The sequence below is a fragment of the Populus trichocarpa genome, chromosome 5, assembly GCF_000002775.5.
Source record: "Populus trichocarpa isolate Nisqually-1 chromosome 5, P.trichocarpa_v4.1, whole genome shotgun sequence".
NCBI classification, from domain to species: domain Eukaryota; kingdom Viridiplantae; phylum Streptophyta; class Magnoliopsida; order Malpighiales; family Salicaceae; genus Populus; species Populus trichocarpa.
Window position 1 is genome coordinate 21492951 of NC_037289.2, and position 140815 is coordinate 21633765.

The window sequence follows — 140815 nt, forward strand, 5'->3', positions numbered from 1 at the left end:
GCCCAGATTATGAGGATGAATAGATGACGTGTCATTTGCTCCATTAAACTTAAAAAAATATATAGGCCTGCGTGTTTGGGCCTATTCTTGCAGGGCCATAGTTGGGTTGTTGCTTAATTGGGCTAGGCAATGGCCCAACCTATTAGGTCTAGCAGTGTCTGACCCAATTTTTTTTAAAAAAATTTATTTTTTTTAAAAAATAATTTTTATTTTTGAAAAGAAAAATAATGCATTAGCTGTTTTTTTTTTCCAAATAAATTTTGGGTTTATTTTTTAATTAGTTTGTGGTGATTTTTTAATGATATTGAGTGTGTTTAGTTTTTAAAGAGACATGTATGATTTATCTATGATTTTTTTTTATTTTATATAGATTAATTTTTTTAAAATATTAATTTTTTTTATAAAAATTTTCATATGTGCAACCTTGCATTTTTTTTTGTTTTTATTCAATAAATTTTATGCGTGTGTTGGTTTCTATTGCATATTTTTATGTGTTTTTCTATTATAATTTTATTTTGATAGAGAAATTCATTAAACACAACAAGATAAATTACTTGTGTTGCGAAATTAAATATTATGATCTTCTTTTATCACTTAATTTTTTTACAGCATCTCAGTATTAAGTTGGTGTTTTATTTTGCAATTATATATATATTTTTATCAGGCGGTTAAATAAAAATAGCTTTGGAAAAAAAAATTATAATCTTACTAGAGTCCATAACCCGATTCATAAGTTTGACATGCTAGCTCAAGTTACTCGGTTCATAGTTTGGCGAGTTCACCCGCTGACCGAATATTGTTTTTGATTTTTTTTCATTATTAATTTTAAACAATTTTTTTTCTCAGTTTATCCTTCAATATTAAAATGGTTGAGAAATAAACTGCATTGTTTTTTTGCTTTCTTTAAGGTTATCACCGTCTCAAATAAACTTTTATTTTTAGATTGGTGCTGAATTTTATGACCATATATTTTTATTATATAATTAAAAAAATATTTTATAAAAAATAAATTATTAAATTAAATAGAATTCATGACATGGTTTGCTTGGAGATTGAGATTGATCTATCTCATTATCTCAATAGTTTTTGTGAAAAAAAATTATCATTTTAAAATTTTGTTAAAAGCTAAATCATGTTTTTACCGGTTATCCATATTGTCTTTTGATTTATAAAATCAATTCATTTAATTTGAGCAAACTCTCAAGTGATCTAATTTAAAACTCGAGTTAGATAAAGAGTTAGGTTGCAAAATTTCAAGATAAATCGAGTAAAAAAAATATTACACTTGTAACAATTTTTATATTTTAAAAAAATTATTTACCCCATAACAACAAAGCTCTAAAAAATATAAGTAGCGCAATATAAAACATTCCCACAACTCAGCAAGTTGGTTTGAACATCCTCTCACTCTGAACAAGGCATTTACAGTGTGAGAAAGCTCTCTCGGCCTTTTTATTTTCGTATGGTCCTTATCATTATTACGTATTTTACATGTATCCGCAATAAAAATAAATATCAAGGAGAATACAAAGAATTAGAATGTGCATTGATAATTTCATAAAGTTGATTCAATCAATGATATATTAAAACTGAGTTTATTATTTTCTTCACTTTAAATAAATACGCCAGGTTGACATTCATTTTTTATATTGTATTGATTTAATAAAATAAAAGGTTAATGTTTACATATATAATAGAATAATTTTCTTAAATGTTCTTCTACTACATTACCAATTGAGCTAATTTTATACTCTATATGTTTAAGTTTTTAATCTATATTTTTTGTAAGATTTTCAGGACAAACCACTAAAATTAGTTATGTGATTTGCACATAAAAATCTTTTATCTTATCCACCTACAAAGAGATTTGAAATTAAAAAATAGACATGCAAAAATCACGTGATTAATTTCGGTAGTTTAATGGAAATATTTTCTAAAACTATAGATTAATATCTATAAACTCAATGTATATTTAAAGATAAATTTAACTTGATTAGTAAAATAAAACCAAATGAAAGAATTACCTTATAAAGACAAATTGAATCACTAAACCTAGGTTTTCTTTAACATTCGACCGTGTCTTTCATTTCGGTTTGTTGTTTCTGCTGTTTTGGTGATCTCGACGGTGGTTCTGCACTATACATTATTTTTTTCCTCAATTAAGCAGTTGTAACATAGAGTTTGCTAGGACTTTGATTTCTAGCTGCAAATTGTGGATTCAGTGTGTGTTTAGGGTTAAAATGTAGAGTTATTTTTAAAATAGTTTTTTATTTAAAAATATATTAAAATAATTTTTTTTAAAATTTCTGATATTAGTATCATAAAATACTAAAATAATATTAATTTAATATTTTTTCAAACAAAAAACAATCAATAGCAAAACTCTCCCTAACAAACAATTACGAGTTACATTTTGAATCCAAGAAGTAATTATTTCTTTGTTTCCAAATTATGTTACAGTTTGTTTGGAAAAAAATTATAATAAGAGAGGAGGGGAAGGTAAAGGAGGGAAGAGATGGGAAGAATGGTAATAAATATTAAATATCTTCAATACCCTTTTAACTGAAGATGAGAAGACAATCAAGATTGAAAAGATTTATTTATTAAAAGAATATATTTTTTTTAAATATAAGGATAAAATAGCAAGTTAATAGCAAAAAATCTCAAAATTTTCCATTTGTAAGGGAGACTTTGAAGGGGAATAAAGGTTTTAAAATAAGATTAAAAAATGTCACTTCCCATTCCTCTTCTCATTTATTAAGAATTTTCTTTCCATACAAGATTACGAGCTCATCAACCTTCCCTCCATTTACTTCTTTCCCAAACAAACTGTTAAGCATCGAACACACGAACGAGAAAATAAAAGTAGAATTCAGGGTGGCCTCATCTTATGCTCGCATGCAAGTTTGAGATCTCTAAACCAGTGCCTTCGTTTCTAGCAACACTCTGCAAAGGTTCACATTCCAGCATATATATTCATGATTGACATATATATTAGGCTTCAATGTCACTGCTGAACAGGCCTCAAACATGACACATCTCTGGTATTTATTTTGCTATAGAGACCGCGGTTAAAGGATTCTCTGGGACGGAGCTAGGCCAGAGTGAAACCATGATTTGTTGGACGGCAATAGGCATGCAGCAAAAAAGTTACGAAGACTGTTACTCGAGCATTGAGCCAAATGGATACAAAAAAATATCTAAATAACGCAAAACTCATGGCCATCCAAAATGTTCAGATTCGAGCGCATCAATTCTAATTACGAACAAGTATATCAGGGGAGAGGAATGACGAATGGACATTTTGGATGTGTGTGTATATATATATATATATAGTTTAAATCATTGGCTCTTCGTCATGCCAAATGTATCTTCAACACCATTTGTCACCCTCTTTCTTCGTTCGGCGATCATGTCTGCATACACCTGTCAAAAATTACAGAAATTAAGACGCTATACATTTCTCTCAGCAGAATAAACAGTTTACTATAGCACATCATACAAATATTCTGCATAACTTTCATAAGAAAAATGCGAGGCATAAATCTTATTCAGCTATAAGTTCCTTAAGAGAACCAGACAGATTGTCTATATTCTGCTTTTGTCCCGGAACTGCAAAAAAAACAAACATATATTCACTTTATTGGCCTATCTGAGAATTTCAAGTCTATATTTCTGCCATCGTATTTCTGAGTCTATATTTCTGCCATTGTATTTCTGAGAGAAGAGTAAAATGGCAAGACGATAACAAATGCAGATGCAAAGAAAGAGAGGCTCAATGACCACAAGTTGTAAACAACTCAAGAATATGAAATGACTAAATGCTATGCATATCACAATTCACATCATGCCAAAGTCTTCGAGAACTTCAGTCTCTCCCAATGTGTTTCTTGACTAACTCTACCATGAATGACAATCCACATAATGATATCTCAAGCCCCTTTAAGGATATCCTTCCCAAATGGCATTTTCTTAATGTCTATTCAACCTCGCATCTCTCCTGTTTGGCGTGTAATTCTATTCCACTTTCAAAAATACACAACCACGCATATTCCACTGAAAATTCACAGATAAACCAAAAACTCAAGAACCTTTAAGCATATCCTTTCGTTGATACAATACGTGCATCAAGCGAACATCGATTAAGATATAGAGTCATTCATACCTTAGGATAAGAATACAGAAAAATGTACCACCAGGTGCATATTAATAAGAGTACGATTGTTGTAACAACGACCGAGTGCAAAATTAACCAGCTACCAGCAATGACCAATACTCCAGTCAGTGTTATTGTCCACGGCTGACACCTAGTGACAAATCCATGAAAAAAGGCGATCAATTCATAAGCAACACAAGCACACACATGCTGAAGTAATGCATAACGAAAACAAAGAAAGATTGCTGGGAGTTGGAAAAGGTATACAAAGAACGGAAGCATGTTTGTCATTACAAAGATTGCCATCACTCCCATGAATGAATGACCAGTGTATCGTTAAAACGACTCGTCATTTACCGCTAGAAATATCTGCCATCCCTGTGGATGACTTGTCGGTTATCACTAGACGAGAAAAGCAGGCCATCTCTTGAAGTTCCATATCAAGTAGTAAAGCATGGCAAATTGGCAATCATTGAGCAGCGGAGGCAATGATAGAAACATTTAGGAAGAAAAGTAGAAAGTAACACTAACATGAATTGAAGAAGAAGAGAATTACCATGATGGCTTGGTGTCCCAAACAGAGTCATACTCGAGGGAAAGATAGTTGAGATAACCATCCATGTCATCAACAGCTCCATTTTCATCTAGAAACTGAGACTCATTTGGGATGTCACTTGAATTCCCTCCAAAAACTACAGTTTTGCCTCTAAATCTGTTGGACCTGGAAGTGATTAAGGAGATATGAGGGTATGAAATTGGTTTTGAGAGATGGGTTCTTGAAGAGGAGTACTGATTGGATCTCAGTCTCAGACTTGGTGGGCAACAGAGGGAGAGAGGGAAGAAGAGAGTTCCCATTTTTATGGGTCTGTGAAGTCTGAACAGTAAAAAAGTTTGGATATTTTAAGAACTGGTTTATATCATTTCCTGAAAATGAAAGGTCGATGTGGAAAGGAGAGTGTTATCATCTTCAAGAGAACTAATTGCATGACAAAAAAAAGGGTCTAAAAAAAGACAATTTTCTTAATGTTTAATTTTGATTTCGAGACCTGTGGCTGTGAACTCCCTTGAACTGGATTAATAAAAAATGTTGCAAGAATTCCGGTATTTTCTTTTATTAGCATTATTTGAATAAAATAATCGTCTAATAATATAGTTTTTTTTAGCACGTACTAATATCTGTTAAATGTCATAATTAGAAAATATAATATTTAAAATTATCATGATTTTATAATATTGCAAATAAATTATTAAAAAAACTTACACAAATTACAATGAAAAAAGAAAATGAAAAAAAGAAGAAGAAGATCTCATCGAAGTTATGCTCATTTTTTTTCTTTTTTTTTCTTTTTTTTTGTGCTCGCTCATTTAACAATTTCTTTGAATATTGTGTTTTTCATTAACCACATATACCAATTTGTGCTATTTTGCAAAAAAAAAAAAAAGAATAATAATTAAACTATTTTATTTTATTATTTTTAAATAACGTTAATTTTTTTATAAAAAAAACCAAGAATTCAGAAAAGAGCAAAGCTACGTTAAGAAAAAATAGGAATTAAAAATGAAGATGACTAGATCAGCGTGTGAGAAAATGAAAAGGTTAACTTAAGAGGCTCACTCGTCCCTCTTTTTTTTTTTTTAATTCATAACAAGAGCTTTGATAGTTATGTTTGAAAACCTTTCTCTGGAGAGAAACAAATTCAATTAAACATGGAAATCTTGAATAAAATAAAAGAAAATCAAGTGAATCGAATTCAATTGCCCCCAGCTTATGATTTGCCACGGTGTCCAAGCTGGAAAGGCTTCATCAAGTTGCCAAGCAAATACTTTGCCAATTGTATTATTATGTCTCAAACCTTGATAGTTGAAACAATTCAACCAGCTCGCTCCCATTTCATTTGGGACAGACAACCCACTTAGTATTTTTCCTGCTAATTTATATATAAGTTCGCTATTGTGGGGATTCCTCGTTTTACCAGTTACCAAGTCATGACTCTGCTTTTGCTTCAGTTCACTGGGTGGCTGTTTAGAAGTGTAATTATGATTATTTTTTAAAATATTTTTTGTGTTAAAATATATTAAAATAATATTTTTTTATTTTTAAAAGATGATTTTTAAAATCAGTGCATCAAAACGATCCAAAACATTAAAAAAAATTAATTTTTTTGAAAATGCAGGTACAACCGTGTTTCCAAACGTTCATTTAAAGTGTTTTTTTTAAATTTAAATTTTTATAATTTTTTAGTATTTTTTAATTATTTTAATGTGATAATATCAAAAATAAATTTTAAAAAATAAAAAAATATATTATTTTAATACATTTCTAAAATAAAAACATTTTAAAAAATAATTATTACTATATTTTCAAACATTCTCTCAATCTTTAAGACTCATAGTGTGTGCTATTTGATTTACTGTAAATATAAATTTAAAAATATTTAATTAATCAACGCATCATAATTTTAAATAAACTCTAATGAAATTGTCTTTGAAAAATATTAATTAAAAAAATAATTAAAAAAAATAATTAAAATAATTATATTTCATGACTTTCTTTAAACCTATATTTTCAAACTCCGACTAAAATAACTACCCCGGATACCGTACTAGGAAATTATTTTGAATTTGAAAAATAGCGCTTTTTCAAAATAAAAAAACTGAAAAAATAGCTTTTGGAGAAAATAACCTGTCTTCATTGATTGCATTGTGGGGAATAGCACGATCCACTCTTAAAAAAGCAAGCAATGTTGAAAATAGACGTGATGTCTCGAGATTTAAGACTCCGTCTAGAATATATTTGAAATTGAGAATGTATTTGGTATTGCGGTAGTTGTTGTGGTTGTGGTTTGAAAAAAATTATTTTATAAAAAGTACTTTTAGTTGAAGTTGGTTTGAAAAAATAGATGTTTGATTAAAACTGTGGTTGAAATTGAGGTTGAAAAAAAAATAGTTTAATGTGTTTGGTTAATAATACTTTTAAAATTGAGGTTATAAAATAATTTTAAAATATATATATTAATATTGATGGTTTTAAATTTAAATATTGTGGATTTAACTATTGCTATTACATCATGAAATAAATCATACTTTATATATATAAAAAAAAATTTGTTCCATTAAACTATCTATAATTTCATCACGCATGAAATACATCTGACAAGGACTATAGTTTTTTTTTGTTTTTTAAGCACGCAACAACATCAGGTAAAATATAATCAAGAATAAAATTGGGATTGCGATTAAATTATGCAAATGTTACGTCATCAAGCGATCTCTGTCTAATTTATATGGTGTCATTGAATAATGTTAAACACTAGTTTTTTTGAATAAAACACAATTAAAAAATAAAAAATAATTTTTTTTTTATTTTACTGAGTCGAACTTGGTTCAATGCATTTTGAGCTTTGGACCGGTCCGACCGAAACCACATGTAGCTGGCGACACTGTTCACGTGAACAGTGTAGCTAATCGTAATCAAATATGTTTTCCTGTCTTTCGTTTTCCTGTCTTTCGTTTCTTTTCTGAACAAATAGAAGAGCCTAATGGATTAATTAGCATGAACAGTGGATAGTCATGCTCCACTATTCATGCTAATTAATTTGCATAAAGTGCGCAGAAAGCAGCATTCGTCTACTTTTCTTTTCCCTGTGTTTTGAACGCAAAAACAGTGTGGGATCCATGAATAATAAAGTACTTTTTTTCTTAACCAAACGGGTTACATCTGCATTTTGTTTAAAACGCAGACACAACCTCGTTACCAAACATCCTCTAAATCACCCAAACAAAGATTTAGAAAAATTAAAAGTTAAAAAAAATAATAATCATACAGATCTTATAATACTTGTTCGTAAAAATAACCATTACTAAAAACAAAAAGAATATTTAGAAGTGTAATAGCGTTATTTTTCAAAATGTTATTCATTTCAAAACATATTCAAATAATATTTTTTTTATTTTTTAAAAATTATTTTTAACATCAACATATCAGAATAATATAAAAATAATAAGTTAATAATCAATAAATTAATGTCGATGCGTTAATACTTGCATTTGCTTTTTTTTCCAAGTTTTTATTATCTTTACACATAATTTATTTCAGCACTTTAAAATAATATGAAAATTACTTCTTCTTTTTTCAAGCTTTTACTGCTTTTTCAAAACTTCTTTTTGGAAAAGTGTTATTTTGAAAAAACACCCAAATCTACGAGGCTCATATTAAAAAAGAAAAAAGAAACGAGGTAATAAAGGCACAGGCAATTCGAATCATTAATTAACAAACAGCGACAACTCTTCTAGGGTCAGCATTGTACCTTGCAATGGCCATTGAACAACGAAAATCGTTTTTTTCTTCAGAGATGCGTAAATCGAACAGCTTGCTTCCTCGGGGTTGTGGTAATCAAAAAGCTAGAAAGCTGCTAGGGTTTCCATTTGTGACAGAAAAACAAGTACATGACACACATATGGAAGGGCAACTAGTGCTGTATCATATTTGAGAATTGAGAGCAGCATCATCATTGTTGAACAGTGATCATTCACACAGAAGGGCAACTGTGTAGACACACTACAAGTTCATTGCTCCATATACAGTAACTTAGAACATGGTTTTTTAGATTCTCAATCTCGCCCTTTTCTTTTACATCAAATTCACCTATCCTGCATCTTTCAACCACATTTTGATCTCAAATTTGTGATCTACAAGATAAAAGGGTGAGGTTCAGAGTCTTAAATGCCTGTAACATGCTAACTCACTGTATATGGAGTGCTTGCCATCTCCTTGTCAGAACCATATGAAATTGGTTTGACACAGCTAGTCTGGAACCAGAAATAAAAAGAAAATGATAAGCAAGTAGAGCTGCGCACATGCAAACAGAGCAAGGAATTATTGTCTCATAAATCGCCTCATATCCCACGTAAAAGATGTACATACCTGCTGCAATCTAGGAATTAGAACAAGTTTACTTGCATCTCATCTCTTTACAACAAAAGTTCATGGGTCTCGCAAATATTAAAAGCTGTCGTGAGAGTACACAGAGGACAATCTTACTGCAGTGCTCCACAAAGATATCATATTGGTAGCACCCATGGATAGTTTATAACAGAAAATCTAAAACATCACTGTTTGGGCTAAATCCCTAAAAGCAAATGATTAAGAGAAACTGGTTAGTGTGATCATAAAATACTAGTTAGTTGAAGAGGGGAGAGGGAAAAAAGGAAACAAATGGGTGAACTTCCAAATGCAAACAATTGTATCTATATCACAACATTGTTGAAAAACATTGCAGGACCTATCTATCACGACTCGGACAGTGGGAAAAAAATTATTCATTCTTCCAAGCATACAATGTAAGGGAGAAACCAAGACCTTGTAATTGGCAGTCTCTGAATTTCTGCAAGCACGACCAGGTCAGTACAGAGGGATCAAGAGTACTGGATTGGCTTTTCCATAATTTCTCTGCAGGTAAGCAAGTTTGGAACATGAAAACTGCATTACCCATAGAATTTCCAAATAGCCAATTATGAACATCCCAAAACACTTCAACTGGGAGGCCATCCACCAATATAGTATAATTGCCGCGGAACTTCCATTTCAGTCTTTTAACCTGCATTACCATCTTACTGTCAATGCGGATCACAAGACAGGGATCCTTAAGATCAATTGTATCACATTCAATAGTAACATCATGCATCTGACCCTTGTCACAGAACTGAGCTTTTGCAGCATAAAACTTCTTCCCAAAAATATGCTCTCTTCTAGCAATAAAAATTGCATTAGTGTGCACTGGAGCACTTTCAATTTTCTTGTACGCTTCCTTCGCCATGTCCCCAAGAAGTAACACCATTTCTTGATTAAATGTAATGGCCAAATAGAAACCCTCCAAAGGTTCTGGCCCAGAACCAAATTTAGCATTGGACAAGTCCCAATATATAATAACCTTATCAGAAGCTACCTCTAAATTCTTGTACCCTTTTCTTTTAGAGAACAACCATGGCTTTATATCAACCTTACAAAGACACTGACTTGTTGAATCATCAATTGCAACACCAACACCTTGACCCATGAGATTCTTGGTCCAAGTAACAGTAATTAAACAAGAACGGCCATGTAATTTACATTGATAGACACAAGTGACCAGATTTTGAGCAGCTTTTGTTGTACTTGAAGAAGATGAATCAGCTACTTGAACGCCACTTTCACCAAAACAAGAAGGAAAGTCCCTCATTTTACCAATAAAAGCACGCTAATATCTAACAATTTTGGAACTTCTTTGCTAGAAGGCGAAAAGAATGAAGACAGTACAAAAACAATAGTACCTTTGTAAACTCAAGACCCCATCTTCCAAAATGCTCCAAAGCTAGCTTCTTTACACTTCAATTTGATCTGGGCACGCTGCTTTTTGCTGCCAGAAGCTATATATGTTGCAAAGCTACGGGAGAGAGAAAGGACTTAGATTTGCTTAGATTTGTCAGTGTCGGTGACTCTGTACTTAGTTTCACCAAATGAATTACATAAAAACAAAACAGAAAAAAAACTCGCTTAGTATATTTAGGGATGGATAGAGATCAGAGAAGGAAGAGAAAGCTTGAGTAACATGGGGAGACCATGAAGAAACGGCAGCTGGATGTTTGCTGGAAAATGACTGGTTATTATACTACACGTTACATAGAAGAAAAGCAAAACGATTCTTTTTTCAAATAGTGTCAGTGGATACCCTTTGAAAACCAAATTAAAAGTTTGTTTGTTCTTTACCTTTATAAATATTTTTGAAAAAAATTAACTTGTATTTGTTTTTTCTGTTTTTTATGTGTAAATATTAAAAATAAATTTTAAAAAATAAAAAATATTATTTTAAAATATATAAAAATTAAAAATTAAATGGATATTAATCTTCTTCTCTGCACTCTCTCTCTCTCTCTCTCTAACGCATTTACATTCTCTACTCATTTTCCTCTTGTACATAATTAAAAGAATTCATAATGGGGCCGCCCCTTTAACTGACATACCACATGGATTAGAGCTCGATAAATCAAAGCTTAATGCTTAAAAACGCCAACTTTTGCCACCCTTTCTTGGCCTTTTGGTTTTTTTGAGCTGCATCTGCTTTATTATCTTCTTCTTTTTTTTATCAAGTAAGACAAATGTAATTACAGTGGAAGCAAAAGGATTGGAAAAACTGTACAGTTTCTTTAACCAATAAGCTTAATACCATCATTTTCCGGCAGTTTCTTTGTCTGTTGTCGTCATCGATTGCCATTACCGTTCACTGGTGGTGAAAAAGTAATGGCAACTGTGATCAAATATATTCAGAGAGAGAGAGGTGGAAAGGGCATTTTCATTTTCATTTTCATTTTCATCTGTTGCTTATGTGCTCGTGGCAAGGAGTCTATGGTGAATCACGTGCATCTGTACGTGCTTGGTTGGCAGAGCTCATGGGGCGGGCCAGATGTTGGGACCCTCTTGCTGAAACCAGGCTCTCGTGATTGTGATGGAGGATAAAACCTGAGAAGCGGAAGCTTTTGAGCCCTTGATTAATTGCCCATTTTGACCACCTGTTCTCCATTTACGTTCTTCCATGATCAAATTTCTCTGTTCTAATTCTCTCAAGTGGAATATTATTATTATTATTTATTACATTAGGTGATGACCAGCCACCTGGGCTACAACTAATTCGTCGAATTGGGCCCGCTGGTTGGAGCGGATCAATGACTTTGTTTCAATAATTATCACTCAAATCAACGTTAACTTATCTCTGAAGCATTGGTGTATAAATAGTGAAGACCAAATATATTGAGGAAATCATGGCTGATGAGAGGGGAAAGGTAAAAAATGATTATTCTCGGACAGTGAATTTGGATCATCACATTGTCACGTCTGCTTAGGATAATGCGGAGACAAGAGACTAAACTCGGATAACATAAGGTACAGAGCCACGAGTAACTAGTTCTCTCGGATTCTAGCATAGTTAGAAAAAAATTAATAAAATAATATACTGTAAAAAATATTTAAAGATATAGGAAAGTTAGAGAATTATAAATGATATTTGCGATTCGGGACTAAATAAGATTTTTTTAAAATAAGATAAAAGAGAGAGAAAAATAAAAAACTTGAAGACACACCAAAATTCCAATGACAACATCACTAATACTGTTAGAAAAATCTCGACGAGAAAAATACAACGATATCAAGGAAAGTTATCATCGGTGATTGGAGTGGGTCACACAAGCGACGCAGAAGCAAGCGAGTCCTGATAGTTTTGGATGACTTGTATAACCCACTTCATTCACTGTTTGTAACTTTTTTAAGTGTCATTGAATTCATCTTGTCAAAATCTTTCTAATAGTACTGGTGATGTCGTCATCGGAGTTTCAGAGTGCCTTCAGTATCATTTTATTTTCTTTCTTTCTTTTATCCTACCGTCTCTCCTTCTTGTAGTTTGTGAAGAGATATGTGAGATAAAAAAAATAAAATGATCTTGAAAATACACTGAAACTCCAATAACGACAACACAAGTACTGTTGTAAATATCTCGATAAGATGAATCAAATAGCACAAAAAAAATCACAAACGGTGAATGGAGTGGGCCACACGAGTCGTTCGTAAGTTGTGATGGCTCACTTGTCTTTAGACCGCTTATGAGGTCCACTCCGATCACAGTTTGTGATATTTCTTGGTATTGTTGGATTTATCTCGTCGAGATCTTTCCAACAGTACCGGTGATGTCATCATTGGAGCCTCGGTGTATCTCTAAGATTTTTTTTTCTTCTCTCTCCTCTCTCTCCCTTTATTGAATATTGTATTTAATAATTTTACAATTTAAAACAATTTGTGAGAGTAACATATGACAATAACGACTCGTGAATCATAAATATCACCCATAACTCTTTAAATTGTACCATTTTTCTAAATATTTTATACAGTGTGTTATTATTATTATTATTATTATTTGGACTATGTTAGAATTCGAAAGAACTCCGAGTAACTTGTGCTGACCATGGATATGGCTGCAATTTGGGCAAGCAAGAAATAGCAAAAACAATTTCCCATGTCAATATTGGACACACTAACTAGTAACTAGCTTAGCCCATCTGGTGACGTGCTGGAGCCCTCCTAGACCCTAGAAAAATCTACAGTTAATTTTAATGGAGCCCATGAGTTTTTGGATTTTCTAAATGCACCTCCAGTGTTTTGTGATATGATGGATGGTGAGATGCTCGCTCGTGTACAATAAAATGTCAATAGCTAGCATCTCTGTCGTATTAAAATCGCTCGCAAGAAGGTACCTTGAAAAGGAGGCACTGGCTCATAATTTAACATGAATACGATGGATTGATCCAATTCAAATAGATAGATATTTTTTTGGCAGTTATTTTATCTAATAATATATCTTTATAGAATATTTAGATTTTTTTTAATATAATATATATGTACAATTTTTACAATTTTATCATTTAATAATATATATATATATATTAACTATTTTATTTTTTATTAAATAATAAATAATAGTTAGATAATAGATACTCATATAGATATTTGAAACATGATAAATAATTTATAAATATCTAGATATTTATCCAATAAACAATGAATAAGATATACATATTAAGAAATCTAACTTGCGGGTACATATATACATTCCTACATGCTATCAAAATAAAAGGTTCTAACTTCTACCCATGAAATATATATATATATATATATATATATATATATATATATAAAGCAAGTATAAAAATACAGAATTTAATTTGTTGAAAAGAGTTACACCACAACAACTATAATTTAAGTTTTAATTATTTAATATTTTTTCTATAAAAAACTGAATATTACAGCTATTCTAAGTTGTTTATATACTATAAAAAATATCCTCAACAAAACTGAATTTTTTTTTATAAATTAAATAGAAAAAAATTAAATCAGCTAGTAAAATATAATAAATCTCAAACCTTGAATTTTGGATTTTATAGAAATAGATCTTTGCAGTAAAATTTTCAGTTTAACGGTAAAATCAAAATTTATTACCGTTAATATAAAGTTGCACATAACCAACAAATTAACAAAGGGTGGCTTTCTAATTCAATTAGGTGGTAATCTATATATATATATATATATATATATATATATATATATATATATATATATAGAGAGAGAGAGAGAGAGAGAGAGAGAGAGAGAGAGAGAGAGAGAGAGAGAGAGCTTCATTGTTATTGTTTTATAATCATCATTATTATGCAGCGTATATTATTATTATATATTTAAGAGTAAATTCTTATTTTGAAACTTGTCCCCCCTACCAATTATAATTAATGATGAACAAAAAATCAGTAACTGGAGTTGAAAAAGATAAATCAAAATAAAAGGAGAAACTGGAGTTCCATTAATACAGTTATAAAATTCTGTTTATTTTTGTATTTTAAAAGTGTTTTTTTAAAATAAATTATTTTTTTATATTTTTTTTACTTCAAATTAATATTTTTTGTGTTTTTAGGTTCATTTTGATGTGTTGATGTCAAAAATAATTTTTTAAAAATATAAAAAATATTATTTTGATGTATCTCCGAGTAAAAATCTCTTTGAAAAGCAATCGCGTTCCAATCACGCTCTAACCAAACAATTTTCAAGTCAAAATAGGATATAAAAAATAAAAGGAAACGTGCTTACCCAATAAAGGATACTGCAAAGTATACAGCCTAGATGAAATGCCAATGTTGACAACAAGAACTAACCCATAAATTAAATCAACATCAAACACTTGATGAAATAAAAATAATTGTATTAATAGCAAAACCAACCCGGAAAAGTAAAACCATGGCTTAAAAGTAAGAAACTAGCAGAGAAGAAAAATCATGGCATAAAACAGTAAATCTAAAACAGTAAATCCAAAACAATAATAGAGAGATGAGTTTGATTTACCCCTACATGGATTAGAGCTACCGTGTATGTGGTGGCAGATGATGAAGAGAGAGGAGGGTCATTTATATAAAGAAAAGAAAACAAAAGAGAAGGATTAGCAAACTATATATGTTTTAAAAACAAGAAACATAAAATAACCCAAAACTTCTATAATTAATTAACTAGAGGAATCAAAATTAATTCAATATTACACTTTAACTTCTAATCTCCATAAAAATATTCATGAGTTATAAATATGCCATGAATCATTTAAATAAAATGTTCGAAATCTTCATTATCAACTGCATATTTATTTTAAGAGAATCTCTATGCAATATCATTGTATTTTCTCCTAAAAAAATCATTAATTTAATTATCAGAAAGTCTCTAAATTTACTAAAAATAATATTTTATAGATATCAGACACCTAACTTCAGTTACCTTAGCTAAAAATAATAAATCAAATTATTAGAATGAAAACTTTTACTAATTTTTCAACACATAAATCTTTCTTTCTTTCAAGCTACTTGAAATTTACACAACATCATTAGCAAAGACCCCCCTCTCATTATTAGCGTGCATGATGTGCAAGGAAAATGGGTATGATGGCAGTAGAGTTATTATGGCTCTGGCATGGTTGTCTTCCCAGCCTTCATGCTTGCACACATCATTGCTCGTGAGTTTGAGTTCAATGCAATAAAGAAGGAAGTTACCTTCCTGCCTCGTTAATTTGGTCCCGTTGGCCTGGAGTTGTACCACACAAAAAGAAAAGAACAATTTCCTCCGCAATGAATAAATAAATAAATAGCTCCTGTCTTTTTTTTTTTTGATTAGCCTGGGGTGTCCGGGCCAGTTTGCGCGCACCACGACTATTCCCCACGGCCCACTAAATAACCTACAAGCCCAATAGAGATGACAGGCGTACGCAAAAAAAATTGAACTCGGGACGGCAGAAGAAGACAAGCCCCCACATACCGCTGGAGCACGACCCTCAAGCGTTCCTGTCTGTTTTCATTGATTGCAGTTAATGGCACAACTTGGTCATCGAACACAAACTTTGACCATGTTTTTTTAAAGCAAAACCTTCTCCTCCATGTGATGATCAACATGCCATGTGGTGCGATTTTAATACCCTTTTGAACCCAACTACCGTGACAGTTACTTGCCATACATTACATTAATGGCACCCCCTAGTTTAGATTCCAGGAATTATGATAGCTCGAAGGTCGCTTTTCGGCAAGATGATTAATCATTGAGGATCTAATTTAAATGAACTAGGGTTTAGTTAAGGCATTGACGCAGCTAGAGATATATTTGTTTTTAACAAGGTGGGTCAATGTTCGATTTCTTTTAAAACGTTTTTAAGTAAACAATGAACTTTCCGATCGATGGAGGTAGTTAATTTTCTTAAACCAACAATACCTTATTTATAAAATATAAAAGCAGAAGTCACGCTATAGAATTTTTAGATTTATTAACTGAATTTTTTGTTAATATTTATACTCGTAATCCATCAGTACTAGTTTTTCCAATATATTTTTTGTGTTTTTGAAATGAAACAAACTAAGGTTGAAGACGATGCATTAAAAAAAAAGAACTAGACAAACAACATGTTGTCCGTCCAACCAATAAAAAAATTTAAATGACAGGCGTGTGCACCTGCCCTTGAAATTTGGGCCTGGGAATATGTCTATCTATTAAGTTCGGATTTTTAATTTTTTTTTAAAAGAGCTCTCTTTTAATTTTTTTAAGAAGAACTTCATTTAAATAAAATCAAAGAATTTGTTTTTTTGTAAAATTATAAACCAATATTTTGGTTTTAGACCATGCTCAAATAGAAAAAAGAAATTATCACTTAACTTTAAAAACAAACACAATTTTTTTAGTTTGCTTTCTATAAAGTTATTCCGATTTTATAATCTAGGTCACGAATTTGATAGATTAACATGGAATAACTTGGGCTAATTTATTTGCTGCTTTTTAAAAATTGATTTTTTTTTTTACAATCTCATACTCCAACAATGGCTTGGTTAAGAACTAGCCTTTTATTTTTTTCTATGAGGTAATCTTATTTTCATGACTCAAATCACAAGTTTGACTTGTTAACCTAGGTTTTCTCGAATCCTCTATATTTTAAAAATAAATATTTATTGGTTGAATATTTTGATCCTTTTATAAAATTGAATATTTTTTTTCATTTTCGTTCTTTATTATTTGGTTGATTGAAATTAGAATTTATAATTTATTTTGATTTGTGTTAATTGAAATTATCATGTTCTCATAATTCAAGTCGCAAGTTTTACAGTTTAATCAAGGTTAACTCGAGTTGATTCAATATGTGATTATCTTAATATCTTAAAAGTGTATCATCCAATATACATCAAATTTTAGGTCTCCCAGAGTTTTTATAAATTTTTAATGGTTAAAAAAAATTTATCCGACCCGCATAACAAGTATTCAATTTTATTTAAGATTATTTACAACAGATTAATTAAATATATGCATCAACCTTTTGATTTTCAATTAATTTTTTGTAATATATATACAAAATTATTGTAATTGCTCATTCATTTTTCCCCGCTAAGATATTTTTGGTTCCAGCCCAACTAGCATTCTTTTCAAATCATGTTTCGGCTCCAAAGAACTACCATCATATGTTACCGAATGATGCCTCAGGTCCAAAGAGAGATCAAAAGGCTGAACACAATATTAGTCGTCAGGGAGAGGAGCAAATTAAAATGGTTAGAATCCTCATACATATCCGAGCTTAACCTCCGTTGTCATTCCCAGTAGAAATACCAGAAAATAGTTTCTCCTATATGCTTCGGATCTTCTTCTTCTTCTTCTTCTTTTACTAAAAGTAAATCGGACGCCAGGCCACCATAAATTGGTGGTAGCAATCATAATAGTCTGATTCAATATGCCAAAACGAGGGCGTTTCTTTTAAGAAGCATTACTTTCTACGAGTATGCGTGAAGGCTTTAACTTATTTGATAAAACCAAGTCTTGCTTCCAGTCCGTTGAAATACGTGATCTTTTTTAAAAAAAGAGGATGAAAAGAGTGTCTAGTACCGTGATATATATGGTTTGCTTTTTATAATATATATATAGCTTCCCAACCACACTCTTGAGTTGCAGAGAGAGCACAGCACAGCTTAACACTGTCATCAAAATCCCAGATGTAAAGCATGCTGTAAGAGATGCTTCTACAAATGACCGTTAACACCACCCAGCAACCGTTCAGGAACAAGTGCTTGCCGAGTCTAAACTCACCAGCATCACCCAACCAAAGCTTTAACCTTCGAAGCATGCAGCGCTTGGAGAGTAGGTTTGTCTAATTTCCAAGCAGTGTCTGTCGAATAAATAAAAAAATACAGGACACCATCGGTAGAATAGATAAATCGGCCTAACAACGCTGGGTGTGGCAATTGAATAGAAGAAAACAGCATAAAAATAACAGAAATAATGGACAACTTAAAAAGGATTAAAAGGAGTGCAAAATTACAGTTCCCATCTAATTGTAAGAAGTCTAGTCAAACAAAAAGACAATTTTCCTTGAGTTAATACAGTTGCATAAATATGAGCATCCCTCGCCAGCTCCCTGGAATTATTGAGACACATCACATTCTGTCTGCACATATATGTCCTACAATGGAGATCTTCATTAATATTCTCTAAACCAGTCCTCTCACAACTTTTGCATGTGAATGATATGCACAGAATTAAAAGTGAGAGGTCAGATTCCCAGTTTTTGCTTGCTTGGATTTCTCTTGCCAGTCAGATACCTAAAATACACACAAAGCGTTTAAGAACTCAGAAGTTCTAGCAAGAAAGACTTTGCATTCACGAGTAGATAGTCTAATTAAGATTCTCATAAGCATAGATAAGACAATTCAAGAATAAAAAGAAAGTGCGAACAACATAGTGGAACAAAAGCACATACTCGGTGGAACATATTAAAGATTCAAGATTATTGACCATGAAACAGAAGTGTCAAAGAAATTTGTTCGCAGGCTCATGATGGATCCATGTCAGGACACTTCATGCATTAGCCAATAAACCCATCACAATCAGTGGCAGGTCCCTTTTACTCGGTGGTCTGGGAAGATAACATGATTTAAAATCTCGGGCTAAATCGTAGTAATCTTGCCCAGCACATCATCAAATATAACAGAGGAGAAAGCAGATTAAAAAGAAAAACAAGACAAACCTACCCAGTGATGAGATGGAGAAAACATAAACTGAGTGCAAAAAAGTACATTGCCTATAACTGAAATTGAGGGGTAAAAAAGGCAATTCCAACCCCAAAAATCCTTTAACTGAACACCACGACCATGCAGCTATTCTCTGAATAATTATCCTTTTCAGAGAAAAGATATTGCTTTAAAATTTTCTCAGGTATCTTTCACTCATGTCCCATTGCCTATAACTATGGCACTGAACTGAAATCACAGCTTTCCCTTTTCTGTTATCATTAAAAAGGAAATATAGCTTTCTAAAATCTAACCCCAAGTCCTAACTATAACCAGTGTAAATGACATTAAAACAGTAATTGAAGCTGATAAATGCAAACAGCCCAGAAAGTAAGGACAAAATTATGATAACAAGAGACCAGTATAAATTTTTTCACTTTCTAACACAATTACAATATGAAGAAAGGGACGTGTCAATGTAAAGATTTCTAAGAAACAAATTACAACACAGGGAACTCCACTCTAGACTGCAATCTAATAATCAAACTTCGCTTTAATTCACATAAAATTAATTTACAGTATCTAGACTTAGATCAGTAAGCAAAATTCAGTATCCTCTACTCATTCTCATTTTCAAATCATTTACACCCCAAACCATTTCTTAACTGTCAATCAAGGTAATTGCAAAAACATCATTTCAGTTTCCTTGTCAACTACTCTCACAAGTACCAATTTCAAATATCACATTCCATATTTACACTTTAGTCGAGGCTAAGCATGTACTTTTATTTATGTCAAATAGCACAGACACTCTGATATTACACTTTCATCTGGTTTTGAGGAAACTGATTAACCAAGCAGATAGTTTGTGGTTAGGTTTATCATCTAAGATACTAACAAGGAGTTAACCCATCATTATTACACATGATAAGCATTCGAATACATTGTAATATCAATAAGGAAAACATATCATCCCACTAATTATCAATCAAGATAAAAGCCCTTGAAAATATGATAAGGTAAGTTATAAGGAGAAATAATAACACACCTCCCTAAGCATCAGCATCATCGGATGCTTTTGCAGCAAATGGATCATGGCTAGGGCCAACATCCTCCCCAATATGACGCTGCACCAGCCGTTGCAAATCAGCCATGACCTTGTGTTCACGCTTCGCCTTCTCTTCATAGTTAAACATGGCCAGCGCCCGCTTATCCTCAGCACTGTAAACTTGGTTTTCTTTCCTGATACGAATGGCATTCATCCTCTGATGCCTACTACCACTCATCACATACCCAAGATTCTCAAATTTCTGAATCTCGTCTGCAGAAAGACCCACTTCACCTCTACGTGGAATACGTTTCCCTTGCTGCACATACTGAGCAATAGCATCACCTTCACCAGGCCTCAAAGCTCCACCATAACTAATATGCCCTTCAGCTCTAGGCAAGGGCATTGGCCCAACCTCAGGTTCATTATCCAGAGCGGGTTTCTTTTGTGCCTCAATCATTTCTTTAAACATCAATGCCTCAACATCAGTTTCAGCCTTGTCAGCATCATCATCATCATTTACTTCGTTTTTCTCAGAACCAGAACCCTCATTGGAATCCAGATTCTCGCCCTCTGTTTCAGTGGTTCTCTTCTTCTTGCTCCCCTTAGATTGCGAACCGGAAGAGCGACTCCTCTTCTTAGACTTTACACGATCATCATCAGACTCCTCACTCCCACTATAATCAGAATCACTATACTTACTCTTCTTCCTTGTACTCTTTCTTCTTCTACCAATGCTCTTACTACTGTTTCTCCGCCTACTAATACTTTTCCGGGACTTCTTTCTCCGTTTCCGATCTTCTTCAGAGTCGGGTTCACTCTCACTAACATCTGATTCACTATCACTGTTCCTTCTCCTCCTACGTTTAGAACTCAATCCCCTCCTTCTTTTCTCCCTCGAATCATCTGACTCGGACTCGCTACTCCCAGAATTCTCTGACTCCATTCTCCCCTTTCCATTATTTCCTTTCTCCTTCTCTTTTCCGCTAGAATCATCACTCTTTTTTTCATCCTCTCCATGCTTCTCCTCAATCTTATCCGCTTTCTCCTCAAATTCCTCTTCATTATCCCCTCTCGGAGGACTTGGCGAAACATTCCAAATACAATAACTCATAGACTTCCTCATCTTCTGCCTCTTCAGCCTCCTCCTCTCCTCAAAACTCAATCCTTTCAATTCCTCATCCGATTCCTCATCCGATTCCCTTCCATTCCTATCAAGAAAAGACCGGCCCTTGCCGAATTTTTTTGGGAGAGGATGATCTAGGGTTTGCCTTTGCCTAGGGCTTGGGCTTCTTCTTGTTGTTCTTCTTCTAGGGCTTCTAGAGTAGTCGGGTGAGCTCGACCGACGGCGTCTGCCGCGATCGATTTCGCGATGGCGATCGTCGTAGCTTTGATAAGAGGGACTACCACGGTCACGGCGGCGGCGATGGTCAGGGGAGGCGTCAGATTCTGGTGTGTAACGGCTGTTCTGGCGGTCAGGAATGTATCGTCTATCAGGAATTTCAACGGTGGACAATGGCCTGCCCATTTTAGGGATAGGAGATAGTGTTCACGAGGAAGATTGATTTATAAGGATATTTCTGTAATGGGAGGGAGGAGGACCGCCTGTATTAAAGTCGGTTTCTTCGGTGCAGCTTGTTAAGTTCGCCGCTAAAAACGTGGTACTTGGGGGTGCATTGTATGAGCAAATTCCTAAATCATTAGTAGACCGATTGAATTTGAGTTGCTTACAGGCCGGGCTATTCATTCTTTCTAGGCCTCAAGAGCTTGGGTTGAGCTCTTGCACTTTCGTCTTCTTGCCTGCCCTTGAAGTGTTGTAGTTGGGTTTTTTGTTGCCCCTTTACGACATGGGCCTTGAGAAATTGGTTCACAGTACATGTAACGAGAGTTGAGAGCCTTTCTTCCTTGTTCTTTGATCATATACTGGGGAGCCTTTCTTCCTTGTTCTTTGATCATATACTGGGGAGTCTTCTTGCTGTATTGATCGCAATATCAATATCCAAACAAAGACTAATAATGCTGTTGTAAACGGAAACATAAGAATTTTTTAAATTTATTTAAAAAGTATATTCACAGTATATCATAGGCTTTGGGTATTGGTAGGCGACTGGTCTTCATGCCTGCATTTCGTTGCGGATCATCTAAGTCTCCATGCTTGCATTTCGTTGTGAATAATAGGATCAAGAGATAATTTTATTGTGCGCCGTCGAATCAAAGTTAATTTCAATGTAAAACAAAATATATGGGCATTGCTGATATTTTCTTTTAACTAAAAAAAATTAAAATGTGAATTGAAAATATTGCACGTGTTTTTCATTAAATTAATCGATGATAACATGCTACAATAAATATTAAAAAAAAATATTAACAATAATATAAGACTAGATTAAGAAGCTGAAAGATAAATCCAGATAAAAGACCTTGATCTTGTGTTGTGTCCTGCTATTTTTTTTATTTAACTATTTATCTATATATTATTTAGAAAAAATAAAAATGAAATCCAATAATTTGTTAGTATAATTAATCTTCTTCTTATTTATTTGACTTGACCCTACTACGAGGCCTTGCATAACATGAATTTCAAATTCAAGTATAATCGAGTCGGAGTAATGTGATCTATTTGATCTAGCGGGTACAAATGCAATTATTTTTCATGTTCAAAACTCAATTTAACTAAAAATAATTTCAAGCAACCATCATTTTAATTATTATTTTTTTAGATGATAGTATTTTTTATCGACTCGAGTTAACCTAGGCTAACCTCCAACACATGTCATGAATTAGATTGGCTTTAATAATCTTTTTTTTTAATTATATGATTAAAAAATATACATATAAAGAAGAAAAAAAATATTGTAATAACCCAAATTTTGATTCCTTGTAAAAAAAAGTACAAAAAACTTTTTTATCTAAATAAGAAACAAAAATTATAAGAAAAAAATACATTAAAAAAACCACATGTTTACTTTGATTTCGGTAATTTTTCCTAGTTTTTACATGTTTTTGTTTTCTTGCGAGCAAGAAAAAATATAAATTAAAAAATCTAATAATAATAATAAATATGTTATAATGGGAGAAATTAAAAGAATTGATGATAAAAAAAGGTGTAACGGGTCAAAAATAACAAAATAAGAATCCATAGACTAAATTAAAAGAGGGGGAGGAATGAGATGGTTGTGAAAATGAGCAAACATGGACTAAATTGAAAGCAATTATTAGGAAAATGAGCAAGTATAGATTGAATTGAAAGCAATTATGAGAAAAATGTGTAATTAGTAATAATAAATAAAAATCCAAGGACTAACTTAAAAAAAAAGCTTCCCCCATTTAAACTGAAATGACGTCAATTATTGCCTTGGCGAAAATGACATCATTTCATCCAGAAAACATAAAAAGACATGAATCGAAACGATGTTATTTTGGTGCATGGAAACCACCATCTTTATTTTATTTTTTTGTTGCCCCACCCCTCTCCCACGCCCAAATGCCTACACTTTATCTTTCCACATACACTCCCTAACACAACCAAAACACCATTACCTTTGTTCTGGTATTCCCTATCTCACCACCACCCAAAACCCATGCCAATAAAACCCTTGAAACTACCTAAAACAAAGACTAGAGTGTGCGAGTTAGTCATGTTTTTCCAAGAAAAGGGTGACATTTAGGGTTAGGATTCATCCCAATAGACCAAGGGTTCTTATCAAGAGGTTTCTAAAAGCTCTTCCCCCTTTATAAAAAGAGAGAAAAAAAAAAGAGTTTTGAGTTGAGTTTTTGAAGTTTGTTTGATCTAGGGGGTAAGGAAAGAATAAAAGGAAAAAAAATAAAGAGAAATAAGAGAAAAGACAAAACATGAATAGCAAGATGGAAGAATAAATAAGCTTATTGACATGAGAAATCGAGTTTTCTAAGCCTAGAGGTAAGAAGGGGGCAAGAAGAAGAGGAAAGGAAGAAAAAAGAAGACAAAATCACCCAGAACCCCTTCACCGCCATCACCACCACCGTCTCCGCCACCAACAACAATTGCACAAGTCTTTTTCGCCTGATCTCTCTTTTTTCTTTTCTTATTCTTCTCTGAAACTTGTAAGTTTTATTGTTGAAAATGCTAAAAAAATGCATATTCTAATATTCATCAATGTATTTTTATTTTATTTTATTTTATTTTTATCAACTTTGCATTCACGACAACTTTATTTTATAAAACATCACTTTCACCTTTTTACATACGCAAGTGTATGTGAATATTCATTTTCAAAAGCATGTTACTATTCAAAATGTAAAATACTATTCATTGCACTATTCACACGTGGTTACTGTTCATTTGTTTTTATTAAAATAAATGGTTTCTCCTTTTTATGTATGTATATACGTGTAAAAAAAAATTTCAAATAAAAAAGATTAAAACAACATTGACGAGTTTTCTCCTTTTTTTCATCGTGATAAACCCTTAAAAAACAAATCATTAAATCCTATTCATAACCATGGCTGTGTAAAAAGGATTAAATTAAAGAAAGTAAATTGTTTGGTGACCTAAATGAAAAAAATCTTAAAGAAGATAAAAAATACAAGCACTGCCTATGTCCACACAAAAACAACAATGTTTTTGTAGAATAGAGTGTTAAATATAAGCACTGCATTCTCGTGTCAGGCCACTGAGGGCTCAACCGAGGCCTGATGTCATTTAGCAAGTGCAGAGAACATCTCTTCTTATTTTGATCCATAACAATAAGTGGCCTGACACTAAATTTAATAATGTTTGGAAGGATGATTGTAGTTGTTTTTCAAAGTGTTTTTCATTTAGAAATACTTTAAAATAATATATATTTTTAATTTTTTTAATTTTTTTTTTGACATCAACGAATCAAAATGATCAAAAAACACTAAAAAAATATTAATTTTAACAAAAAAAAAATTCAAAATTTTTAAAAACATGAGTTGGACCGCATTCCCAAACAATAAAGAGTTGCAGCCCGTGACAAGTCATGACTCATGATTATTGTGTGGAATATGGCCACAGGAAACCGGATCTATTGAATGGCCCTACGCCCAAGGCTGGTGCGGGTCCATGAGTATGCGTTCGAGGGGTAAGGCAAACTTGGCCGGACCCGAGATCCAACCGACCGGGGCTAGAATCGGGCCGGGTTGAAGAAAAAACCTGATGTGACCCGGAAGACCCGGTCAAAAATCCGGTTGCAACCCATTGACTTTTTTTTTACTAAAACCCGGAACCCGAGCCTTGGACCGGGCCGGGTCTAAAAACTATGGGGGTAAGGCCCCACACACACACACACACACACACACACACACACACACACATATATATATATATATATATATATATATATATATATATATATATATATAATTAGATGAAACATATATTTCAAATAGAACCGTCCTTGAAGCATATTGTCATTGAGAAACTCAACCGCACAACACTCAACCATTTTCACATTTCACAACTCATCTATCCAACCACCATGACATTTTACCTCACAGCTTTAATACTGTGTTTAGCCATCTGCTGCAAAATCTGATGCCACGTCTCTCTCTCCCTTCATCCGATAGAGAGTTTCCTGCGCCAAACACTTTCTCGCCATGGACGGTCCATACCATTTAGCAGCATGGCTCCATATAATCACCTTCATATGCCTCCAAATTTACCCATACGATAGAAATCTGGACAGCAGTAATCTTGCCTCCTGTATATCAAGTTGTTTGTTTTTATATTTTAAATTAATATTTTTAAATTATTTTAACATACTAATATTAAAAATAAATCTTAAAAAATAACAGCTAATTCATTACACCGTGCCTTTTTCAAATTCAATCGGCTTTGCCCCAGCATCCATTGGCTTCATATTTTCACACTCAAATTGCGCATCTCCACTTTACATCTGATCTTTCGTATCAATCATTTCAAGAAACCCAGTACGGCATTTTAATTAATTAGGACTTGTCCCCCTAATTTTTCGAAATCTAATCACGATATCTTGAAGATTAAGGATCTAATTATCTTGGAAGTATTCTCGTACACTCCTTCCGCTCACCACTGATTTCTTTGTAATTGACAGGAACTTCTAAAAGTTACAAGTCCAATAAGGATCACTTTGCTACCATATAGCATAAATGCATTAAATTTCTTCGTCATTCAATTCGCTAAGCTCAATTGCTTGCACTCGAATTTTACTTTGTACTATTTTGCTTTTGATTAATAAAATTATTTAGCTTTGTTTTAGAAATAAAAATATTTTTTTTCATGGGAATCATTAGTTATTATAAAAATAAATAAAGTTAAATATTATTTTTGCATTTTTATTTTACAATGTAATTACTTTATTATCATTAAAATAAAAAAAACATTTAATTTTATTGAGAAACTTTTAATTTTAAAACAGTTAAATTATTTCATTACCCTCGAGATTTAAAAAATTTTGCCCTTATCTTGAGAGGCAACAAGATAATTTGATAAATAAGCAAATTAAATAGTTGGTAAAAATTCTTAATTTTTTTATTACTCTTTTAAAAATATTGATATCTCATAAACATTTTTTTTATGTTGGCAAAAAATAAACTCGAACCATGACGTATGACGAGTAATCTTTCTAGTTGCATCTAAAGTGGTGTGTGAGAATGTGATAGCCGTTGTTTTTCAAAGTATTTTTGGCTCGAAAATGCATTAATATAATATTTTTTAATTTCTTAAAAATTATTTTTAATATTAACACATCAAAATGATATAAAAACACAAAAAAAATATTTTTAAAAATAATTTTGAAACAAAAATACAAACAGGCTACTAAGAGCAAAGACTAGAATCTGCGGGGGACCTTCATGCTGAAGCTAAGTAGCCATCCTGGCGTGCAGGACAACTTTCTTACCAAAAGGGGCAAAGAAATAAGTAAAAATAACAAAACTTGTAATGACTAACATTTTTGGGAAAGCCTATGGCTAGTTCATTCGACACCCAAGAGGTGGACTTCAGAGGGGAAGGAAGATATCTCACAAGTGGGTTGGACGTTAAGTGATAAAATAGTAAATAAAAATATGAACTTTGGCTTGAGAAACAAGTTAAATTAATAAGCTCTTGATCAGGATAAGATCATATAGGCACAAAACTTCTTCAGTATTTGTAATTTTGTTAGTGTGAAAACAGGATTATGTAAAAGCTAATTAGGATATTTCTGCACCTTTGGGGTTAAGCTCCTTCCACAAGAGATAAAAGGAGTGACAGAGACAGAGCACCAAAGAGGACATGTTTTATTGCAGCCTTGTCATGAAAGGGAATTTTAATAAAAACCAAAAGGAACAGTAGTATACAAATCCCCTCTGTCTAAGCAAACCCCTGCGTTTTTTAACCCCTCTCTATTTCTTTCCAACCTTTTACCTACCATTAACAAAACCCAACTTCTTCTTCCAAATGGGGTGGCTTCAGTCCTTCGTCTCCCCATTGAAGAAGTTCTGGGATCGTCTTCACTCCAGCCACAGAAAGCGTAATTCCCTGTACCATACGAGTATCTTTTCTTTAATGTGTCATTTACCATCTCCGCAGTTTGGTTCTGAGATTCCAAATCTTTCTTTCTTTGCTCACCTTTTGTTTCTGATTTCACAAACGTAGTCGCATTGAAGGCTTTTACGTCTTCTACTTTATAAATTGGGGGACCAAATCACTGACAGCAGATTATTGAACTTTTCATTTACAGGTACAGGGATATACATTCTGTACAAGGATGTGAAGTCTTGCCCGTGTGAAGACGTGCATGTCCTATGGTCAATACTGGTCGAATCACATCCAGCCGCTGCTTCTTTGCAATCAAAATAATTATGAAGTCCAACCCAAGACTTTTCTTTTCTGTAGAGTGTAGAAGGATGTTTGCTACAATATGAATCCAACTAGCTCAGTTTGGCTAGATGCGATGTTCAGGAATGTGAATTAAGTACAAGAAGATGGACCTGCCGTTTCTCACGATGGATATACAGGTCAAGGCAGTATTTATAGCTGTTCTGCTACCAGCACATGAAGTCCTCTGGTTTGCCGATATATATGTTGTATATAGTTTGATCATAATGTGCTTTGTGTACATAATTATGCACTGCATTATGCTCATATATGCTATGTTTTTCCCTCTTGTATAAAGCACACTAGTTTCGTTTTCCCGCTCTATATCCAGAATACAATCAAAGGAAATCACCTCTCTGGTTTTCCCAGAAATCATGGCTAGGTATCTCTGAATCATCTATCTTGTAAGAAAAGAAGGAAAGGAATTGGGCATCTATGATATACTTTCTCTTTTTAAGCTAGTCTAATCCATGCTTCCTTTCTGATCAACCCCTTTAACCACCAGAGCTTTTTGCTTGCTGCTGTCAGCATCGTAGCAAAGCATGCCACGCATTCTTTTATACAAGATTTAAAACAATGTGCTTTCATGTCCAGATCGTGTATTATATGTATAATTTAGTATTCTATGTAACTACCAGCTTTGCATTCAACTAAAATACATCTGCTATATTAAAAGAAGAAGAAGAAGAGTTGTTGCTGGTCTGTTTGAAAATGACACCATTGATTTTCTTCATTCAAAATATAACTAAACAAGAACACACAAGAAGCTTGAGCATCATTTCAAAAAAAGTAAAAAACTTTTCAAAGTGTCTTTTTTAATAAAATAAATAAAATTTATTTTATTGAGCTCAAGATACTAATCATTTTATGTTAAATGGTCTATTGAGCTCAAGATATAAAAATGTGTTTGGAAATGTGATCGCGTCGTTGCGGTTGTTTTTTAAAGCAATTTTTTCTCAGAAATGTATCAAAATAATATATTTTTTATTTTTAAAAAATTATTTTTAATATTAGTACATCAAAATGATCAAAAAATACCAAAAACATATTAATTTAAAATAAAAAAAATAAAAAAATTTAAATTTTTTAAAAACACTTTTACAACATAAAAATAAATAATTTCTAATTACCACAAGTGTCACTGCTCCCGGGATTCAATGCCATACATGATTCAAAGCAAGAGAATGATGTTTGAATTCATATGCCTTATGATCGGATCATAGGCAACACTACTTGACATCAACAACTATCTCCTCGTCTCGTCGTCTTTTATATCTGCCTTTTTGTTATTTCTCTATTTAAAATTGCTAATTTATGCGTGAAGCTGAGATTAGACGTACAGACAAAAAACAATTCTTTATTTTTTTATTTGTTTCATTTAAATTCTTTAGTGTAGTTTTTGTGGTTGTGGTTTGAAAAAAATTGTTTTATAAAAAGTATTTTTAGTTGAGGTTGGTTTGAAAAAATAGGTGTTTGGTTAAAACTGTGGTTGAAATTGAGGTTGAAGAAAAAATAGTTTAATGTGTTTGGTTAAAAAAATGCTTTTCAAATTGAGGTTATAAAATAATTAAAATATATATATTAAAATTGATGATTTTTAATTTAAATATTGTAGATTTAACTATTACTATTACTTCATGAAATAAATAATACTTTATATAAAATATTTTTTATTATGCCATTAAACCATCTACAATTCCATTACGTACAAAATTCATTCGACAAGAACTACAGTTTCTATAATTTTTTGAGCGTGCAATAAAATTAGATAAAATATTATCATGAATAAAATTAATTTGATATTACAGTACGAGTGAATTTAATTCGCTCTATACTAGTTTTTCAGGAAAAAAAATATTGTTTACATGACAATGTAAAACTAGTTTTTTTTTTTTAAAAAATATATATACAAAAACTATACACACTAAAAAAAAATAAAAATAAAATAAAAATAAAAATAAAAATCACCCGAATAGTGCAAGTGAATTGCACTGTTCACGGGAACAGTGCAATTGACTTGCACTGTTCGAGTGAACAGTGCAATTCACTTGCACTGTTCGCGACAGTGCAAGTGAATTTGCACTGTTGGCGTGCACAGTGCAAGTAAATTGCACTGTGCACGCGAATACAAAATTTAAAAAAGCAGTCGCGAATGTCGCGTTTAAAATGTGAATTGGCATGGGTCTCACCGGTCATTTTTAGCGTTTTTGATATTACCAAACGCTTGGCTCCTGCGTTTTGATTGAAACGCAATCTCTACCGCGTAAACAAACAGAGCTGGAAATGATTTCCCGAAGCCGAGCATCAAATTTCCACCAGGAAAAACATAAACTCGAGCTAGTCTTTATGTATAATTAATTTTGTTGTGATATTTGGATGTAGATATATTTTTTTTCCCGATTCAAAACTCATATAGTTGATCTAATGAATTTTATACTGTACAAAACTGGATTGTCCTTTCCGATTCTTAATTCCAACGTAACTGTAGTGGCGAGCCTAGAACTACAAACCCTAACTTAAGGGGTTCATGTTTGATGGGCTTGAGAGCTATGGGACCCATGGTCACAAGCTTGATAACGAAAGTGATAAGAGACCATCACGGCTTCTAGCCAAGGGTCTTTATGACGAGCTCGAAAGGAGGCTACTTGTCCAAATTCAAGGGACTTGGCTCGCCTTCTAAGCCCGATAAGTTGGGCTCGGGATTTATATGCTCGGGTCCAGCACATTGTATTTCTCTTTTTCCTCTTGCTCCCAAGCAACCTAATTGGTTTTTTTGTCTCTCGTTTTTTTCGTTTTTAGTTTTTACTTTTGATCTCTTTGCTAATTTATTATATTTTTTATTTCTTTTTTTTGGAATAAAGCAACATCAACTTCAACTAATCAAGAATAATTAATTAATAATTTTGAAATGTACACATTAATAGTTGAACACATTAAAAATAAAATTTTAAATTCTGAATTTTTTTGAAAAAACACTAAAAACATTGAAAATAATACAAATACATCAAAAATAATTTCTTATTATTATTTTGTATTTTAAAAATATTTAAATAAACAAAAAATTAAAAATTAAGTTAAGACAGTTATTACCACAAATAAATAAGGGGACCAAGGGCGTCAACACGAAAAACAAACAAAGAACGATCCTTTCCCTCCATATTGCAGCCCAATACCTCCGCTACGAATAGCAACACACCATCATAGCCAAATAAACATACTGAAGCATAAGAGGTTCTTCTACCCACGGCGAGAGACTTGTTCTGCAGGTATCCAAAAAACGATAAAACCACACATATTGCAATGGATGTTTTGTCTGATATATAGCCTGTTCGGAGACACCCATTCAGTCATTTCGAACTTCATTAAGCCAAGTTAAGTCATCATCCTTTAAGGTCCGAGGTTATTACAAAAGGCCTAAAGCAGCAGCCTCGTCAATGGCACCCTAAATGAAAAAAACTACACAAAAATCGTCATGTTTCCCTTCTTCTTCTTCTTGACATGTTTTCTATTAATCCTTACCATATCTGATAACCAAGACACTTATGAATTTGGCAGAGTTGGATCTGGTTGGCATCACTTAATTCATCACCTTCTAGCGGAGGAGATAAGATAATCTTTTTGTTTTTTTTCTCATTTTATCCTTATGATACTCATGTTTTTTACCATTATATATTAACACTACATGACATACATGCATGCACAATGTGAACCTGATCATATAAAATGCTCGATCGTAAAGATTTCATTACTCCAATTTCTCCTCATTTTTATCATTCTCTCTATATATATATAACCACGCATTTTATTATTATGGTGGGAAAAGAGTAAAAAAAAAAAAGAGGAAGAACAAAATTGATTGTCTTTATTTACTTGGAGAGCACACTAAAGCTCTGGAGATCTTATCTCCTGGCCAACCCTAGCAACCTTTCTTGCACTGGACATCAAACTCTAACACGTGTCGGACGAGAATGATCACTCTGGCAATATGAAGCCAATTGTATCAGAAACACTCTGACTAGCCACCATATGGTTCTTCACGTGCCATAAGTATTCAATGGGTGTTAATTATCCATGCATCGGTTCGTGGTTTACATATGTTCTTGACAACTTTCTTTATCTTTTTTTTTTTATTTAGCCTTTAAACTCAGGGGTGCAAAGTACTCTTACATTGTAGAAAAAACTAAAGCCAGCTCTCGACCAAGTCATTACTTCTACATCATAAAAAAAACCTATATTTTACTAATTTCACGCCCATATTCACCTCACTTCCTTCATCGAGCTACCAGAAGTTGATTGAAATATATTAAAGCCTACAAGAATATTGACGACATACCTTTAAAGCATGGCCAGTACTGATCTTGCGTGGAATTTATTTACCAACACCAGAGTTCACATCTAACAGTATCTTTTTCCTGTTAGAAATCTTCTTGCAAATGGCACATTGAGACAGAATTGGCCCTCGTGATGTAGTAACTTTTGAGACCAAGTCACTTTGATTGGGAAAGCTGACCCTCCATCAATCCAAATTGAAGAACTCTTTGTTGGGTTGTTGCCATTGCATGTGCAGCAAATGGTTGGCACCAACCATTGACTATTGGCAGCCACCATTTTCAATGGTTAGGCAACCTACCATGCCTAACCTTGCAGCCATGTTTGACAGCAGAACAAGTGGAACAGCTGCCATGAAATGCCTATAAATAGAGGCATTATGTGAGAGCAAAATGAGTGTAAGAGAGGTGTGAGAATGTGAAGAGTATAGAGAGAAAGTGGAGAGCTGCAATGGCAGCAAGGCTGCTGCCATTGCAGCAGCTGCAAGTGCAGCAAAAGAGCTGGGAGTTGAGTTTGAGTGAAGTGATCCTCCTCCTCCATGTATGTTGTAATCCTTTCTCTATATCTCTAATAATATGGACTCTCTCCCGTGGATGTAGGCGGTTTTGCCGAACCACGTAAAATATTGTGCAGTGTGCTTTACCCTCCTATGAGCAAATATCAGTACACCCCCGGTCCGCGCATGGGGGTGCCGGAATCCCCAACACTCTTATCTAGCCCAAAAAGAATAAGAGTAAAGCTAATATATATTCCCTGAGAAACTAGAGGAAAAGCAGTAACAACAAGATGCAAATCTTACAATTCTTGCTTCTCCATTAGTAAAAATATTAGCTAACCAGTTTACAACTTCTAGTTCCGGTTTTTAATATCCATTTTAATTTCAATTCTTTGTTTACATAGTAAAGAAAAAAAAAGCATTGAAGTTTAAATAGCGATGCCCTCGATTTCCACTTTCAAAGCTTCAATTTTGACAAAAACTACTACTCTTTTTTTAAAATAAAATCCATTAGTCATAAAAAAATAAAGCAGCAGATATATCACACGCAGAACTTCGAATCACTTCACTTTCCTTTCCCTTCCTCTTATAGTTTCTTGAGAACCAAACAAATTCTTTCAATTTCATGCAAAAAGATTAACAGATTGATAAACCTATAAAGAAATTAAGCCAAGAAAAAAAACAAGAAGAAGACGTGATTAATTACCTCCAACGTCAAGGCCGAACCAAGACCAACATCCAACCACCGCCAAAGCTTTCATAACAAACCCTTTGCCTCTTCATCACTCTTATTGCAGTTGTTATAATACTTCATCTCTTTTTTTCTGTCTGCTTTGATGTTTTCAGTTTTTGCAAGGTTTAAAGCAGCTAGCTGGGGGTTTCTCTTTCCTTCTCTCTGCGAGCAAACCTGTGTCAAGCCTTCTCTCGCGCCACCAATCTGGCAGCTAATTGAGAAATGTTGCAGTACTCGCTATATATATATAGCGAGTACTTTTCATTTTGCTAGAATAGTTAGCTAACTGAAGAACAACAATACTATACTTTTTATTCACTTCCACCAACTATTATAGCTAAGGACTTGGTTTTGCTATTTCATGAGTTAATATGAGGCCATAATTGTCTTTTAGCAAAACTTTAAACCTCCAGCAATACAAATATGACCGTTGCTTGGTGGGCACAAATACGAGGGTTTACTTTACAATTGCACTATTTTTTTTTTAACTCTCGAGCCCTGTTAAAATTTGTTTTTGCATTTTAAAATATTTAAAAAATAAATAAATTTTTTATTTAATTTTTTATTCATATTTATTTTTTATTTTTACATCATTTTAGAGTACTATATCAAAAATAATTTTTTTTTTAAATTTTTTTTAAATAAAAAAATAATTAAAAAACAATTACTTTCATAATATTAAACAAACAACTAAAAATTCCTAAAAGTTGAAAATCGGAGAAATTAATCTCACTAAATCATGAATTTACATATGAGGTTGGACTTCGACCCTTTTCTTCGTCTGCAGCCGATCTCTTAGGGAGATTTTGCCATTCGGATCGGGAATTAGTCTGGACAAAATTTAGATACCTGATTAGCATCCAAAAAAAAAAAAGTGCTACAACCACATAACAAGGTGACTTGCATTTTACTGGCATGGCACGATCATACGTAAAATATACCTCTTTTATATTTCCGAGTAAACAATATCCACGAACACTTTAGGAGCTATACCCACCAAGTGAATTCAAGTCTCGATTCATTTGCACAATAGATTTTTAAAGCTTCCAAAATTAAAAGATTAAAATATTTATTTATTTTTTATACGAGGATGGTGGGATTATAAAGTCTTTAATAATTGGAGCAGGATTTTAATGCAGTCAAAAAATAATTTACGTACGTCCTCAAAATTCATGACCACGATATTTATTTTTATGAACATTCTAGTTTAAATAAATAAAATTTACCTGTTTAAAATTTGAGAGATAAAATTTAATTTTAGTATTTTAAATTCTGGCCTAAAAATGTCCTGACTATTAATATTAAAAAAAAGACTAAAAAATAAAATTCTCTGGCTAATTATTTTTAAATTGTCTCCTCGCAATTTGCAACTTGCATAAGAAGCAACTATTGACCTTTATTTTTTAATTTTATATGATACATTTCAATTTTATTAAGTATAAAATAGTACAAAATAAATTGCTATTTCCAAAACTAAGTGGTTGTGAAAATTAGATTAAACAACACATGCAATTACTAGCAATAATGGTGAAATAAGGTCTTCTAAGTGACTGTTAGACCACTGGAAAACATTAAATTGGACTTTAAGATCTTTCATGAATAGGGTTATTTTTAAGCCATGTTTAATTATTCATGAAATATTTCATTTCTATATTACCATTAGATAATATAAATGTTCAACAAATCACGCAATTATGCATAATTACCAGTCCCTTGTTTAATTAATGAAAGATAAATTAAACAGTAAATTTGATAATAAAATAAATAAAAAGGGTGCTCATCAGATATAATTAAAACCATAAATATTGGATATGATTTTATTAAATGAAAATAAAAAAGGAAGAAAAAGTAAGAAGAGAGATAAATAAGGTTGATCTTCATTGATAACATTGTTAGGATTTTTCTTTTTTAAAAGATAAAATTAGAAAAAATACCACTTAGAAAATCATGGACATGTTTCTTAGAATTTTTCTCTTTAGAGAGACAAAGCTATAGAAAAGAGTTATGTGATATTGTGATATAAAATATTTTTTAAAATATTTTTAATTTTAAAATATAATAAAATAATATTTTTTAATTTTTTATATTAGTACATCAAAAACATTATTTTTGATGTTTTTTTTTAAATGAGACAAGCTTTTGCAGTGTAATCAATAGTAAAAATTACTAAACTCCCATATACTCATTTATGGTTGTTCTATTGAATCCTGAAAACATTATCAATTTTCTAACTCTATTTACTAGAACCATGGGATCTTTTTTTTTTCTCCTTCGTTTACATGATATTCAACAAAGAGAATCTTGTATTTGATATTTGGGTCTTTATTTAATATACAATGCAAGTTGAAATTGGATTTTACTGGGAGAGATTTTAAAAATAGGATTGTTGAGAATTTTTATATAATTGCATTTTATTCATTTTATTAGTAATTTTTTTTGGAAGAAATAAAATTAAGTAGAAGAGAAAAATTTTAGATTAAGTTATTTTTATTATTTTTTATGAGTGATAGATTTTATTTTTTCTCTACCACTTGTATTTAATTATTTCTTCAAAGTAAATTTAAGACAATAATTAATATAACATCAAAACGTACCCATATTTACCATAAAGTGTTTGTTTCGGTATGCGGTTCAACATATTTTTTATGAAAATATGATTTTTTTTATTTTCAATTAATTCTTTAGTATTTTTTGATCATTTTGATGTGTGTTGGTATCAAAAATAAATTTTAAAAATAAAAATAAAAATAAAAATATTTTGATTTATTTTCAAGCGAAAAATAATTTGAAAAGCAATCATTACTACCCTTTCAAACACCCTAAAATTTTATATTTTTCATTCGAAAATGGATTAAAATATTTATTTTTTATTTTAAATTATTTTTTAAAATGTTTTATTTTATTATTTTGATATGCTGATGTCAAAAATAAATTTAAAAAATAAAAATAAATATTTTAATTCATTTTCGAACAAAAAACAATTTGAAAAGCAACGACTACTACATTCTCAATCACCCAGAATTTTGTATTTTTGATACATGCAAAAAAAAAAAAAAACTTTGATCATCATAAATTAACAAAGAGATTGATTATCAAACTCTATCGATAAAAGATTTAATATCCTTATTAATGCTAGATAAATCCAGTCTAAATCTTCTAAATCTTAAGATATAATTGCTCGGGTGGATTTTTTTTTTTAAAAAAATGCAAAGCAAGAGAGATGTTGAACAGACGAACTAAAGTTAATGTTCTCAAACCATTTATGAATTCGTCACCTTCAAAAATTGGTTGGAATTATTTATTTTCAAGGGCGCATATGTTTGATGGAGGGAAAATGAAAACCATAGTCCATACAAAATGACCATCCTGCACATGCCTTAATGTTTTATGGGACGGCGAAACCATGCTCGATGTTATGTTAATTAACGTAAAACCCCCCAAAACTCAAAAGGACCCGATAATAAAATGGCCGAGTGTCCGATCCTTCTCTCTTAAAACCCCCTGGCTTTCTCTTTTCTCTATCTAAACCCAATCCCGGCACAACAACCTCCGACTCGCCAAGTCCTTGCCTGGTCAGGCCCGTGCTTTCACACGACTCCGAAGCATCCTATAATCCTGTCTCGTTTACTGCATTAGTAAGTTCTTTTTTCCTTCTCTCCCTCGCCACTCTCATTTTTTTTTTATTTGGCAGATTATTCGTACATATTTTAATTTATTTTCTTGAATGTCAGGTTTTGATCAAAGGTTTTTTTAAAAATCTTTCGTAGATCCAGCTCGCGGTTCTTTGAGCATCGAATTACTTTAATAGCTGAATAAGATCAATGGAGGTTATTTACTTGTGAGTTTTATTGAGGAAAAAAAGTGAATTTTTTAGGGATCTTTTTTTGATAGAGGATGAGAGAAGGGTTGAGATCTAGTGTCAATTTATTGGCGAAAATGGAGAAAAATGAGGTTTCTCCGAGCAAGGAAATGGTTACTGAGAAAGTTGGTGGTTTGAAACAAGGAGATTGTGAATTCACTGACGAGGAGAACCCGAAATTGAATCAAGAAGAGGCGTTAAAAGAAGAAATGGAAGTGGATCAGAGAGATAGGCTTAAAATCGAAGAATGTGAAGGAGGGAATGATTTGAGGGAGTGTAATGCTGTTGAGGGTAGTACGAATAGAAGGAAAAGAAGTATGGTTGATGGTGAGGGAGAGATTGAGGATGGTGGTGTTGAAAAGAAGAAGCTAAAGGAGGGTGCGGATGGTGAAAATGTGGTTGTCGTCAGGGTTCTGCGGTCAAGGTCTGTGACAAAAACTAAGAGTAGGAAGGAGATTGATAGAGGGCAGCAGACCGGAGGGAGTGATGGCTCTGAGAGGAAAAGGGTTGAGGTAAAAATAGAAGAGAGGGATCATTCTGATGGTGAAGACAGTGGGAAATTAGATAATGAGGCCAGGGATAAATCAAAGCAAAATCATGGTAGCTCACCCAAGGACCAGAAGAGTGACAGGACTGAGAAGAGATTGGCTGAGGTGAAAAAGAAAGATAGTGATCATTCTGATGGTGAAGACCCTGACCAGTCAGATAACGATGCAGGGAGAATGTTAAAGCACAAGCGTGGGAGGCCCTCCAAGGCTCAGAAGAGTGATGGGCCTGAGAAGAAAAGGATTGAGGTGGTAAATGAAGAAAGTCATCAATCTGCTGGTACAGAGATTGAACAGGCAGATAATGAGGCAAGGGAAAAGTTAAAGCCCAAGTGCGGGACACCCCCCAAGGTTCAGAAGAATGATGTGTCTGAGAAGAAAAGGGTTGAGGTGAAAAGGGAAGAGAGTGATCAATCTGCTGGCGAAGAGAGTGATCGAGCACATAGTGGGGCAAGGAAAATATTAAAGCATAAACATGGAATGTGCCACAAGGGGCAGAAGAGTGATGGATCCGAGAAGAAAAGAGTCAAGGTGGGTAAAGAAGGCAGCCATCAATCTGCTGGTGAAGAGAGTGAACTGTCAGGTAATGAGATGAGTGAAAAATTAAAGCCTAAGCGTGGGAGACCCCCCAAGGCTAAGGAGAGTGATGAGTCTGGGAAGAAAAGTATTGAGGTGGTTGATGGTGACTCTGCAGAATCTTCTGGTCAAGAGAGTGATGAATCTTATGGTAAAGTGGGGCAGAAGCGGAAGCCTAAGCGTGGGAGACCCAGCAAGTTGAACAAGGGTGTAAAGGTGGGTGGGCTGAGGAAAAGACAGTGGGGGGAAATGACAAGACATAATAAGAACCACAATGTGGGAGCTAGAAGTGCAGTATCTGGAAAGAAACTTGGGAAAAAATCTAATGCAACAAAGTTAGCCACAGCTAGGAAGAACAAATGCAGCAATGATGAAAAGGAAGAGGGGAGAAGTATACAGAAGGCAGTAGTGAGAGAAAAAATTATAGAACTTCTTTTGGGTGCAGGCTGGACAATTGAGCGTAGGCCTAGGAATGGTAGAGAGTACTGTGATGCTGTGTATGTTAATCCTGAAGGAAGGACTCATTGGTCTGTTACCTTGGCTTACCGGGTGCTTAAGCAGCATTATGAAGGTGGTGGTGGTGATTCAAATACTTGTAAGACTGGTTTCAAGTTTACTCCTCTACCAGATGAAGAACTCAGCATACTAGCAAAAGTAATAGGCAAGGAAAGGAGTGATAAAAATAAAAAGAAAAAGAAATGGAAGCAAGTGAAGGATGGGAAAACAGGTGAAGGAGTTGCAAAAGAGAAAAATAAGAAAGGAAAACTGCACAAGAGAAAACAGGATGCTTTGGCAATTCCCGGACGTAAGAAGTTGAAGGACAGTACAAAACGGAAATCTTCTCTCTGCGAACAGGATGACTGTGCGGGTATGTCAGATGACGGAACAACAGTCAGGGATTTTAAGCAACTCAAAACACATAATAGAAAGCGGTGTGCTCTAATGATTCGCAACTCCAAGGAGGGTGCAGGTTCAGATGGTGGTGGCTATGTGCTTTATAATGGGAAGCGAACTGTACTAGCCTGGATGATTGACATGGGCACTGTTCCATTGGCTGGAAAGGTGCAGTACTTGAAACGCAGGAAGACACGAACAGTCCTGAAGGGTAAAATCACAACAGATGGCATTCAGTGTGATTGTTGTGGTGAAACTTTTGCAATCTCGGACTTCGAGGCTCATGCAGGCAGCAAATCCTGCCAGCCACTCAAAAACATATTCTTAGAGAATGGACCTTCACTCTTGCACTGCCAGCTAGAGTCATGGCATAGACAAGATGAATCTGATCGTAAAGGGTTCCATTTTGTTGATATTGATGGTCAAGATCCAAATGATGATACATGTGGGATCTGTGGAGATGGTGGAAACCTTATTTGCTGTGATAGTTGCCCATCAACATTTCATCAAAGCTGCCTAGAGATAAAGGTACGCATTTACTTTTGCATTCCTATTATTGTCGCTATATTTAGAAGATCACATTCTGCCCATGCACGTGTCATTATGCTATTCTTGGGTCAGTCCTGAAATCTTGTCTTCAAGGTTCTCCAGATTACTTGTAGTAAAAAATTTTCTCCGGGTTATGGAATACCTTAAGGAAATAAAATCTCAAAATAGAGTTTTGTTATTAGATATTAAGAAATGAATGGTGGAAAAATTTCTGGTGAAGCTGCCTTTCCATAGTAACTTATTTGTGTAAAGCTTAAGATCATCCTTTCTGCTGCTGCTTGTGGAATTGAGCTTCATTCACTGTAAATGCTATCATATTATAGATTGTTTTCTTGCAGCAGAATTTCCCTCTGGAATCTAGTATTGCACATATTGCCCATAGCATTTTTTATATGAAATAAGACCAGCTTTTTTGCTGTTACTCATAGAATTGAGTTTGGTTTTCTTTAAATGCCATCATATCATTAATATATTGTTGTTGTTTTTTTCTTGTGGCAGAAGCTCCCTTCAGGGGTCTGGAATTGCACATATTGTTCATGCAAATTTTGTGGGATGGCTGGTGGGGATGCATGTCAGATGGATGAGAATGATGCTGCTGCCCGACCTGCATTACTGACATGTTGTTTGTGTGAGGAGAAATGTATTGACTCAATCTTCTCAGTGGTTTAATGTATTTTTGTTCTTTCCTTTTCCACCATGCTAAATTGTCTACTATTTATTGTTATTTAATTGATGTACATTTAATAGATCTTCTGCTGCAGATCACCACTCTTGTATTCCTGCTGAGGACACTATAAATGATTATCACAGCAGTCTATCCTTCTGCGGGAAGAAATGCCAAGAGGTATTATTTTAGTTACCATTGTATTGTTATAAACTATAATCTTGGATGTTCTGTTGGACTTGCAAATCAAAATTTTGTCGTTATTGGCATTTCTTTGCTTTATATCTTACTCCATATTTTCAAGTGACAAGAAACCTTGGCAGCTTGTAGCGTATTGCTTGATTTTATAAAACACATTCACTGATACTCAAAAACCTTTTGTGTGAACTTCATGGAAACTTGATTGCCAATGTGTGTTCTATGTCACAACTGAGTTTGAAGTTGAAGAGTTGCCTACTTTTGGAAGTTATTAAGCTATTCTACAATCTCATCTCAGTTAGATCTGAACGTGGTTGTAATTTGGTCCTAATAAGACATGAAACCATTTTTGTTTTTGCCGCAAATTTTCAGGTGTTCTGTTGGCTTGTAAACCCTGGGTTTTATAAACCCACTTTTGATTGACGATGCAAAACTAATCGCTATCTGCAAATTCAATGTGTGAGTGGTTAGACTTTAGAGAAACACGGACATCACTCTGGGGTAATGTCAAGACCTTGATTCATGGATCACTGCTATTTTGTGTCATCCATTCTACACAATTCTATCAGTCCCTAAAATCTGCTACGGGCCACGTCATATGTGAAGTGGGATTTGGCAACAGGAGTCTGGAATATAAATAATTGATTTTTTGACTTCGTTGTGATCCTTAATATTTCTATACTTGGAGATTATTCATGTACTTGATAAATACTCTGATATCAGTAGCAGTGGTTTGTTTCTCCTGAGTCCTCAATAAAGTGGAGTGCTTCTATTTAATTGGTTTAATTTAAACAGGTTCTAAGACAACTTGAAAATGAACTCTATTATGTGCATCAGAATTCACTTAAATGGTTTTGTTTCTGTCAGTTACATGATAAACTCCAGGCGCTTCTTGGGGTTAAACATGAAATGGAAGAGGGCTTTGCATGGACTGTTGTTCGCAGATTTGATGTTGGCTCTGATATTACTCTCAGTGGAATGCATCGGAAAGTTGAATGCAATTCCAAGGTAGCTGTTGCGTTGCACATAATGGATGAGTGCTTTTTGCCCATGCCTGACCATAGAAGTGGGGTTAACCTGATTCGTAATATTGTATATAATTTTGGGTAAGCACAAGTATATTCACAAGTTTGAAATTGTCATCATTAAGCTGAAAAAACCAACATTGCTGATCTTTCTTTTATTTTTCAATATCTTTTTGGTGTGCGCGCGTGCTGGGGGGGGGGTTATTAGTTCTTTGTGGATACATCACATTTGTTGGTGTGTTCCAACTTTGGGAGAAGCATTTCATTTTGATGTTGATATTTTTAGTGGTGGAATCACAACTCACAAGCCTAGGCAAGAGGTGCCCTTTCTGTTTTTCCCGATTGATTACCACCTTTAAAGTATATTATTGAACTGGTTGAGGAAGAACAGATCATAAAATGATGGGAATTGTCGCCGCATACAACTTTCTTTAATTTCCCTACCATTCTACCATGTAGTATGCAATTATTCTAATGGTGGAGAGCCCAAAAAGTAGTATCCTGTTGTGTTGTACTATGCTATTGTGGATGTATGTGGTATTTTCTTTCATATCTTTGGCCTGTCAATACTTAGTTTACAGTTTAACTTGATAGTATTTTATTTGAAAGTGTGCTTTTGAATATGAAAAGGCTGTGTTACTCTCTTTTACTTATTGTCCTCACCTTTCCTGTTAAATGCTGATAAGGATTATCTACTTCACTGTGATTGCTTTTATGTCGTTGTCAAAAAATTGTAAGCAATTTGTTTTCTTAACGAGTTGCAATATTCCTTTTCAGGTCAAACTTCAATCGACTGAACTACTGTGGTTTTCTGACTGCAATTCTAGAGCGAGGGGATGAAGTAATCTCTGCTGCATCCATTAGGTATATCTCAGCCCAAATTTGCCCAGTGATTGCACTGCTTTGTGATTTTTTTATCAATGGTTAGTTCTGCCAGTATGTATAACAAAATTATTGGAAATTATAATTGGAAAAGAATGCATATGGACACAGAATCATTTCTGTTATGAATGTTTTCTGGGATTATGTACTGACAGTTTTCTACCTGACTATTCCTTTTTCTAAGCACTGCCTATACACATGATTGGACGTGTTGTAATTTAAGACATTAGTAACCATCTGCATGAATCATTTTTTACCTTTTCCTATCATTTTGTGATTGATCAACATCTTTGTTTTGCCAGTAACATCCACTTTGGAGTCTTTTATATTGTTTCTGAGAACAGAAAAATAAAATAAAATTGGATACTATAGAAAACACAGCAAAACTAAATACATGTGAACTTGCCTCTTTTCTTATTTTCTACTTCTGAAGTTCCACCAGCTGCAACCTTTTTTTTTTTGTCACCTCAATACTTACCACCATATAGCAAGTGGATCTGGTGCCAATACAGCGGAATAGAGTTTGCGACTCATTTTTGAACTATTGGAGTACAAATGTAGTCAGATTGTTGCTCTTAATGACTTCCGCACTTGTGCTCGTGTTCCTTTTTTGCATTTTCCAGAGTACTTGCATTCGTATCTTTCTTGAAATGTATGTATTCCTGTTGCATCTACTTTCCCATTTGTTCTCTTCCTCTTTAAATTGGAATAATGCCAGTTGTGCTGAATGTTGATGCTAAATTTCTGTCTTCCTTCTACTTTCTTCTAATCAACATGTCCATGCATGTGCAAGTAGCAGTTTATGACAATGTAAAAAGTCACAATCACATTAATCAATACTTGGTGAAATAGGATCCATGGGAACCAGTTAGCAGAGATGCCATTCATTGGGACCCGCCACATGTACAGGCGGCAAGGAATGTGCCGCCGGCTTCTAGGTGCAATTGAAACTGTATGTTTGGTATCAGTTACCTTTCCTACTTTTCTGAATTCATGTCTTAATGTCTGACATTTATTGTCACTAGCTTTTTGGAATTTCATTTATATAACACAATCTGTAGTCTCCCTTTTTACTGATTTTACTTTCTGTTTATTTTTGTTTGTCTTTTCTGAAACTGTCATTAGGCTCTCTGCTCTCTAAATGTCGAGAAATTGGTCATACCTGCAATCTCTGAGCTAAGGGAAACCTGGACTTCTGTTTTTGGTTTTAAACAACTTGAAGGATTGAGCAAGCAAAAAATGAGGTACATGAAAATGGTGGCATTCCCTGGCGTTGATATGTTACAAAAACCTTTGTTGAAGGATCATCAGTTTGCTGAAGCAAATACGGTTCCCACTGAAGGTATCTGCCATTTTAAATCTTTAATTGATATTAACATATGCAACTTTTTGGGTTTCTCATCTCGCTGATAATTTTTTTTAAACCACATATAATACATGCAGGTTTGACATCCTTGGAACTCAAGGAACAATATACCATAGATGAGATATCATGTAATTCTGATGAGAAATGTTCGTCAGTGAGATTTGATTTAAAAGGTTCTAGTGAAATTAGTATACCTCATACTGGCAACATAAATGATCAAGCTGCTGCAGTTGAATCTGGTTCCCTTCCTGATTGCCTGAATGATATTTCCGATGTTACAAGTGAAAATACTAATCTACCTGCTTGTCCCAAGGACAAAGCTGTTGATCAATTAAGTGCGGTTTCTATTTCTTTGTGTGATGCCAATGAACAAACTAGAGAGGTGACTGAACATCAGAGTGCTGTTTCTGGTTCCATTGCTACCTCTGATTGTGAGAGGAAGCTGAAAGGGGATACACATAAGGACCAGAATGATGTTTCCAAGATCGAAAGCAAGCTGTTTGACGTATCTTTTATTGGGTCTGAAGCGGCTGACTCTCAAGGGAAGTGTCAGTGTGCTTCCAGGGAGGTTACTGAGACTGTTCCTTGTGAAGTGAAAGGTGAAGATAGCAGCGATAGACAGAACCTCGATTCGCTTGATGATGATTCTATGCCCACTTCAAAAATCATAGCAAGTCAACTCCAGTACTTTGCTTTTGGGCACGAACTTAAAGTTTCAGATATCAATGCTGTTCACTACGAGTCCACTACCTGCAATATTTCCAGTGATATAGTTCAATCAACAACCACAACAGTTCCCCAGAAAGTGCAAGATGCTGTTTATGGTCATTGTGGGGCATTGCCTGTCGACCAAAATATTAGCACTTCTTGTCAGGGCAAGGGGCCTAATGCGAAGGACATGGTTGTCCTGGCTACTGCTGATTCCAATTCTGTAGATTCTGATGTCACTGCAAAAGCAGATCTGCAATCTTGCAGAAGTAATGGATCTTGTATTGCCACAGAGCTCATAGTGAGCCCTTGTGGAGTTGATGCGGATGGCGTCCATGACATTGAAGAAGTGTCTGACACAGTTCAAAGTGATGCGCTTTCTCCTGATGGAGGTTTAATTTCTGATGGGCCTCGGATTAATACCAAATCTTCAGAGCACCCCAATTCTGTTTCTGAGGTCGAGCCTGCTAATTTGACACAGTGCGCCTCTGAACCTTTACGCAATTCAAGCTCTGCTCCTGGTGTTGGCCTGCACTGTGCCTCTGGTGATGGTAATTCATGCGGTGCACCTGAGGTGATAATTTTGTCAAATCAGGCTAGTTGATTCCGATTGGCATACTCTTTTTGGCGATAGAAAGATGGCATTTTGTGGATGGCGGCCATGGATAAATGTGATGGAGTTTTCTTGCAGAACTTGGATGTTCTCTTCACAGACCGTGTTATGCGATTTTGTCATTGATTAGGATGCCGATATAGCATTCGGATGCCTCATTTGATGGTGATGATTGATGACAGCTTTGGCAGGTGTTCACAGACAAAGGTTGTCGTCTTAATCATATGCCCATCAAACATTATAGAGGACATCTTTTTGTACAGTTAGAGCAGTCCAAGTCTTCAGTACTTTCCAAGTCACATGTTAGATTTTAGATGCATTTGAGGGTTGTGCATCTTGACCTCTCCTATGCCTAACGTAAATGAAAAAAAAATCCATTGCTGAAGTTTATGAAAGAGCCTTGCTTGCTGTGATTCATGCTTAACATCCCCCCCCCCCCTTTGCGCTCTGTTGTTTTCAGGTGTTGATAAAATGGCCATGCTTAATACGCAGTCACCTGCTTGTCCTTTTCCCTGTCGAGAATGGAATTGGTTATTCGTGGTTAAAAATAAGAGAGAAAAGAAAGGAAAATCCCCCTGATATGTAAAATTATTGAATTCTATGATACTAAGTGAAAAATGTCTTCAGAGAAGGCATTTTTCTTCTTTAACCAAGGCAAGTTGCATCTACACGTTAATTTTATAAATTTATTTTTATTCCCAATGTATTTTTCTTAGATAAACCACAGCTAACTTTTGAGAAATTTGATTAGTAAGTTATTATTCTCGTCAAACTTTTGAAATAATATATATAAACTAAATATGTTTTTATTATTTCAAAGATTGACTTGTTATTATGAAAATAATAATTACCAAAACTCTACGAGTTGTGATGAAATCACTGCTTCTATTCATTGCTACAATAAAAAAAAATATATAGGGTGCCTTGAGACAACAATTTTCAATTGCTTATCAGTAATAAAGAATTGTTAGGGGTATATGCATTTTAACTTATTAAAATAATAAAATGATTATTTTTATCTTTTAATTTTTAGAACACAGTAAAAGGATATTTTTGCCATTCGAATCATAAACAAATATGGCATGAGTAAAGGGGTTCTTTTGGTTATTTTTATATTAATGTAGGGCATTTTAGTTTTTTAACACTTAATTATTTTAATATGCTTAGTTTTTTATCGTGTAATTAAAATATAATCAACTTATTAAACCCAATCGAGCTTGTATTTATTTATTTTATTTCTTTTAAACATGCTTGAATAAAAAGTTAATTTTAATAAATAAATTCAGTAAATATAATTAAATATATATTTCATGATGCGGGATCAAATAACTTGATCTATATATCTATCTTTTGATTTTTCAATTTTACTTTAAGTTATTGTTAATGATTTTTTATATTTATTTACACGGATAATTATCTATTTATTTAATTAAATGTTTATATAAACTTCTTAATTTACACTAAATTTTTTTCTATGTAAAAAACACATAAATAAAATCTGCATATCTAATATTTTTTATATAAAAAAGATATAACACACAGGGAATAGCAGGTGAAATGGCTAGTTTACAAGTAAATTATGTTTACATTTAATTGAATGTTAATTAAAGAATGAATAGTTGATGAATAAACGAGGGGCAGATCAGTCCATACACATTTTTAGCACGGCAAAATTCCTCTCTCGAAGCTAACTATATATAACGGCACGCTGTCTCTGTATCTAGGGTTTTGGGACTTCTTCACCTTCTTCACACTCTAAGAGCAGGCGCCGCTTAGCCAAAGACCAACCCTTGCTCCGAAACCCTAGCCCAAAGCCATGGTAAGCATCGAAACCTCTCTCGTTTCTTTTCTTTCATTGCCTTCTTCTCCTTATGCATGTGTGTTAGATCTATGTACTTAAATAGTTAGTTTGACATGATTGAATTATTTTGATTGATAGTCGCTGGTAGCAAATGAGGAATTCCAACACATTCTTCGTGTTTTGAACACCAACGTTGATGGCAAACAGAAGATTATGTTTGCTCTTACATCCATTAAAGGTATTGGTCGTCGTTTCGCCAACATTGTCTGCAAGAAGGCCGATGTAGACATGAACAAGAGGTGCTTACCTTTTACCTTTTCCCGCCTTTTTAATATATTAATCTGTTAAAAATTTCACTCTCGTCTTTTTTGTGGAATAGAAGTTTCTCCCTTTGATTATTCAGTCACGGTTTGTGTTATAGTGATGGTTTGTTACAAGCTCGGTGGCTTGCTTTCTTACTGTAAAACAAATGGAAAATTTAGTTAGAGGATTTTTATAGATTCCCTTTTTACTAAGTTTGAGGATGTTTTATTAATTTATAATTGTCTTCAATTTGTTTTGGGCAACTGTTCGAGGGAGGTTAGAAATTTGATAAATGAGCGTTAGAGAAGAGCTGGCTGGTTTTATAACCTTTGCTGACTTTCTTCTAGTCTTTGTAGCTGCATAATTTTTTGGGTTTATTCATAGCTGGCTGTTGATGGATGTTAGTCAATTTTTGACATTTGGGTGGATGTGTTTGTAGAGCTGGTGAACTGTCAGCTGAGGAGCTTGACAAGCTTATGACCATTGTTGCTAATCCTCGTCAGTTCAAGATTCCAGACTGGTTCCTTAACAGGCAGAAGGACTACAAAGATGGAAAGTACTCCCAGGTTGTTTCCAATGCATTGGACATGAAGCTGAGAGATGATCTTGAGCGTTTGAAGAAGATCAGGTTTGCTATGATTCTCTTTAGACATGATATTTTGGGGAGAAAACAATATACTTTTTTCTTTTGTTCTGTTAGTTTTTTTGGTTTACTTTAGCTGGTGTGATTCTTTTGCTGCAGAAATCACCGTGGTCTCCGTCATTACTGGGGTCTCCGAGTGCGCGGGCAGCACACCAAGACCACTGGCCGTAGGGGAAAGACTGTTGGTGTCTCCAAGAAGCGATGATCTGGTTACACAGATTGTGTTCTCTTGCTACAATGCAGTATTTTTCGGGTTCTCAGTCATTTCTTTTTCAAGCAAAAAACTTTAGTATAACTTAGATTGTTTGCTTGAACTCTGTTTTGTTTTTGTTGGTTGGATATTTCTCTATGCGTTGTCTCTGACAAGATCATATTTTTGCTTAAATATTTTTCCTTGAGATATCTTTTTGTGTGTTTACTTATATTCTGGTTTCTGATTTTGGATGGAGGCATAGGCAAGAACAAGCAGCATAAGTGTTTCCTACCGGGTTACCAAACTAACATGTGTCTTCAATGAGATAGAAGCAGTTGCATGATTAGGGGATAGTCTGTAATTGCCAAGAAAACGCATGTCTTAATCTTAATACCTGTTGGACGGTGCCAGTCTTGGGTGTTGTAGTTGGAAACATCTGCTATCCTACCGCCCCTCACCGCTTTGATACAGTAACTTTCACATATATAATAGTATGGCTGTAAGGGAATCAGATTTGTAACCCTATATCTATACTAGGCTTAAAATAAATTTATAGGATGCAATGAACTTGGAGTGTATTTTTTATGAAGGAATTAAAATATAATTTAACTGTGATGTAAGAGATGTTATCAAGGGTTAGTAGGTTGTGGTGAGCATGATACTGACATAGAAGTGGAGTACCACCTGAAATTGAATTTTTGTAGAATCAGTATGATTCGCACATCGTAGAAGCCTTCCCAATTACACAGCATGCCACTATTTTACAAACAACCAAATGCTATGTCATAGCTTTTCTAGGGAAACTTGTCTCTCAGGAAGAGGTGCTTTAGGATATCAAAATTTATGGATGATATCTTGCAAATGGTGAAGGTTCTGATGGTGAAAATTTATGGATTGTCAAGGCATTGTTCTGCGACCCCTTGTTGGAGGACATGGTGGCCTAATGCGAGGCTAATTTGGTTTCCTTTTCTAAACCTAACGGCATTGGGATCCTTGTATCTATCTTAGTGCTAGACTGTAGTTGGGTTTACTATTGTATTTATGTTGATACATTTTTCAATAACACATAGGCAAGATATTTCGTGTGTTTTATAACTTTATTTCCTTTCTATTTAGAGAGAATATAGATCATAGATATTTGTAACCGATCATTAATCAATTTGGGGAGTAAGAATAGTATTTGATTGCTACAAATATGGATTATTGAAAAGAATAAGACATTTATTTAGATATTTTCCTTACAATGTCATATATCACTTGGTAAGAATAGTATTTGATTCCTCATTCTTATTTTTTATCTCTTTTTTTCTTATTTTTTTTATGTTTTGATTTTATTGGATTAGCCCTCAATATATCACTTAGCTTAGATCAATTGGGGAGTCGGCTCATGGTGTACTGGACTCTCGTTAAAATTTCTTCTTGTATTGGACTTGGCTTGGAGCTGAATTTGAGCTGACAGAAAATATCGTGCAGCTGTTTTCAATGAGCTTGTTTGGGCTTGATCCACCCATTTTGATGTAGTATGAACCCACCAAAAAATACTCTCGGCTATTTTAATAAATACTGGAGAATGAAGTATCTTCTTATGGGCTAGTGCCCCCATGTAGTAAAACAGATATTATGCAGGCCTCTAGGATCACATCATGCCCCAGCCATGAAAAAATAAATAAATAAACAAACATAATCTAAGCATTTATATTTATTTTTTTAACAAATTGCTCGAGAAAAACTATCACTGTCAAAACGAGAAGCAGAGTTAGTTATTGACCGCGACGACATCAGAGTTTAAATTCATTCTTTCTGTGGTGCTCAGGCTATGCTTCCTTTGCCTGATGCTATGTTTGCAAGCTTAGGGTCTGTTTATTTTGTGTTTCTAATTGTTTTCGTGTATGTTTTTAACTATGTTTTTTATATGTTTTGAAAAACAATGTTTGTGTTTTTTAGTGTTTTTCAATAATTTTAATGTGATTATATTAAAAATTAAAAAATTCTAAATAAAAATCATTCTAATATATTTTTAAATAAAAAATACCTTTAAAATATATTATACAACGAATGCGCATTATTTTTCTTAGGATCTCAATCTGTGAACGCATTAATTTAGATTTGGTACGCGAAAATTAGCCGAAAGATACTCTTGCTGTTCAAAACTAAGAGGAAATATACAAGTAATCCTCAAAACAATTACACTCGCTAGCCCAAGCCAACTGTCTTGCCCATCAATAATCTCTCTTTTCTGGGTTCTCCATGATGCCTCCACTGCTAAAATTACTCTGTTCTATAGTTTTGGTGCAGTTATTTATTACGGGATTGAAAACCCTGAACTAACCACACCTAGAATACTTAAAGAAGATAGACAAATATTAGGCTCGAGATCTGGTTTCATTGATGAGCCGGTGCTAGGTAAGAGACCTCGTGAGGGACAAAACCACATGTACAGTATGGAGAGACCTATTTGCCATCGCTATATTCCCAGGAATTACAAGTTGAACCATAATATAATCATATTTATGGAGAAACAAGTCATCATCAGTGGCATCTGTAACTTTCACTGAATCTTCTGTGGCCCATCCTCGTCCTTGAAAACACCATATTAATTGCGCGGGGAACGGAGGACAAAAATCAAGATTCCCTTGTGCAGTCTGTGTAAAACAGTTTTTACTTTTTTAATCGACAAAATTTGGCCACTTGTTAATCCACTAGTTGTCTTGATGCGAAGATTCTTCCAGATTAAAGAAATATGAGAAACAGGAGTCCTGTGCTTGCTTACAAGACGGATCTACCTTCGTCTTACTCCTCCTGTAAAAGACAACGGTTAGCGGCCGATAAATTAGTTTATATTTTAACATTAGACAGGATTTGACCCGTTCCCAACCTAATAGTCCCCTTGTCTTGATTGATTACCTCTGCAAAACAATGAGTGGACATAATATTAATTGTCTGTGCAAGAACGTGGTTTATTAGAGTTAATTTGGAAGATTAAAGCAAGTTTTAGCTGAAAAAGAAAGTGGGATAAGCATGCAAGAAAGGTTTAACAAAACTAATTTCAATCTTACACGTGAAGTCTTCAAAATTAATCCAAAGGTTACAGCTTTTCTTCCACGTTGCAGCTAACTTTTTTGTTTCAGTAGAGAAGAAAGTACGGAAAAGGAAAGGAAGAAAACGGGTCTAACGAAATTTTTAGAATTTATGTAACAGGTGATGGATATCAATTCGTCATCCAACAAAAACAAAGCTTCACTATAGAGTGAAAAACGTAATCTCATCAAATTTACATTTGATAGAACAAGCCCTCCAAGTCCCTCGGATTAATTGAAAGCTTCTATCCCCAACCAACTATCAAAGAGTGAATTATAGACATCTAGTTCACGAGCACTTGCAATTACCATTAAAAAAAATGAAAGAGAGAGAGAGAGATGGAGTAAAAAGAAAAGGTAGGACAAGTACCTCGCCTTTACTTGTAATCATGCACTGCCTGCATTCCAAAAAAAACCCAATTTCGGGGGAAAAAAACAAATTTTCTAATCTAGAACCCGAAAACAATACTAACAAATCGAAAAAAAAAGTTTCCAGCTTAATAAATACAAGAACCAAAAGCAAGATGGTGGTGAGGGGATAAGGTGTTATAATAGAAGACAAAAGGAGGCTCAATTTTGTTCCCCCACACACATATATATTGCTAAATTAAAGGTAACAAGATTAGACAATCATTTTCCGACAGAAACCACATACTACATTACATGCACTGCCGCGAAATCCCACAGCTACCGGAGGAAAAATCCTCTCCCCGGCGGCCAGCATCTTCTGGCATTTGTGATGACAAAAGACTAACAAGAAGATCAGCAAAAGCTCCAACAATGAACTTGTGGCTACTCTTAGGATTAAGATCAAGATAACACGATAGTAGCTCGTGCAAATACTCCCAATTAGCGTTGACGTCCACCAAGTCACGTGCCTCCACCATCTCTTGCATGGATCGCCGGAAGTCCATGTACGGGTCCGGTGAGTAGGTGGGGACAGCAACACTGTCTTTAACGGTTGGGGATTTTAATAACTGGGGATGAGTACTATTATTACAACTATCAACCAACAAAGACTTGTCATTGGAGGGATTCGTTGTCAGACCATTGCTGTCAGATTGCGGGGCTACTAGATTGTCTGATGAGTCTGAGGAAGTGACGATGGACGGTGTGGATTCAATAATGGAGTTGGAGCGGCCAGGGGAGGAGAAGAAGAAGCGCTGAGAGGCGCAGACGGTAGCGAAGTCAGGTTCAGAGGAGGAGGAGGAGCTGGAAGAAGTGGAGGAGGAGGCGGAATCAATGGTGGGGTCATAGAGGGAATTATAGTTTTTTATGAGGAATGTATGGCTGTGATCATCTGGGGTTAGTAGGGTAGTGGGGGATTGATCATGGGGTGGTAGTGGACGTCTGATCTTAGTGAAGCATAGATTGAGGTTTCTTCCTATTGTGCCTGCCATTATTTTGTTTCTGTGATTGTGCAGGAAAGAAAGAGAGGAGTGTGAAGGTGAATCAAAGGAAAAGAAACGATAACAAAATGGGGGGTTGAGCAGTCTTTTAATTGTGATGGAGAGGAGGGTCCATCATGGTTAATGCCTTGATGGCGCATGGTGTAATTAGTCTTTTGTATTTTTAGTTCAGCGGCGACCAGACAGAAGTAAAAGACTGTAAATGTGGACCTTTTATATAGCATGAGTTTTGGAGTCCTTAAAGCAGTGTTTTATTTCTCGAATTTAATGGCGCTCATATTTTGTTCGCCCACAACGTATGAGTAGCTAAGCTTTCCTGTTCATATTAACATTATTATTTTAATATAAACATTAATATTAACAAACAAAATTTTAAAAAGATGGTGTTTTTATCGTACATAATCTCACAAAATACTATTTATTAAAACAATATATTTTAATTTATTTTTTCTCTTCTAATTTTATCCTTCACCATTTAATTTATTAGGGATCGAACTTTATAATTTGTTACGGTTTGTTTTTTATTTAGTCATTCTAATCTTATGTCGGTATTGGGTTTAGCTGGTTACCCTGGTTGAATTTAGTTTTTTTTTTAATTGATATATTTTTTAAAAATTTCATCCTCTAATATTGGGTTGATTAATTAGAAATTAGATTTCATGATTTGTTTTAATTTTTTTTCAACAAGATTATCTCGGTCTCATGACTCAAGTCACAAGTTAACTCAATTAGACTCTGGTCACTTTATTTTGACTCGTTTTAAGATTAAATTTTTTCTAATTTCATCCTTCAATAATGAGTTTATGGAGAATTGAACTTCATAATTTTATCTCAATTTTCTTTTTATTGAGTTATCCAGCCTCATGACTCGAGTTACGAGTTTGGCATGTTAACCCAAGTTAACTCGGATTGTTTTTTTTTGTTTATTTTTTATGAGGTTATCTCGATCTTATAACATGAGTCATGGGTTTTGTAGAATAACCCTGGTTAACTGTGGTAATTTTTTTGTGTCCTACTATTCATTGCAATAATTTTTTTTCTTTGTTTTTTTTTTATAAAAAATTATGTTTATTTCTTTAGTTTCATCCTTCAACATTTGTTTTATTCGAGATTAGGCTTCATTATTTGTTGCAGTTTGCTTTCTATGTGGTTATTATAGTCTCATGACTCGTGTCGTAGGTTTAGTAAATTAACCCGGTGGACTCGAGTTTTTTTTTTTTAATTTTCTCCTTCAACATTGTGTTGATTAGGAATTAGACTTTATGGTCTGTTTCAGTTTGATGTCTACGAAGTCATCCTAGTATCATGACTCGGGTTATGGGTTTTGCGGGTTAACCTGGTAGACTCGGTTTGTTTTATTATGTCATATTTTTCTATTAATAATTTTTCAATTTTATCCTTCAACAATGAATTTATTGGGAATTAAGCTTCGTAATTTATTATGATTTTTTTTCTATGGGGTTATCTCAATCTCATGATTCAGGTAGCAAGTTTGACAGATTAATTTAACTTAAGGGTTGACCAAACTAAGAGGTCAGGTCCCGGGTCACATAGGTTAACCCGAGAAAATAAAAAAAATATATGTTTGAAGTTTTTAATATCCTACTTGAAAAAGTTAAGAAATAATCTATATGTATGTAAGCTATAAAAAATGTGAGGCGTGAAGTATATTATAATTATCTCACATCGAAAAGTTAAGAAACAACACATGTATATGTAGGCTATATATAGTTATCTCACATCAAAAAATTAAGAAACAATTCATATAGATGTATGCTATAAAAAAGGTATGTGAGGCATGAAGTGTAATATAGTTATCCCACAATGAAAAGTTAAGAAACAATCAATGTGAATGTAAGCTATGTATAGTTATCTCACATTAAAAAATTAAGAAACAGTCCATATGGATGTAGGTTACAAAAATAAATGTGATGCATGAAGTGTATTATAGTTATCCTACATCAAAAAGTTAAGAAACAATCCATGCAAAAATAGGTTATATATAGTTATCTCACATCAAAAAGTTAAGAAACAATTTATATGGAAGTAAACTATAAGACAAGATGTGTGGCTACGTATTCATAAATTAGTTTTATATTTTTGGGTTTGTTAAAAAAAATCCAGCCTCACCTGGGTTATGTTGGGTCACCCAGGTTTTGGATTGACCTGGTTGGTCACCCGAATTTGACCTAGATAATTGCATATTTGGATTTTTTTTGGGTTGAAACCCTATCAAGACCCCGTGTCCTGCGTCAACCTGACTAGCCGGACCAAGTTATATAATTATGCTCGTAACAATAGACTTGTAATAGCAAGCTTGCATTTTCTATTATAACAACAACAACAATTGTTTTATAGTTCAATCAAGTTTACAGGATCTTTAAAATATATTATCAAGTACTTGATAACAGTAAATTTGTAATTCAATATGCTTGTAATTTTCATTTTAATCAATAGGCTTGTAGTTTTCATTAAAAAAAAAAAAAAACATGTTCTCTTGAATTAAGAACATCTTCATGATTAATTCAAAGTCATTTTAGTTGAGATAGATAACAAAAAAAAAAAAAAAACAAAATATATACTTATTATTATTTATAAATAATAAACTAGCTGCTCCTATACACGGTTCTCAGTCTTGAACAAGCATATGTTAGGATAATCAATTAACTGCCGAGCTCGCAAGGTTACTTGGAAGGAATTATGCGTCGATGATCACATTCTAACAAAAAAACATTATCAGAAGATGATAGTAAAATTACTATTTATAGGACACAAGAACCTGTGAGTAGAATGTGAAAGAAAAAAGACGACAGAAGATAGACTTAGGTGTGATCATATATCATGCTCTTAAAGCATAGGGTTACATGCAAATAAGTTTATATATATATATATATATAATGGAATTAGAGAAAATTATGCAGACATACTGGCATATTTGCCTTACAAATGATGTTGGTGAAGAATCATATCCTTACAACAACTTGTCATTTTTGTCACCATTAAAAGGAGGGAGGTTACTTGGATGGCCAAGCAATCGCCATCCAGCTACCTCAATAAATGCAGGATGGGATGTTGATTTCTCCGATGACATGAGCGCGTAAGAGTTAAGGATTTCTTGTGGAAGCGAGCGATTTTGCAAGTCTTGTTGTGTTACAAGGAAGCTGCACATGCATGCACACCGGCAGAGGTGGAGATCAAAGTCTTCCTTTTGTTTTATTTCTTGGTTCTCTGCACCGTCAATAAACAGATTAATTCAACTCTGGGAGCTGGATGATTGGTTTTTACCATTTTTATTATCATGAAGTGGACGAGTGGTCACAATCAGTCCACTGATTATCACATAAGAAAACGATGTACGGTTATGATCACTTCATAAGATTACACAATCAGGCCCCGTCCTGGAGGCTGTGCTTTTGGGTCCCATAATTACCCTGCTTGTTTCAGTGTCTATCACGTTTTAATAATTTGACTTTTGGAGTCAAATCCGATCCCTGGATTCCCTTTCACAAGTAAATTTCTTCTCAATGTAACCTTACTGGACAAGCTAATTAGCTACTCTCAGTTTCATCAGCGAGGAGGATTAGGTATTGCAGTTGAAAGAGTGTTCCTCTCAGCCTTGACCTTGAGTTTAAAGAACCCCTTGTACATTGCCAGAGATATATGTGTGAAGCCATGTAGATATCTCCAATCGTTCCAGGCACTAGATTGATTGTGATAATCCTGAGGATCATAGTTTAACTGACCAGGTTTTAAATTTGATTTTTAGAGATTATCAATTCGAGTGCTACAAATCTTAGAGTTATTAGAGATTTACCTGATCATTAACTTCAAGATCTTAAAAAACTAGTTAAGTGCACATAAACGAACCTGAACACCCACTATTAAAAAATAAAAAAAAAAGTACTAGATAGTCATATATGCCTATGCATTATGTAAATCCTACTAATTACCTTCCTTTAATTAGCCGACTGGTCTATTTTGTGATCCCCACGTTTAGTACCAAAAGGTATTTTCCAAGCTATCACATCTGGAAAAATTTCAATCTAGCATAGTCACGAATGTATTGCATGCATAACCTATTGATACACACATATACTTGTGTATTACATGGTGGCCTATGGATACATGCATACACTACATTCGTAATATTGCCTGAATTGAAAAATAAATTAATGAAAAATATCTTTTAATTAAAGAAAAACACAAGACTCCAAGAGGGGGGAGTGTTCTTCTCTTTTTAACTCGGGAAAACACTTTCTATTTTGCACGCACGTTATTATTATTATTTATGTTTATATATTTGCTATTTTATTAAATTATTTTGGAATTTACTGTTCATCATCAATCTTTGTATAGTAAAAATGCTCTGTGAAGGCTTGCTAACGGTGAGTCCCCGCACTGTGACCCACGTGTTTGCCGATGTAGAGGTACCGAGCAACGACTATGAGCAAATCCCTGGCTTTGCTTCCTAGTCCTCGACTTATGAAGCAGTGCCCACCATGCACTAGCAAGTTTCATTTCATAATTGGAATGTTGTTCAGTGCCAGCTCATTAGCACGCATGTGACCGTACCACCATAGCCTGATTGTTAATTTCTAGTTAATTTAAAAAATTTAAATTATTTTCTTAGAATTCACTTTTCCTAATAAATTCACTTTTCAATAAACAAACATAACCTAAAAAAAACCATGTTTTAAAGTCACAACAATACTAAACAGGTATTAAATTGTGCTAAAAAAACTAACATTAAAATAATTATTAATTTTAAAACCGGATATAAATTAAAACCATTAAGACTGGTTTTAGTTTTTTATATATATATTTTTTATAATAAAAGTATTCAACTAGCTTGTAAGTAAACCAAAACTAAGTTTTTCTTGAGAAGGTAGACCTGTTTGGGATTATGATAGTGGTTGCGATTTAAAGTATTTTTCACTTAAAAATATATCAAAATAATATTTTTTTAATTTTTTAAAAATTATTTTTAAGATTAGTATATCAAAATAATTAAAATATAAAAAATAATTAAAATTCAAGGGAAAAAACGTGTTACCAAATAGTTTCTTAAAATAGCATTCTCTTACATCTGACTTATTGCATTTAAATCAATTTACCTCAAAGTTTGAACATGAAAAGTTAAGGAAACTTTCTTTAACTACTAGGCTAATCATTTTAAGTTGTTTTAGTCAAATATAAGCTATCGAATTAAAAACCAATGCATGGTGAGATTTGAAATATAACCGATCATGAAAAAAATCTATATATATTATTGAACACGCCAAACTTGACATTTAATAAATTATAAGAAGATAAATAGCTCAGCAATTAATTAGTCCACTTTTTTGAGAAATTAAACTTATATTTTCACCTGCTTCATCCAATTCTTGAATTAGAAGTTTGGGATTCTCTTCATTTTGGGCAACAAATCTTGCAGCTTCACCAAAAAGAGGGGATTGGCCATTACTTTCTTGCTAGATTCCCTTATGAGGATAAACTTTTCCACCAAGTCAGGATCTTGAGAGAGAAACATCTATAGCTAGGTTAAAATTCCACAGTCAGGTAAGCTACAAGGATGGTCCAGCTGACTCTACAACGACAGGTACACCAAGCACATGCGTGGTTTCAGAGCATTTTATACATGGGCGACCTGTCCAACTTACACTTTTCTTGTGTACGTTCCATGCCTCCTTAGCCCCCTATTCGAGTAAACTTGTGCATCAATCATATCACAGATCGATGAGGGTAAACGTAGTATTCCCTCTAAATCCTTGAAGCAACCACCACACTCGAAGCTTTTTACAGTAATGTTTTTGCTGTCTCGAATTCATTTGAAAGTGCATCTAGGAATGATTCTCTTTTAGCAGCATCGATCTTTGACGTTGATAAAAAAACTTCCCGTTCAAACTCTTTACTTCTTGCACTGTCTTCTTCAGATTTTTAATTTCATGATCTGTTTCTGGTGTAAAATCAGACAATTTAATGTGACTAGATTAATTCCTACCAGATAAGTACTAAAACATTAATTAGCTTGTGTAAAATGGTTGCATGTGCACGAGCGGACTATCTTGCTGCCATTCTTCATTTTTTTTTCTAGAATATTCATAGTAGCCCTCGTTGGTTTTAGTAGTTTAACTTTTTCCTACTTTCAGGACATTTGCCTCCTATATTTCTGGTAACTTGTTCATCTATATGTTCTTGGCATATATCTAAATATTTTGGGCAGATTACGCCATGCATATGCGATATTTTTGTTCCAAATAATTCGTTTTTTCGACCTGCTAACACAAGAGTAGTTGTATATATCATCTGTGAGACGTGCGGAGCGAAGATTCCAGCAGGAAAACTCACTTTCTTGGAGCAGCAAAGTGAGAGCTGGTAACCACAAAACATTTTATAATCAGAAGTTGCTCCCTTGAAAGAATGGTTGCTTTATATCCACGAGAAGGACCGGCCAGCCAATATTTAACCACTGCCAGAAAACAGAAGTCTTTTGTGAAAAATCAAAATCGATCGTCTCTCTGATCAGTAGCTATAAGAAATCGGATAATTTTTTGTCGACGAATAACAGCCTGTACACAAGACTTTATTCGTGCTTTCCTTTTCCAAAATTTCTTCATTTACCCAAAACCAGCTTCAAAATCGGTGGTCCCCTGTCTGAATAGACATTTCCTGCTATCTTTTGCATGGAGGATACTTAAGTTTATTACAAAACTCCCAGCCAAAACGGAAAAGATGGACGTATGATAAATTCTTACATGATTTGCTAAGATGAAAGATGGACGTATGATAAATTCTTACATGATTTGCTAAGATGAATAAAAAAATATTTTCTCCATTAATTTTCCACTCTCTTTCGTTGCTGATATTACAAAACTCCCACCCAAATCTTTTGATTTGTTAATATTAAAAATAAATTTTAAAAAATAAAAATACAATTATTTTAATATATTTTTAAATAAATAAAACTTTAAAAAACAACTTTTACTGAAATTTAAAAAAAAATAAGAGATTACTGACAAATTAAGTTGGGTAGCAGCATAATGCATGTGGTGGCCAAAAAAAAATAGGTACACCCAGAAACATAATGACAGTACTATTATATTAATATGGTGATTAAGTAGCTAGTGTTGTTGATTTGAATATCAGAGATTAAGAGAATTAATCAAAACTCGTGCCTACGGGGGTTTCTGTTCGTCTGATCTAATTTCTTAATACAGCTGCTAGAACCATTGTACAGTAGAGAGGACAGTATCATTGACCCCTTGTTTAATTATAAAGAAAGTTAGTTCTCATGATCACAGTTCTCAAACGTGTCTGTGTTGTGTAAAAGAAAGAGACAAGAAGATCATATGACACACTGCCAATTCAGAGCATCTTCAGCCGCAGATCTTAGAAGTGAGCTGTATGCATAGGAATTGTATCTTTGGATGGATACTCTGCCCGTATAAGCCACCCGTAGCTCTACAGTACTCCAAGTTACCGAAACTTCCTCCGACCTCTGCTGTACAGCCAATCAAGCACCGCTGAATTATTGAATGCCAAAGTCTCCAATCATTATCTCGCAACAAAATAATTATTCCGGCTTTTCCAGATTTATTAAACATCAATTTGACTCTTTCAAGTTGCTGCAAAAGACATTTGTTGTTACATCGAAATCGGTTTTAATGTCTCTTATATATAATGTTAATATAACAAAGAAAGTAATTAATCATACATCCAGTGTAAGAAATAGTTTGCTATTAATTTTTATTATTGTTATTAACATGGATGTCCGGGTCAGTTTGCACGTACCTTAACTAATCTCACGGACCTTAAAATTAACGACTATTTAAGTCTCTAGTGGTCATCATATTAGCAACCACAGAACTCGAACCTGAGATTTATGGAAAAACATACCCTTTAATTCTGAATTTTTACCACTAAACCACCTACTAAATGATTGCTATTAATTATTTTCCTTGCAATGTGTTTGTAAGTGCCTATTTATCGTTTTGATTGTTCTGTAAGACAATTCAAAAAATTCTATTTTTTTCTTACCTAAAATATATCATATATCTCATTCCACTATTTCCATCAAATTATATTAAAAAAATATCAAATTAAAATAAATGATTGTATATCTTATCATTTGTATCGATGGACATGAATCCAAAAACTAAATATAAAGTCGATGAGTAATATTTATATCAATCAAATAGTACATTAATAATACGGAAAGTGAATAAGTTAGTTTTTAATAATATGCAAATTGCAATTCCCAAATGGGCTGAGCCCAAATATTGGATCCATGTGGATGGGTATGCCATACATCAAAGCCCAATGCTCAAACCCAACCGGAAGACATAGTCAATCTCTGTGTCTACTTCGTATAGAGAAGGTTCATCCCACCCTGTCATGTCTTCTTGCTTGGTAAATGAGTAATATTTTTATTAAACTCAACTTGCTTGGTAAATGTTAAAATCTTATAATTTGATTCCTTTTACAGTTTGAATTTAAAATTAAACTGTATAAAAATTAATTTATGTAACTTAGTTAACTTGACAAGTTTAAATGTATCCCGATTAATCTGTAAAAAAATTTTAAGAAAATAACAAGATTAATATAAAAAATTTCAGATTCAATTTTTTGCCAAATGTCATTCCATGGACTTGACAAATTCAAAAACATCCTGATCTACCAGTATAAAAAATTCTATGAACAAAATTGAAAAGAAAAAAATTATGAAATTAATACAAAAAACTCTTGACATGACTCCTTACTTAACACGAGTTTAAAATTAAACCATGTAAAAATTATCTTGACGTGGTTCAATCAACTTAGTTGATCCAAAAACAACGCAGTTAACTGTTAAAAAAATTAAAGATGAAATAAAAATGAAAAAGAGGGGGGAATGGTAAAAAAAGAAGAGAATAAGAAAAGAACTAGAATTGAAAAAAGAAAAAAAAAAGAATAGCTTCACTTTCATATTAGACAAGACTTTTAGTATAGATGTAATGCCCTTTTATTGCATTTTCCATTTTTTATTATTTCAAACTTTTAACTAAAATGAAGGAATGGGTGTAGTTTATATATATATATATATATATATATATATATATATATATATATATATATATATATTTGTCGGTGTTAAAAAAAATACCATATATTATGTTTCTTTACAAAAAGACTATGATGACTAGAAACCAAATAGAAATTACAACATTGTAGTTTCTGCCTCCCATGTTATGAATACATGATTCTTTTTGAATACGAAGGATGTGGGTAATTCATGTCATCTTGACCATATTGGACAAATGCAATTTCTCATGGAAGGCAATTTGTAGTATTTCCTATTTAAAAAACAAACCAAGCCTAATCAGCCTTTCCTTGTAGAGTAAAGCTAGATCTATTGTGGATTGATACAATGTAATATGATGATTTTGCTCTTTATAATTATAAGAAAATGGTTGAGTCTTGAGGAGTAAAAATATATTTTTATGGGGTTTATTTAACATTACTAACTTGTTCGGGGTGGTTTGTCCATTTAAAAACAAAAATTATAACATATGGGGTAAGGGGCATTAATGGTTTCTTCAAAAAATTTTTCTAATAATGCAATTATTTAACTACCATTACAATTTTGTTTTTCTTTAACTCGTGTCCATTGGTGTTTTCATCATTTTTCCTTAGGATTTTCTAGAATTGTCAATTGGAATTAGGGGTAATTACTTAACGTTGTTGGAGCGTGTGACAAGTGAAAGGAACCCATGTCCTTTAAGCAGCACCTGCAGGCTCCTCCTTCAACCATTAAACACTATCTTTTGTGGTGGCGCGGTATACCAAGAGCTTTCCAATGGTGACACGTGTGACAACAAAAGAAGGATGACGTGGTTCTAGTGGATTTTCTTCTTCTTCTCTCCCTTTTCTCTCTCCTCTCTTAGGCAAAGTACACAAGCTTCCTTCCATTTGTTTTCTTTACACAACATGGTCCTCGTCCTTTTGATTTCCATCTATTTTGTTTTTTTTTTATCTTTTCCAAGTTATCTTTTGTTACCAATTTCAACCACATCATTTGATTTCATTTAGTTTTTGTTTTAAATTTGATCCTCAATCTTATGATTTTTATCAATTTGTTTTTTTTATCTTTTGTAGGTTGGTTTTTTTGTTTTCAATTTCAAACCTCGTCATTTATTTAATTAGTTTTATATTAAATATGATCCTTATTTTGTAATTGTTGTTTATTTTATTTTTATCCTTTTTCTAATTCATTTTTTTTATTTCATCCCTCAATATTAGGGGTTGCAATTTAATATGAACCCAATGGATGTCGCTTCGACCCAACCTAACTCGCCCCGAACGGGTTGGTGTTTTTTGGATGATTACCTTACCCAATGAGTAATTAGTAGGGTATGAATATTATAAAAACATACTTGAAACTCGTGTGAACCCAACCTAAAATATATATTTATATTATACAAATAGATTTATAAAATATTTATATTTTTTTAATGCAATGTTATATATACATGTCTTAATATTGGCATGAAACACGCACACACACTTTAATAATATAAATATATTATTTATAGTTCAGTAACTTGACACACACACACTTCAAATTTATATATTAATTAATTTGTTTCTTGTTTAATAATAAATAGTTTTTAGATAATAGATATTCATAGGGGTAAATAATCTCATCCCTCAATATTAGGGATGCTAATTTAATCTGAATTCGATGTATATTGATTATAACATCCTTAATATTCAAGCACTATTTTTCCATGTAATAAATCCAAAAACAGAGTAATTTTTTTTATCATGGTTTGAAATTTGAAAATCTACTAAAATTTTGGCAGAGTCTTTTTTTTACTGAAAAATCTCAAGTTATCGACTAAATACCTATTACACTTTAATATTCAGTCAATTCACATTATATTCATTGTCTAATCATCTTATACTCATCACATCATAACTCAACACATTCATCACATGTCAATATGGTTCAATTGAATCACTCGCACAATATTTGAAACATGTATTATATAATTTAAATCAAGAATTACTTAACCACTACATTCAAAATTTAATGCAAGCATCATCATAGTAAAATCTACATTACATAAATAGATTTAATAAATATTTAAGTCTAACATAAAATCCTAAAATAATAATTACAAGAAAATATTTAACATATATGTTATTATCCAAAAAAACTACACAAAATATGTCATTTATATTCTTATAAAACACAAAATGCAAGAGCTCCATAATGTACTAATCTCAATGAAGCTGCAAGGATCCTAAAATTTATTTTATATCACAGTTAATTAATTAATTAATATAGCATAAGGTTTTTCAATCTAATTTAATCAATTCATGGAATAACTAAATTATACACACCAACTAGGGACTAGGTTAATAATTAACTTAATTCCTCTTCTTGCTAATTACAATAGTCCTGTGATCATCCAAGGGATTTTTCTTTAACCCGAACCAGGGCTATAAACCCTCATTCAGGGTGACATTCATGCTACCCAAAAATAAGGTATTAAACCCATTCAGAGTGTCTAGTTTCACAACTCGGAACAGGGCATTAGTCCTCAAACTAATGAACTGGTCATCCAGCCCAAAACAGGGCATTAGTTCTTATACTAAAAACTAATCATTCGACCCAGAACATATCATAAGCTCTTCATTCAAGAACTAATCATCTAACTCATAACAATTCACCGATCAAAAATTATTTTCAATATCAGCACATTAAAATAACAAAAGATATAAAAAAATCATTTTTTTTAACAAAAACCTGAGTTGAAATGCAATTTATTTTATATTTCATAAGTTCTTAAATTTATTTTTCAAGGTGTTTTTTACTTGGAAATGCACCAAAATAATATATATTTTTTATTTTTAAAAATTATTTTTGATATTAATACATTAAAATAATTTGAAAAACAAAAAATATTTAAAATAAAAAAAATCTTAAATTGTTTTAAAAAAAATGCAAAAACAATATGTAACTCACTTCCGACAAGGCACCAACTAGCCTTTTTATCCCTATCATTTGTTCCTTATGCTGACGGACCACCTCTCATGTATGCTTTTGCGGGTCCCAACAAATGCGCTCTTTTCATTTACAAATCTAATCTGCCCCCGTGACCACGTCTTCTCCTCCACACGAAGCGCAAATATATTATTGGAATGACTCAACATCGATTGATATTATCCAGGCTAAAATGATCAAAATATCCTTTATTCAGGAGTGGGTTTATTTATTTTACTTTGAATAACAAAAGGGATTTTGCAAATTCTCGGCATTTTAATGAGGCAACGCGTCTCATCTTTTTCTTTTTTTCTTTTTAGATCTTATTTGTTTTTACAGCAAAAGTATTTTTTTTAAAAAAATTGAGTTTTTTATTTAAAATTATTTTTTAATATTTTTAATATTTTAATATTAAAAATTAATTTTAAAAATAAAAAATATCATCTTTATATATTTTTAAATAAAAATTACTTTAAAAAATATCAAAGAACCATCTCAACCCAATAACTTAAGCTGTTAGGTAAGGTCCCAGGATATGATTTATATTATTCTCTAACACACATGCTCAAGTGAAAGCTCTTTAGACTTGAAACTTGCACAGATCCACATCACCTTGTACTTAATTTTTATCAAATAAATAAAAATTGTGAGATTCGAACTCGTGACCGCTTGGTCATTAAAGCTTTGATACCATTTCACAGAATCATCTCAACCCAATAGAAACTGTTATGTAAGATACCAGAATATAATTTATATTATTTTCTAACCCAAAAAAATAATATCATCATAATACTAAACACGCTATTAATCATCTAATACTGAGTTTTCGAATGGGTAAAGTGATTAAGTTAGCAATAGTTATTCAGTTAAAGACTAAATAATCCAAAATGTCATTCTCGTAAATAAGATGAAAAACCAGGCCTTCTTACTTACAGTTGTGCCTGCTCGCTCTTCTCTCTCTCTCTCATAGAGGAAGAAAGTGAGTAGGTGTGTAAATAACTGTAGAGTCATTTCGGATCCCCATCGATTCTTCCTCCTTCCTTCCTCCTTGATTGACCCTTCGTGATCTCTCTCTTACACTCACACAAACTCTCATGGTATTTTAACTATACAGAAAACAGAACCCTAATTTACCACGCTAATAATCAGTCTCCTTCACTGCTGAGGTAATTTACTCTGTCTTCTTTCACTTTATTGTGAAAAATGGATATTATGGTGGAGTTGTTGTCTTTTTCGAGTTTCGATTTTTTTTCTGATGTGATTTATACTGTGCTTTTACAGTTTGGTGAAGGGTTTTTTTGAGATCCTTGCTTCTAGCTGGGAGAGGATCTGATCTGATCAGGTTTTGAATCACTAGAGTCTTGTTTTTATTGTAAGCTGGCTCTGGATCTGTTGATGCTTGATTTGGATTTATCATGGAGGAGATCTAGAACTTTCACTCTGATTTTGCTTCAGTTTTAACCCTAAAAGTTTTCATTTTAGTTTTATTTTGTTAGAATTCGGTTTTGGCTGAAAGGGTACAGTAGTTGAATCGGTATTTTTGCACGGTATGGAGACTCTTGTTGTTGTGGCTGAACACAGGAATCAGTATTATAGCGGAGTTGAACCACACGGGCCTGCTAAATTCGGGGCTTCTCCTTCTAAGCACTTTAGGGATATCAATTGCAGGACTTTTCAATCCGGGGCGGGATTACTTCCAACCCCATTTCAGACTTCCACTACTCCTGTAACCAAAAGCACCACCCTTGCTCCTGCTTCTCACTCTCCAAAAACACCATCACCAGCTGTCAAGTTTCATTCCAATTCTCATTCTGTTGACAATGGTCGCTTGAAGACTGCTTCAAAAAGCTCTCCTATAACTTTTAATGTTAAGATTTCTAGAAAGGAAACATCTTTTAATGAGGCGATAGGTTTTGTGAATGGGAATTTACCGTTCTCGGAGCTTTGGGCTGGTCCTGCTTATTCGAACTCTCCACCACCGAGTTCTTTGCCGATTCCTAAGTTTTCAATGAGGCCACCAAAGCGAACCGTGTCACTGGATTTACCTGTGTCTGATGATGCTGATTTTGATGTGCAACCAACTGCCAAGTCTGCACCGGCTTCCCCCTCAAGGGAGCATAGCCCTTCTATAAGAGATTTGCTTCTTAGTGCTGACTCCGCGACGAAGACTTTGCGTCGCATTCTCAACCTTGATGTGGCAGGCGAGTGAAGTTTAAGGGGCGTTTTGCTCCTGTAAATAGCGAATTCAGTGGTAGATGTATATAGATGAATAAATTAGCCAGGAGTGTCAGTTGGGTTGAGTTTCTTTAGCTTCTGGTAGTGGTGGTGGTGGTGATACAACAAGCAGTCATGGCTTGGTAGGTCAATAATCTTCAGATGTTACACTGAGAAACTTATATGTGACCTGGAGTAGTATTTTGGTAGCAAGGCAGGCAGGCCAGGTACATGGCTTTATAGCTAAGATGGGGCAAGACTATGTGAAACGGATGGAAGCTGACTCCAATACATTCAGGAAGCAGAGGGGAAGTTATAATGAAGTTGTAGTGAAGGTCATTTTTTCAGGAGCATGTGACTACTTGCAAGTTTCTATTCTATGATCTATCATACCCTTGCGAAGCTCTTTGCATAATCTCCTTGTGGGATTGTTTATTCGCTCTACTTAAGTTCTTGAGAAGAATTTAGGCTTATAACATCAGATGCTATGTATATACTGCATTATAACTTGGTTAGTCTTACAATTCCATAGGTTTCTGTCTTATTGGCGTATCCTGACTTTCTTTTCTTGGTTTCAATTCCGGCGCCCTCTTCTAGCTTCACTTTCTGATTGCTAACATTAATTAGCCTGTTAGTTTCCTAGTTTAGTGCTGCCTCAATTGGCACCCTAGATGATCCGTTCTCTTGTAATAGTTTACTTGCCTCATCACTTCCAATAATCAATGCCAGCTCTTATATATATTCACCATTTCTTTTCCTTCTTCTTTAGGCAGCACTAACTCCATGCACAACCTTTCTTCTTTAGGTAGCTCTAACTCCTTGCACACCCTGCACGGGTGTTGTTTCTCCTTGGCCATCTTTTCTGTTTTTTAAGAGGGAAAAGTGGGAAGGGGAAGTGAAAGTATTTGTTAGTGTTTTCTGCTCCTTTAGTCTGTCAAGGTCAATCCTATCCATGTTGCTCTGTCATGTTGGAAGCCTATCAGTTTCTTGTTATTTTGAACAGTAATAGGGCCCCCTCTTTGTCTTTCATGAAGTGTATATTCCTCGGAGATTGTTGACCATGCCAAGCTATTTGCAAGGTACTAGTTTACCAGTCTTCACCTTGATTGTTTATTAAATATTAATTGATTGTTACTGATGTTTACTCAACATGTGTTCCAGGGAGCTGCTTGTCCAGGAACATTTCAGGAAGCTGCTGTTATAGTAGGATATGCTCTTGATAGATGTAGTCCTAAAAGTACGTCTTATCACGATTCATCCATATGTGGTTTCTATTTCTTGTCACTCTCGTCACTGAGATTATAGTGCAATATCTGTCTTACTGTTTGTCTTTTGTACCAGGAGTCCTCTTGAGTAGTCGAGTTATGTGTATTGGTGAACCGATGTAATTTTACAACAACATTCTATGTCTGGTGAACCGATGTGTAATTTTACAACAACATTCTATGTCTGGTCTTTAGAGGTTTTCAGTGTTCTGTCTTTTCACTTTTTTTTTAAAGTTTATTGCATCTTTCTTTTTTACTTTTGGATGGATGAAGCTGTTTGTCGTTATCAGTATTACATTATAGATATTGGGTGGTACAATGTGATTAGTTGGATGCTGTTGCATTAGATTTCCCCAACCTGAACTAGAATCAATTGCGGTCAGCATGGTTTGATTGGATTTGTATATTGATTCTACAGTCCGAACTAACCAGGAGCTTGGCATCTTCTTTTTTGCAATGTGCATCTATAATCTCCTTTCTGGTTTTTTGGGACATTTTCTATCGGTGGTGTATTTATCTGCCCCTGTAAAATAATATTTCTCATTGAGTTCATCCACAGAGAGGATATTCCGATACCTCAGGTTTCGCTGTAGGAACATCAGTTAGTTTTTATAGTCGGTCATTGTTGTGTGTATTTTAATAGTGACTATTGGTCCATATCTGAACCCCAAATAATTTAAGAGGTGTGTGAGAATAAACTAGTTTTGTTCAAAACCATGATCAACCCTATGCTACTTCCTACTGAACCCTTTGATTTGAAGAAGAAGACAAACACTTCGGGGACATGCTTTTAAGATATTGTTTATGGACCCCTGCATGATATTGCGACGAGGTTTCTAAATTTCTGGTTCGTTTGTTGGGTGCACAGGATGATTGTTGAGAGAACTGATGAACTAGTTCATCCACTATAGTAAAGCGTGAATTAGTGTCTGGATGGAAATGGTTAACTAGTTCTTTTACATTGTGTAAGATGGGATTTACGTGGTCAACAGAAATTCAGAGAGGCTTTCATGAGAGTTTGTCGTGCATGAGAATGTGTTGATGTAGACCTGCAGGCTAGATTTTCCTAAGAATGTGAACGCAAAATATAAAGCTTAATTTGCAGTGTGGAAAAAAAGAGGAGGTTTTCATGATAATGCGCATGCCATTCATAGCCATGCATCACACTTGCAACATCAGCCTGGGAAGTTTCCCGCATATAGTTTTCTCTAGTCACAGGCTTTTCCTTTTTTACTTCTTTGAAATCTTTCCTTTTACCATTTTCTTCATGAGACGAGGTATTGTCAGTAACATCAATGGTTATGTTCATGTTGAAATCTTAAATGTTGCGAGACTGCAGCGAATCTGTTGGGTGCTACTCTCCTCTCCCATCAAGGCCAAAATAATTATCAAGGTTGATGTGAGCTACAGTAAAGTACAGCTGCCATTGATTGTTGGCAGCCTGCTCACAGTCCATTGAATATCAGGAGAAATTTTATGTATTCGACAAGTAACAGTGACATTATGTTAGTTAATTTCTATATTTATTTTTAAAAAATAAATACAACTAAAAAAGAAAAAAATTAGGTAGAAATATTATTATTATATTTTATGGGTCATGGATTTTATCTTCTTTTTTTTTTGTGTATGTTTTTTTCTAGAGGTGGCAGTTCAGCTTTCCTCCATGTTTCTTTTACTGAATTTTTTTTTTTTACTGCACTAAGAGAGATCTAATCGATTTCTTTTATCTGGAAGGGTGTGAATTTTTTTTTTCAATCCCCTTGTTGCTAGAGGGCTGAAACCTTTAGTTCGGAGGCATTAGGAGCCCGGGCCCATTTCACAACAGGGCAAGCAAGTCGCACAGGTTCGGTCCACAACCGGACAATTTAAAGGCTTACCACAATTAGTTGTTAGGAGCTTTTGCTCTTTGTTTTTACTGGGCTTGCTCTAAAGGAAACTGTATTATGGTCCCATAATATCCTTTACCATTTCAACGAATTTCTTTCACGTCCACGGTCATGTTTGCTCCATATTTTATACAGAAAACTAGATAATTAACTCGCATTGTGTTATGGGTCGGGTCAAGTTTTCTTTTAATATAAATAAAATGTTCAAATATTATTGATGTTTTTAAGTAAAAAACATCTATATAGAGATTGATTTGATATGATCTGGTTGATTTTTTGGTTTTAAAAGCAAACCAGATAACCTGTAAAAATATATCTTGACTCAAAATATTTCAAGATGATATTTTTTATTTAATATATATTAAGATAATAATATATTGGACCGATTGGGATCAGCTTAGGTTAACATGTCAAATCGGTGACCCGAGTTATAAGATTACGATAACCCCATGAAAAACAAATCAAAACAAAATATAAAACCTAATTTCCAATCAACCCAATGTTGAATGATGAAATTGAAAAAAAAATCAATTAAAAAAATGATCTAAAAAATTGTCAAATTAACAACTCGAGTCATAAAACCGAGATAATCTTATAGAAAGAAAATCAAAACAAATTATGAAGTTCAATTCTCAACTAGTTTAGTGTTGAGGGATGATATTAAAAAAAAAGAACAAGAAAAACTACTCAAGTCAATTCATCAAACTCATGACCTGGTTATGAGACCATGATAACCTCATAGAGAAAAAAAATTGAATTTATTTAACTCGAATTAACTTTTCAAATCCGTGACTTTAGTCATGAAACTGAGATATCCCTGTAGAAAGTGGATCAAAACAAATTATAAAACAAATTTCTAATTATTTATGTCAAGCTCAATGTTGAACGATGAAATTTATATATAAAAAATTAATTAAAAAATGACACAAAAAACAAGCAAAGTCAATATATGTTAATCCGTTAAACACTATTCATGAGTCATGAGTTTGAGATAATCTCATAAAAATCAAACCAAAATAAATCATGAAGTATAATTATTAAACAAACACAATATTAAATAATGAAATTAAAAAAAATTAATTAAAATATTTTTTAAAAATCAAACTAACTGGATTAACCTGTCAAACTCATAACTTGATTTAATTCTTAATTAACCTAATATTAAATGATAAAAATAAAAAAAAACTAAATAAAAAAATCCTTCATCCAATAAAATTAACCCGCTAAAATCATAAAAGTAAGATAATGAAAAAAGAAGGCAAGTATTTTTTTTTTCAGTGCCTAAAATCATAAAAGTAAGATAACTCATAACTTCTGTGGAAAGTATTGTTCATTCCCTCATATATTTTATTGTATTGTTAATTAATTGGAAATGCGTGAATGTTGTTAATTTATCCTCTCTCCTCCGTGGCGGAAAGAATCAGAATCCAGAAGCAGAAAGAGGGAGCTCGCTGTTTTAAGTTTAACTTGACTTGCTAATAAAGCCGAAAATTGAAAAGGAGTAAACTTGTAGGATTTTAACTTTTATGAGCTAGTTCGCCACGTCATCTTTGCTAAGCTATCGTAAAAGCATCATTTTTTTTTATAAAAAACAAAAGTCAATGGAATGAGTGTCGAGTTTTGACCGAGTTTTATTCTGAGTTACAGATAAACTAAGATTAGACTAGGTCACTCAATCTATTTCCCCTTAACCATGACCAATTTAGAGTCGGTTAATCAGGTCCCAAAATCGACCCGCAAGTCACATCCAACTTCTATAACCAGAAGTAAAAGTGTAAAACAAAGAAAATAATTAAGACATTGGATATACTTCAACTCTTGACCATCATTTATTGCTTGTCAGTCCATTATTTTTTATCTCGAGAAGAATATAATTAACCTTGATCAGGTACATAATCATCAATACAGAATTGTGACCAGTGTTGCATCGTTTTCTAGCTCGTAGACTCTTCCCAAGCAGGTGTTGTTCATTGTTGGAGTTTGGATTCTTAAACAGATACGCTTCTACAAGATTTACTAGTAAACTGCAAAATCTGTGACCAAAATAAACAAAAAGCTGCAAAATTCTCTCCTAAACTTCACCAGTTACAGGTGCACACAGTTTTATTTCTGGATCACTTGACAAGATGGCTAATTATCATTCTTGGCAAGGATTTGAAGCTTCGGACTCTACCAGTCATGTAAGAACGTATCCAAGTTCTGAACCACTACACATTTATTATTTCAATTGTTTGATTAATGAGGGTATTGGTTGGGAAAAAGGCCTGACTTTGTGTCTTCCAACTTGAAATAGTAAGTTTTGGATTAGATTAAACCTTCAATAGTAATAATAATGATTGCTCAGCCATGACAGACAAAAATTGGGACGAGCTGAAAGGATAAGGAACACGGAGGTTGAGAGTCTTCCTCCGTGAAATAGCTGGTGATCACCTCAGGAACTTCATTATATGCACGTTAGAGAGTAAAATAATAGAATATAAATAGTTGCAGACAGTTTTTCAATCACCATACAGGGCCAAAAGAGAAAGCTAAGCCTTCAAATTAATTAGTAATCACCTTGATAAACAACAAAATTCACTCTACAATATTACCTCACCGTCTCTTTATCTCTATGTGCAGATGAGAGGGTTGAGAGGGAAATGAAAAAAAGAAAAGGAAAAAGGAAAAGAAATAGCATCCACTCTTTGGTCCTACAATCAATCATTCTCAATTGAGGGTAATCAAGAATGGCAAAACTGACATGGTTTGCTAAGTCTTTTTTTTTTTTTTTTGAAAAAAAAGTTTTGAGAGTGCTGGGGCAGGACAAAATGTCAAGAACATTATTTTTGCAGAGTCTTCTTACTTCTCAAGCATCTACTTCATCCAACAACATTTCTTGGTAACGGCATTCCTGACTGCAAAAAGCTTTTTCACCTCTGCATTGCAAGGATAACAGACAATTAGGCCCATAGTGGTTTTGGGTCACAGATATTAAATGAGAAGAACAGTAAAAGCAGTTGTTTTTGGAGACTTGGGTCTTTTAAACTGAAAAGGGGGAGACATGTTGCATCTTTTAAAAAAGAAGGAAAATGGTCCAAACCTGTAGATGTAAATGTCATTTTTCTGTTCAAGATTCTTCTTGCAAGTGTAACAGAAGCTAAGGAAACTCCTGGGCACAGATTTGGACGTATCCGATAAGGAGCAATAATTCTCCACGATGCAGTTATCAAAGATATGAGTGGTCTTTGGATTAGGTCCATGAGTTATGACACATGTATAGTCTTCAGAGAGCTCCATTTCACTCATTGACATACAACCTGTGAACACCTGAGGAGAATCCTTTGCTTGGATGCCAGAATTGACTGAACCAGATGCTGATAATTGCGAGTTCATGGAGGTTTTAATTCCAAAGTCCCCTGGAGATTTAGGTGACTGAACTGGAGATAGTATAGAGTTTGGCGGTGGTGGGATTTGGACTCTGAGCTTGGTGCCAAACAAGACCGTTCCGTTACTGGGTTTAGAAAAATGGTTATCATTCTCTTTGACGGGTTTGATGTAGTTAGGTGTATCATCAATAAGTGCAACACCAATGCCCTTTGAGTCTGTTTTGTCCCATGAGTGTCTGTTCTCTGAGAAAACTTTCGGGGATTTAGGTTGGTTTATGTCATAAGAAAAGGGGGTTTTGAAAGGGAAGAGTGGTTTGGTAGTGTCAAGAATTGAAGTTGGACTCATCATAGGTTCAGCTTCCGGGAGAGCCTTGAAGGTGAAAGCTTTGAACCTTGGAGAACTGAGAAAAGATGTTGTCAGCTTTGTGTAATTCTGATTGGAGGGTGATTGAGTGCCGTGTTCAGTCATTAAAGTTTGCTTGCTGGTCACTGCTCTGGATCTATTCCTTAGCATAACTTCCTCGTATTAGATGTTGCTCAGCACCCCAAATTCACTGCAAAAAAGGAAAAGAAATTAAGATCAAGGAAGCAGTTTCCAATTTACCAACATGAAAATAATTGAGTTACTAGATATATAGAGAATAAGATCACTTCTCACCTAAACATTATTAGAGAGTTAAATACAATCCAAGAGATCACCAAAAATTGCTGCAAGTGATGATGGTCACAAGAACCACCTTCTGAGGCTCCAAAGAAGAACAAAAAGTTCAGTCCTCTTTTTTCGTCCAAAAAACTAATGCAAAAGCTTGCTATCTAACTATCCACAGTCCACACACAGAAACCAGAAAAAAGAAGGAAAAAAAACTGACACCGCACGCTCTATTGGGACTTGAAACTCCTAAATCTCTGTAGCCTCCATGACTGGTACACGCTAAAAAGACAAGTAAAAGAAAAACTGATGTTTTCCCTCCAACTCTTGTCTTTTGCCTTACCTTTTTTTATTTTATCTCAACTAGAACAAGAATCAATTCCCCATCATAATGAGTCGCATGCAAGCCACATGATCAGCAGCGGAAATGAAGAACAGCCCCAGTCATTTACAGAAAAGGCAGTGGTACTACTACTGTACTGTTTACTCAAAAACCAGGTTGTTTCAGGCAAGATGGTTAAAATCCGTTTTCCAAATCCCACATAAAGAAAAACAAGCAATCATCGCTATAAAGCAAAAATAAAGTGAGAAAAGCCACGACGTCCTCTCTACTTTCAACTATTCCGTTAGTGGGTTTTCATTCTTGGCATCAGTTTCGCTTTGTCACTTCCTCTTTACTCACTCTCAACCCCTGCTTGATGGCCACAAATTTGCAAACTTGCGAAGGCAAAGAGAGCTGTAAAAAAAAGTTAATTCACTTGGAAGACAACACAGCCTTATTGGATTCCCCTTTTAAAGAGAAAGAAGAAAGCTGAGAGAGAGAGATGATGAGAGGCGTGTTCAAGAGAATCGATGACTTATTACAATGTAGCCTCCTCACCTTACTAGCTAGGGACCCAATCTACAGTATTTTGCTATTCTGCAATTACTATTTCATAATTTTATAAGCCATTCTCTCTCTCTCTCTCTCTCTCTCTCTCTCTTGTAATTATACACACACACACACGTAGGCATATATATATATATATATATATGATTCTTGTCCTTTTGTTTTAAAATTCTTCATTTCACTCTCATGAGTTTATGGCATTTTTGTACGGGCTCAAGTCTCTTGCTTCATCTACAGTAAGTACTGCACGGTCATGAATGTAGAAATAAACGCCCTCACTCGAAGAAGGAGCCGATGACATCATGTTTCATAGTTTGTACACAGTACACTGAGCCATCTCCATGGCTTGTACTAACTTATTTTCTAATCTGAATTGGCAATTATTAGTGACATCATTGTCGAGGAAAAAAAAAAAGAAAACTGAATTGGTAATCAAGTTCTTCTAGTAATATTGACTTTGTACTCAGAATTATGCACTCGTCATTTTCATTTTTCCTTACAATGTTGATTCATGGCATGTTGCCCTTTTCTGATATTTCAACAAGAAGTTTCTCTTGTTCATATAGCGAACGCATCACCAAATAAAAACTCTTACCTTTGAGATTAATTTAGGGCTTTTTTTTTTGTATCATTGGTGTTTTCGTTTTTTATTTATTTTAAAAAACCAACTACGGGCTGTGGTAATTTTTCAAAAACTAGATGAAGTGATTTTTAAAAAATTGTTATTGAAGTTGTTGGTTTTAGTTTTTTAATTAAAATTTTTAAAAAACAATCGAGTTTTTATTTTATTTAAAAAAAGTTTAAAATAAAAACAAAAAATGAAAACATCAATTGATCCTAATCACGTGATGCGTGAAAATATTGAAGTTGCGCAAACCAAACAAGAGCATCCCTCGAAATTTAAATTTTCAAAGTATTGTGGCTAAGTTCTATATACAAGACACCACCAAAATGGAATTTCCAAGCTTTCACACTCTTGATAGTTGATAACTATGTCTGGTGTGGAACATCATCTATAAGACATTAATTAACAAATATTATAAAGAAAATCAGGTCGGGTTTTCTAGCCTCTTCTTTTTTATATAATTCTATCATTTAATGCATGTAGGGTTTCTATTAAGTCATGTTGACTGTTTATTTCAACTCAATAGAATCTATAACTCGGATCACGAGTTTGATAAATTAAATAAATATTAACCAAAGAGTCAATTCATGATTTTTTAAGTTTGAGACATCATACCAAGTTTCATTTTTATCTCGATTTAGAGGCATGAAAACACCATCTTTAAGGTGTTTATTTGTACCACATAGAGATAACACTTCTAAGATAAAATTAAATCTTCTAAACCTCTAAAAGAATAAGAAAAAAAGACAAAATAAAGAAAATACGTTTGTTTTTGTATATTTGTTATCTGTGTAGTAACATGTTTATTAGATTTGAAACATTGTAATGAAAATTGTATGTTAATGAAATAATTATATTTTAAATTAAATTTAATATTTGCTATTGTGTTTTATACCAACAGTTATAAATTTTAAAATTAATTATAAAAATTCAAAAAATAAATTGATCTCACTAATATTTTAAGTTCTAAATGCAATCTTATAGTATTATAAATATTCATATAATAGCATTAAAAAATTCACTAAAAAAATCCATTCACCATGATTTTCATTTAATTTACTATATAATAAAAATATTTTCAATGTATAATAAATATCTTTTTATTTTTTATCCATTTACAAACTAAATTAATAATATATACACATCGCACACTTGTTTACGAATGCAGGCGGACGTTCCGAGCCAAAAGAACAAGGACAAATTAACACTGTTTTTTATTTTATAAACCATAGCTTGCTACGCGATCGAGGACAAGTAAAAACCAGGAGGAAAAAATATTTAGAAAAGCATTTACGTGCGAGAAGAAGTCAAAAACCCAAGGGATAAAAAGGTCGAAGTTTTCAGATCATTTACTTCAATTTGTTTGGAGGATAGTTCGAGGACAACATGCATGGGACCCCAGAGAACCTGCTATGTTCAACCCTATTTGGACACCGCGTGCGTGCACATGTCCATGAAGCATTCATTTATGACCATGGGTCCTCCGAGAGGTAAGGGAAAGTGCTCGATCTTTACTGCACCGATCATCGATGATCATAAATTTTAAATATTTCTTTGTCACAAGAGAAGCCTCGGCCTTTGAATATTTTCTCCCTTTAAGCTTTGTTAAAGGATCGAGTAGTTATCCGGTCGAAGATAAAGGTTCATGCTCCATGTTCAAATTAATGGAGACAGTTGTTGCAATTCAATGATAAATTAAGATGCATAAGCAGTCGGTAATGTTATGAAATATCTCTTGACACATGATATCTACTCGGTATAAAAACTATTTAATTTTGAAACTTATACATAATCAGATATCTTATATTAATTTTATGTTAATATTATAAGTTTAATCAAAGGGAATAAGATAATTAAATAGTGAGAATAGTTTTTTTTTTCGTTTCAAAAGTGTTTTTTTAAAAATTTAAATATTTTTTTTGCTTCAAATTAATATTTTTTGATGTTTTTAGATTATTTTGATATGCTGATATCAAAATAATTTTTAAAAAATAAAAAAATATTATTTTAATATTTTTCTAAGTAAAAAATACTTTAAAAAACAATTACAATCACACTTTTAAATAGAAACACCAAACCATTCTTCAACTACGCGAGGGGTTGGAGCTCCAGCAATGGCAGCAATTCAAAACAATTGGTTGCGTAAGCGTGATAATATAATTATAGCTATTTAATATAGCATGAAAGTATTTATAACCAAGCTGTCAGTTTTGATTTGCCTGCTTTTCTTACTTCTCAAATATTATCTCAATCTAAAAAATAAAAATTTTTAAACTTGAAACTTAAAATTAATTTATACTAAATTTTTATTAAATAAAATAAATATAATAATTTTTAAATTCATAATTATTTAATCAACAAAATTTTAATATCATATTAAAAAATTATTTCATCCTATTAATTTAGGTTATTAGATAGAGGTGTACGGGGGAATTTGATGTTATTCCCATTACAATACCACAGTTCAGATACAACATTTATATGTTTAATACAGGAGTATACAAGAGGCATAACCTCAGGGGACCACGCTATGAGATCGTTTTTATAATTTATCTTAACCTGGGATTTTGTTTTCTCGTATCATTATCCTTACAAAATTACAATCTGTATTTTTCGCACAGGAGAAAACGAAAAGGTCTTGACTCTTGTGGTACGCATGGCTTGTATACCTGAAACTTACGGTGGCATTTTTTTTGTTCCATCCGTAGTCGCAGTCGCCGTCGCATGCATAGGTGGCCCCATTGAAAGTAACGGTTGGTGTTTTTGGGGTCTGTCCCTTTGAGACGTCCACCTCCCTGCACAAACCCAAAATCCGGTGCACTGTTATAATACCCGACTCGATAGAGTATATCAATCCAATAGCTGAAATTTGGGATTTTATCAAAAGACAAATCCACGAAGAAATATATTAAATTCATGCTTTTTAACATTTTTTTCATGTTTTTTTAAATCAAAATTTGACTCTAAATCGGGTCAATCTATTAAATTCATGGTTTAAATCTGGGACCGAGTCAACCATGTCCGAGTAAAGTTATAACCGCTTGTTAACGAGAGAAAAAAAAAGTGTTAAAGCCCACTCAACTCCACTGGGATACAAACTCAATCCCAGTACAAAATGGTGGGCTCCACTCGGAGTAGTGTCCTTTCACTTTACTATGGTGTATTACTGATTACTGTGAAATGACTGACTGACCCAAGAACTTTGGGCCCATTATTTCGGCGACCCCTTGTTTTTACAAGTTGATCGCGGTACAGGAATGTGGTGCAGATAATATTTTATAAAAATTCAATTCTAAAAAAAAAATAATGAATTTATTCTATTAATATTAAAAATTAAAAAAATATATTTTTTAATATATTTTTTTAAAAAAATATTTTAAGATGGAGATTTTCCCGTGAGCTTATGTTATATGCAATTGTTTAGGGCGAGGGTAGGTCCCTAAAAAGGTTAAGAATTGATGATTGTGAAAGGACCCCCTTGTCGAGTTACGTCACTGGAACGTGGGCTCTCTGGCTAAAGGTTCTGCATCTGTGAGAGATGGACAAGAGACGTGAGCCCTCTAGTTCGTTCTCCCCATAAATTTATTAGCTCTCTTTGCTAGCCGTTGGATCAACCCTGATGCCGAGTTTGGATAGCACAAGATAATGATGAGTACTCCAGTTGCCAAGCTCAGTATGCCAAATTTGTTACAGCCTAATTCGCATACCATCCCTAATTTGGATATTTGTTTGTGTCAGTTCAGCAAACGAGTCCCGTGCAAGAAAATTGTAAGCAAATTGTGATAATTAACACGACAACGTTTTGATAATAGTGATTTTATACAGATGTTACTGCTTAGAAAGATATTAAATTAATGTATGTGTGTTGTGTATATATATATATATATATATATATATATATATAAATTTTAACATTTTCATGTAACAATCATGCAAATATTTAAAAAATATCAGCCGACGCTGAGTTAATGGTGATGTTTTATAAAGAATCACGGGTGAAGAACACGTAAGAACATGTCCTTGGAGGAGAAATCTACCCGAGAAGTAGAGTCCTGTTGGTGATGCAATAGCTTAGCAAGGTGACATCAGCATATTGATTTAAAAGTACTTGTAAGAAATTTTATCTTTTAATTTTATTAAAAAAAATTATTTAGTACTTTCAAACCATTTTAATATATTATTATTTTGAAGTTAAAAACAACTATTATTATTACAGTACCCAGTACCAATACCAGAAAAACAGGCTGAAATTACCTAAAAGTAAATTAAAAAAAACCCGCGTAGTGAAAAGTTGAATAGCCGTGCCGGTTATTATTGATTTATCATCATGTCCTTTTAAAACATTTATTTGCAGTAAAAGCACAGAGCATGAACTCATTTCTTAATTTTCCACAAAAGATGCCTGTTTTAAGTTGACAACAGCCACAATCACCCTTCTATGGAGAGAGGCCAAACCAGAGAGGAGTCTCCCTCACGACTTTAATTACGAAGCTAATTTCTTCAATGCCGTAGGCCTCCTCTGGCTGCATTTCTCTATCGAGCAGCTTCTTCTCGGCACGCACAGGCACGTCCCTTTCTCCTAGGTCTAGCCAATCACCTAAGCTAGGGAGGAGGAGGTTCGGGGTTTAGATACACGTGGCAGTACCATTTTGGGAGCTGAATTATTGAAGGGTCCTTTTTTTCGTCTCCTTCCTTGGATTTAAAGGCTAAGCGACCCCACTACCAAGTGGAGGTGTCTTTCATGGTGTTAAGTGTCAAAATGTGTATGATTCAATCATATACTATTTTGTCAGAACAATAAATATTTTTCTGTTTAGGCAAAATTGCGTGTCTAAAAATAATTGGTAGCTTGACCGAGGCATCATGGGAATCTCCTCTCTCTCTTCCCCTCTCTCTCTCTAAGCATTAGCTTTCAATCATATACAGGAGTAGACTAGCTACTTCTTGTGATACGCGGCGTATGAGAACATAATTCATTTTTCAATTTATTTTCACTAAAAACATCTACATCATTGAAAACCTTTCTAGAACACTTATTAACTCTAAAATATTTCATAATCACTTCTAAAAATTAATCAAATCAAAAAAATCAAAATAAAACTTGATGTGATTTTCTAGTCATCTTTATATGAATATCCCACCATCAACGAATTACTTTCAAATAAAATCTGTTGACACAAAAAATAATGAGTTTTATTGCTAAAAAGTTAATAAACTGAACGAATATGCACTCATTTTTTTTAACTCAAAAATAAAAATATTAAAAAAATAAATTTTTAAACCAGAATTAAAATAAAAAATTTATTGGGTTGGTGAACGAAGAAAAATGAAAGTACAGCGTTGAAAAAGAGCCTTTTTTCTAGATCTTTAGATTGACCGTGATTTTTATTTTGTTTTATACTTTGATTTCTTTCTCTGTTGAATTTTTTCTCTCCCTGAAATTTTTTGACAAATTGGTTATTAAATTAGATGTAAGAGGTTGAAATAAATAAATAAAAACTGGAGGATAAAAATGTATTGAAATCCAGCTATTATTGATTACTACAGTATTTTAGTTAACTATTCTAGTATATTTTGTAATAATTATCCAGCGACATCGGGATTTAATCAAATGTTTTTAAATATAAAAAACAAATGTTCAAGTGTTGTTAGTATGTTTTTCAACAAAAAAGAAAAATTTTAATCAATATCTTAAAATTTAATGTATATATTTAATAAAAATAGTTTGAGAATTATACTTATTAAAAAATACTATAAAGAAATCTCAACGCTAAGTAAGTAATATTAGGTGATCTCTTTTGTTGATTTTTTTTTTGTATTGGGTGCAAAATGTTATTAACTTATAAAATTCAGGATAGTAAGGTGCAATTTTTAAATAATATAAAGGAAAGAGAAATTAATGGATAAGCTATAGAAGATCCAATGTAAGTAATTCAAAATATAATAATAATATAATGCTCGAGCAATATCTCAAAAAACTTTTTAAAAATGTTATTAAACTTGATTTAAATGATCATCTTTTAAACTTTTTTATCTGAATTTTTTCATAGACTAGATTTTAAATTTAAATATACAGAGTTGACTTAATATAACTCGATTAATTTAACAGGTCTATAAGTATAAAAAAATATTTGTAAAAATATGGTATGATTTAAAAACATTTCAAAAATTATTTAATTAAAAACATGATCTATGTATATTAAATTATTTAATTTTTCAAAAATTAAATATGAAGTAGTGGACAGATAAAAAGAAGGCAACATGCCTGTGTGGAAGTGACCCATTTCAAAATAAGCCAAGTAAGCCAAGACACATGGGCCGACCAGCTTAGACACATCATTCACCCATTTGTTTTTAAAACAAAACAGGCATCATTGCATGCCTGGATTTCAGGCAGGCACAAAGGTGGCTGGAAAATATTGCAAATGTATTTTTCTGAATCAAAAACTTAATTTTTAATTTATTTTTATCTAAAAATATATATATAAAACATTTTTATAACCTAAAGAAACCAAATTCTCAACTAAAAAATCCTCCCAAATTTATTTAAAAAACACAATCAAATAAAAAAAACCTCTTTCTCAACCATGATTTACTTTTTCAGTGATATGAAAGCTTAAAAACACTTTATTGGTATACAAAAAATATTTTAACATTAAATTTAATTATTTTTATCAATAGAATTAGACTAACTAATATCTTCATTGTTTTACAACGATTCCCTCTCATCTTTAAGATAGAGGAGCTAAAATATGCTTAAAATAAAATTTTAAACTAAATCTTATAATTTTGAAGTTAAAAGAATTTAAATACAAATTGCACAAAATCCAGAGTCTAAATTTTTAAAAAAGACATTAAAACAAATTCTTTTTTAAATGACTATTATTTTTACCTGATGTTGTTTTTTGTCTTCTCATTTTTAAATTTTTATAAAAATCAAAACTATATTTTGTTTTTGCAAAATCAAGAACCAACCTAATGTTGGGAATTTTTTTAAAAATTGTGATAACTCGATAACAAGCAATATGGATAAATCATCAAAAATTAATGACCATAAAAAAAAAATTATTCAAATAAAGGGTTGCCATTTCACCTTGCAATTTTAGACCCTATTTTTTAATTCTTTGTAAACAATTAAACTTTTTTGTAAAAGTAAGAACTAATTAATTACCGAGATTTTTTTTAAAATTATAAAAATATAAAAGAAAACAACATGAAAGAATTTATGAAGCCCAATCAACAAAATATAAAACAATGAATTAAAAAAATTAACAACCCGAATAAAAACAAAATTAAAAGACAAAAAAAAAAGTGAATCCGCAGTGTTTTCATTCACGAGGCACAATAAAACATTAAGGCCTTTTAGTTTTTTTTTTTTTTTTTTTTTTTTTTTTTTTTTTTTAAATGAGAATGGCTTTGCACCAAGTAGGATGGAGTGAAAAAAATGCAGTAGTTTCTTTGTTTTTAATAAATAAATTATAAATTGCTCCTTCTAGTTTTTAAAAATAAATTAAGCAGTTCATCTTGTATTTTTTTAAAATTAATTAGTTAATTGACCGGTGTTTATCATTTTTAATTTAATATTACTTTATTGAAAAAAGAGATCAATTTTCTCTTATTTTTAGTTTTTCTTTTCTTTTATACTCTTAAAATAAAATATTAAAATAAACTGAAAAAATAATAAAATAAATTTAAAAGTATAACTAATTAATTATTTTAAAAAATTAAATGGATGAATTAATTTATTCTGTAAAAACATAAAGAATAATTTATATTTTCTACTCGTTTTAGGTTTAGACAAGTTTTTAGTATTATAGTAGTAATTGTTTTTCAAAGTGTTTTTTGTATGAAAATATATTTAAATAATATGTATTTTTAAAATTTATTTTTTATATTAATATATTAATCTAAAAAATAAAAAAATTCAATTTAAAATAAAAAAAATTACTTTTGAAACATGCGAATTGGCAAGATTAAAGAGTTCAAAATACAAACTAGGTGCTGCCTTGATAAGGTGACATTAGGATGGGAGGAGGATAAATAAACCATGTTTTGACCGTCGAAAAAGGAAGGTAAATAGATAGATATTATTTTGAAGGTTGGAGGAAAAGACGAGTGATTAAGACTTAATTACTAGCTTGGGCCCCTCCCTAATTATGTGATGGACTCGACGGGACATTCAAGACGTGGATGATAGATACACCCAAATTAGGAAAAGGGAGAGAGAATATTAGATGGATGGGACTTGAAAGAGGAGGAGGGTACGGCCTCAGGCGATGCCCGCATATTTTTTTCTAGTTTGTGTGTGGTTGTGGGTGCTTTTTAAATAATTTTTCGTGTTAAAATAGATGTTAATAATATTTTTTTATTTTTAAAAATCATTTTTGATATCAGCATATCAAAACAATCTAAAACATACAAACTATATTAAATTTTAACAAAAAAAATAATTTCAAATTTTTTCAAAACACTTATTGAACCACGTTCCAAACACTCATAATAATAGCGACTGGATTACCTCACCACTGTTTGGCTGCATTTGCGGTGCAATAACGTAGCAAAGTATATAATAACAAATTAAATTATATTTTATATTACGAGTTTAATTAAAAAATTAAGTTTGAAATGTATTTGTTTGAGAAGTATTTTTATATTTTTTTAATTGAATTTTATAAAACTCTGTTTGCTTTTACATTTTAAAAAACGATTTTAAAAAATTTTGAATTTTTTTTATTTTTTATTTACTTAAAATTATTATTTTTTTTATGTTTTCAGATTATTTTGATGCGCTGATATCAGAAATAATTTTTTAAAAATAAAAAAATTTATTTTGATATATTTTCAAGTAAAAAGCACTTTGAAAAGCAACAACAATCACACTTTCAAACACAATTACAAAATATTTTATACATATTTTTTTGCTGCATATAAACCTTAATCATAATTTTTACTAAACATATATTTAAATACAACTGACCATACCTAAATACACTTTTTTAAACTTAATTTTTTAAATTATAATCACAAAAAACTGCTTTAAAACAAACATCATCATATTGAAAAGCTAGCCCCTATTTAACAAGGCCCTTTCATGGCACGATCTCTTTTTTTTTTGCCTTTTTCCCTTTTCAATTATAAATGATAATTTAATCCTCAAATGATAGACACCGACAAGATGGAGGGTATTTTTTTAATATTTATTTTCAATTATTTTGATAGATAATAAATAGAATATAAATATAAAAAAATATGACAATACCCATCCTTTTGTTCAATGGAAGAGTCAGCAAGGTTACATTGAGAATTATCTTCTCTTTAGTTTTTTTTTTTTATAGATAATTAATAAAGTATAAGTACAGAGAAACCCATTATCATATTTATTTTCAATGTAAGATTCAATAAGTTTTTCTTCAAGATAGATAATTCTCTTGAATTGTTGAGAAATAGTGCAATTTTCGAGACTCGAGCATTGCTTGATTGAAACTGGAATGCCAACGTTAAACTAACCAGCTTGTATTGAAAAATACTTCAATCAGATTGGGCTGAAGTAAACATTTTAAATCCTCATTTATTTGCATGCAGAAAAGTAGATTTTTTTTTTAAGAGTGAACCTTTTTTTTAAAAAACAATGATTTTCAATAAAGTTAACACTAGAAAATAAGTTGAAAATTATTTTTGCCGGTATTTAATAGTATTATAGAAAATAAATTGAAAAATAATATATTTTGAGCTATTAACTTTTTAAAATAGTATGATTTTTATTTTTATTAAATATTTTTTTGGTATTTAAAGAATATTAAAAATATTTTTTCTCCTTGTGTGTCTATCTTACAACACAATTTATATGATTTAAAATGTCTGATTGTTGAATTACCTAACATGTTCTGTATTTCAATGTATTTTCTAACAATATTACCTAGAGGAAAACATCATGTGTACTAACACATCAAATTAATATAATTTTATATGTTAAATATTAATATATATTAATATATTATTTTCTATATAAATATACATGTAATTTATTGTTTTCTAATAAAATTATATGTTTTAAAATATATTATTATTTATATACAAATAAAAATAATAAAATGTTATACCTTTTTAATTTCAAATCCTTAATTTAAAGTGTTTTCCGGTTTAAAGTGAAAAATACTTTCCTTAATCTAAAATAAATGTGGTGAACCAGTTTTTTAAAAAGCAACAGCACGTGAAATAAATTAGAAAAATGCTTTTAAAAAAAACACACTTTCCAATAAACAAATAAAAAAAAGCCTGAAAACACATTTAGGCTAGTGAAAGTGGATATAAAATTGTTCCATTTCCTGCACGAGCCCAGTCGGTTTATATCACAGCCCAAAGGGCTTGCAGCCCATGAAATTCGAGACGGGCCCGGAGAAGACATTCATTTGCGAACGGAAAGATTGCACATCGTCACCAGAGGTAAATTTTTCAGAACATCTGAACATTTTCCTGCGGGTTCAAACTCTGGAGCATCCAATGATTCATTCTCAAAAGTCGAGTTCAACTCAGAAAAGAGCGTGTCTTTCACCCTTAAACATTTCGAGGTCAAATCAATAGAGAAAAGGGCAAAGAGTAGCTGTCGTTTACAACTCCCTCTGCATGGTCGCAAGAAGGTGCGGTGCATTCATTTTCTTGTACAATAAACACCTCATTTTATTTTTCTTTTTGAGAATGTTGTACAGTAAATAGCTGAAGTTGTACAAGAAACTGAGCTGCAAAATCGTTCCAGCATGGATACCTCCCAAGAATTTGCTGGGTAGCAAGAATGTTACCGATGTTGAGATCCTGTCATTGCTTGGTTTTCTTGTCGTTTCTACCTCTCTTTCTAAATTCTCGTTTCTCTGTTGTGTACTGCTTCTTAATTAACAGATTGCACATTGATGTTTTTACAGCTTCAGCAGCTGCTAGGAAGACCTCTTCCTCAACAGTCACACTTCCCTGCAACTTCTCAAGCAGTTTCTCTGCCCCAGGTACCTCATTATCGTCCAACAAAGTCAGCTCAGGCCCAGCAGCATCAGGAATGGTCTTCTTGAAACCAGAAAGAACCCTCACACAGGCCAAAGAGTTGTGATCAGAACCGTGCAGTTTAGAGACACCAGTTATGGTCCACAATAGTTCTGCAGAGGAGCTACAGCCCAGGCTTGTAGGAATGAAGCTATCTCCCATATTCGAAACTACCTACAAGAATCACATCAGCTCAGAATGAAAATCCATATATGTTGCATGCGCCATAAATGCATATTGGTAGTTTAGCAATTAACTTTTGGAGTCAGCCAATTTTTTTCTGAATTTGTTGCAGAAGGAATTCCATGTAGAAGAAAGCCAACGAATTCCAAGCTCAATTGGTAATTGGAATCTATTCAACTACGACAATGCCAAGCGAACGGGAAACAAACTAGATAATGCAATAATGCACAATGGCAATGTGATGCCAGATCAAAAAACAAATCTATCAAATGAAACAGTCTTGTCAATATGAAACTGCCAGAACATGCTAATTTTGTCCTCATGAACAGGTGTAGTGTTTCACTGTTTCTGCAAAAATTTCAAGTATTTAGATCCTTACCTTAACAGCACCAAAAGTTTGAGAAGAAAGATCACAGCTCATCAGGAGTATACCTTGCAAGCTAGAGCAGAATAAATAAGCAGTCAGATAATGAACCAACAGAAGCACACTAAAATGCTCAAAGACAAGCAGAATGTTTGGAGACATGCCTTTGAATGGCCACTGCAACAAAATTACTGCCTGGAATCGTACATAGATCAGTGACAGTGGAACAGCTCACTTCACTTCCATCATAGTCTACAATTCCTGCCTTCGGTAAGGAAGTGGAAGAAAAACAATTAACTAGCTGGCCAGCAGCACAGTTGAAGAAACCAGTGCTTTTAGTTTATAAAAATCATCATCACATTTGTCACAGTATAAATGACCTTATCATGATACTAATTAGCAACAGATACCTTCCCTGTACCATCATGATAATATTTATTCAACTTAACAGAAGCAAAAAATAGAAAACTGCCCCAATTTTAATATTCACTTAATCAACATGGTATTTGAAAAACTACAAAGAAGCCAGTGATTTCATCAGGAACCTCTGTAACAATTCAAGAAGAAATGAGATACCTTACTACCAACTTCACAGGTATCAAGGAGAGTTCCAGAGTTAATATCCCACAAGCGAACCTGAAGCAGGTCAGAGCACCCTTTTTTCTCAATTTGCAACTAGCATATTTTTAAAAAAGCACACTAATCAAATCAGGCTAATACAAGTGCTCGTGAATACTCACAGTTGAATCGCCACTGCCAGACACAAGAAACCCCTGAGGGTAATCCACAGTGACAAGAAAGGCGAGGCAGGACACAAACCTGTCAATTGATCCATGGAATTAGAAAAATATCAGCCTAAATCTATAGAGAAAATCAAGCAGTTCACTGAAATGCAACCATGCAAGTTAAGTTACAATGAGGGCAAACTAACATCCTGCAACACTTAAATTTGAATTTCTTATTCCAATTTCATATTCCTAATTGGTATCGTATACATAAGCATGATAGAAATGCAAGAAAAATGATATAAAAACTCACTCACTCTGTATGACCAAGGCAAAAACTTTGTATCTCGTGAGCTCCATCTAAAGGTTTCTTGGGAAACACAGTTACCTGTGAGGGCAATAATATCATGTAAAAAGGTAATCAAGCTAGATATTTTATCTTATTCAAAGAAAACAAGTACCCGGATCTTAAAATCTCGATCTGCAGTAACGATAAACCATCCATCAGGTGAAAATTCCTGCAAAAGGAACTCATTACTAGTAAAGGGTCCCTCACTTTTAAAACCACACATTTAGCAAGACATGTTGTAACCCCATTTCCAACAAAAACCACACCCCCAGCATTGAAGAAGAGGAAAGACCTAAAAAGTGAACAACCCACCAGGCTAGTAATGATGCTGCAATAATGCGCGAGCAATGGCGCTGCCTTTTTATTGACCAAAGTCTCATTTCCATCAAGTCCACGCAGATCCACCACCCAAACAACTCCAAATTTGTCAGCAAAACAAACATACAGTCCATCATTGCTGATGGCAACTGCACTCACTCTCTTCTCAGAACACCTATTCCAATCACAAGTATCAAGCAAATGCCACTAGAAATAATTCATAAGTTTCAGCTAAGACAAGAATCAAATCACCCTCTTTGTCTACCAGGAATAATCCTATATTAAGATCAAGAAAAAATACACTTCAAATCATAAGAGAACTTACACGGAAGCAATGCAGCGCCAGGAATCAGTGGACCAAACCTTCACAAGTTTATCATCACCAGCTGATACAAACAGTTTCCCTTTTGCACCGTAGCGGATGGCTCTTATAGAATCCTTATGAAACGCCTCACCAGTTTCATCCACCAAAGTAACCCCACAATTCCCTCTACTCAGAAACCCATTAAGCAAGTTAAACTCCAGTATGTGAAGATTGCTCAAAATATTTCATCATGTAGAAAGAATTATAGTGATGATTTCTTACCGGAGGTCGAAGAAGCGGAGGTCTGACCCGACTGCGACAGCGACGGAATCCTGGGTCGGGTGAACTGAAATTAGGGCCGGAGCTACCTCTACGTCTCTGTTGTTTTCTCCTCCTTCAGGTTGAGTGTCCTCCATTTTTATTTTCTGTTAAACAGACAACAAACAAGAAGAGTTCGATTTAGGGTTTTAGTCGCTGGTCAAGGTTTCAACTTTCAGGGTTTAACTGTATGGATCTGACAAAAAAGTATACGGGCTTACTTAAGCATATTTATTTATGTATTGGGCTTGTCTGGGCTTGAGACCCATTGATATTATTAGCGATACCTGATGCTACGCTAGCAGCGGAATCGTGTTTTACTGGATTTCAAGCCGCCGCAATACAGCAAAGCAAATTTTTATTTAATTTTAGGTAATTAAAATAAATACTTGAATGGTTTAAATTCTAAAGAAGAAAATGTATCTTTCAAAATTAAAATTTTTTATTTATGTATTTTTTTTACAATTTTTACAATATATATATATATATATATATATATATATATTTATTAATAATGTTGTTTTTCTTTAATAAAAATCCAAATTAATCAAAATAAATATTCGCAAAAACCTCAATAATTTAGATTAAGGAGGGAGAATATTTATTTATTAAGGAAAAATATCATTTCCTTAATGAAAACATGTATTTTTTTTTGTTAAAAACTTATCATAATCTATCCTTTTAGTTTCCATAAAAAATTATAAAAATTATTTCTTCATAATTTTTATATGGTTGTATGAGAAAAATAAAAGAATAGTTAATTTATAAAAATTATATAATAAAATTATTTATTTGACTCTTATTGAATATTCACTCGCAATTTTTTCCTGCATTTTTCTGTATATTATGCTTATGTATAATTATTTTTATATAGTTGTATGAACAAAATAAAAGAATAATCAATTCATAAAAACTGTATAATCTTTTTTTTTTTATTCCGATTGGATTGTATATTTCACTATGTATAATTAATCATTAACAATTGCAAATATAACTATAAAAGCGAGAAGAATTTATTTTAAATATTTTTTTAAAAAAGTGTTCATGAACCTCGGAAGCCAAGCCCGCATGCCCGATCTCTAAGAGAGAAAAAGCTAGGTGGCCTGAACTAAATTGGGATTTTCCACAAGTAATGGTAGATTTAATGAGCAATATTTTAGTTATATTGAGAATAGTTTCCTTAGGGGAAGTAAGGATGTGATATGATAAAAAGAAGAAGCAAAATCAAAATTTCTGCCAGGAAATCGAATAGAAAGAGAAGTTCCAGCAAGTTAATGAGCACAGAATTCCGTCCACAGCAAAGTATGGAGCAGAAAGAATAACAAGAAACTATCAGGTAAATAATTTGTGCGGTTTAAATACAAAAGAACAAATGGCTCGTTGATTGTTATGCATGCTGCTGCTGCTAAATAAATTTCATGCTTCACTGTTGCTGTTAAAACTGACTCAATACCTTCAGCCTTGCCTTCCAAATGGAAGTTTCCCTCAAAAAACCCTAAATTGACAGAAAACAGAGGCAAGGGTAATAACGGCTCACGAATAAAACAAGATAGCCAGAGAAAGATTACATTCCTCGTCTCCCATAGGAGGGATCCAATGCCTTAACAAGAGCTTAATTTTCGCATCAAAGCTACAACAAGAACAAATGGAGGCTAAATTCTCAGCTGTGTACACCCAAGGATTGTTCCTCGGCACCTTGTCATTGGAGTTGCCTGGCGCCATGTAGGTCTGTCACCCCCAACTGTTAAGATATCAACATCAGACATTGGCCTAATATCCCAATTCCATCGGTCGGGCCCAATCACCCCTCCAATCACATATATGTCATCCCCAAGCCCCATCATTGCAAATCCAATCCTTTTCCGGAACTCAGATGCTGAAACCACTACTTTCCTGGTTTTCCCTTCCTGCTTGAAAATCAGTCCATGGCTCATCACATAGAGAGCATCATGAACAACTGCCATTGGACCTTGGAGCCAACCATAATCCTCAACTGTCCACCCAGACCCTACATTGTCCAAAACTTGTACTGTTGACAAGCCCCTGTGCAAGACATGCAACTTTCCCCCAATAACTACTCCAGAGCATGTTGAATTGTGAGTCCGGTGGAGATCAGGTATTGGGATCCAAACATCCTTCTCTGGATCATACATTTCCGCTTGAGAAATTGATTTTCGGCAGCTGGTGAAACCACCTGCAACCACAATCTTTCCATTCAAAGTACCGCATGCAAACATTGCACGGGGCACAAGCATAGATGCACGTGCTGCCCATTGTCGTAATACAGGGTCATATGACCACACTTCATTTGTTGCAAAGCTTCCATCTTGATCACCAGTTAACGGGTCAACAGCATCACTACCACCACCAAGCACAAATAGCTTTCCCGCGCTAGAGACAACACCAAAGTGGGCAAGGTGTCTGATTTTAGAAGGGAGAACAGGAAGGGTAATCCAAAGGTCTCGGTGAGGGTCATAAAGCTGCCACAAATTCTCGGGATCGAAAGCGCACACACATAGCAGATCCTCTGCTGAACCAACCTCCTGCCGGGCTTTAAACAGCTCAGGGCTACGCACAACAGCTCGCCATGAACGAGAAACGAGCTCTAACTTGGGGTGGAGGTAGAAGGGAACCCGTGCAATGCACCTGATGGCAACAGCGTCTGGAAGACCTTCAATCAGTTCAGACATACTAATCACTGTTGCATCTGTTTCAAGTTATTTCTTCACCTCTGATTTTTTTCTATACTGTTGACAGCAATGCAAAAGCTACCTGACATTAACAAAAGCCACAGGCATTGTTATATGAAATCAGTTTCAGAGCTCTGGCATTTCAAGATCAATGTACTAATAAAGGTGAACCAAGTTTCAATCAAAATAAAATTACTACAGTTGTCACTCTAACCACTTAAAAGAGAAAACTCATTCTTTAAATAGCCATCGCCATCATCAAACAGAATGGCAATGAAATTTTCAATATCACCATGGTGGGAAAAAAAAGGAAAACAAGAAATGGAAAGAAAAGAAATCCAGAACATGCAAAGAATAAAGAGGACTCCATTCAATCACTTGTTTTGGTTTGCAAGGTCGCAAATCAGTATCTGCAGATACCTGAAGTCAAAATTGTGGAAGAAGTTAGTTTCTTTCTAAGGTAGCTGACTCATCTTTACAAGTCGAAGAAGAGTATGCTTTTTTCATACAAATAGCAGTATTGTCATGAAAAGTAATATGAAGGGCAACCTGGCTCTCTCATTTCTGCCATCTGTTCAAATTTAATTAAATTTGAAAAAGCACAACAAATACATGGCCAAACTTGCAAAAAATCCTCAACGTAATACTTTTTATAATTGAATATGGCCAAACCATAAATAAACCAGTGAAAAGCCATCAATAAACTCAATCAAGACTAAAAAGTATCCAATTTCTCATGATCAGAGGTTAAACTTATCGGAATTTAGTCTTTGATTACACTAGGGATGTATGTGTAAAATGCATTGGCTCATAATTTTTACAAAGAAACAAAAACTTTGATAATCCAAGAGAAGAAAATTGTCTAAGAAAGAAGTATCTAAGCAAGAATTTAATGCTCTAATTATGATATTGAAATGGTCCTGACCCTACATATAAACACTGTTCACAGGTAAGAAAACCCTCTAAATTGCCTGCAACAAGTAACTACAAGGTACCGTCAAAGGATCATGACTTTAGAACAGTTTTATCCAAGTCAATTTATGTCCAACAAGCATCCCAAATCAGAACATTTTTTTTTCATGGATGAAAAAAGCAAACTACACAAAGGAAGAAACAAGTAAAAGAATGCCCTAGACAAGAAGCTAAATGATCAGAACTATATTTGCAGTCTAGGGATTGAAAAGCACCATAAGACTCTTATGACCATCATGGGTTCTATTGCTTCTTTCAGAACCATATACGCAGTGCAAACATTCTGATTAAAATCAAATCTTAACCCACCCAACTTCAGTGAGAAGAAGGTGTTGTAGCCAATCTTATGGTCTCCATTAGAGTCTCAATCCAAACAACACTGGTTTCCAGATTTCAAGTACTGTGGTTACCATCCATTTCTGCTTTGGAAAGTTGACATTTCATGGTGTTTGGATTTTGATTATCAACCACCAGAATCAATTTCATTCCACAGATCGCCAAGATGATACCATAGTCACACTAATATTGTTAGACATCTTCCCAGATAAAGAGACAAGACAGTGAACTTCACCAGACAACAGAATATGACCATATATTTTCACTTCCACATGTCACAGTCACAAATTGAACTGTGATAGGCAATCTGGTTTTGCAATTTTCTCCTAATTCTTGGGCATATTCATTAAAATGCACCAGAATTGCATAAATGATTTGAATTCCACATACAAACTAACTTGGAATATAAACTAGCAAATCCCACCGAAGAGTTTACAGGCTAAACACAGATTATGACCTAAGACCTTGGAATAAAAACTAATAAATCTCAATGAAGAAAGCTCAAAGTCTCCTTAATTAATACATACTCAACATCAAATATCTAAACACATGCAAATTATCATCACCGCCTTGTTAGTTTTAGTTATACCTCACACATTTCTGAACATTCAACACAAGAACCAGTGCAAAGGCAATCTCACCTATTGCTTCTGAAAAAAATAAGAAAATCAATTCATCAACCAAACACGCTTCTATTGAATTCATCCAAAGCTCTAATAAAATTCATCAACCAATTAAATGCAAGACAAAGAAAATCAAACCAAAATTGAACCTCAGAAACAAGCAACATAACCCAAAAATAACCAAACTGAACTTTCTTCATTTCAAATACCAAACCCACTTCCAATTCACCACAAACAACAAAGGGTATTCAGTAATTTCAAAATCAAATCAAAATCCCCGTCAATTTTTTTCACGAAAGTAGGCAAAAAAATAAGCAATTCCATCACTTCTGCTGGCATAATAGAAAGACAGCACGCTTTACCTGAAACCCAATAAGATTCGGGGCTCCGTCGCTTCGATTTGTACAGACACACATAGAGAAATCAAGAGTAGCGTTAGATTTCCTCCCAGAGAGACCTCCAAAGCTAATTTTACCAAAAAAAACGGGGTTTTTTAGTGATTTTTTAGCGTTCTATTTCTTTATTTTCAAGTCCTTTCAATTTGTGCTTACCCTAAACCAGAATATAGGCATTTGAGGATATTCCTGGTCCCTTTTTTCCCCTGCACCGCAATGGCATTCTTGTTAATTAAAATTAAACACCAATTTTTTGGCTGACACGTTCAGGGCACGTGGTTGAATGCCCTCCAAAATCATGTTTGTGTTTCAATTTTTGGTTTAACAAGCTTAATTATGATTAGTTCCCACCTTGGGCCCTCTTACATAACTTTTTTGTGAAGACTTTGACAAATGTTAGCAGCAAGCCAGCAACTTACCTTATTAGTACCAGGCCAGCGCCATCAAAATTTCCGGTACGCATGTCTATTGTGGCAGGTGAAGTGAGAATGCATTTACTGTCTCCATCCAGTTCATTAGCAGTAAATCATTTTCTGTCCTCCACCTCGCATCTTGCCATCTTTGCCTGTGTTTGAGATGAAATTACCAAGGGGTGGATCCACGGGGCAAGACCGAAAGGGTTGGTTACTTGGTTCGAGTCAAGCATACAATCATGCATGGCAAGGATGATGGCCTCTTAAATGATGTGACTATTCTAATTGTAAAAAAAATAAGCCAGTAATTACAAAAACATAAGTAAATTTGTATACTGATTTTAATGCTTGAAATTCAGTTGTAAGTTGTAACGGAACTTCTAGTGCCTTAATTCCTGTAGTTTTCACATGCAATCTCCCACTGCCCAAAAAAATCATATACCATATATTAACAATTAGTTTGGAATATAGTTATTATATCCACTTACTTGAAAAAGAATTTGAGTCCTTTTATTATTTTTTTACAAGATATTTTATTATTTTTTTTACAAGATATTGATCTGTCCGAGTTTAACTAAGTTAATTGACTCACAAAATATTTAGACTCAATATATTTAGCTGAGTTAATATTTTATTTAATTTAACTAAAAATCTAATTTAAATCGAGCTTTGAACACTATTTTCCTAAATTAACATACCACATCAAACTAGGGTTAATAATTATAATTTGATTAGTTCATTTAGATGTCAACGAAAAGAGGTATTATTATAATGGAAAAGAGGTTAGATTCATTGATTTAAGAGGAAGTTTGTTTTTGAGTTTTAAAAGTGTTTTTTATTTTTAAATAATTTTTTTATTTTAAAGTTTTATTTATGTTTTTAGATTGTTTTAATGCGCTCATATCAAAAATAATTTTTAAAAAATATAAAAAATATTATTTTAATATATTTATAAATAAAATATACTTTTAAAAATAACAATTACCACCCGTTTAAATAACCTTTAGAAATTAAAGTCCCACCTTTTTTAATTAACTTTTAATCTCAAAACTCGTAATTCTTTCATTTGAAGCCAGCAAAACTATCCCAGAACCATTACAGTTGATGGAGTACGGACAGTGTTAAGGATATAGATACCACCTTTTTATTAAATTTTTTTGGTTGTAGATTAATTTTTAATTATAATGCTTTTAAATATTTTTAATATACTATATAAAAAATAAATTTAAAAAAAATATTATTTTAATATATTAAAAAAAAACAATCTTAAAAAACTATACCATGTTCTAAAAAATAAAAAAATCGATGATACTTACAGCTAACTGGGCCCCATTAAAATTATGTCACCGGTAGGAAATGAACCCCACTTCCTTAAGAGTCTCGGAATCAACCCTTCCACTTGAGCCAAAACAAATGCAGAGAATTAATTCTGGCAGGATCTCATGTCGTTTTTAATTTACTTTCCCAGTTAGCCCTTTCCCTGTTGAGAATTTACGGCAGGGGCAAAAGACTACAATGGCTTCACCCCCAACTAGTCAACTCTCGATTTATTTAATTTAATTTAATTAATTTAATGATTTGATTTTTTTATTTTAATATTTTTTTAAATAAAACTAATTAACCCACGTGAACTGCCCAATCCGTGACTCGTATTTTGGGCGGTCATACGCCTTGTAGAAAAAAGATACACGGCTATCTCTTATCTCGGACATTTACCCGGAAAAAAAAGGCCTCCTTAGAAGAGACCAATCAAAGCAAAGTTATGTTGCAGTGCATCTTTCCCAGTAAAAGATGGCGTGGCTTATGACTTGTGTGTGATTGGAATTCTCACCAAGGCAGTGCGGTTTGACTTCCTCTTTGGATCTTTTATGCATGGAAAAAAAAAGCAGTGCTGTGTTGAAACGCATGTGCTTCTGGTGTTCTGGGTGCCGATTGATTCAATTGTTAAGCCATTTGTAATGGTCCCAAGAAATTTACCATTGAATTCCCGATCCAATTTGAAATAATAGTGGTTTAAGAGAAAACAATAAAGAAAGATCACCTCAAATTACAAGAAAAAGAATCAGTGCAAGGGAGAAAATGCATGTGCTTCATTGACTCCATGGCAACATGGTTGATTAGTCAAAATCTCTTAATATTTTCTCTTTTTCTTGATGATTTGCTGCTTGTTAGTCGCCAACCCTCTGTGTCCATGGAGTGATGATTTTCTTTTTGTTAATCTGAGACTAGATTTACTTTTCTAATCCGATTAAAGAATTGCTATCTGTATCAGTATCAGAGAATTCATAATAATTTTATTTTTTACAAGTTAAAATCTAACAATTTCATTTCGATACCAGCAAGTAAAATTTCCCTCTAATTATTCTTCAGAACAGTACGGAAAACCAAGAATATTTTATTTATTGGAAATAGAGGAGTATACAAATCTAAGTCCAAAATAGTATCCCAAAATAAAGAATCATGTTACCAAAAGAAAAGGGAATATTTGGACTCCTCTGTTGCGTCAACAGTACTCATGTACTGCGGTAGCTAAAGACTCAACAGAATTTCAAGTAGATGGAGCTTATATTATATGGTGCCGAGGGTCGAAGCTTGTGATGTGATGAAGAGTAGGAAGAAGAGCAGAGACATTGTCAACTTTGTAGAGTTTGCATCTGATGTTCCATTATCTGTTGATGGCACTGTCTTAGATCCTGTTCCTGCACCCATTACACAGAAAGTATTAACATTGGGCTCTTGTACAGTGGTCCTGCTACCAGGAGTAACCGAAAAACCTATATTGTTCGTAAGTTCAAGTCGGAAATTGGAAAATCTAATTGAATCTTGTACCTGCAGAAGGAGAATTTGGTGTTCCTGCTGGAGAATCTGTGGGCGAAGAGGCTGTTTGAACAGATGATAAAATGAATATTTAGCTATTTGCATTGCTAGAAAATGATCTTAGAATTTGGATTGCTTGCAATTGCTTACCATTACAGCGGCTAATAGAGGGAGTTTGGACATTGCAAGCACTAGGGAGGGCCAGAGCCTGAGTCTGATTAACATTGACTCCAAGTGAGGAGGCACCACCATTAACGACCTCACATAGACATTGAGGCTGCGACTTGACAACATTAGCTAGCTGTGTACAGCATGATGAAGACGGGGTCGATGAGTTTCCTGTTATGTAGTTCAAACATGGGGACATGCTTATGATCACATTGGTACAAGATGATTGTGCCATGGCTCCTGCCCACAAAGTTGCTATAAAGGATATAGTTAGCATAACCTCCATCCTTCTAACTGCCATTGGGTCAATTCTATAGAAATTCCTGGCAACAATGGTTGAAAGATATAGAATGAAGAAAGGTTTTTGTGGCTTGTAGGGAATGAAAAGGCTGTGGTTAATAAAGGGGAAAATTGTGAACAAAAGAGTGGCAGCTGGCTAATATGGTTTACCTATATTCCTACTTAATTTTATAATCTTTGGTGAACAACCCACCTTCTGCACAGAGACAAATTTATTTTAATAGGTTAAACTTAAGTGTCTCTCTCTGGTTTGTTCAGCTTTGCGTTGCTTTTCATCGCAGAATCCGCACCACATAAATCAAATGCTGATGATGGCGTAAAACTACTCATGCAGAACGCCGGCTTTGTAGTATTCATATTTTCTTTTTGTGCAAGGAGGAGTCATCTTGCATGTCTAAATTAATGCTTTTCCATGGTCAATATAGTGCTGTCAAAGGCGATAAAAAGCCTGAAAAACCAAGACAATATCTATAAATAAAAAAAAAATGTAATATTATTTATATCTTTGCGATTCAGATTTTAGCTGGCCCTCCCAAACTAAAATCTCTAGCTTCATCCCTGGGTAACAGGCTAGTTGATGAATAAGCCTAGAGATTTTAGGGTGTAGAATCCATCAGGAAACTCCCAAAAAGAAATACCTTTTCAACAGCGCCGAAATTACCAGTACTAATATTAAATCCTGAAAATTAGACCCTTTGGATCTTCTGCTTAATTAGACATCATGTTGTCCTACATCATTACTGTATGCTTTGATCTCACTCCTTCGAGTCATTCCTAGTTGATCGATTTCAATGGATGGTAAATGGTGAAAGATGATTTCGACTTTCAGCTTGATGCCCATGCACGCTCAGCTTTTAATTTCCTATCTGATGAACCCATGCTTATGGTTTAGACAATCTTCCTATTCATGCCAAAGCTATTTACATAAACCTGGATAAATTTCTGCAACTTGAATTTCAAATATGCTGTTTATTTTTATTGCAATAACTTGAATATAAATAACTAACAGTAATTTTTTAGAATAAAATTAGAAAGTCAAAACAGCCTATCGTTGAATCTGAAATGCTCCTTCTCCTTTTTAGCAATTCTTAATTCTGTTCTTCTAGCCATTTGATGTTTCTATAATTGATGTCACAGTATGTCTATCCATAAATATTAAGCTATGTCTCAACTCTTTTGGAGTTTCTTGATTTCAGATAACAGTCACTGTCAGCATCATTGTTAAACAAAAAATTGATTCGATGGAACCCTAACATAACTGAGTTTTTAATGATTTAGCTGATATGTCCAAATCCAATCTGCCAACACCAATATTGTTTTTTAAGAAAAAGAAAGAAGGAAACAACGCCATTTTAATAATAACGGTTGAGCGTTAACCCATAAGTTAACTTAATGATCCAGCAACTTGCAACTTTTTCTCGAAGAAGTCCCTGAGCAGGGTCTCACAACTATGCGTGTGAGTTGCTGAAAATTGCATGTTTCATGCTTTCAAATACAAGACAGGAACAGAAGTAGCTTCTCACTCTCGCAAGTTGAAAAAAATGAAACAATATGTGCTGTTCATTCGAATAGATGGGAACTGAGGAAGATCCTACTTGCTCCAATATGGTTTGCATGCAGCTGAAAGCCCACAAGAAACTCAGAACGAATCCCACCAATCAGTTCTAAGCGACGGGAGTGTCCCTGGTGCTGATCAATAAGCATACAAATTGAAGACAATCCAAATGTCAAAACCAATATTCAAGAAACTGGGTTCGTTTCTAGTGACTTGTGAGGCTTTATATATGTTTGTACAGCTAAAATAACATCCTAACTCATTTTGAAAGACTGATCAAGCTTGAAAAAGTTGTGAATAAATCGCATACATGTAACCTGTGGGTACGAGTGGATGAGACTGTTCAATTTCTTCTGTAAGTATGTTGCAAAAACAGAGGATCAAAATAAGCGGCTTGTTCTCATAACCTGTAACATATGATTCTGTCAGTTTGAAATGCGGGTGCCTCGTGTTTTAAATATTTAGGCCAAAATTTTGTATTTAAACTTGGAGGCAAGACAGTCTGATACTCCAAACAAGGTTTCTCTTTTCGATCATAATTTGGTCTGCCAAAGTGCATCCCCTATCATCTGGTAAGCTAGTTTCAAGAAATGTTATCTGCGTTTGGAAAGTTTCATAACCACGTTAAATGTTCCGATCATTTGGGGTTCGTATTATTTAAGTTTTCTTCTTTTCTTTTCATTTTTGCTCGCACTGCTGATGATTCTACTCTCCGGTCATCTTTCCACTCATTTCAGACTTCGTAAAATTTTATCAATGCAAGTCTGTGAAAATCTCAGTACTCCACGGCAATCTGCTGGCAGAAGAAGTGATGCAGGCGGAAGCCAAGTAGGATAGCGACAACACTAAAATCACAAGAAAAACATACAGGGTTGTAGATATTAACCCTGAATTTATAATTTTATTCTTTGAAAAATAAAATATATAGTGATTGTCTTTTTAATAAGTTCATAAGACCTTTAAATAGGTTTAAAAACCCTACCTCTACTAGAAAACAACTAGTAATCCAAAAATCTAAAAGAGATAAATAAAAAAATCTGAATTAAAACATAAAATCCAAAAAAATAATAAAATCTGTCATAACAGGAGCATTAGTGCTCAGAAAATAACTATGAAAGCTCCGACGATCCGGTTAGCATTATAATTCCTCCTTAGAGGAAATTGCTCGTAGAATTAAATGTAAAAATCTGAGCCCGATCCAATAATCAGATCTCTTGTTATAACAGTTTTAAAGAGTTGACTAAGCTTTGCCATCACAAACCTTTTCTTAGACATAAATCTGTTCCATTAGTCCATAAAAATATTTTCTAATTCATCCCTATAGTATGCTTTGGGTTGAATTTCCATATAGTATCGTCAGATCATCACCCAAATACTCGTAACCATCCATATATACCAGCTAGCCCCGGTTGCATCAAGAAGATACACATGCTTCATCCTCTAGGACTAGAATGGAAGCATTACACAAATTGGTATTTGTAACTACAATTGGCTCTACAGAACTATTTGTAGGATTCTGTAATGTGATGTGAACTTTCCTCGTGATAGTTGAGGAATATTTCCTGGATTGATCATTAAACATAAGAGGTTTGCACTTTCAATAGCAAAGAAAATTAGAAACTGGAATCCAATCTTTCTTTTTTTCTTTAGTTCTTCTCCAAACGAAAGAAGAAAAGGAGGGATTGAAGAATTGACAATGGTTTTTGACGTTTTTCCTCGAAGGAACCAATATGGTTTTCATTCTTCATTAAGCAAATCAAACAAATAATACATTCACACTCTACAAGATGCAACAAGAATCATCCTTAACAGTACAGTAAAAAAAAAGAAAAGGATCAGGTAATCATAATCAATGATACAACAGGCCACAAATCACTCTGGAAAATTCCAAAGTACAATTCCAAAAACGCCTTTTTGGACTCAGAATTTGGTAACAGTTGAACCACACCATGTCACAAAGAGAATGGAGAGCACAAAATGAAGGGGTGCTTTGACAATACTTCCGTCAGACGTTCCGGTTGATGATGGGATAGTTTTAGAGCCACTTCCAGTTCCTGTATTTACAATTAAGAGCTAACTTCAGAAACCATTCCTATTAACATTTATAAATTGGAATTGCTTAGTCTGGTGCCTTCATGTATGCACTTTAATTTTAGGTGTCAGTCGTTTGAGTTTTGGTTCAAGCCAAAATTACGTTTTGTTTCATTCATATGATCAAAGATCAAAATTCAATTCCCGATTAATACGTAGAAATCAAGTACATTATCCAGCTAAGCTTGAAAGGCTTTTGCACGATTTACATTTCCTGAACATACCTGAAGCTGAAGGAATGTCTGACGCTGATGGAGTAATATCTGGTTCGGGTGTTTGATTAGATGAATCTGCTGGTGAACTGGCTGGCGAGCTTACTGGTGGAATTGCTGAAGCTGTGGGTGCAGTGGCAGCTGTTTTACCATTGCCAAAGTCAAGTCAGTATGAATCTAGCATCCCTTGTTTATAACATTCACCAGAAAGAGTTAAAGATTTGGATTACCTTTGCACTGGTTGATCGATGGAGTTTGCACCTTACAAGCGCCAGGGAGATTCAGAGCAAGAGTCCGGTTTATGTTGATACCTAATGAGGCACCACTATTATTGAGTAGTGAACAAAGGCATAGTGGTGATGTTTGGACAACATTTCCTAGCTGTGAGCAGCATGAAGATGATGGACTTGATGAATTTCCTGTGATGTAGTTCAGGCATGGGGCCAGGCTCATGAGAGTATTAGTGCAGCTTGATTGAGCCATTGCTCCACCACATGTTATGGCCACAAGGACCAGGACTAGACCCATGCGAATCCCACTTGAAGCCATTGACTGCTGCTGCAAGTTTTTGGATGGCTAGAATGATCTGGTTGTGAAAGTGGAATGTATGATTGGATTTCTGAGCTTTGAAGTTTGAGTGAGAGGGAAAGGAAGGGACTGGATTTATATATGAAAGCTTGTGGAACAGAGACGAGCTTTTTGGTATATTTGGATGACCAACTTTAACTAAATCAAATGGTTGTTATATAACAAAACAGCCAGCCCTTGGCATAAAGATCACGACAAGTTTTCATTTGTCCTCAGCATATATATATTTTAATGTTCTGCTCAACTATACTATGTCTACCAAAGAATTATCATTAATTAACAATCAATAAGCATATCTTCCCCTTACAGCTATCTCTATGCATGACTGGATTTCCTATCTTTTCCCTCAGAGTAAAACAAGGTTTCAATTGGAGTGCATAGGCATTGTTATTTATCTCAAATCCACTTTCCTCCAAGTAATTGCTCTGCTCATGAAAGAGAAGGTAAAGATTTAGGGGAAAATGATTAAGATTTTCTATTTTTTTAGGAATAAATTGAGAGTTTCTAAGAAAAGGGAGCAATTATAAGGGGGAAGGGGCAAAGTTTTTTAGCCAAGGGGAATGGTCCCTGGTCACCACTTCAATAGTTTTCTGATGAGCTTCTTCTGAAAGTCATTACAATGTATGACCTTTTTTTAACATAACCATGCATATTGTCAGGGAAGTACTAAGACCATCAAGTTGGACTTTCCTTTGGACTGAGTTAATGTTACCATATATAATCTTAAAAATATATACAATTTAGGACTCTTAATATTAACTATGAAAGATTATCTTATCATAGATAGATAGTGATTTTTAGGGAATGGGGGAAACTCCTTGTATAACAAAATAACTTTCTATGTGGACTCGTTATATAGAAAATAACTTGCAATGTATAAGAGGCTTTTTTCTGTCAAGTGCAGGGAAGCAGAACACACTGCAAAGTTAATGAATTGATTACCTCTCTTGGTATTCTAGTTTTGGCTTGAATATATTGACATGGTATCAGAGCTTCTTCCAAATCCTTGCTTGCCTCTGTCCTGATTTTTCCTTTGGCTTCTGCTGTTGTTGCCTTACTCATCTTGGACCCGTCTTTTTCATATTACTCCTGGTGGAAATTGTGCAGGCGAGAGAGAATGAGTGGTTGTTGGATCCTTATTTCCAACTTTGTGTTATTAATGTTTCAGATTAGCTTTTCTGCTGCACTCTTGGCAGCTTCAGATCTTGCTTCTCTACTGCTATTCTTGATAGTTCTTGGTTTCAAAATCTGCAAATCTATCCTACTTCTCTAGTGTTATTCTTGGCAGCTTCAGATCTTCCTTCTTTGGTGGTGTTCTCGGTAGTTTCAGAATCATTCTTCTTCATTTCAGATATTGCATTTCTGGTGCAACTCTTGACTGTTTCAGATATTGGTTTTCTGCTGCTATTCTCAGCAGTTTTAGATCAGTCTCTTTGCTGCTATTCTCGGCAACTCTTGGCTTCAAAATCTAGTGTGTATCCCTCTTTCATTGCACTGATTCCCTGTCAGTTTCAGTTTCAAAATCTATTTCTTTTCAGCTTTATCATGTCTTCCGATAAGCTAGACTTGTTCCATATCCGTCTTAATGGGAAAAATTGTTCTGCTTAGGAGTTTCAATTTTAATTATTCTTCAAAGGGAAAAAACTGTGGGGGCATATTAATGGGAGTAATCTCGCACCTATAGACGCCAATGCATTGTCTAGATGGGAAATCATGGATGCTCAGGTTATGACCTGGATTCATAGCTCAATAGAACCTCATCTTGTTCTCAATTTGAGGCCTTATAAAACTGCTGCTGCTATGTGGAATTATCTAAATAAGATTTATAATCAGGATAACACAGCTCGGCGTTTTCAATTAGAATATGAGATAGCTAACTTCACACAGGGAAGTCTCTCTATTGAGGAATACTTTTCCGGTTTTCAAAATCTTTAGGCTAATTATTCAGATATTGTTTATGCTAATGTTCTTGCTGCAGCTCTCTCTGTTGTTCAAGCAGTGCACGACACAAGAAAAAGAGATCAATTCCTAATGAAGCTTCGTTCTGATTTTGAAACTGCACGCTCTAATTTGATGAATCATCATCTTGTACCATCTTTGGATGCATGTTTAAATGAACTTCTTCGTGAGGAGCAGTGTATCATAACTCAGGCGGCTATGAAACATAAGGCAAATGTTAGTGCACCTATTTATGTGGCTTATACAGCACATGAGAGAAATAAGGGTAGAAATATGCATGTTGTCCAATGCTTTAGTTGTAAAGGTTTTGATCATATTGCTCGAGATTTCCCAAAGAAATTCTGCAACTACTATAAGAAACATGGTCATATCATTTCTGCTTGTCCCATTCGACCTGAAAGGAAACAAGGAACTGTTTATCATGCCTCAATTGGTGCCTCTGGTTTTGCTGCATTGCCTACTGCCTCACCTGTTGTTCCTATTCCTATTCCTATAGGCTTAGCAAAACCCGAATACACTCACTCCCGAAATGGTACAACAAATGATCATTTCTGCTATTGGATTCTCAGGTAATCATAAACTTCCTTTTAAGCCATAGTAGATGGACTCAGGTGCCTCTAACCACATGACCAATACTATTGTTCCTCTTTCCAATGTCAGAAATTATGATGGAAATCTAAAAATTAATACCCCTGATGGCAGTTCTCTGCCTATCAATGTTGTTGGTGATCTTTCTCCTTCCTTAACTGAATTTTTTTTGTCTCCTGACCTCTCCACAAATCTTATTTTTGTTGGTCAATTGGTTGATAATAATTGTGATGTTCATTTATTCCTTAATTGGTTATGTTGTACAGGATCAAACGTCAAGGAAGATGATCGTGGAGGGGCATAAAGTGGGACGACTCTTCCCTCTTCATGTTTCTCATTCCACCAGTATTTCTAGTTTTCCTTTACTTTTCTTTGTATGTAATTTTATTGGTTCTGAAAATAAGAGATGACATAAACGTTTAGGCCATCCAAACTCTGATGTACTTTGCAATTTGATTAATTATGGATTATTGGGAAATAAAACATGTTCTTCTCTTGATCTTTCTTTTGATTGTACATCATGCAAACTTGGCAAAAGTAAAGTTTTCCTTTTCCTCATCATGTATCATGTGCCTCTAAATGTTTTGATATTATTCATAATGATGTCTGGGGGATTGCACCTATTGTTTCTCATGCTCATTACAAATACTTTATTACTTTCATTGATGACTTTAGTCATTTTACGTGGGTTTACTTCCTTCGAGCTAAGGCTGAAGTTTTTTTTTTAGTTTTTAAGCGATTTCTTGCACTTCTTGAACTCAATTTTCTGCCAGCATCAAGGTCTTGCGCTATGATTCTAGCGGTGAATACATGTCTAATGAGTTTTAAGGCTTTCTTCAAAGTAAAGAAATCATCTCTCAGCGTTCTTGTCCTTCAACACCACAGCAAAACGGTGTAGCTGAGAGAAAAAATCGTCACCTTCTTGATGTAGTAAAAACTCTTTTACTTGAATCATCTCTTCCTCCTTATTTTTGGTGTGAAACACTTTCTACTTCAGTTCATTTGATTAATTGTTTACCTTCTCCTACATTAAACAATGTTTCCCTTTTCTTTAAGTTATTTGGTCATTCTCCTTTATATTTTGATCTTCGTACATTTGGTTGTGTTTGTTTTATGCATCTCCCTGCTCATGAACAACATAAACTTATTGCTCAATTTGTTAATTGTGTTTTTCTTGGTTATGCTATCCCTCAAAAGGGTTATGTTTGTTATGATCCTCATGCTTGTCGTATATGGGTTTTTAGGAATGCGATTTTATTTGAAAAACAATATTTCTTTCCATCTCATGTTGAATTGCCATTTGCATCTTTACCTTTTTTGCCTAGATTTTATGATTCCACAACAATGATGGAGAGGTTCAGCCTGGTTTTGTGTATGAAAGACGTTGTCGACATGAGTCTGATTCCACTTCTCTTGTGCCCCCTTTCGATCTTGACCCGGTGCCTGATCCTGCTCCTATTTCCACCACTCTTCGTCGGTCTACTCGTCTTTCTCGACCTCTTGATTGGTATGGATTTTTCATTCCTGTCTCTCTTGCTATTACTTTATCCACTATTTTCATTCCCTCTTGTTACAAACGGGTTATGAAGCATACATGTTGGCAAAATACAATGCAAGCAGAACTTCAATTACTTGAGGAGAATTATACTTGGGATATTGTTCCTTGTCCTCCTACAATCAAACCTATTGGGAGTAAATGGGTCTTCTTTGTAAAACTACATTTTGATGGCTCTTTAGAATGTTACAAAGCTCGCCTCGTAGCTTTAGGTAACAAGCAGGAATATGGGGTTGACTATGAGGAAACATTTTCTCCTGTCGCCAAAATGACCACGGTTCGAACCATCTTAACTATTGCCGCTTCACAGTCATAACAACTGCATCAAATGGATATGAAGAATGCCTTTCTTCATTGTGATCTCCAGGAAGAGATTTACATGAAGCTCCCCTCTGGTATGACTACTTCTTCTCCTCACAATGTCTGTAAGCTAAGGCGTTCTTTGTATGGGCTCAAACAGGCTCCCCGGGCTTGGTTTGAGAAGTTTCGCAGTACAATTCTTTCTTTCAATTTTACACAAAGTCAGTATGATCCTTTTCTCTTTTTCCACACATCTGCGTCAGGTATAGTCTTTCTCTTGGTTTATGTGGATGATATTATCATTACTGGCACTGATTGTGGTTTGATTACTAAGCTTCAACAGTAATTACATACAACTTTCCATATGAAAGATCTTGGCCAGCTCACATATTTAGAATTAGAAGTTCATCACCGACCTAATTGTATTTTCGTGAATCAGCATAAGTATATTCAAGATCTTATCACCTTGGCTGGTTTGGAGGATACTTTTTCTGTTGATACTCCTGTGGAAGTAAATGTCAAATACAAAAAAGATAAAGGGGACTTGCTAGATGATCCTACTCTCTATAAGAGTCTGGTTGGAAGTCTTATATACTTGACCACTACTCGACCTGACATATCCTATGTTGTCCATCACGTCAGTCAGTTTATGTCTTCTCCTCGGCATCTCTATTTTGCTGCAATTTGACGCATCATCCACTATCTTTGAGGCTCACCTAATCGTGGATTATTCTTCCTTATTGGCTCCTCTTTTCAACTTGTTGTCTATAGTGATGTTGATTGGGCTGGGTGTCCAGATACACGTCGATCTACTACGGGTTGGTGTATGTTTTTAGGTGATGCCTTAATTTCTTGGAAATGTAAGAAACAAGATCGTGATTCTAAATCCTCCACTGAGGCCGAGTATCGTGCCATGTCTACTACTTGTTCTGAAATTGTATTGTTGTGCGGTCTTCTCGAAGAGCTTGAGTTTCCTCATGTCATCTCTACCCCACTTCATGCTGATAATACTAGTGCTATTCAGATTGCCACCAATCATGTTTTCCATTAACGCACCAAACATATTGAGGTTGATTGTCATTCTATTCGCAACACCTTGGAAAATTGGGTGATATCTCTTCCTTACATATTTTTCGATCTCCAAATAGTTCATGTCTTCACTAAAGCTATGACTCGACAGCGACATCATTTTCTTGTTGGCAAATTATTGCTGATTGATTTACCAGCATCAATTTAAGGGGGGATTTTACCATATATAATCTTAAAAAAGTATACAATTTAGGACTCTTGACTCCTTGTATAGCAAAATAACTTTCTATGTAGACTTGTTGTATGGAAAGTAACTTGGAATGTATAAGAGGTTTTTTTCTGCCCAGTGCAAGTGCAGGGAAGCAGAACACACAGCAAAGTTAATGAATTGATTAACTCTCTTGTTATTCTAGTCTTGGCTTGAATATATTGACAGTTAAAACAGAAACAAATGATGCAATCTACCTACGACAGACGTTGGTTTGACTCGTATGAAAATAACAAATTTTAAACTATTACCGGCATGCCTAACATACCTAACTTGAATTCCTGTTCCTAGAGGCCTAAAGACTCAAGGGAATAAATAAAAAGATTGCTTCAACCATGGGAAATTAGTTATAGTTGTTGAACTCCAGAACCCATTTCAAACCTACCTGTTCTTTCCCTCCAATTCTTTTGTCCCTGCCAATCTATAAATGGTTTTCTTCATCTCCGTCCAAGCAACCCAGTTCTTCTCTGTACTCTTTTCTAATCAAAAACATTTGAAGCTCATTCGTAACTGCTCATGGAAGGGCTCAGAGTTTTTAATTTGATTGCAATATTATCAACTCTGCTAGTAATTTCAGTGAATGGGCAAATTAGCACACCATGCACAACCTCGATGATAAGTAGCTTCACCCCGTGCATAAATTTTATAACTGGAAGCACCAACAATGGCTCATCACCAACTGGTAGTTGTTGCAGTTCATTTAAGTCCCTCATGAGCACTGGTATGGACTGTGCTTGTCTATTAATAACAGCCAATGTGCCTCTTCAACTACCGATTAACCGTACTTTAGCAATCACTCTCCCCCGAGCATGTAAAATGAGTGGGGTGCCAATGCTGTGTAAAGGTAGGACTTAAATTATACCTGCTAAGAATCTTTCCAGCCCTGTCAATGTGTGTTAGATTTTCTAATGATGATTGCATTGTGTTTTGCAGCATCTGGGACCCCTCTACCAGCACCAGGTAACTGGAAATCCTTTTCAATTCTTAAATACGCTGGAAAAAAGAACATGATATTTGAAAACTAAAACATAATCTATATTTATTATTGTGAACCTAAGACAAATATTCCTATCTTGGTTAAGAAATTTGTTTCCCTGGAACATTGGCAGGTCCCGTCTTGCTAGGGCCAACTCTTCCACCCACAGCCGCTTATCCTTTAAGCCCACGAGGTAAGCTCCGCTCTTACATTTTGAAAAAATTTACCTATCAGCGAAGAATAAGCTTGAAAGCTCCTGTACCAGTAAGACAGTACTTATGTCGAGTGTGATATACCTGACCTACTAATTACCAAGTTGCTTTTTGCAGCTTCCAAAGCAGTAGCACTTGCTCCAGCACCAGAATCTGAAATTACTCTGCCATTAACACCAGCATCCCCGCCAGAGCCAGTAGAAGCTCCCCCAGCAACTGCAGGGATCCGACCAGTGCTATCCCCCTCAGCATCTATGCCATCCTATGTTTCGCCACCATCTTCCTTGCTAATATTTCTAGCAATCATGGTTTTCAAATTCTATTAAGCTACAACCTCTCCATCCCTGTTTGTTTCCGTTTATGTTGGCGGGCAAACTTATTGAATACAGCTCCATGTCATGTTGTCAGGAAAAATAAAGAAATACTCCTCATTTTCTCATTGCTTTAATTGATGTTATGAACTAGCATTGGATAAACCTTTTCAGAAATCTATGTCGTCCAGCATTGAAAATTTGAAGCACATAAACTGACGTGGCTGCCTAAATGAGAGACAAAAACAGGATCCATAACCTGATGCTTCCTTGTCAATCTCGTAAAGAGTGACAATATAGTCAAGGCAGGTGAGAGATTGCCTGTCCTTTGGTCTTACCTGCCAGGAGGAGATAGACAGAATTATAATCAGCGACGACAGAAAACCAGCCATATCAAATGTCTGAAAATGCATACAGGATCCTTCCACCAACAAACAAAATTCTGAATTTCGTACTTTCTATTTTTCCAAACCTGTCCTAGGCAGTTTAACTCACCGCATGCAAGTTGCAATAACGCATTGCGCCTGACAACTTGGATAAACCTAGTAATTAACGAAGGAGATATAGAAATAATTTATTATTAAAAACACAAAAATAAAAGAGATGCAATAATAGAAGTGAAACATGATAGAGACCCGTCGTCCACTCTCGCCACTAGCTTCACCCCATGCAGAGGACGGTGATCTTGTCCTTGTCCTCGTAAAAATGCCGTGAACGGATGACGTTGACAGTCATTACCAGAGCGAATCCATCTCCTACCATTCCTAACACGTATTTCATTGCTATTGCTTCATCTCTCTGTTTTTTATTTTCTTTTCATTTTCCCAGGCACTAAAAGAGAAAAACTAGAGAGGGTGAAGCGGCGACTTTTCTTGAGCGTTAGACAAGAAAGAATCCATGGCGGGAGAGCAGGCAAGCAAGCAGTGCTGTCGACAGGTCCATTTCAGACCCCGGATCACAGCAGATTCAAAACCGATTTATTTAATAAACGAATCAAATTATATCTTATGAATTGGAAATTAAGATTTTGTGATTGTCGATCCAAATACGGATCTTAACATGTTTGGATCATATTAATTTGGATATCCACTAAATTTATCATTCGTTTTGTTTAAATAAAACGTGTTGATTATATTTAAACCATGCTTAGTTTCGACTATTGCATATATAAGAAAATATATAATATTCAGTATATCTATTTTTTTAAAAAAAAATCAAGATATCTCATCATTAATAAGAACAGAATCAAATAATCCATATAAAATATTTATATTAAAAATAAAAATTAATTTAAATTAGACAAGAAGTATGACAAAGTTAAAGAAAAAAAATACCTACTCTAGGCACTAACTTATTAATATGGGGAAAAAATATTAATGTTTTACGAATAACATAATTCCGATTGAATCAAAACTTCATACTTGAATTAAAAACCAGTATAATACTAGCAACAACTTATTAATTATTTTTCTTTATATTTATAGGATTTTTCAATAAATTAATTAATTTGAGACTTGAAAAGGGATAAAAAAAAAAAACCTGCCGTGTAATTGTTTAAAAGAATAGTCATCCATATAGAGGGAAAAGGACGGAACAAAAGTATAGAATGTTATTTAGTTCATGTTTCTTTGCTGAAAAATGTTTTTCAATAAAGTATTTTCTTTATTTTTTTTATGTTTAGTCTAACATCATGAGAAACTCGAGTTTATTTTTTGGTCAAAGAAAAACATAAATTTTAGATAGAGAAAAGTAATTTTTTAGTTTAAAAAATTGAAAAACACTTTCCATGAAAATCCCAAAAACATATTTGATTAATTTGGGTTAACTTGTTAAATTCACGACTCGGATCATGAAATTGTAACAGCCTTATAAAAAGAAAATTAAAACAAATTTTGAAGTTCAATTCTCAATTTAGGGTGAGATTTAAAAAAATCAATTAAAAAAACAAAAAATAAATCAAGTCAACTTGAATTAACTTGTCAAACCCACAACCCGGATCATGAGTTCAAAATAACTTTATAAAAACAAATAAAAATAAATCATGAAACTCAATTTCTAATAAACTCAATGTTAAGGATGAAATTGAAAAAAAATCAATTAAAAAAGGAACGAAAAAAACCCCAGTCAATTTAAGTTAATTCGCCAAACTCGGAACTCGGATAATAAGACTAGGATAACCGATAACCCTATATAAAGTAAGTTAAAATAAAATATGTAGCCTAATTACTTATAAACACAATGTTGAATGATAAAAAAAATATATATAAAGCAAGTTAAATATATTTTATTAGAAATAATATTAATTTTGATCATATTATTATTGGACCAGATTGAGGTAAATTTATTTCTGATCAATTCAATAAATAATGTTGATAAACTCGGTTCAAAACATAATTGAGTTATGAAAATTTTATTCCAAATCTATTTAATTACATTAAATTAATCCAGTGACAGTCCGACAAACAAGCAAGGAACAAGCAAAATTTCTGTATTGGTCCGATTATAGAAGTCTATTTTAGCTTTTTATTTAGATATGTATTGGCCTTGCAGAACGTTTCTTTTTTTTTTTTGGTTTAATGTGGGTGTCCGGGCCAGCTTGCATGTACCTTGACTAATCATATGGGCCCTGAAGTTAACGACCATATAAACCTCCAGTGGCCATCATATAAGCAATCACAGAGCTCGAACCTGAGACCACATAGAGAGCAAATCTCTTGATCCCAAGTTTTTACTATTGTACCACTACCTAGACGCCCTTTTTAATTATTGGTTAAGAACCCAGTTGATATAAAGCACACCCTCGTCTTCCTGTTTTGAAAATCAAGAAGGATGATACTCAAAATATTAACGTCATTTGATGAAAATTAATATTTTTTTTATGTTTTTAAATTTTTTTGATTTATTGATATTAAAAATATTTTTTTAAAAATAAAAAATATTATTTTAAAATAAAAATATTTTAAAAAATAACTACTACTTACTTAAACACACTTTTTTTTTTTTTTTTTGTATGAGTAGCTAAAATTAGTGATGTTTACAAGGAAGTTTGACCAAGTTGTTTTGCACTTACCATTCGATGTTTTTTACAAATCCCAAAATGCCGCAAGGGAATATTCTACATGTTTTTTACAAATCCCAGCAGTTTTTCTCTTGTGCACTGTTGTTGCTGCAGCAATGCATCTGTCCGAGGCTAGCCCAGTGGATGATCAATACGTAACATGTTTCAATGACTGCGAGGACAAGTGCAAAAGTGAGGGTAATGGTTACTCCTTCTGCGAAATGAAGTGCGACACTGACTGTTTGGTGAAGCAGGCACTTGGTAGGTTACATGAATATCTTATGCAAAAAACAAACAAAAAAAAACTAAAGCGCAGACCCCACACAGCTGCCTTGCTTTCTCGCAGCAAGACTTGAAAAGTTGTTCTTGTCAGCAATTGCTATACGCGGCGATTGATACTGTGCATGATAGACACGTTACTTGGACACTCGTCTTCATGCATGCTTTTCACTTCCCGTTCTCATCACTTCCTTGCTCCTTCTATCCCCAGCTATATAACATGCAATCCGCGATCTCCATTCCCTGCAGCTTTGATAGCACAATTTTCTGTCTGTAGTGACAAAATGGCTGTGAAAGTGAGGCTTTCTTTAGCAGTTTTAGTCTTCTCTCTTTTGGCTTTGTGCGTTGGAATAGCTAAAGCCAACAAAGACCCGGAACTAAAGGTTTGCGAGCACCAATGCAAAGAGCAACTGGGGTATGATGAGAGAGAGGTTGAGAAGTGCCTGAGAGACTGTACTGAGGAGCACTTCAGACGAAAGGAAGAGCGAGAGCGTGAAACAAGAGGGACAGAAGAAGAAGATGATGATGAATGGAGGAGCTTCATGGTTGATCCTGCAAAAAAGAAGCCGGGGCAGTGCCTAGAGGAATGCCAGAGGCAGGAAGGAGGAAAACAGAAATCGTTGTGTCGCCTAAGGTGCCAGGAGAAGTATGAGAGAGAACCAGGAAGAGAAGAAGAGGGGAACATGGAAGAAAAGGAGGAAGCGGGGAATCCCTATGTATTTGAAGATAGGCATTTGAAATCTGAAGTTGAGACTGAACACGGAAGAGTTCGTGTTCTTCAAAAATTCACGAAGAAATCAAAGCTTCTCAGAGGACTAGAGAATATCCGGGTGGCAATAATTGAAGCTAATCCTCAAACATTTATAGCTCCAACCCACTTGGATGCTGGGTTTGTTCTGTTTGTTGCTAAGGGTATGCCTGTGGTTTCTCATATAGCTACAATCTATCTGCAATTCTCTACTTGTTAACACATTTTATCACTATTTTTTGTCACAGTGATTATTTTTACTAACCAATAGTGTTTCATTACTGATTTGATACATTGTAGGACGAGGGGCTATAACTCTGATCCATGAAGAGGATAAACAGACCTTTAACCTTGAACGTGGAGATGTTTTCGGGGTTCCTGCAGGAACTACTTTTTATATGGTTAATAAAGATGAAAACGAGAAACTTCGTGTTGCCAAGATCCTTTGGCCGGTTAATCTTCCTGGCAATTTCAAGGTAATTAAGTGCAATGTCAAATTTTATCGATTAAGATTTCAAATAACAAAAGACTCACTGATGGTTGCTAACAAGACTGAATCCATAATCTATTGTTTTCAATGTTCCTATGGCTTAATTATAGATTACGATGGTTTTATGATGCAGGCATTCCATGGAGCAGGTGGTGAAGATGCAGAGTCCTTCTTCAGGGCATTCAGCTGGGAGTTGCTCGAGGCTGCTCTTAAGGTGAGTGCCGATTAGACCTGTAGTTGACTTTTCTCCATAAGAATTATGTTTAAGTTGGCTAATCCAGTCTTTCTCTGTCATGCCTGTTTATCAATTGATCAGACTGATAGAGGAACTGTCACGACCCGATCCCCGGATCCATGACCGGCACATAGGTAAGGTTCCCCTTCAAGGTTCCATACCTATGCGAACCCAAACTTACACACAAACTTATCATAACTCAATCAGAGTTCGACGTAGCATAATAACAAAATAAATTTCATAATATAATTGAATTGTCTTAATACAAGACTTTATATAAGTTCAGAGTTTTGGAGCACTAACTAGACATAAAAGAAAGGTACAAAGTATAACCAAAAGAGCAGGTTCTGAAGGTCCAACAAAATGACCTGCTATCAAGCTATAAGCCTGAAAGGGATAAATAATGAGATGGTGAGTTCAACAACTCAGTGAGTAGATAACGTTCAATATACACACACGAGGTAATACAGCAATGAGAAATATATATACAAGTATGGCTTTAGGTTCTTATGGAAGTGTTCTCAAATTGGCCATAACAAGAAGATCATATGGTAAAACTCGTCAGAAAATCAAAATGCAATGAGCATGAGGCTCCGTACTGTGGGATGATCAGTCCACACAGGTTGGTGACTCCCCCGACCAACTAGGGTTCAGATACGATGTGCACAAAGACTAACACTACCCTGTTAGCATGGGTATTCTGACTGACATACCATAGGTTCATAATCATAATCAAACAAACATATTTATATCTCAAAGCTCAACTCATGACATCAATCAAATGAGGAGCTATCAATTCAGAAGTCAATTCAAAATATATGTTGGTTCATATCAAGAATTCAGATTCAATAATTGATCATGCTTTATCATAACAAGGATAATAATCAACATATATATTATCAAGAAGCATGATTCAATTCATATTAACAAATCAAATATTTATACTATTTCTCATGCATATGGAAAATTATCCACTCACCTGACTCAAAAGCAACAAAACTCAAAGCTGATATCGAAGAAAATCCTACTGATGTCCCGCCGGTAGAATATCAAGATTATCTGAATATAAAGGAGACATATTCAAGAATGACTCAAAAGAATATATATATATATATATATATATATATATATATATATATAACCTATTTAATACACTTATCTAAGGGTGTATTCCATAACCCTAAATGTTTTTAGACTAAACTAGTTATTTTTCTAAAAACCCAAAATCTAACGGTTTTCCCGAAATCTAATCCATAATAAAAACAACTAATAAAATTGGCAATAATTCACTAAATAACCCTTAATTATTCATCAAACTAATCTGAAAAAGGTAATATTACAGATAGGGACTAATCTGTAATTTATCATATTCTTAAGGGTTAAATTGCAACTTTTGTCAAATTGGAGGACCAAACTAAAATTTATCATAAATCCATGAATATACTGAAATTATGTCCATAATTAGTCCTCATTTCTGTCCAGATCATCTCATTATACTCCAAGGACCATTCTGGAATTTTACCAAATTTTTAGGGTCAAATTGTAATTTTTGTCAAATTGGAGGACCAAATTGAAAGTGTTAAATTCTCTTATCTATACAATAATTCTGTCCATAATTCATATGTTATTCTGTTCAGATTCTTGGAATAGGCTCCAGGGACCAATCTGCAAATTTTCCAAAGTTTGGGGACTAAACTGTAATTTTCCAAAATTGAGGGACCAAATTGAATTTTCATCATCTTCAACCTCCAACTCAGAATTCTCACAGATTACCTACTGTACTTGCCAAATTTCTAACTCAACATTCACCATTTACACAATTCATAACTCAAAATCATCACAATCTTCCATAATCAACTCATTAATCAATTACCCACAACAATCAACCTTATAACATTCAAATTAAATCATCAATCAAACCCAAAACACAAATTTCATAACCCTAACATTTATCAAAATCGAAATTAAAGCTTAATTAACATATATTTATACATAATCTTACCTTTTTACTTATTTTCTCCAACTCCTTTCTATTTCCTTTCTAATTTCCCTCTTTTCTCTTCTTCTTCTTCTTTCTCCCTTCTCCCTTCTCTCTCACGGTTTTTCACTCAAAATATTCAGATCTCTTCTTCTTCTTCTTTTTCTTTCTATTTATATTTCTTATGTTTATCTAATTACTACAATACCCTTATTTATTTATACTCCAACTTTTAAGCCTCCAAAGACTTTATTGTATTTTCCTAACTCTTTATATTCAAAACATTACAGGAAGGCTGGAGAGAATCTTCAAACAACAGCAAGGAGGAATTGTCAAAGCTTCCAAGGAACAGATCCAGGCCTTGGGCCACGGTGAGGAAGGTGGTCATGGCGGTGGTGGCCTGTGGCCTTTCCCAACAGGTGGGTCAAGCGGCCCATTCAATATTTTCGACAAGGATCCTGTCAAAAGAAACAACTATGGCCAACTCTTTGAAGCCAAACCTAAAGATAGCGAGCAGCTCAGGGACCTTGACCTTATAGTCTCTTTGGCCAACATCACTCGAGTATATTTATCCCCTCTTATACCTAATCAGATTTGCCTCTAATGTGTATTTCTTTTGATATAAAAATGTTATAAATCTATCTAATCCGAATCCTCCCTCCATTTCTTTTTGTATACAGGGATCTATGGCTGGACCCTACTACAACTCAAAGGCAACCATGATATCCATTGTTTTGGAAGGTGAGGGATACTTCGAGATGGCATGTCCTCGCAACTCATCTTCTGGTTCAAGCATGGGATAAATTGAAAGCGAAGGCTCAAGGAGAGGAAAGGGTGGTCAAACTTACCAGAAGACAAGCTCGCGTTTGAGCCGCAACAGTGTCTTCATTGTCCCTGCCGGTCATCCAGTGGCCACTGTGGCTTCCGAAAATAGCAACCTGGAGGTGCTTTGCTTTGAGGTCTATGCAAAAGGAAACGTAAGATACCCTCTTGCAGGTAATTGAATGCTACGCGCCCCCTCAATTAAAAAAAAAACAGATGTAAAATGTATGTACGTTGCATGTGTTCTCTCTGCATGTAAGCTTATCCAAGCATGCCTTTGTGTTACAAGGGAAATGGAACGTTATCGGCGAGATGGACAGGGAAGCGAAAGAGTTGGCCTATGGTGTGCCAGCAAAAGAAGTGGACCAAATTTTCGGAAAACAACAAGAAGAGTTCTTCTTCCCGGGGCCAAGAAGGCAGCGCAGAGAAGGTCGTGCTTATGCATGAGATGGTGACCGGAGGGGGGGGGGGGGGGGGGGGAGGTTTCAGGCGTTTTGGCCTTCTGTTTTTGAAAGAGTTTTGTGATGTACATGTTGACATGTAAATAAATAATGCTAGTGCTCTGCTGACAAGTGGACTCCCCGCTGTTAAATAAAGTGCTCCCCTGTTAAATGAAGTGCTGGTTGGTTTGACCTCTGCTTTTGGTAGTGTTGCGAAGTAATTTTTATTTTATAATATATTAAAATAATATTTAAAAAAAAATCAAAATTTTAATCATATAGAAAAATTTCTGAATGGTGCTTGTATAAAAATTAACTTCATTAATTGATTGGTATATACTCTTAGAGAAAAAAAAAAAGGAATTGCTCAATTTTCTGGATCATATATATATGTATATATATGTGGCGGCTAAACAAACACATCTTAAGAAAATTCCTTTCCAGATTATTCTGTGTATTTAGATTTTGGGGAGGAAATTTAAAGAGAAACATTAATTTGTATAAGAATTATATGAGAAAATTAAAATTAAAAAATAGAAAGAAATAAGTAAAAAAAAAAGAAATTATTGGGCTTGGCTTGGTTAGGAGAAGTATTGTGATGCACAAGTGTTTGGGCTTGGCTTGGTTAGGAAAGTTTTGGGAAGGTCAATAAAATAAAACAAATAAATTACAATAAAGAAGTGAAAAAAAAGGCTAATTTCAACCATGAAATTACAATAAATAATTTAAAAAAATAATAAAATTATTGGGACCTAACTTGGACAGCTCTTTTTGATTTCTTTTTTTTTTGTTTATTAAATTGAATTAATGTTTTCTAGGTTTATTAAATTGAGTTAACTCTCTTGATCAGGTCACCAATCAACTCATAAGTCAAAACTACGAAGTCTCATAAATTATTCTCTTAATTTTCCTCTCCTATTCTTCTTCTCCTTTTATCTTTAACTTTATCTCTTTTAACTTATTTTTTCTTAGTTTTTGTTTGTGAAAACTAAATTATAATACCCAGTAAAATAAAATAATATTCAATGGGTTTGGACTTCTAATTAAAAAGGCCCAGGTATCCGTTAAGGCCTACGACTGAAAGTGAATAAGCCCAAGTTCAGTGCTTTGAATTCTTTTTCAACCGCTGCTAAATTGTTTCTCTTCTCTTGTTTTACAGCCAGAAGCCAGCAAAGCCAAACTAACAATGAACGATTGATCTTCACGCTTTCAGAGACCTTCTGCTCTCCCTTTGCCAACCATCAGGGACAGCAAGATGATAATTTCCGTGATTGTTATCAAACCCGCAGTAAGTTCCTCCCTTTCCCGTTTCCACTAATCTGCTTAAAACGCTGTATAGCTTTGTCATTCACGTATAGTTGTTGCCCCTCCCATCTGTTCGATGAAATGCCTCACTGAGCTATGAAACTGTTCTTGTAAGGTTTCTTAATAGTTTTCATGTTTTCTCCCCTCCATTTTGTTTGTTTAGAAACCGAAGAAAATGAAATGGAACTTGAAGCTTTTTTTCCTTCTTGCTCGCATGAGAATGATGTCTCCTACGCCTGTCAACGAGACATACACTATAGGATTTTGTCTTAGTAGTGCTGTTGATTGCTAAATGTTAGAAAAGACGCTTGAAAATTTCAAAGAAGAATCAGTATCTTAAATTGAAAAATTATTGTGTTTTTGCTTGCTTGTTTTGAATGACTTCATAAAGAAAAAGACCCACTTGTTTTTCTTTTTTAATGTTGATTTGTTTTAGGTATGTTGAACTCTTCTTTGCTTGGCATGGTACTGCTTGTTACCTACATGAATGGTTGACAAAGGTTAGGTATGTTCGTATATATTTGAACTTTTTTATGTAAATCATAACATTGAACTCTGTTTTGTTAATTAAAAAATAATATATATTGCAGGTTTCAGTCCATTTCAACGCATGATTTCTAGTTGAGATTTTTTTTTATTGTAAAGAAAAGCATATATAGAAAAGGAATGCTATCTACCAGGAAATTGAAGCGACAAGTCGTTGTGTTGTCCCCTAGAGTTTTATTTTCCTTACTTTCTGATAGTGGACATGAGACTACTCGGGTTTCCAGATGCCGGATGCTAGTTTCTTGGAGCAGCAGGCCTGTCAATGAGTTTCTTGAGTCCTCTTTGACCAACCTAAATGGTCCAACTGTTGTTGTAGGAATCCAGGGTGGGTTCAATCATCAAAGCCATTCCTTTTCAACTCTGGCTGGAACAATTTTGGTCCAGGCTCGAGACCCAGCTAAATTATGTATGGAAATAGAGAATGCAATCGATGAGCATAGATTTAATGATGCATGGAAGTTATTTGAACAGCATTTGCATATGGATGGGTTTCCTCGAAAGTCCATTGTGAATAAGCTTCTAACAAGTTATTCTGCAAGCCTTGATGTTCCATGGCTTGAGAAGGCATATGGCTTGGTAGAACAGGCTATTGAGGAAAGCAAGCAGAATCTGCTGGAGAAAGAGCCTTTGATCTATCTCTCTTTTGTTCTTGCTAAATGTGGTTTGCCAGTTCCAGCATCAACGGTCCTGAGAAAGTTGATACAAATGGAACAATATCCTCCGGTGACTGCGTGGTCTGCAATCTTGGCTCATATGTCACTAACAGCTCCTGGTGCTTACCTAGCTGCTGAGCTGATACTTGAGATAGGTTACTTGTTTCAAGATGGTAGGGTGGACCCACGTAAAAAGATTAATGCACCTTTGATTGCCATGAAGCCTAATACTATTGCTATGAACATTGCTTTGACTGGATGTCTCTTGTTTGGAACAACTAGAAAAGCAGAGCAGCTTCTTGACATGATGCCTCGAATTGGCATCAGAGCCGACACAAATTTATTGATCATAATGGCACATATATATGAGAGGAATGGGAGAAGAGAAGAACTTCGAAAACTTCAGAGACATATAGATGATTCCCAAAGTTTAACCGATACGCAATTTCGGCAGTTCTATAATTGTTTACTAACATGCCACTTGAAATTTGGGGATCTCGATGCTGCTTCCAACATGGTTTTGATAATGCTTCGGAAAGCAAGGGAAGCACGGAATTCATTTGCTACGGCTGCACTGCTGTTCCCAATTGATAAGAAGTCCTCTCCAGGCCCAGTTTCTGAGAAAAGTTTGAGCCACAAAGAATCAGGTGGTTTAGGGAACAATAGATCAAACAAAGATCTTACGATTTCTTATGAAGAGTTCTATAGAGACCGGAATTTCTTGAAACTTGACACTGAGGCAAAGGAAGTCCTCAGTACTCTTTTAGTTGAGTTGCAGATGCAAGTTGAATTGATTACAACTGAACGTGGTATCCTCCAGCCAACTGAAAAAATTTATGTGAAGCTGGTTAAAGCTTTCCTAGAATCCGGCAAGACCAAGGAGTTGGCTGCATTTCTCATCAAGGCAGAGAAAGAAGATTCTCCAGCTTCCAATGACGATTCAGCTTTGGTTCATGTCATCAATTCATGCATTTCACTTGGGTGGCTAGATCAGGCACATGACCTGCTAGATGAGATGTGTTTGGCTGGGATCAGAACCAGTTCTTCTGTCTATGCTTCACTCTTGAAAGCATATTGTAAAGCAAACCGAACAGGAGAGGTCACTGCACTTCTACGAGATGCACGTAGAGCAGGGATCCAGCTAGACTCGAGTAGTTATAATGCATTGATTGAGTTCCGAGTGATTCAAAAAGATACTAAGGAAGCCCTCCATATTTTTAAGGAGATGAAAGAGGCTAAGATACCTAGAACTGGCCATCAGGAATTTGAGATGTTGGTTAAGGGATGTGCAGAGGGTGGTGAAGCAGGGTTGATGGCAAAGCTTTTGCAGGAAATCAAAGAAGAGCAGGCTGCAGATTCTGGAGTTCATGATTGGAATAATGTGATCCACTTTTTCTGCAAGAAGAGACTTATGCAAGATGCCGAAAAGGCTTTGAAGAAGATGAGGAGTCTGGGCCATGCCCCAAATGCTCAAACTTTTCATTCTATGGTGACTGGATACGCTGCCATTGGGGGAAAATATATAGAGGTAACAGAGCTCTGGGGCGAAATGAAATCTATTGCTTCAGCAACGTCGATGAAGTTTGACCAGGAACTACTGGATTCAGTACTTTATACATTTGTGAGAGGTGGATTTTTTTCTCGAGCAAATGAAGTCGTGGATATGATGGAGAAAGGGAAAATGTTCATTGACAAATACAAGTATCGAACCCTCTACTTGAAGTACCATAAAACACTATACAAGGGAAAAACTCCCAAAATCCAGACAGAAAGTCTAGTAAAAAAGAGGGAAGCTGCACTGACCTTTAAGAAGTGGTTGGGTCTGAACTGAGGGGATTTTTGTTGTGTTTCAACAACTCTAAAGATGAGACGGGACTGTAAATATTCAGAAAAGGAAACTTTGGCACTGTCAGGGTGAATCCTTGCGTTTTGTATCTTGAAAATGTAATGGACTTTCTTCACTTGTTTCTTCAGTCAACGAGAAAACGAACTTCCTCCATCAGTATGTCAATGGTTTTCACCAGAAGAAGGCGCCATTGACAATAAATTGTTCGAACTCTGTTATGCGCTTACAGAGATCAGGCCATGTTGGAGGCTACAGCATTCGTTTGTGCAAGGTAATTTACAATTTGTTAGGAGTTCATTTAATTATAGCTCGAGCTCGAATTATGAATTTAGGAGATTTGTAAAATTGAAATAACATAACAAAGAATTAATAGTTTAAAGGACAGCTTGCCATAAGTTTCATGAAAGGCTCCTCCTCCCTTTGGTCGGTAATTGATGCCAAAACCAATCTGTTCTTGACCCATAAAGTTGGCAGGTAGAAGTAGAAGCATTTCTCATATCGAGATATGCAAGATGAGAAGGGAAATCAAATCCTCAGATCCTACCATCTCCTTCCTTTGCTTCGAAGTTATTAAGCTCGGTTTATAACTCATTTAAAATTTGGGTGTGAGTTAATCCGACTAAATTAGAACAGTATTATTTTCAAAAAAAATTAAAGTTAAAACAATGCTTTTTAAAAAAGAATAAAAATAAAAATTCAATTTGAGATTTAATTGGATAAATTTAAATCTGGTTTTTTAAACTTAACCTATGCCAAGTTTGAGGTTGGATTTAGTAGCTTATTTTTAACAACTCCCGTCCCAATTTTCCATCCAAACATAATATAGGATTATTCTTCCATGTTCCAATCCCCATATCTAATCTTACAGGGAAAAAAAGAAGTCACCTCCATAAACAAAAGATTTGAATAACATACAATCCAATATGAAATTTCAAGTATATGACATGAAAAATACATGTATCGTACATCTACATAAACAGGTTATTTAATTTTGGTGTACCAAACATTATTATTAACAAAACATTAGAGATTGTGGCTTTAACTACACCCACAAAACACTATTAATTAGAATGAAGTTTTGTGTTATGTGAGTTTTTCTTGTTTATTTTTTTTTATTTTATACTTCGACAACCTTGGTTTTCTTTTTTCTTTTTTTTTTTAAATTTATCCTTTAATTTTAGATTATTTTAGAAATTGTGCTTTGTAATTTTTTTCGATTTTTTTTTGTTTATATATCAATCTTTTATATATATATATATATATATATATATATATATATATATATATATATATATATTTCAATTTCAAGCTTCAATATTAGATCAATTAGAATTGAGGTTTTATATTTTTTTTATTTGCTTTTCATGAATTTATCTTGATCTCATGACTCATGTCATAAGTTTAATATGTTAATGTAGGTTGACTCGAGTTATTTTTTTTGGATTGCTTTTTCTAATTGAATTTTTTTTATTTTAACCTTCAACATTGAATTTATTGTAAATTGAGCTTTATATTTTTTTTTTTTGCATCTTATGAAATTATCCCGATCTTATGACCTACTTTATAATTTTGGCAAGTTGACCTGAGTTAACTCTCTTTTTTTAATTGGGCTTCTTTTTTTTTTTAACTTTCTATGTGATTATCTCAATCTCATAACCAGGATCACAGGTTTGTCAGGTTGACCCAGTTTATTTTTTGGGATCTTTTTTTATCGATTTGTTTTTCAATTTCACCCTTCAATTAGTCAATCTTATTTTTTTTTTTAATTTTATCTTTTCAATATTAATTTGTTTGAGAATTGAGTTTTGTAATCTTTGTCAATTTGTTTTTTTAGAGTTATCTCTCGATTTCAACATTTAATATTGGATCTGTTAAAAATGAAGACTCATAATTTTTTTACTTGATTTTTATTAAATTATCTCGATTTCATGACTCGGATCGTATGTTTAACAGGTTAGCCTGAGTTGAATTAGATTATTTTTTATCCTTTTTTAATTGATATTTTTTTTATTCCATTCTTCAACATTGAGTTGGTTTGAAATTTAGCTTTATTTTTTTTATAGGGTTATCATGATCTCATAACCTGAGTTGTGGCTTTGGCAGGTCAACTCAAGTAATGTTTTTCATTTTTTTAATTTATTTTTTTTAATATTATTCTTTAATATTGAATTGATTAAGAATTGACTTTCATAATTTATTTTAATTTACTTTTTATAGTGTTATCATAGTTTTATAATTCGAGTTGTAAATTTAATAGGTTAATTTGAATTAATCTAATATAAAATGATCGAAAATATATAACATTTAATATGTAATCGTATCAATATTTTTAAAAAATATTATTTAATATATATTATATTTTAAGATCATGATTAAATTTTTTATTAAAAATATATTAATAATGTTTAAATATATTTTATATTAAAAAATAATCGATCCAATCTGCATAACAATACCGTACAATGATCCAAATTTCCCTCTAAGTGGAAGATTCACTACCTAAAAGGAAATTATATTAATATCCAATCAGATTATGAACATCCAAATTTCACTGGTCACTTTAGCTCTTCAACCCACGTTAGCACATCACCACTCACCCTAACAAAAAATACAATAATAATAATAAATAACTCGCCAACAACCAAAGGACCCCACAGTAGCATATATAAACCTCACCATAAATGCCGCACCAAACACAGTCCTCACGCCTGTATTTCAGTTTCACTATCTATTTACTCCTCCTGGACTCCCGAAACCCTAATTTCCCAATTCACCCAATCAATCAATGCCAGGCAAGCGTTCTCGCTTAACTCGGTCTCAGAGCTTCGGTGACATTGGTTTAGGGAACGACCGGCTGCCTCCGAGGGACGGTGGTTTCACTGCTGATAACATGGCCGGTCAGTTTATCCGAAGGATTATCGCGGTCTCGCCTCCTCCTCCGCTGCTGCCTGAGAAAGAGAAGGATATTGGAGATGGTTTAATGGAGACTGAGCATTTTCTCGAGAGGTGTGAGCACTGCTGGAAGAGATTGAGTCAAAAACAGGATGTCTATATGTACGGGTATGGTTTTGTTTCTTCTTATAACTTTCCTTCTATTTTTCATTTATTATATTTTTTATGGTTTATTTGGTTTTATTTGTTGTTGATTTGTGAAATAAAATTAAAATACATAATTGATTTTGCATGTTGTTGTGTCAGAGGATTTCTAACCATAGAAGCAAAAAAAAAATTTAATCAATATCTGATAATTTTTGTCCTGTTTTGAGGAATTGGAGGCACGTTGCTCAAGAAAACTAGAATTCTTAGGGTTAGTGGAGTGATCATATAGGTGTAAACACATAATGGAAAAACAAAGAGAAAGAGTGCTTAATAAGACGAAGGAAATTTGATGTATTTAAGAATTTATCCCGTGGATTACACTTGTTCCGTTCAAGGGTTGATGAATCATTCATGTGGCTTTCTCTTCTTTTGAGATAAAGAAAGAGATATATGCGAGGGTGAAAAATAACATGGATTATTCCTGATTCAAATTTTTAAAAACTAGAAAAACAATTCTCTTCAAATAAGAAAAACATAATAATACTGAATAGAAATATAGGAATAGAAAAACATAAAACTAACTAAGAAAAATATTTATTTTTTAGCTCCTGCAGTAATGCGGTTATGAACAAAGAATAACGAGATTTGTTATAAGTCAATATCTTCAAAGACCAAGAACACCATAACTATGAGAAGAAACCCAAAATATTCAATTTTTATTCGTCCATCTCACCACTTGTCAAAAGGCTATTACAACTTTTATATAGAAAAACTAGAAAATCTTAGTAATACTAAGTATGAAAACTAAACTAAATAGGAAAAAATAGAAAAGTATAATAATACAAAATAGGAAAATAAAATAGAAAAAAATAAAATTAACTAAGAAAATATATATTTTCCTAAAAAAAACTATTGCATCGGTCTTCATGGGATGGAAGAAACCCGTCCTCAAGTTTAGTTTTCAATTAGAAATTGTCCTCTATCAAGAATACATTTAGTTTTCAATTAGAAATTCTCCTCTATAAAGAATATTTTTTTGTGTGTAGGCTATCCCATTGTGGATTCCTAACATTATATGAGTCATCCCATTGTGAGTATCTATCATAACATCTTTGTATAGGCCACTTATTGTGGACCCCTAACACAACACCTTTGTGCGGGTCACCCAATTGTGGGTCTTACCATCAAGATTTCCCAAAGCAACAATTAACACAGAAGAAAACAACACACTAGTTCTTGGATGTCTTTTCCTCAAAGGGAAACCTTCTCATCTCCTCTTACACAAGCACGTCATGTTCTGCAACTTATTCCAACTATGGCTGTCTTGTGCAGATCACTCATCGTGAACCCCTAACACAATATCTTTGTGCAGGTCATCTTATTGTGGATCTAACTATCAAGATTTCCCAAGCAAGAATTAACGCTGAAGAAAACAACACATTAGTTCTTGGATATCTTTTACTCAAAGGGTAACCTCCTTATCTCTTCATACACAAGTACATCTTGTTCCGTAACTTATTCTAATTATGGTTGTCTAGTAGCACGCAATAAGCAAGTAATCATTTGGAATTGTTGGGCTCTGATACCAACTGAAGCAGCATAGAACGAAAGTTAACGATGTTTGTTATAAATCAAAACCACTCTAAAAAACTAAGAATATCATAACTCTAGGAACATACTCAAAATATTCAATTTTTATTCATTTATGTTTTTAGTTGCCAAAAAACTATTATAATTTTTTGTATAAAAAAAACTAGAAAACCTAGCAATACTAAATAAAAAAAAAAGACTAGGAAAATTATTCTCTTTAAATTAAAAAATAGAAAAGAATACTAGTACATAAAAATAAAATAAAAAATTAACTAATAAAAATATATATTTTCTTAAATCTTCTACGTCGTAAAGTTTTTGAGAATGCGATTGCCAATAAAAAAATCTAAAATAGGTAAGTACATTACAAGCTCATGTATTTGAACTTAAAATTACAAGTTAATGAAAAAAAAGAGGAGGTTTTTGGCTCCGTTGGGCCGAAGCCTAACTGATCCACATGCAGTTTGGTTGGGCTTTGGCCCAACCGAGTCCCATGAAGCTTGGTTGGGCTAAGCCCCAACTGAGCCTAGCTAGCTTCGGTTGGGCCGAGGCCCAACCAATCCATGCCTTTTAGTTTTTAAGTTTTAGCGCTTAACCGCAGAAATGGGTCCGGTTTAGACATGATGCCTTTCATCTTGCTAGTTGTTACCCATTTGGCTTTGCTTCTCTAATCTCTACCGCATGCTCTTTTGCATAAGCATAGGAGTCATGCTTTTTTATCTGATCCGAAGCTTTGAATCAATCTTTGAATCGTGCTATTCTGTTTAAGATAAAATCGGTTGACTACCCTTTCTCTCTTTTTTTTCCTACAGTTGTCAAATAGGATAGTGTTTGCTGGAAAACGTTTTATATGGACCTGCAGATTATTTCATTTTAATGTAGTTTGAGTAACACTTCATTTTTGCAATGCAGTGACTTGGGTGCTTTTTGTAGTCCTGAGTGCCGCGATGCACAGATTGCAATTGACAAGGCAGGGCAGGAAGTCCATGGACAATCAATTGGCATAAGGGCTTCAAGCAGCAGGAAGGATACAACTGGAAAGGCAGTGGCAGAAGTACCACGGCTTGTATATAACTAGATAATGACGTAGCAAGCTAGTTTTAGTGGCGCACAGCCGTCAGGTTTTTGTGAATGGCTTGCACCTGTGAATAGAGTGGCCATCCTTCTCATTTACGCTGCCATGACTGACATAGCATTAGGTGAGATTTCAAGTGTTTGTTTTAGGATCGAAAGCATTTCTCTTTTATAGGTTGAATCTGCAAGCTGCATTTTCTAATTTTGATTGGAAAATGTTGTTTATGAATTTCTTAATATTTCAAGCTCAGAACTATATAGTCATGCTTGTATGCTGAAGTGATTCTGTTACTGAGCTGGACAGTTTGTATTTGCCTTCACTGATTTCTAATTTTCAATATGAGATGGCAATTAATTATATAACGAGCTTCCTTTTGCTGTAATCACTTCTTTTACTGCTCATGCCTCAAATTATTTGATTTCAAGAATCCTATGAAGTTTAGCTGCTGAACATGCTAGCATTTGATTGGTTAGTTTTTTCACTCTAACTGACAAAGGGGTAATCGATCTCTCTTCTTCCATTTTACCTGAAACAATCATAAGTTTTGGAAGTATTATATCTTAATGTTTTATCAGTTCTTATTTATGCTTCCCCCCATTTTTCCCACATGAAACATTTTAGTCATGGATTCGGTTCACAGGATCAATAAGAATTTGGATTATCAGACCTTTCACGCACTGCAACTTGATTTGAATCCAGGCTACTTTAAGTTTTAATTCTTTGTTTCTCGTGTTCAATTTCACAGGTTTGAACCCTTTATTCCTTGATTTTTTTTTATCTGCTGAAAAATAAAATATACGGGCTATGCTGAAAGGGCCTTTTGGAGCATGAATACTCAAATATTCTTACCTTTCTTGTGGGCTAGTGGACTATCGAGGTAAATTATCGATGTTGCGTAGGCCCATTGGGTGGAAATTTCTCTTTTCCCACTCTCGTACGTATCCTGACAACCCATTAGTTTTTTCACGTATTTTTTTTTGTTTCTGTCTCGGCATTGCAGTTTTGATGTTTCTTGTTTTCTCCAAATGCGTGGTAAGAAATGGCAGTTCCGTAAATATTGTAGAGGCTAATTAAGTCCAAAATAAATGAATATAATCTGTTAAAATCCATTCTTCGTCGATCCTTTTTCTGCAACGAGAACTGTGATTACCACAAAGGTCCTATACAGTATGCATACTGATCTCATTGCTAAATCCGTTAATTAACTCCTAATCTTGTTCAACCTTACTTAATTTGGTCTTCAAAGGAGTCTATTTTTAGAGAATATATTATATACACCTTCCACTACTATCCTTATCAGTTATCATGAAATCTTGGGTACATATCAGTGTATCACGGATAAGCTCGAGACGACTACTGTTTCGCATGTAGTGCTGCTGAGGTAGACTTCGCTGCAAATGATGAGCCACCACGAATGGTTCCCCCAAAAAGTTGCCCAATAAACTAAAAAAACTCCGCCAAATTAACCGCCCGCTGAGAAAATTAATCAAAATGGATGACATATCTCGAATCTAGGGCACCTATACTCTCACGATTTTTAAATGTCGGGGTAATCTAGGCACACTGTCTAAAACCCGTCGTAGAAAACGAGGGCTGACCTGAAAAGAAACAGATGCTTAACTTCAATGTCTGATGAAGAGAAAGAGAAGAGATTGCATGCAGCAGGTGGAGGAGCAGATACCTATGAATCAGTTAGTTCACGTCTACATGAATAACGCTCTCCATGCTAAAGCCATGATATCACCAATAGGCAGTCTGTAAGTGAAAGAAATCAGAGTGTTACACCTTGTTGACCAATCCAACACAGACATAAATGAAGGTCCACAGCCCTCTTGTGTGTTTGCTTCCGTTCTGCGTAGCTGAGGGCATCTGATCACTACTACGTACTGACATAACGTGTTTAACAAGAGACCATAGCAAAGCAATGGTAGAAAGAGCTTAATGCGTGACATCACCCTGTACTAAATAAATGCTTAATTTGGAAGTAGGCTCACGTAGTTATTGCAGGAACAAATCCTTGCCTACCTAATCATTATCCAATATCTCTCGTCTTTCTTAAGTCATCTCCTACACTAGCTGGCTTCCCTGTCTTTCTAGGCAAGTACAATTTCACAAGAATATGCCTCCCCCAAAAGCTTCTTCTTCTTCTTCTTCTTCTCCCTTATGCATGCAAAGGTCTTAATTAGTGCCCCCTCTCTCGCTCTAACCTTTTTTTTTCCCTGATGGGGTTATTCTAAGACTAAATCTCAGGTCTCCCCGCGCTTGAAATTATTCACATCCATGTCCTGCCCTAAGGTAATGATGGTGTGCTTGAAGTTTGGAGAAAACAGCTGAATTAGAAGGCTTATAATTAATTGCTACTGAATTATTGGGGTCGTTGTCAGAATTCCCATATCCACTCCTCTTGTCGATTAATTTTGCGAGGTTCTTCCATATCTCAAACTTATCCAAAACTATAATATTTCTTACACGTTTATTATTTTCCATTAAAAAAAATGCATAATACAAGAGAAATTGAGATGGTGAAATTAAGGCCTATATGGTAAAGGAAGGAAGGACATCCCAAAAAATAAAAATCTTCTTCATGGACCGAGTTATTCATTTATTGCCTCTGCCGTATACCAATTCATATTTATGGAAGGTCTTCCCCTGATGTCACGTGACAGGAAACCTCCACTGCCACGTCAGAAATGACAGCATCATGACCAGAAGGTCGTGCTTCGGCTTTTCCAAGGCTTGTATCAGATATTATTTTCCCTAACAAATAGCGCTGTGACACGTGGATGGCCACGAGCTGTCAGTCTTTTGGGAGCTTGCCGGTTCTAAAGCCCATAATCTATCAGAGCGCCCGATCAGAAGCCAGTATAAAGTGCTAGAAAATTTAATGTTATGAGCATATAAGCCTCCAAATTTGTGAAATGGGCTTTTATCTCAATCTTATACAAAATTTTTCCTGCCTTTAAAAGAAGGATGATTATCAAGACATAAACAAGTTAGTTTTTTTTAATTAAAAAATTAATAATTTCAATTTTTTAAATATACTAATTTTTAATTATATTTTATCACACTTATATATATCAATATTTTAATTCTTATGAATTGGGTTATTTATTTTATTATTAAATATATTTGAAGAAATTATTTCCTTATGAATTAAAAAATAATTTAGTTATTTTATTTTATTAGAAAATAATTATCTTTTTTACTATGATTACAAATCCATTTTTAATGTAATTTTGATTAGTGGATAAATTACCATGGAAGTTCAAAAATATTAATGCTCATTATAAACTAAGGTGAAAATAATGATCTCTAATTATTGTTTCAAACATCACAAGTTTGATAATAATACATATCAAGGATAAAACAAACTTTTTTATAGCTTATTTTGTCTTGTTTCTCGTTAATCAAACGGAATACATAACTATTTATTATGTCTTCTATACCATTACTAAATATAATTCTATCTTCATATCTTATTCCATCTCTTTCTTTTATCTAAGGTCTTTCTATCTCAAAACAATAATATATTTAGATGGTGATGGAGTTGTTTGACGAGTTTTGAGTATGCCGCTTTTATCTTACCATTATATTTGATGGACCATAAATTTATTGATATTTCAAATATTTTTTAATATTATTTAGAAAAATGTTCATTTTTGCACAAACCCATAATAGGCTTTGAGAACGTGTTTTGGCCTTGATCATAGTCATAAGCCTAGTTACTTGGCCTATATTGAACACTGCTTTTGGCTTGGGCAAAATGCCCGAGCCCAACACCTTGTGGGATCAGGCAATACACCCGAGCCTTGGAGGTAGGCCATGCCCAACACCTTTAGGCTTGGGTTGTCAAACATACCCAACACCTTATCGGCCCTAACCTCAAGTTTGAGTCCAATAACATGGTCTAATATTTTTGGGCTCAACGAGTGTCTTGAGCCCAATCTTTTTTGTTCCTCGTTACTATTTATGCTAAGGAACTAATTAATGCATGTGTAAAGGATATGTGTTCCTTATTAATACTTGTGTAAGTGATATTTATTTTTCATTAATGCTATTAGGATAAAATAACTTTTCAGCCACATCACTTAAGCGAAAGACAAGGTTCGTGAGCTATAAATGCCTCATGAACTATCCAAGTAAATCGTTCATAATTTTACATTAGAAAACACATTTCAAAACAAGAACAAATGACCTTATTTTTAGAATTTAATGCTCTCTAGCATATTTATTGCACTTTTCATTTATAAAGTTACTGACTTTACCATCTAATTAAGAATCCTCTAATCCTCCAAAAGAGAACTTTTTGTAGGTATCAAATATTAAGATATATTTTCCTTTACTATGGATATTAACCCACAATTCAACAATAAAAAAACTATATTTCTAAACATATTGAATTTAGAAACATCATCACCGCATATGATCGTCTTTGAGAATATATATTTACACATTGTTAATTATTCTAGGTCTGAATAATTTGAGATAATATAAAATACCCATTGTTTTCAAAAAGACCATGACTGATAATTTGAGATAATATAAAATAAATGAGTGGATCGTTAATTATCCATTAGGCCAAGAGGACCAAAACATTTGATATTCAAACCATGTTAGGTCAGGACTATCCATTTCTCTTTCAACCAACCCAATATCGTTGTCTATGGAAGCAGATCCACGTACACGAGATGGCCGGGGAAGAAAGAAGCAAAACGACACGAATTCATAAAAAGTAGATAGTGTGAGTATCTTAAATACAATATATAGTAATATTACAGGTGAGAAAGGTAGGTTTTATCAGTTTGAAACGTGCCAGCCTAACCACCTCCATTTCCAATTGGCTGGGGAAAACTTTTGCCCTAATTGAGATAAGAAAAGCCAGATGATAGTCAAAGGAGGATAAAATTGCAATCTTTATATGTGATATTTTGGAGATACTGTACTGTTCTCCTTTGAAGACATTTCTTTTAACACGTCAAATGTACCTCTACAATGCCATCCTTGTCAATCATTGGAACAAAAGAAGAAGAACAAACATATTTCGATAAAATAAAAGAAGAAGCAAGAATTGATCTTCGTTCCAAGCGAATCAAATCAAACCTAATTAAAAGGGACTTGTTCAAAGGTTTAATGGCAGTACATATCCCCAATATTGTTTAACGGGTTTTTTTTATAGAAAAAATGAATTTTATAGTTCAAACCAGAGCGATATTGGTTAATTATTTAATTCTAAACCAAAAAAAATTAACTAATTATTTCACTAAATTAAAATATAGGAATCGAATAATAATTTACTATAATCACATTTTATTTAGCCAAAAATAGTCGCACACGAATTCTTCTCAGTTCTCATTGCACAGTATAATGTTCCATGACACGCAGGTGGTATACCCCAGAATTAGTTCAAAATTAATGGTAGAAGGAACCGGTCAAATGATTTGCTTGATGGATTTTGGGAGGGCGAGCCATATCTTGTATTCCTTCCTTTCCTTTTCCTTTTGATTTCTTCATGTTTCGACTGCTGAATGCAAAGATCCTTTAAAAGCAGACTGTTAGCTTCAGGAAACAGAAACCAATGCGCCATGCACCCACCACCCCCCATCCCCACTTGGATTTCCTGTCTCCTCCCTTCCTTTTCTTGTTACCATAACCAAAGCTAAAGTTTGCACTTCGAACTACGTCCAAAAGTTCAAAACCAGGAGAAAAACTGCGTCAAATGATACTCCTAGCAGCTTAAATTAATAATATACAATCATTTTGACAACCCAATATCTTTTCCCACTTGTTTATTTGGAAGTGGCAGAATTTTCAGGAAATTTGCTATAATATAAGCTTATTTCGATTGGACTTTCTGTTCAATATGAACTATCAATATTCCAGTGGAATTTCTTGATGATAGACATGGTCTCATCACCCATAATCTTTCTGACATTGAAATAGCATAACAATATCTTTAAAACTCACAGTTGTCCAGCGTAATTAATTAATTAATTACCACGGAGGTTGGCGACCAAAATGATAATCAATTGAGTAGTAAGTTTTGGTACTATGACGACATAACTTCATACTCTCTTTGAATAACAGAAGTTATCGATCCGTGTATCGGTCTTCCAGCTTGATGAAATCATTTCTTAAATGCAGAAAAAATGTGTCCATGCATGTTCCCTTGAACGAAACAATCTCAACTATACACTATTTTGAAATTGATAAAGGGTAATGGAAGATATAAATGTGGATCCTGGATTGGTTTAATCTGGACGAGGCATAAAAGGCCACGAACATCCGTCCATATCCCTGGATTTTCTGCCCAGTACATGATTGATCCTTGGATATATCGTCCAAAAAGTAGCAGATCATACGTGCCACAGTACTTTTTGTTCGTATCCCTTGTCAGCTTGAATTGTATGAATCATTTCCAATCATGAATGTAATTGTTGCTTTTAGAAAATGAATTTAGGGTTTGACGTATCAAATGAAGATGATTAAATTTGAGTTTTATACTCAGTAAAGCTTGCCGGATAATTGTGAAGTGGGTTGCACGTATCCTGTTCAGGAGGAAAGCAGATACCAAATATCTAGTGCTTAAAGCAGCAAGAGGGGTGAGGTGGAATGGGAGGCAATGTGGTCAAGTCAGGTCGGTGGTTGGCACAGAATATGTACCCTAGAGGAGCTTCCGGTGCTGTCATTTTGAGTATTATACGACCTTTGATTATTATTTTTTTACTGGCCATCCCTTTTTTCTGTTATCACTACATTAATTTACACACAAAAACGCAGATTAAGAAGAGTAAATGAATTATTAATTGTTAATGCATCACTACACTCATGTACCGGATCATATTAAAATAATATTTCTGTAAATAAAAAGGGAAAACCAGACAAAAACAGAAGAGAAAAAGAAAAGAGAGAGCATGGGAATTTCCGGGTTCCCAAGCAGAAAAAGAGCTTCGCCAAATGTCATGTCTGTCAGCTTCCAGGCTTTATGGGATTCTCATAAATGAACCTGTGAACGTCCAAGCATGTCGTTTTAAATCTTCTCAATTCCTCTGGTATACTAATGTACTTAAACTCTTACCAGCCTTGTAAAAATATTAATCACTGTGTTTTAATTAATATTAATTCAGGAAATTTAAAAATGCAATAAAAATTATTTTTTACTTGAAAATATATTAAAATAATATTTTTTTATTTTTAAAAATTATTTTTGATTTCAACACATCAAAATGATCTGAAAACACAAAAAATATTTAATTTAAAGTAAAAAAAATAAAAAAAAATTAAATTTTAATATTTTTTAAAAATACTTTTAAAATAAAAAAATAACAAGAAAAGATTCAATTATAAATCAACATTTTGAATCCCGGGATTCTGAAGAAGAGAAACCTTTTCACAAATTTTCTACAAGATGGACAGGCCGGCCCCATGCATCATCAAATTTGGCTGTGGTTTTTTCAGAACAGTACCACCAGATTAAATGATATAATATAACGGTACTGAAAATTAGGCAATTAGCATTCAAATTAAAAAAAAAATAGCATCTTATTATATTCAATAATAACAATATTTAATAAATATTAGACAACAACATAAAAATATATTATTATATCGAGTTCATCAAATTCCAGTTATATCAACGATTAATTAATTAAAGTATCCGATGTACAGCTCTACTGACAAATGTAGTTTATTATTAATGATTATGTAATTACAATATTGATTATTAGCTGTACTTGTTTACTCTTTCTCGTGACTCGTAGACGTGCCATCCATGTTAGTTACTATTCAACAGTAGCCATGGTTGATGGAGGAGGCAGCATGGAAGGCATAAAAACTGTGTATAAAAGAGGAAAACATTCAAATAAATAAATTAAAAAGAGGAAAACATTCAAATAAATATATAAGATTGGTTATGGAATCACTTCTTGAAAGAATCTCAACTAATTAATTTATGAAATTTATATCCATTCATTTAATCTATGATATTTTACCAGATGTGATTTTAAATTAATTAAAAGAAAATGACATAATTAATTAACATTACTTGATAGATTAATATGATAAAAATTATAATTAATGTAATAAAATAATTCAAGTATCACAAGTACTGGATAATTAATCAAATATGAAAAAACAATAATTGCTAGTCACATTAATAATTTATTTTCTAGAGTTACAATGTAAATGTAATATAGAAGGAAGTTATGCTAAACTTCTCAATAACATCATTGCTTCTCTCCTCGTAAACTATTGTTTATTGTAATAATATATATTTTTAATTTCATTATTTATTATTGAATTTATTAAGAATTGAGTTTTGTAATTTATTTTAATTTATTTTTCTTGAGGTTATCTCAATCTAATTACCTGGACCACAGGTTTTGTGGGTTAACACAGTAAACTAGAATTTGGGTTTTTTAATCTTTTTTTATCGATTTATTTTTCAATTTCATCTTTCAATATTTGGGTTAATTGAGAATCAATCAAGGTTTTGGTGGGCTAATCTGAGTTGACTCGGATCTTTTTTTTATTTTTTAATTGATTTTTTTTCAATTTTATCCTTCAACATTGAATTGATTGAGATTTGAGTTTCATAATTTATTTTTATTTTCTTTCTATTAAGTTATTCTAATATCATAATACATATTTGACAAGTTGACTTGGGTTGAATAAGGTCCCTTTTCTTTCTGTTTTTTTAATTGATTTTTTCAATTTTATTCTTCAACATTGGGTTGATTGAGAATTAAGTTACAATATATTTTTTTATTTGTTTTATATGAGGTTATCAGAGTTTCATGATCTAGGTCGTAATTTTTACATGTTAGCATAGGTTGATCTGAGTTAACCTAACATATTGTCATCTCAATATCTTTTATTTTTTTAAAAGATAGTTTTTAACTTTTTTAATCAAACTATTTTTTTGATTGTCCATATTGCCCTTGGAATTGCCAAGTTGATCTAATCAATCACTACACAAGTTTATTTTTTTCCCTTCATGAAAACATGCAAGCGATACCTGGATTTTTTCGAAGTTTTTTTAAAAATTGGTCTAAGTCGCATCGTAATGCAAGTAAATGATCTAGTAAGATCTAATAAATCTGATCGCAAAAAAAAATTCATTTTCTAAATGTTAAAAGAACTTGGAATCATAGTTATGAGATCTAATCTAGGTTCAACTTAGCACAAGGTTTGGATTGTTGGCTGCATCGACAAGCTTATTGACAAGTCAATTTAAATTATGATTGGAAAAAAAAATCTAAAACATTATTTCAGAGGTTTTTTAAATAAAAATGATATCTTTTGAATAAAAATAAATTTAGGTTAGTCAATGAGTCAGTAGATTACCAAACTATTCTTACAACTTGGTTGAATAGAATCTTATCCTTTTTTCTTACTACTTATCCACTCTTACGGGTTAGCAGGAAATGAATATTCCTCGGTACAATCGGGTCAACCCGTCTAAGTTACTTTAAAATCCATTATGAGAAGAGTGGAAGCACGCTCCATGATCGAGATTGGGATAGCTAGGAGGGTGAAAACGAAAGGCTTGCAGGCACAGAAAACAGCGAGGGATAGAGTGACGGTGACATGTCCTAAAAACGAAAAATAAAAGGATCATCTGGTCTTACGCATTCTGTTTACTGTTTCATTTCGGTTTTCACCCTTTTCACCTGGCCTCGCCTCGCCACCCTTGGCGGCGAAAACTAGTCATATCATGGCAGTGTTTGGTGCTGTATTCGGACTACATTTAATATTTTTGAATAATTTTAATACATTGATGCTGGAAAAAAAAAACTTAAGCATGCTGCGTTATCAATAAAAAAAACCGGGTTAATCATCAAGGCTTTGCGTACAGGGGGAGTTGACTTCAATGTGGGCATTCATGGAAGATCAAAAGAAGAGACCAGAGGGCAGTGGCACGTTGGCCTTATTTCTGCAAGGTTTAATTGCACAAACGTGTTGCCTATTAATGTACACGGGTGACTGTTTGGAAATTGAAGTTTTTCATAAATTTCTTGCTTCTGGCAATCCTGGGCAGTCTGACCAATAAGTTGCACCTACTTGTACAAAAACAAGTGGCTAGCAGAGTCGAGGTGCCGAGTACGAATGCTTCGACTTTGACCCCTAGCTCGTAGTAAGATAGGGCGCAAATAAAAGGACTTTGCATCTAAAAACTTCAACACACTTGACATGTCTTTGACTTCTACCACACCTACAGCTATAGAGCATAAGCTCTCGAAAGCAAAATAGGGAGGACTACTTGTTCGGCTTGTCATGTTGGAGATTGGTAGGGGCAATCTTGTGCACAGAAAAGCTTTGTAGCCCTCACTGAAAGAGAAACAGTGCTGGAGAAAATGGTAAAAATATAACCTGCATGCATGATGACTTACTCATAACCAAGCTGACATGCCTACAGGAAAGCACAAAGCTTGTGCTTTTTTACTCTCTTTCATTGTCCTGTTTAGTTTTCAGATGAGAGATAAAATAACAATGAGATGATCAGAACAAGTTACTTTTCTTTTTCAGTAAAATCATAAGCTGCAACAGAGAAAGAAGCTTCATAGAAACTCAAGTTCTGCCTCCTTTTTCTTTATTTGTAATGAGTGTGCATCACATTACCACTTCTTTTACCATCTTTCCAGAGTAGTATGGGAAGCAAAATGGAAGATAAAAAAAACCATTAACAAGTGACTGTTCTTCTTTTGGTGTGTAAGATTTTTTAATTTCTTGATTTCATTTATGCTTTTTTTCACAAATGAATTGTCAGCGAATTAGACCTCTAAAAAGCTCCAGGACTCAGCAAGTGCATCCTGCAAGAAATTATGAAGGAAAATTTACTTAAGCAACTGGGATGTTTCTAGTTCTGTTTTGAAGTTCACAGACCAGGTGGTATGGAAAATACCAGTAAAAGAATGCAACAGTAGCTTTTGTTACCTTATTAGTATGACAAGGATTGTATTGTTTTGAGCTACCAGCGGTTGCATTTGCCAACAAGGAATCGATGATGAGAAAAATATACAAGCTAATAGCAATATCGTGGAGTCAGAGATTATCGACAAAATGCACAAATTGCACCTATTTAGATGAGGAAAAAGGCATGGAGAGAATTAGATTAATAAATTAGGGAAGAAGTACAGCCAAATTGAGAATGGGAAAGAAAGTGAAGGACCAACCTCCATTTGGATTGTAGGTAACAGAATGTCTCCATCACTAGCAAGGCAAAGTTTCATAGCAGAGCGCCCACCTGCCAAAATAAGGAACCAAACCATGAATAAGAATAAGAACAAGCAAGAGAGCCTTTTCAACCAAAAACTATAATTCAGAAGAAGACAATATCTACAAAAATGCTTTCAAAAGTTACGCACAGTACATACTCTATTCATTTGGGTTGGATTCAACTGATCCATGTTTTTATAGGAAAATATCAGCTTTTGGTTTGTCCTAGAGATGGCATATAGTCACCTAATAATCGCACATTTTCGAGTTAATATTCTGTGTTCTTTGCACATGGACAACACAAGAAATCATCAGAGGAACTTACGCTAACTGGGGACGACATTAAGGTTACACAAAAGATCGAGCTAGAATTGGTACGGATTCCTGCAAATAGAGAATAAAAGCTTAAGTAAATTATAAGGTGAAATAATTCTCGAAAAAGAGGTGAATTTGCAAGAATATACTAGACACCATCTGATTGTTGCAGGTTACCTGGGACAGTGCAGTTAACCTGTTTACTCAAACATACTAGCAATGCTGGTGACTTGTATATCCATCCTCAAAAGAAATTGAATTCGGTGTATCCATGTAAGTGCGGCAACAGCTCTTCTACCTCAATTCTAGAATTGGAACAACTCATGCTTTTCTTTATTCGGCTACGATTTATAGACTCAACCTCAGCCAAAAATACCCCACAAACTGGTCTGTGATCTGAGAACCTTGACTCCCCACGTACATAAGATAACTGAGTGAGGCCCCTTCCATACCATAATATACGATCACACCTGCATTTGTGTATAGCCTGATTATTTGTATGTCAGAAAATTAAAACATATTCTATTCACATAGTCCCGTGAAGATGTTCCAAAGTTTTTATTTAAATTTTCTCCGTACCAAAAAAAAAAGTATTTTTTTGCTCACAATTTTCACTGAAAGAAAATTCTCCTTTTTTTTTCCATGTTCAGAAGCAGAAAAAATGGAGATTACCATGCAGGAGTCCTTCGTTTCTCCTTCGGGTGCCTATCATCCCCTGCATATCTATCTGAGTTATTGGAATACTTGTATGTGGGAGGGAAATATATCTTGCCTTCATTCCATCCATCAAAAACTCGCCCTCGTCCCTGCTCTATCCGAAGCTGAAAGTAAGAATCATCAAAGGGGTCAGATACAACCACTCTCATTGAAGAACCGCAAAGTATAACAGCACATCAATGCATACGCATCAGAGGAACATCTAAAATTTTAGGCGACATGCCTGGTCATTCTCTAACAACGCCCTCCAATTTTGCATCTCGACAAGAGTTTTCACGGCACGATAAGACAAGGCAATCCGATAATTCAAATCACCAAGCCAAATGATTCGACTGTCAAGGCAATGACGATTTAGACAGCATGTTGATTGGCCCAAAATAAAGAGCAAACGTTCTGAAAATGAACACAGAGAATCAGTAATGCCTTACTCATGCTCTAGAATTGTTTGAGGGGAGTTTTTGTCTCCTCTGGAATGAACTCTAGGAAACCTTGTCTTCCTAAGGATCTCCATAACATCAGAGTTTCTCCGCAGCTCGTCTCCCTCCTTCTGCCCAGATGTCAAATGGCTACAGATGAAGCAAAAGCTTGTTTGGTGCAATGCCATGCTAA

The 140815-nt window shown here is 33.9% G+C and overlaps 17 protein-coding genes and 2 long non-coding RNA genes across 39 annotated transcripts in view; 8 read left to right on the top strand and 11 right to left on the bottom strand.

Moving 5' to 3' along the window:
* Window positions 1–3187: 3187 nt before the first annotated feature.
* Window positions 3188–5141, bottom strand: LOC7464682 (uncharacterized). The gene is made up of 3 exons (XM_002307553.4): window positions 4713–5141; window positions 4166–4307; window positions 3188–3426 (listed from the first exon to the last, which is right to left on the bottom strand). Exons 1-3 carry the CDS (start codon window positions 5009–5011, stop codon window positions 3343–3345), a joined length of 525 nt encoding a protein of 174 aa, XP_002307589.1. The 5' UTR covers window positions 5012–5141; the 3' UTR covers window positions 3188–3342.
* Window positions 5142–8546: 3405 nt separating this feature from the next.
* Window positions 8547–10879, bottom strand: LOC7464683 (uncharacterized). Its single transcript, XM_024600528.2, has 2 exons — window positions 9516–10879; window positions 8547–9285 (listed from the first exon to the last, which is right to left on the bottom strand). Exons 1-2 carry the CDS (start codon window positions 10372–10374, stop codon window positions 9278–9280), a joined length of 867 nt encoding a protein of 288 aa, XP_024456296.1. The 5' UTR covers window positions 10375–10879; the 3' UTR covers window positions 8547–9277.
* A 7619-nt stretch (window positions 10880–18498) lies between these two features.
* On the bottom strand, window positions 18499–21966 carry LOC7464684 (uncharacterized). The gene is made up of 2 exons (XM_002307555.4): window positions 20286–21966; window positions 18499–18829 (listed from the first exon to the last, which is right to left on the bottom strand). Exon 1 carries the CDS (start codon window positions 21811–21813, stop codon window positions 20290–20292), a length of 1524 nt encoding a protein of 507 aa, XP_002307591.1. The 5' UTR covers window positions 21814–21966; the 3' UTR covers window positions 18499–18829; window positions 20286–20289.
* A 5465-nt stretch (window positions 21967–27431) lies between these two features.
* On the top strand, window positions 27432–28586 carry LOC7464685 (uncharacterized). The gene is made up of 2 exons (XR_002981831.2): window positions 27432–27778; window positions 27989–28586. It is a non-coding gene; the product is annotated as an uncharacterized LOC7464685 (long non-coding RNA).
* An 8539-nt stretch (window positions 28587–37125) lies between these two features.
* Window positions 37126–46334, top strand: LOC7464840 (uncharacterized). Of its 4 annotated transcripts, XR_002981992.2 has the most exons (10): window positions 37127–37318; window positions 37415–40085; window positions 40605–40746; window positions 40868–40950; window positions 41836–42074; window positions 42771–42857; window positions 43728–43827; window positions 44001–44217; window positions 44319–45919; window positions 46023–46334. XR_002981992.2 is itself a non-coding variant. In XM_024601940.2 (9 exons), the coding sequence occupies exons 2-9, from the start codon at window positions 37578–37580 to the stop codon at window positions 45551–45553; spliced, it is 4608 nt and encodes a 1535-aa protein (XP_024457708.2). In that variant the 5' UTR covers window positions 37126–37318; window positions 37415–37577; the 3' UTR covers window positions 45554–45986. The 4 variants fall into 4 exon arrangements, 3 of the variants coding, with proteins under 3 accessions (XP_024457708.2, XP_024457707.2, XP_002306779.4); XM_024601940.2 differs by lacking the exon at window positions 46023–46334 and having other exon boundaries at window positions 37126–37318; window positions 40608–40746; window positions 44319–45986; XM_024601939.2 differs by lacking the exon at window positions 46023–46334 and having other exon boundaries at window positions 44319–45986.
* An 884-nt stretch (window positions 46335–47218) lies between these two features.
* Window positions 47219–48711, top strand: LOC7464841 (40S ribosomal protein S18). The gene is made up of 4 exons (XM_002306744.4): window positions 47219–47381; window positions 47502–47662; window positions 48106–48294; window positions 48409–48711. Exons 1-4 carry the CDS (start codon window positions 47379–47381, stop codon window positions 48512–48514), a joined length of 459 nt encoding a protein of 152 aa, XP_002306780.1. The 5' UTR covers window positions 47219–47378; the 3' UTR covers window positions 48515–48711.
* A 1911-nt stretch (window positions 48712–50622) lies between these two features.
* LOC7464842 (transcription repressor OFP16) lies at window positions 50623–53178 on the bottom strand. 3 transcript variants are annotated; one of them, XM_002307556.4, is made up of 2 exons: window positions 51950–53178; window positions 50623–51408 (listed from the first exon to the last, which is right to left on the bottom strand). In XM_002307556.4, exon 1 carries the CDS (start codon window positions 52977–52979, stop codon window positions 52239–52241), a length of 741 nt encoding a protein of 246 aa, XP_002307592.1. In that variant the 5' UTR covers window positions 52980–53178; the 3' UTR covers window positions 50623–51408; window positions 51950–52238. The 3 variants fall into 3 exon arrangements, with proteins under 3 accessions (XP_002307592.1, XP_052308745.1, XP_024456931.1); XM_052452785.1 differs by having other exon boundaries at window positions 51559–53178; XM_024601163.2 differs by having other exon boundaries at window positions 50623–51301; window positions 51378–53178.
* Window positions 53179–65976: 12798 nt separating this feature from the next.
* On the top strand, window positions 65977–68699 carry LOC7464686 (uncharacterized). Of its 2 annotated transcripts, XM_024601616.2 has the most exons (4): window positions 65977–66182; window positions 66298–68309; window positions 68392–68467; window positions 68572–68699. In XM_024601616.2, exon 2 carries the CDS (start codon window positions 66566–66568, stop codon window positions 67223–67225), a length of 660 nt encoding a protein of 219 aa, XP_024457384.1. In that variant the 5' UTR covers window positions 65977–66182; window positions 66298–66565; the 3' UTR covers window positions 67226–68309; window positions 68392–68467; window positions 68572–68699. The 2 variants fall into 2 exon arrangements, with proteins under 2 accessions (XP_024457384.1, XP_002306781.1); XM_002306745.4 differs by having other exon boundaries at window positions 68392–68699.
* A 4194-nt stretch (window positions 68700–72893) lies between these two features.
* On the bottom strand, window positions 72894–75350 carry LOC7464843 (FCS-Like Zinc finger 8). The gene is made up of 3 exons (XM_002307557.3): window positions 74405–75350; window positions 73461–74300; window positions 72894–73296 (listed from the first exon to the last, which is right to left on the bottom strand). Exons 2-3 carry the CDS (start codon window positions 74258–74260, stop codon window positions 73227–73229), a joined length of 870 nt encoding a protein of 289 aa, XP_002307593.2. The 5' UTR covers window positions 74261–74300; window positions 74405–75350; the 3' UTR covers window positions 72894–73226.
* Window positions 75351–86455: 11105 nt separating this feature from the next.
* On the bottom strand, window positions 86456–89698 carry LOC7464687 (uncharacterized). The gene is made up of 10 exons (XM_024600710.2): window positions 89463–89698; window positions 89202–89366; window positions 88871–89051; window positions 88671–88727; window positions 88527–88597; window positions 88225–88303; window positions 88061–88120; window positions 87649–87749; window positions 87500–87560; window positions 86456–87111 (listed from the first exon to the last, which is right to left on the bottom strand). The coding sequence occupies exons 1-10, from the start codon at window positions 89594–89596 to the stop codon at window positions 86722–86724; spliced, it is 1299 nt and encodes a 432-aa protein (XP_024456478.2). The 5' UTR covers window positions 89597–89698; the 3' UTR covers window positions 86456–86721.
* Window positions 89699–90857: 1159 nt separating this feature from the next.
* LOC7464688 (F-box/kelch-repeat protein SKIP30) lies at window positions 90858–94820 on the bottom strand. 3 transcript variants are annotated; one of them, XM_024601986.2, is made up of 3 exons: window positions 94482–94820; window positions 92567–92608; window positions 90858–92270 (listed from the first exon to the last, which is right to left on the bottom strand). In XM_024601986.2, exon 3 carries the CDS (start codon window positions 92186–92188, stop codon window positions 91151–91153), a length of 1038 nt encoding a protein of 345 aa, XP_024457754.1. In that variant the 5' UTR covers window positions 92189–92270; window positions 92567–92608; window positions 94482–94820; the 3' UTR covers window positions 90858–91150. The 3 variants fall into 3 exon arrangements, with proteins under 3 accessions (XP_024457754.1, XP_024457753.1, XP_024457752.1); XM_024601985.2 differs by lacking the exon at window positions 92567–92608 and adding an exon at window positions 94086–94146; XM_024601984.2 differs by lacking the exon at window positions 92567–92608 and having other exon boundaries at window positions 94482–94818.
* Window positions 94821–97300: 2480 nt separating this feature from the next.
* On the bottom strand, window positions 97301–98305 carry LOC7464689 (non-specific lipid transfer protein GPI-anchored 5). The gene is made up of 3 exons (XM_002307560.4): window positions 97895–98305; window positions 97757–97807; window positions 97301–97626 (listed from the first exon to the last, which is right to left on the bottom strand). Exons 1-3 carry the CDS (start codon window positions 98211–98213, stop codon window positions 97496–97498), a joined length of 501 nt encoding a protein of 166 aa, XP_002307596.3. The 5' UTR covers window positions 98214–98305; the 3' UTR covers window positions 97301–97495.
* Window positions 98306–101467: 3162 nt separating this feature from the next.
* LOC7464690 (non-specific lipid transfer protein GPI-anchored 15) lies at window positions 101468–102742 on the bottom strand. The gene is made up of 3 exons (XM_002307561.3): window positions 102301–102742; window positions 102083–102211; window positions 101468–101821 (listed from the first exon to the last, which is right to left on the bottom strand). Exons 1-3 carry the CDS (start codon window positions 102617–102619, stop codon window positions 101688–101690), a joined length of 582 nt encoding a protein of 193 aa, XP_002307597.1. The 5' UTR covers window positions 102620–102742; the 3' UTR covers window positions 101468–101687.
* A 6033-nt stretch (window positions 102743–108775) lies between these two features.
* Window positions 108776–109993, top strand: LOC7464691 (non-specific lipid transfer protein GPI-anchored 16). Its single transcript, XM_002306746.4, has 4 exons — window positions 108776–109201; window positions 109291–109317; window positions 109467–109526; window positions 109663–109993. The coding sequence occupies exons 1-4, from the start codon at window positions 108874–108876 to the stop codon at window positions 109869–109871; spliced, it is 624 nt and encodes a 207-aa protein (XP_002306782.2). The 5' UTR covers window positions 108776–108873; the 3' UTR covers window positions 109872–109993.
* Window positions 109994–113433: 3440 nt separating this feature from the next.
* Window positions 113434–118093, top strand: LOC7464845 (vicilin Cor a 11.0101). The gene is given in 6 exon segments (XM_006383605.3): window positions 113434–114105; window positions 114242–114417; window positions 114565–114649; window positions 116935–117206; window positions 117325–117640; window positions 117756–118093. Coding segments are annotated over 6 exon segments (1635 nt in total). The 5' UTR covers window positions 113434–113477; the 3' UTR covers window positions 117914–118093.
* On the bottom strand, window positions 114883–116793 carry LOC112327577 (uncharacterized). Its single transcript, XR_002981894.2, has 3 exons — window positions 116669–116793; window positions 115646–115725; window positions 114883–115053 (listed from the first exon to the last, which is right to left on the bottom strand). It is a non-coding gene; the product is annotated as an uncharacterized LOC112327577 (long non-coding RNA).
* Window positions 118094–119049: 956 nt separating the features above from the next.
* LOC7464846 (pentatricopeptide repeat-containing protein At1g03100, mitochondrial) lies at window positions 119050–122662 on the top strand. 7 transcript variants are annotated; one of them, XM_002306749.4, is made up of 3 exons: window positions 119050–119194; window positions 119648–119716; window positions 119802–122662. In XM_002306749.4, the coding sequence occupies exon 3, from the start codon at window positions 119878–119880 to the stop codon at window positions 122239–122241; it is 2364 nt and encodes a 787-aa protein (XP_002306785.4). In that variant the 5' UTR covers window positions 119050–119194; window positions 119648–119716; window positions 119802–119877; the 3' UTR covers window positions 122242–122662. The 7 variants fall into 7 exon arrangements, with proteins under 7 accessions (XP_002306785.4, XP_024456358.2, XP_024456359.2 ...); XM_024600590.2 differs by having other exon boundaries at window positions 119648–119711; XM_024600591.2 differs by having other exon boundaries at window positions 119068–119173.
* A 2295-nt stretch (window positions 122663–124957) lies between these two features.
* On the top strand, window positions 124958–128322 carry LOC7464847 (FCS-Like Zinc finger 6). 2 transcript variants are annotated; one of them, XM_024601414.2, is made up of 3 exons: window positions 124958–125316; window positions 126668–126764; window positions 127798–128322. In XM_024601414.2, exons 1-3 carry the CDS (start codon window positions 125301–125303, stop codon window positions 127961–127963), a joined length of 279 nt encoding a protein of 92 aa, XP_024457182.2. In that variant the 5' UTR covers window positions 124958–125300; the 3' UTR covers window positions 127964–128322. The 2 variants fall into 2 exon arrangements, with proteins under 2 accessions (XP_024457182.2, XP_024457181.1); XM_024601413.2 differs by lacking the exon at window positions 126668–126764.
* A 10132-nt stretch (window positions 128323–138454) lies between these two features.
* The window catches only part of LOC18099649 (type I inositol polyphosphate 5-phosphatase 4), a 5145-nt gene continuing 2784 nt past the window's right edge, over window positions 138455–140815 (bottom strand). For 2 of the 6 annotated variants that reach the window (XM_024600935.2, XM_006383608.3), the window contains exons 7-14: window positions 140635–140815; window positions 140430–140538; window positions 140162–140310; window positions 139667–139959; window positions 139500–139558; window positions 139132–139202; window positions 138893–139033; window positions 138455–138768 (exon numbers count right to left, since the gene is read on the bottom strand). The exon at window positions 140635–140815 is cut by the window's right edge and continues 13 nt beyond it. In XM_024600935.2, the coding sequence (XP_024456703.1) occupies window positions 139734–139959; window positions 140162–140310; window positions 140430–140538; window positions 140635–140815 (665 nt within the window). In that variant the 3' untranslated portion in view covers window positions 138455–138768; window positions 138893–139033; window positions 139132–139202; window positions 139500–139558; window positions 139667–139733. Of the gene's footprint in view, window positions 138769–138892; window positions 139034–139131; window positions 139203–139323; window positions 139421–139499; window positions 139559–139666; window positions 139960–140161; window positions 140311–140429; window positions 140539–140634 lie in introns of all 6 variants that reach the window. The other 4 variants (XM_024600941.2, XM_024600937.2, XM_024600938.2 and 1 more) reach the window with 4 other exon arrangements.

Bases quoted from the DNA above. Each gene is read 5' to 3' on its own strand.
- LOC7464840 (XM_024601939.2), top strand. From the start codon at position 37,578: ATGAGAGAAGGGTTGAGATCTAGTGTCAATTTATTGGCGAAAATGGAG. The intron at 40,086-40,604 runs GTACGCATTTAC...TTCTTGTGGCAG, and splicing joins AAAGCTGCCTAGAGATAAAG to AAGCTCCCTTCAGGGGTCTG. The intron at 42,075-42,770 runs GTAAGCACAAGT...ATTCCTTTTCAG, and splicing joins AATATTGTATATAATTTTGG to GTCAAACTTCAATCGACTGA.
- LOC7464841 (XM_002306744.4), top strand. The intron at 47,663-48,105 runs GTGCTTACCTTT...ATGTGTTTGTAG, and splicing joins GATGTAGACATGAACAAGAG to AGCTGGTGAACTGTCAGCTG. The intron at 48,295-48,408 runs GTTTGCTATGAT...CTTTTGCTGCAG, and splicing joins GAGCGTTTGAAGAAGATCAG to AAATCACCGTGGTCTCCGTC.
- LOC7464689 (XM_002307560.4), bottom strand. From the start codon at position 98,213: ATGGCAGTTAGAAGGATGGAGGTTATGCTAACTATATCCTTTATAGCA. The intron at 97,808-97,894 runs GTAAGCAATTGC...CTGTTCAAACAG, and splicing joins CTCTATTAGCCGCTGTAATG to CCTCTTCGCCCACAGATTCT. The intron at 97,627-97,756 runs GTACAAGATTCA...TAATGGGTGCAG, and splicing joins ACCAAATTCTCCTTCTGCAG to GAACAGGATCTAAGACAGTG.
- LOC7464683 (XM_024600528.2), bottom strand. From the start codon at position 10,374: ATGAGGGACTTTCCTTCTTGTTTTGGTGAAAGTGGCGTTCAAGTAGCT.
- LOC7464846 (XM_002306749.4), top strand. From the start codon at position 119,878: ATGCTATCTACCAGGAAATTGAAGCGACAAGTCGTTGTGTTGTCCCCT.
- LOC7464847 (XM_024601413.2), top strand. From the start codon at position 125,042: ATGCCAGGCAAGCGTTCTCGCTTAACTCGGTCTCAGAGCTTCGGTGAC. The intron at 125,317-127,797 runs GTATGGTTTTGT...TTTGCAATGCAG, and splicing joins CAGGATGTCTATATGTACGG to TGACTTGGGTGCTTTTTGTA.
- LOC7464684 (XM_002307555.4), bottom strand. From the start codon at position 21,813: ATGGGCAGGCCATTGTCCACCGTTGAAATTCCTGATAGACGATACATT.
- LOC7464842 (XM_002307556.4), bottom strand. From the start codon at position 52,979: ATGGCAGGCACAATAGGAAGAAACCTCAATCTATGCTTCACTAAGATC.
- LOC7464691 (XM_002306746.4), top strand. From the start codon at position 108,874: ATGGAAGGGCTCAGAGTTTTTAATTTGATTGCAATATTATCAACTCTG. The intron at 109,202-109,290 runs GTAGGACTTAAA...TGTGTTTTGCAG, and splicing joins GGTGCCAATGCTGTGTAAAG to CATCTGGGACCCCTCTACCA. The intron at 109,318-109,466 runs GTAACTGGAAAT...GAACATTGGCAG, and splicing joins GACCCCTCTACCAGCACCAG to GTCCCGTCTTGCTAGGGCCA.
- LOC7464688 (XM_024601986.2), bottom strand. From the start codon at position 92,188: ATGTCTGAACTGATTGAAGGTCTTCCAGACGCTGTTGCCATCAGGTGC.
- LOC7464843 (XM_002307557.3), bottom strand. From the start codon at position 74,260: ATGCTAAGGAATAGATCCAGAGCAGTGACCAGCAAGCAAACTTTAATG. The intron at 73,297-73,460 runs GTTTGGACCATT...CTTGCAATGCAG, and splicing joins AATGACATTTACATCTACAG to AGGTGAAAAAGCTTTTTGCA.
- LOC7464690 (XM_002307561.3), bottom strand. From the start codon at position 102,619: ATGGCTTCAAGTGGGATTCGCATGGGTCTAGTCCTGGTCCTTGTGGCC. The intron at 102,212-102,300 runs GTAATCCAAATC...ATGGTAAAACAG, and splicing joins ATCGATCAACCAGTGCAAAG to CTGCCACTGCACCCACAGCT. The intron at 101,822-102,082 runs GTATGTTCAGGA...TTGTAAATACAG, and splicing joins AGACATTCCTTCAGCTTCAG to GAACTGGAAGTGGCTCTAAA.
- LOC7464686 (XM_002306745.4), top strand. From the start codon at position 66,566: ATGGAGACTCTTGTTGTTGTGGCTGAACACAGGAATCAGTATTATAGC.
- LOC7464687 (XM_024600710.2), bottom strand. From the start codon at position 89,596: ATGGAGGACACTCAACCTGAAGGAGGAGAAAACAACAGAGACGTAGAG. The intron at 88,304-88,526 runs GTGAGTGAGTTT...ATCAATTGACAG, and splicing joins TTTTGCCTTGGTCATACAGA to GTTTGTGTCCTGCCTCGCCT. The intron at 87,750-88,060 runs GTATCTCATTTC...TCCTTACCGAAG, and splicing joins CCTGTGAAGTTGGTAGTAAG to GCAGGAATTGTAGACTATGA.
- LOC7464682 (XM_002307553.4), bottom strand. From the start codon at position 5,011: ATGGGAACTCTCTTCTTCCCTCTCTCCCTCTGTTGCCCACCAAGTCTG. The intron at 4,308-4,712 runs GTAATTCTCTTC...ATTTGTCACTAG, and splicing joins TGGGACACCAAGCCATCATG to GTGTCAGCCGTGGACAATAA. The intron at 3,427-4,165 runs GTATGAATGACT...AATTTTTGACAG, and splicing joins TTCTGTATTCTTATCCTAAG to GTGTATGCAGACATGATCGC.